The sequence below is a fragment of the Bubalus kerabau genome, chromosome 19 (genome assembly GCF_029407905.1).
Source record: "Bubalus kerabau isolate K-KA32 ecotype Philippines breed swamp buffalo chromosome 19, PCC_UOA_SB_1v2, whole genome shotgun sequence".
Classification (NCBI taxonomy): domain Eukaryota; kingdom Metazoa; phylum Chordata; class Mammalia; order Artiodactyla; family Bovidae; genus Bubalus; species Bubalus kerabau.
The window spans coordinates 64,710,620-64,851,667 of record NC_073642.1 but is presented as its reverse complement, the minus strand read 5'-3'; the positions used below and the strand labels follow the sequence as shown (position 1 = coordinate 64,851,667).

General features: G+C 52.0%; 1 protein-coding gene and 1 long non-coding RNA gene across 5 annotated transcripts; one reads left to right on the top strand and one right to left on the bottom strand.

Annotated features, from left to right (window-relative positions):
* Positions 1-11,425: 11,425 nt before the first annotated feature.
* Positions 11,426-12,550, bottom strand: LOC129634139 (uncharacterized). The gene is made up of 2 exons (XR_008705441.1): positions 12,418-12,550; positions 11,426-11,664 (listed from the first exon to the last, which is right to left on the bottom strand). It is a non-coding gene; the product is annotated as an uncharacterized LOC129634139 (long non-coding RNA).
* An 11,606-nt stretch (positions 12,551-24,156) lies between these two features.
* BCL11B (BCL11 transcription factor B) lies at positions 24,157-120,679 on the top strand. Of its 4 annotated transcripts, XM_055555583.1 has the most exons (4): positions 24,157-24,214; positions 37,577-37,942; positions 64,618-64,833; positions 118,355-120,679. In XM_055555583.1, exons 1-4 carry the CDS (start codon positions 24,157-24,159, stop codon positions 120,421-120,423), a joined length of 2,709 nt encoding a protein of 902 aa, XP_055411558.1. In that variant the 3' UTR covers positions 120,424-120,679. The 4 variants fall into 4 exon arrangements, with proteins under 4 accessions (XP_055411558.1, XP_055411560.1, XP_055411559.1 ...); XM_055555585.1 differs by lacking the exon at positions 64,618-64,833; XM_055555584.1 differs by lacking the exon at positions 64,618-64,833 and having other exon boundaries at positions 37,574-37,942.
* The last annotated feature ends 20,369 nt before the right edge of the window (positions 120,680-141,048 follow it).

Sequence of the window (141,048 nt, the reverse complement as noted above, 5' to 3'; positions counted from 1 at the left end):
GAGGGAGCAGGTATTTTTTTCTGCTACCTTCACTTCCTTGGTTCCCTTTGCATCTTCCCAAGTTGTTCCCCAAATTGTGTTAGAAATCAGGCATTCTTAGATCTTCCTTTGCCCTCGAGTCATGCCTACGAGAAGCAGTGAGTACACTCAGAGAGAATATTTGGGGAGGTTTGACTCATAGTCCTGGGTTTGTGATTGGATCTTGGTGAGTTCTGGTGGCTGCTAGAGAATTTATTTCCGTTTCACCTTGGAAGCTAAGGACAGCTAAGTCTCAGACATTGCTTCTGGGGCCAACAGTGCCCTTGTGGAGGTGGGAATAGACTCATCAAAGCCAGGTTTAGGCAGCAGCACTGGAGAGCAAGCTCCAGGGACAGGATGTGGTATGTGTGTGTGTGTGTGTGTGTGTGTGCGCGCGCGTGCTCAAAAGCTTAGTCGTGTCTGACTCTTTGCGACCACGTGGACTGTAGCCCACCAGGCTCCTCTGTCCGTGGGATTCTCCAGGCAAGAGTACTGGAGTGGGCTGCCATTTCCTCCTCCAGGGGCTCTTCCCTACATCTCCTGCATTTGCTGGCGGGTTCTTTACTGATCCATCTGGGAAGCCTGATGGAATGTGAAGGGTGCTCTCCATTAACCTTTGCATTCAGATGTTAAACTTGAGGCCACATGAATGCTGCACTCAAGCCCAACTTAACATTCATTTCCTCCCCACCCTACTAATGCGCTCAACAAGTATATGTTGAGAACAACTCTGGGCAAATGATTCATTTAAATGTTTATTGTTAAAATTCTGTGGCACCTGTTTTAGTTGCTGGAGGCACAGCAGAGAACAAAATAGATCCCACTTCCTGCCCTCATGAGCTTATATTCTGGCAAGTGAAGACAGGCAACAAACAAAATTAGTAAAGTATACTACGCTGATATATGTCGATATCTGCTACAGAAGAAAAGAAAGCACAGGAAGATGGAGAGTGTCAAGAATGGTATTCAATTTACCATATTGACTAATTACTTAACAAAACTTAAGATTTACAGTCCATGGGGTCACAAAGAGTCGGACGAGACTGCGACTGAACAGCAACAAAGATATACAGAAAGATTGTAAGAACAGTACAAGTAATTTTCAGATACTACTCATCCAAACTCCTCAAATGCTAATATTTTGCTACATTTACATTTCTCTGTCCCTCTCTTTCTCTCTCCTGAATTATTCAACAGTAAGATGTAGATATGATGGTTCTTTATCTCTAAATATTTCAGAGTCTGTACTTCCTAAAAATAAGAATTTCTCATGTATACATATATATACAGATACATATCAATATATTTATATATCTATCCATCCATCTATCCATATGTATATGTATCCACGGTCCGGTCATCAAAATCAGGAAATGAATGTTGGTTCAAAACTATCATCTAAATCATCGTTTACTTTTTACCGTTTCACAAATTGTCCCTATAATGTCCTTCATTCTAGAAGGAAACCCAAGGTCATCTACTAGACAAATTTATCACGCCTCTTCAGTCAGCCTCCTGTTTTATGGCACTGATACTTTTAAAGAGCACAGGCCACTTATGTTTTAAAATGGTTTTTATTCTATGCATTTATTCTACTGATAGAATGGGTTGTTATCATTATTACTACTACCAAATAGTGATTTTCTAACGATGTCTTCTTTCTTTATTAGTTGACTTTCTACTGTAAGGGAGTCCTTCTTTCTGTTTATTTATGAATCATATGGACTCAGAGTCTTACTTTATTCTGTAGGTTATAATCATTTGTTGTCATTATTTATTTTGATGCTTGAATTGTCCCAGACTGGCCTAGTGGAAACCGCTTTGGTCTGGTTCTTGTACTTTTGACAAGCCTCCATCATTTTTTTGAACATTTTCTTGATTTTTGCTATAAGTTGTTCCCCTGTGCTTCCCCTGCACCAGCGGAATCAGCCAGTGGTATCTTTGAGTGGAGAATATTATTTATAAAACAAGATCTCATCTTTGTGTATGCTCATTGCTACTCAGCTCTGTTATCAGCAGAGCTGGGAAATTTTGTACACACACACACACACACACATACATACATGTCCACATGTCTTTATACTTATTTCTGTATTTAACTACCTATACATATATTAAAAACTATGAATTCACACTAACAACTCCAATTTCCACCAAGATCTCATATTCATGTCCTTTCCCTCTTTCCATATTTGCATTTTTTAAATACTTATATTTTTAATGAATTTCCTTATTTGACTGCACTGGGTCTTCGTTGGCACATGCAGGATTTTGATCTTTGTTGCGGCATGCAGGATCTTTAGTGGCAGCATGCAAACTCTTAGCTGTGGCATGTGGGATCGTGTTCCCTGACCTGGGATTAAACCTGGGCAGCCTGCATAGGGAGCCTGGAGTCTTAGCCCCTGGACCACCTGGGAAGTTCCCCTCCCTCTTTCTATATTTGTAACTCCCTTCTCAACAGTGGAAAGCCTGGCTCCTGTTATCAATAATCTACTCACTTATTTGTCCCATCCTAGAATGTGCGGAGAGTAGTTTCAAAATTGCTAACCCACACTGAATTGTAATTAGTAAGCTTCCTTTTTGCAGAAGCTGTTGCTGTTGTTCAGTTGCTAAGCTGTGTCTCACTCTTTGTGACCCCATGGGCAGCAGCTGCAGTCTACGGGGTCTCGACGAGTCGGACACGACTTAGTGGCTGAACGACAGCAACCACCTCTGCAAAAAAGGAAGTTTCCTAATTAGAATTCAATATTTGCTTCAGATTCTTTTTTCTATTGTCTGCGGGCAAGTAATGCAAATACTGGGTCCAGAAGTTACTTAGTTCTCTCCCTTCAGTGTAGTTATTTGTTTTAAATACAGCTCTTGTTTGATTTCTATTCTAATTTAGGTCTCTCCCTCCATCCTCATTGATTTTCATCTCTTTTTTGAGAATGTGAAACATTAATATGGTCAGGATTATATAAAATAATATACTCAGAGAAGGGTTTCCCGGTAGCTCGGATGGTAAAGAATCTGCCTGCAAAGTAGGAGACCCGCGTTTCATTCCGGGGTGGGGAAGGTCCCTGGAGAAAGAAATGGCTATCCAGTCCAGTATTCATGCCTGGAGAATCCCATGGGCAGAGGAGCCTGGTGGGCTACAGAACGTGGGTTTGCAAAGAGTCAGACGTGACTGAGCGACTAACACACACACATACTCAGAAATGTTCTCCTGCCATCTGCCAACCCCTCCATCCTTCCCACCCCATTCTCACCCAGGCTCTGTAGGAAACTGTTACGGGCTGAACTGCAAAGCTTAAAGTCCTGTGTTGAAGTCCTAACCCTTAGTACCTCAGAATGCGGCTGTATTCAGAGACAGAGCCTTTCAAGATGTAACTCTGCTAAAATGAGGTTGTGTGGATGGGACTAGTGCCCTTCTCAAAGAGGCGAGTGAAGCACAGACATGCCTCCAAGGGAAGGCGGCCGCCCACAAGCCAAGGGGAGAGGCTGCAGAAGAATCCAACCCTGCGGACACCTTGATCTTGGACTTCTTTCTCCCAGATTGGTGAGGAAATCAATGTCAATAGTTTGAGCCCCTCGGTCTGCGGTGCTTTGTGATGACAGTCCTGGAAAGCTAGTACAGTGATCAGTGTTATTGGTCACTGGTTTATCTCTCCTGTTCCTTTTTGTTCAGATGAGCAGATGAATGTATATTTTCTTGTTTTTCACTTTCTTTTACACCAAATGTAATATACTATAGATACTCTTTTACTTTATCACCCTCTACTATATGCTAGAGATCATTCCACATCAGTACATCAATTGCTGAATAAGGAGGCAAGTATACATTACTAGAATAAATTCCACTTGGTCACGGTGTATTTTCCTTTGAATACATTGTGATATCAAGTTTTCTAATAATTTGTTTAGGATTTTCACCTTTGTGTTCATGAGGGATAAAGGACTGTCATTTTTTTTTCTTATAGTATCTTTGTCAGGTATAATTATGAGCATTATTTGTCCTATTGCTTCTTGGTCTTCTGTCTAAGATCAAGTGTATCATTATATTTGTCCTTATCAAATGCGTTAGGAAGTGCTCCCTCTTACTTTGTTTCCTGGAAGAGTTTGTGTGAGATTGGTACCATTTCTTCCTTCAATGTTGGAAAAAATCCACGAGTGAATTCTTCTGGACCTAAAGGTTTGTTTTTGTTTTTGCTTGGGGTGGGGAGAGAAAGGAGAAGAGACAGGAGGGGAGAAAGATTTTAAAGTACAGATTTAATCTTTAATAGACACAACTGCTGAGATTTTCTGCTTGCTTTTATGTCAATTTAGGTTGTCGTGTTTTTAAAGAAATTAGTTCATTTCATCTAAGTTATCTGTGTTTCAATGTAAAAATAGGCTGGAGGTGGGGAGGAGCAGGGCTCACTGAGCAGAGACCTGAAGCAAGGAGGCAGTGCATCATGCAGATATTGGGGAGGGGGGTGGGTATAGCAGAGAGAGGAAACAGGAGGTGCAAAGGCCCTGAGGCCTGCATGTCCCCTGCAAATTGAAAACAAGAATGCAGGCCAGTGGAGAGCAAGAGAGATGAAGAGTGATGAGGTGAGGTCAGAAAGGTAATGGAGTCCAGACCACCTGTGAGCATCCAGGCCACTGCAGGGTCTTTGGCTTTTACTCTGAGTGACTGAGGGCTTTGAATAGAATAAGCTGAGATCTCACTTACGTTTCAAACAGTCAGACTGGCTATTGGGAGCAGACTCAAGGGTAGAGAGGGAAAGCTTAGAGGAAGGCTCTTGGTCCAGGGAGGTAACAGAGGAGGTGGTGAGAACTGGTCGTGTCTGGAATGACTTTAAAGGTAGAACTGATAGAATGGACTGACGGAGTGGATGTCACGTGTGGGAGAAAGAGAGAGGTCAGGATGGACTCTCTGGACTTTAGCCTGAGCTATAACCATTTGCTCGGTTAGGGGACAGGTTTGGGGAGGACGTTCAGGACGTGGTTTTGGAGAGCTTAAGAGTCAGGTGCCTGTTAGGGACCCCATGAGGAGATCAAGCAGGTGTTTGGGTGGATGGAGTCAGAGTGCAGGGGATGGTGATATAAATTTGGGAGTCAGTGTCATGTAGCTTTGAAAGGACTTGTAAAGTTGATGTCACCAAATCGGTGAGTGAATTGAGAAGAGGTCCAAGACATGAACCCGGGGGTTGTTCTGTGTCCAGAGGTGGAGAGATGGGGAGGGACCAGAAAAAAGACCGCTGACTACTGCAATGGGTTTTAAAAAGACTGGGGCCCCGTGGCCTCCTGAAGCCCACTGAAGAACGGGGAGTGGTTGGCTGAACTGTAGGCTGCTGAGGGGTCTGGTACCATGTGGACCGAGCGTGACCATTGGGTTTAGCAGCATGGAGGTAGTGGTGACCTTGTCAAGAGCAGCCGGCTGGAGCTGACTGAGCCAAAGCTGATGGAGTGGCTTCTGGAGGGGATGGGAGGCAGCAACTCAACTGAGTAAGAGTAGATCACTTCTTTCAAGAATCTGCATTTCTTGGAGAAATGGGGTGGTCCCCTGGGAGAGGTGTGGGGAAATCACAGCATGTTTTAATTATAACCCCCAATACAGGAGCTGTTTACTCCACACCTAGGATGTGTCATTCACATGAGACTCTGGGGACTCAGAGGTAAGGAGACACCATCTCTGCCCCCCCATGCACTTTAGCAGCAGCGATGGACCTACAGAGATTTACACCCCAAGGCGGGTTGGAGTGAGAGGGAAGAAGCCCCAGGGGCTGGTGGAAGCCCTGTAGAGCGGCCTGACCCAGCTGAGCAGGCACAGAAGTCTTCCTGGAGGAAGTGGTACTGTGCTGAGTCTTGAAAGGGAGGCAAGGAGCGCCGCCCCCCCCCCCCCCCCCCCCACACCAGGAAGCCTTCCCTGATCTGCCTATGCAGAGATATCGTGCCTTTCCTTTTGCACAGCATCCCGCATCTTCAGCTACTTGGAACTTGCTTCGTTCTGCTTGGTACTGGCTATTTATCTGAGGCCCACGTATGTGTACAGGACCTGCCGTACCCAGATGCTTAGTACGTTCACCTGTTTTAGCTTGGTGAGTTCTCAGGGGCTCTGAGGTCTGGTTAGGACTCCGGCTTTACAGATGAGCGAACTGAGATGCTGGAGAAGTGCCTTGTCCGAGGTCCCCTTGCCAGGCAGTATCAGCTCTGATACGAATTCGGTTTGGTCCCTATCTAGCAACCTTTGTACTTCACGTCAAAGGCCTTTATACATAGCAGGGGCTCAGGAAATGGTTTTTGTTGTTGTTGTTTTGAGATGACACAAAAACGAAGTGAGGCTTTTTTTCAGAGGCCAGAGGAGGAGACTGTCTCCTGGCTGCACAGATACAGCTCGGAGGAGGTTTGCATCCCTGGTAACCCTTCACAGGACCTGCTGCGGGGAGCTGAGTGGTTTATATCTGGTAAGCCTGGGCCAAGAGGTGAGTGAGCCTTGGGGAAAACTGAAGCTAACTCCAGGGGGCCCCGTGTGGCCTCTCCCCATCCCTCCCCTCCCCTCCCCTCTCCTCCCCTCTCCTCCATCCCCTCCTTCTTTTTCTTAAAAAAAAAAAAAGTGTTTACTTTTATTTGTCTGCACTGGGTCTTTGTCGCAGCACGGGTGCTCTTCGGTCTTTGCTGTGGTCTGCTAGACCGCTACTTGCGACTCGCGAACTCTTAGTCGTGGCAGGCGGGATCTGGTTCCCTGACCAGGGGTTGAACTTGGGTCCCCTGCATTGGGAGCTTGGAGTCTTAGCCACTGGACCGGCGGGGAAGTTCCCTTCCTTCCTTCCTCTTTTTTTTCTTCTTTCTGCCTTTAAATCTCCCTTTCTTCTTTTTCTTTCTTTTCCTTTTATTAAAAATGACCGAGAAGATTTTCCTTCGTACGCTTCTTTTTCTTAGCTGCGATCATGCGGGGTGTTGGGTGCTGTGTTTGGTGAGGGAGCAGACTGCCTCCTCCTCCAGGGAGGGCAGCCCCGCGCTGAGTCACTCCCCTCCGGCCCGCATCCGGCCCCGCCCCCGCTGGCGTGTTGGAGCCCCGCGTCCTCGCCTCCACCTGCTGCCCCTCCCCTCGCGGCTCCCTTCATTAATCCTAGGGGCCTCCTTGGAAGGAAGGCTGGCCACACGCAGGCAAGTGAGCCCTGGTCTCTGCCCGCAGTTAATCTGGGCCGAGGGAAAATTCTTAAAGCCTGGGAAGGGGTGGGGGTGGCAACCGCCGGAGCAGGGCTAAGAGGTTTGGAGGCAGGAGGATGGAGCCAGCCCCTGAGGAGGGGGGCGGTGAGGGGGACGGGCTTCCAAGGCGCAGGAGCAGGGCCGGAGCCCCTTGCTCCACCCCAGGGAGAGGAAAGGGGTGCAGGAAGGAAGGCCGGGCTTGGTTTGCAGGGAGGGTGTGGCCCGGCTGGGGATGCGGCTTCAGTGGGCCTCAGTTTCCCCATCTGTCACCAACTGAGGCTCAGCCACTCATCCTGGGATTCCTTCAGCTCTCGGGGTGTCCATTCCGACCTGTCAGGATGGCGAGTCTGGGGCAGTCTGGGGGTTCCGTTTCTCACTCGGAGGGATGCTGGGCCTCATGACCCTCAGGGACATGGCAGAGTGGAGAGGCTCGCCTCTGGGTGGCCTGCGCGCCAAGGCAAGACCCCTGCCCCGACCCGGATATCAGCAGGGCTCAGTGTGGGGCCCCACCCCCCACCTCCATGCCCTTGTCCCTCCTGAGTCAGTTCTTGCTTCTTTAGGACCTGGTGGCCTCCCTGAAGGCAACACCCTGCTCAGGTGAGGACTGCCTGTCTGACCTCAAGCAGGGCGCAGGTGGCACCCAGGGGTGGATGCGGGGAGACGTAGGGGAAGGGAAGCCCTGTGTTGAGTTGCCCCTTCCTTCCCCTGAAGATGGAAGGTTCCCATCACGCCCTTCATTTTCCTGTCACCCATTGTCATCCGAGGTGGCTGAGGTTTGTGAGCTTTCCTAAGCTGTTGTCAGGCTTACGGGACACAAAGTCCTGTGGCTTCTTAGGTGATCATTTCTCATGTGTTGACTGACAGTTGGAAAGGGGACTTGGGGCCTCTGGGGCTGCGGCCACTGCCTGGGAGCCAGGGGCGAGGGGCACCCCCCAGAGCTTGGGGTCTCCCTCTGGGGGTGAGCCCCTCCCCGGCCTCAGATTCCCTCTGAGGTAGGTGGACCGCATCATCTCTTGGCTCCTCCCAGTTGAAAAGTTCTCTGATCTAAATCCATCCATCAAACACTATTTTGAGGGTTTTGAAGTGAAGCCTGGGTGTTTTACATCAACCTACACACCTACCCTGAATATTCATCGGAACGACTGATGCTGAAGCTGAAACTCCAATTCTTTGGCCACCTGATGTGAAGAACTGACTCATTGGAAAAGACCCTGGTGCTGGGAAAGATTGAAAGCAGGAGAAGGGGGCGGCAGAGGATGAGGTGGTTAGATAACATCACCAACTCAGTGGACGTGAACAAACCCTGGGAGATACTGGAGGACACAGGAAACTGGCGTGCTGCAGTCCGTGGGGTCGCAAAAAGTCTTACATGACTCTCAGACTGAACAACGACAACAGTTATCTCACACCTTCCAGAGTTTGAAAGTCTCTTTTGACAAGCGTCTCAGACGAACACAGTTCTGGACCAGAGGGGCTGTGTCTCGTGAGCCTCTTCTTCTCAGGAGCTGACTAGTCCCCTCTACATCCTGTAGGTTTGTTTGCTCCCAGTGGGAAGTTGCACAGTGATGAAGGTCTCTGTGTGACTCTGAAGGCCCTCACGTCTTCAGTGTGATGGGGGCAGCTCAGTGAGAGATGGATAAAAAAGCAGTGCCATCAGTAAATATCAGAGGATGGGGGGAGGGGTGTGGGGAAGCTCAGAATAAGCATCCTAAGTACAGTTATGTAACAAATCAGGCATTCTGTTATTCTCGTGGAGCCATACTTCTGCTCCCCAAATTGACTGGTGGAGGTATTTCCAGTTAAGGTCCATTTGCCCTTTTATTCAGGCTCATGCTATTTCTGGTTATGGCGACTGACAGGCACAGCCCTGCAGCATTCCAGATGCTGGTTCACGTTTCCCAGCCTCTCTTGAGGTTGTGTTGGGTCACGTGACTCGCTCTGACCAATGGGCTGTGAGTAAAAGTGGCACGTGTGCCTTCTGGGCTGTGGTACTTAAGAGCCAGTGGGCCTTTTTGATACCCCTCTTCTCCTGCTATGGCCCTGGAGGCCAGCAGGAGCGGCTTAGCGAGTCAGGAGGGCCGCTAACGTGAAAGTATAGGAAATCAGTGACACTGCCTTTCTTGTGTCAAGCTCTTACCATTAGCGATTATTTTGTTTCTGCATCACAGCCTGTCTGAGGCTGACTAATGTGAGGATGTAGAAATGAACGGTACCCACATCACCAGACTGGGAGTCCTAACTCTGAAGCTCCTGCCTAGAGCACTGGGCTGGCTGTGGAACTTGGTTTTCCCTCCTGGAAAGTAAGCGATATCCAACTGGTGGGTAAGGATGTTGGAAGGGTAGATGTCAACAGTCCAGCCCATGCTTGGTGCATAGTAGGGGCCCAGATTGTGTCTTTTCTTCTCTGGAAGCCCATCCCTGTGTTTCCACTCCTTCACAGCCTAACAGGAAGACAGTCCTGTTACATCCACGTCATTCGTGCCTGCGTTTGGTCAAAGCTGCAGACGCCTGTGTCTGGGCGTGGACCCAGCACTTCTCAGAAGTGTGAACTCTCCAATCGGCTCCCCTACGGCTGCACACACAGGCTGGAAGGTGGCAGAGCCATCCGGATCAGTCCTGCCCAGGCTAAAGCTTTCCTAAGAGGGGTCCATGGGAGGTGAGGGGGGGCGGTGCTGGGAAGAAAATTATTTTCTTTCCCATCTGGCACGTGTAGGAGCTGGGCTGGTCTTGTTGGCTTGGATGATTCACTAGTGTGGGGGGTGGTGGGGGGAGGAGAGGGCAGTGGGTCTTCTATTTCACCCCAAATACTTTTCAGTAAAACTCCACAGACCCAACTCTTATCCAAACCCATATCCTTAGTCCTGCATGGTCGTCAGCTACACTGCAAAGTAGTTAGTTCTCTGTTGTCTCTGACTTTTTAAAATTCTTTGTTTATTAAACCCCCAAATGAAAATGAAACCTGACCACACACCAAGCTAACACCTCAAGCGGCTGAAGGATTTCAGAGGAGCAGGCTCATGTTTTAGACTCAACTTTGTAGAGATGCTGGGTGCGAGTTTACTTGGGGGGCTGTGATCTGAGGGCTGATGGGAAGGCCCTTCTGCACCCCTAGAATTTCCCCCACTGACTTTCTGCTCTTCCCCAAGTTCTGCCTTTATAATGGGAGTCTGAAGTTTGTGCAAGTGCGAAGCGGGAATAAGAGGTCAGCAGAGGTGCACACCTGGGGGTCCAGGATGGAAGGAGGGACCTGCCGTACATCATCTCAGCTTCTGCTCTGTTCTCCGTGCCTCGATCCCGGCTTGGCACAGGACGGGAGCGTGTACCAGCTTCCGAGGGCCACCGTGACAAAAGTGTCACAGACTGGGGGACTTACAACAGCAGACGTTTACTGTTTCACCGTTCTGGGTGGGGAGGCAGAAGTCTGAAATCAAGGTGTCAGCAGGGCCATGCCCCTGCCGAAGGTCTAGGGGACGATGCTTCCTTGCCGCTCTAGTTTCAGATGGCTGCTGGACTGATCTTTGTCTCCATGGACATCCTGCCTTCTCTGTGTTTCTTTCTGTGCGTCTTCTCCTTTTCTTATAAGGACTCAAGTCATGTTGGATTAAGGGTTCACCCTAATCCAGTGTAAGGTTGCCTTAACTAGTGATGTCTAAAATGACACTTCCCAAATAAGGTTACATACCCAGGTACAGGTGTTAGGATTTCAACATATTTGGGGTGGGTGGGGACACAATTCAATCCATAACAGGGCACAGCCCATATTTACCCATTGAATGATCAGACACCAGGGGAGCAGAGAGGGCTCTGGAAAATGAGGGGCAGCTGGCTCTAGACAGGGGGGCTCTGCAACTAAGAGGCTTAGATACATCCAAACACCACACGTGCTCGGATGCCTGAGAAAGGCTGGCCTTCATCCAGTTCACCACTTGGAGGCCCAGGGTCCTTCCCTTCCGAGAGCCATGTGTGCCCTTTTCTAGGCCTTTCTATTCATTAAGTGATTATAGAGAGACCAGACCCCAAGCCGAGTTTTAATGAGACGGAGAAGTAAAAGATACAGTTTCGACTCCCAAGGAGCTCCCAGCCAAGCAGGGAAGATGGCTGGGATGGTAATTTTGATACCACAGGCTGTAGATGTAAGTCTCGAATTCGAAGTGGAATCACGGGAAGATGTAGCAGAGCAGGGTTTTTTTTTTAAAAATTGCGGTTTAAAAAAATTTTATTTTATTTTATGCAAGTCAGGCCCCCCTACCCCGATCTGAAGAATACTTGACCTCACAATCTCTGGGGAAAATCTGGGCGGCCTGACTAGGATCCGGATTTTCTCTGCAAATACCAGGGCATGGGCACAGCTCACAGAAGCTCTTCCGCACGACGGCTTGGGGCTGGGAGCAAAAGCGTCTCAAACGCTGGTTGTGAAGCTTCCAGGGGAGACTGTCCTCTGCAGGAGGAACAAGAGCCACCCTGTAGCCTTCCCTGTTCCAGAAAGATCCACGGTGAATACATAATTAGGCCCTCTGTAATTACCAGTTTGAATCTGCCTAGGACACTAGGGCTCCCACCCCCTAATTTACCTTATAAATTTATTCTGCTAAAAAAGTCGAAAATGTCAGTCTTCTGTGAAAGCTGCATAAATGAATTATCTCCCCGGATGACAGAAGGTGGGAAGGAGGGGGAAGCTTCGAGAGGACATTCTTAATTGCGCATGTTTAAGAGTACCCCTCCACCCCCTGCCCCACTTAGCACAAACCCTGCACAGAGCCCAGCCAGGCAGCGGACGCCGATGGGAAGGGGACAACCCCAGCTTCTTAGCATCCCTGGCCAGTGGGGAGAAGTGCTTTTAACACCTGCCCCTTTGGACTTCGGAGAATCCGGCATGCGGCATCAGGCAACGGAGGCCCCCAAACAGAAGGGAAAGAAGCTGGGAAAGGCAACTTTTTAAAAAGGGTCCCACCTAACTTCATCCCTTAGTGGCCCCTGACCCCAGGATGGTACCCTGTGGGACAGTGTTCATTGCATCTCAAAGCCAGGTGCATGCTGCACCGCCCCCTGCCCCCCCACCACAGAGCTCTTCAGAGTTCAGTCACTACTCCCCTGATTCTTTTACAAAAAATGCAAGGTAGGTCTTCTATGACATTTTAGAAGGTTTGAAATAATAAGTTCTTATAAAAGTGCTGTTAGTCACTCAGTAGTGTCCAAATCTTTGTGATCCCATGGATTGTAGCTCACCAGCCTCGTCTGTCCATGGAATTCTCCAAGCTAGAATACTGGAGTGGGTTTCCATTCTCTTCTCCAGGGGATCTTCCTAACCAAAGGATTGAACCCAGGGTCCTGCATTGTAGGCAGATTCCTTACCTTCTGAGCTACTAGGAAGCCCCTTTTAAAGCCCTGCTAATCCCATCATCCTAACACAATCTTCCTTTCACTCAGTCGTGTCCCACTCTTTGCAACCCCATGGACAGTAGCCTACCAGGCTCCGCCGTACATGGGATTTTCCAGGCAAGAATAATGGAGTGGACTGCCATTTCCTTCTCCAGGGGATCCTTCCAACCCAGGGATTGAACCCGGGTCTCCTGAATTGCAGACAGACGCTTCAACGTCTGAGCCACCAGGGAAGCCCTCCTAACACAATAGTGGTTGTCATTTCTGTCTCTCTTTCCAGTCTTTTTTTCATAGGTGGTCAGTTTTTCTCCCTTCCTGCTCCCTAACACAAAGTATATAGGAGCCACAACTTTTAATTTTTAATTTCTTGTCGCTGATTATAAAAACGTAAATGTTGACTCTGGGGAATCTGGAGATTAACAGAAGGAAGTGAATGGTGAGCCTCTGGTCCCCATCTCCGAGATGATGCCTGCGAATCTCTCAGCTGTAGTTCTGTGCGCTTGACTTTTTCAGGGCCCCCGTGCAGGCATTTTTAGGTCTTGCTGCCTCGTTCATTCAAAGCCACTATGTGTCTGTCCCTGTCCGAGGAGAGAAGGCAGACCCTGCTATCTGCTATGAGGAGCTCAGAGCCCAGTGATTTGCGACAGCCTGCGTGCTGATAAAGACACGGTCTCCAGTACATAGCAGGTGCTTCACCAACATAAATATGCTCATGAATGAAGTCCAGGAAACTTTACTCTTTTCACTCCTGAAACAAAATACTCCAGTGTATACTATAGGTTGGGTTGGATGTGAGTTTCCTCTTGACCTCAGCTTAAGGCTCCATGATAATAATATCTATAATTTGCTCTATTCCTACTATGGGCCAGGTCCCATGCTCCAAGCTTTCAAACAGATTATGTGATGTAATCCTTGCTGAGAGTCCTGGAGGACTGGGATAGGAGGACCTGGGACTCTGGGAAGGGAAGCAGCTCACTTGAGGTCTCCCAGCAAACAGCAGGGGTAGTGGGGACTCAACCCCTGTGCTTCTCGGAGGTGTGGATCAAGAAGCTTGTGCATCGCGCGAGGTTGCTGGAAGGCACAAACCCAAGTCAGGGAAGGGACTGGGCTCTGCACTCTGTAACAATCTGTGCCAGGATTAGTGATTTGTCTGACCTAAACTTTAACCAGCAGACCCCTCTGTCTACCCCCATTCTCTTGTGCTGCACGTCAAGCCCCTTTCCTCTGCTGAGTCCTTTATGACACTCAGCATCTCCAGACCTTATTATTATTTTTGCTTATTATTTTCCTTATTATTTTTGCTCCTTCGTCCCATTTCTAGATGATTTGGTTTCAGAGCCGTGGTCATGTTTTCTGAATTATGCTGTTTCCCCAGGGTATGTGTGGGGGATTCCTCTACTAACCTCATCTTTGGTCCTCTTTACATTTCCTCTTTCTCCCTGGGTCCTGGTCCTGCCTGCACTCACTTTCCTTTGCTGACTTAATTCCACACCCAGCGGGGCCTCCAGGGGCCGCCTTGCAGTGTGGCTGGGAATCCAATCTGGCCGGAGGCTGGTGGCATGGTTGTACCAGACACCAACCTGGCAGTGATTCTTGCTCTGTGTCTTCGAGACTGGCCTTGGACTTCCTGGGGATGAAGGTCCTTCTCTTCCCAGGATCAGATAAGATAAACTTCTCGAGTTTCTGACCTAGCAGGCCTTGAGGGTCTGGGAAGAACTCTGTACTCGGTGTTTAGGACCCCTGACCCTCCCCTGCTTTGCTCCCATGGCACTTGGGAGGCACGGCCGTGGGAACCTTTGGTGGGCTGTGACAGGCCGCTGTGGTCCTATCCTGTGTCTGCTTCACTGCACAGTCCTTGGAGCAGGGGTGGAGAGCAAATTCAGGTCTGTCTGGATGAGGAACCATACGGCTGTCTCGGTGCCACGGATGCGCTCGGCGCGTGGCAAGCCCCCCATCCACCCCATCCATGTGTGATGTCGATGTGTGAGTCAGAGTGATGCTGTGGGCTGACTGCTGGGTGCCAGCGACCGGGCCGGTGCTCACCTCTGCTCAGACAGTCAGCCCACAGGTGCTCAGGAGCCCCATCGGACCAGGGAGGTCACTGAGCTGAGAAGGAAGGTCCTCTCCCCTCTCTCCGGACCAACCAGCCCGTGGGTGCCTGGTACACAGCCCAAGACCCCAGGTCTGCCCCCCGCCCCCCATAGCTGCACACAGCGGCAGGATCCGAGGGAGAAACTTTGAGTTGGAGGTGGCAGACAGCTCTCCTGGGCACCGACAAGAGGTCTGGCCTTCTCTCCTGGCAGGCAGCGTTTAAGGGGCCGATGACTCATCCAGAACCAGCTCCATTTTTCGTGTGGAGGAGAGCCTTGATGGGCGCTGGAGGCTAACTGCACGGTGCTAGGAGCGATGCAGCCGCTGTAATTCCTGTCACCTCTAACGACGCAGTGGGAGCTTCCGGGGGATCATGCCAGGCGTTCGGGGGCCGTCTGCATTCTTGGTGAGTGTCACTCAGAGGTCGGGCAGGGCATGGGGCAACCAGGGAAGCGGCGCCTTCTGGCCACGTCTTTAATTAAACGAGGCCCTCTTGTGACCACTGCTCAGCCTAATAAGTTGTCTCCAGTTGCGGAGAAAGTTGCTATTAAAGACCTGATGGGAAGCAGCAACTCAGAACAGCCCAGCTCATCTCAGGACGAGACTGTCTTTCCTAACAGTTTCCGGGAACGACATCGCCACTGGGCCTGGATATTCCAGCTTTTGGGGGCGGGGCGGGGGGAGTCTCCCTGTGGCCCTCTCCTGGGAACCTGGGGGCTGGCCTGCGTTCACCCCTTTACTTAGGAAGTGTAACCCTTAGAGATCGGAAGAAACCTGGGAATAAGACAATTCAATAAAGTCACAATAAAACATCCAAAGCCTTTCATACTTTTTCACTTTCTTTAACTCAATTTATTTTTCATTTTGCGGACAGAGATTTAGTCTGGGTATTAGTTTATGATTCTTTTTTTTTTAGCTGAAGGAATTACTCAACACACACACATATAAAAAGGAAATATTATTTTTATCATTTATTTTGTGCCATGTATACCATAGAAGAAAAAAAAAACGGAGCAAAATCACTTCAGTACCGCTGTGTTTTTCATTACAAAGTTATTACATATAGAAATTACTCCAAATTATCTGAAATGAATGGAAATTATGAGGTTTAAATTCCCCAGGTTACTGCAGGCACAGCTCTGGAAATTTATTTTGTCATCTTGCTGAACATAATTGCTACAACAAAATTTCTTCCATTTTACAACTGCACCATAACTTATTTATACCGGTGTAGCTGTAATTTTATATCAATAAGTTGCATGGGAAGGAATACACAGGTGGTAATTGAAAACAATAATTTGTGCTGAAGTCCAGGTGGAACGGTTGGCTGAGGAAAAGACTTCAGTTACCGTCGGCAACGGCGCGTGTCACTGTGGCCTCTTCCCACCCTGGTGGCGTACACCCGTCAAACCATCCAAACACCCTCCAGCTTGTCCCCTGTGGCCGTGGCGGCGAGAGCCAGGGCTGGTCTGACTTTGCACCATGGCCTGTGCATCCTAGCCCCCGAACTGAGGCCACGGGACCCTGGGGGAAGTCAGGGAGGCCCGGGCCCCCCTGCACAGCTCCTGCCTTTGTCTCCTCCTGCTATCTGGCTTGCTTCTGGGTTGGGGGCCTTTAGGTGTGTGCGGGCCACGTTGCTTCAGTCGTGCCGGACTCTTTGTGACCCTATGGACCATAGCCCACCAGCTTCCTCTGTCCGTGGGATTCTCCAGGCAAGAATACTGGAGTGGGTTGACATTTCCTCCTCCGGGGATCTTCCCCACCCAGGGATCGAACCCACGTCTCTTCCATCTCCTGCATTAGTAGGCGGATTCTTTACCACTAGCGCCACTGGAGCTAATTAAGGTGTTTGATAGATATCAGTTGAAGTATGAGTTCTTGCCAGAAACAACGACAATTCGATTCCCCAAACACGATGCAGAGCGTTAAATCCACTAATGCTTTCTACATTACTGTGTTCCTACCCGGCTGGAATGTGTGGTCTGGGTACAATACCGAAGCGGTCCCCAAACAGGCGTCCTCACTCCTCAGTTCTCTAATTGTTCCTGTTAAGCAGATACAAATAATGAAACTGCAGATGCCTGTGCTAAATCCTAGCAGCTGATGAATCTATGCGTTGGAATCTGGAGGTCCAAATTCAGATGTGGCAAAAAATCGACCATAAATCTGCCGTGTGTAGATGGTAGACCATCAGAGACAGGTCAGAGATAGGTGTCTTTGCTCCTGTGCAGGGTTCCATTTCAGGACACATGGGAGGGAGAGAGAGAGAAAGATGGGCAGAGGGAGAAGCAGAGTGGCTTTGTCGCAAGTTCAAATGGGAAACGTTACTGCCACGTCCATATTTTAGAAGCCATTCTTGTTTCAGTGATTCCAAAGGCTTAGAATCACACCGAAATAATTTTTTTTTTAAAGGACCCAGTTTAAACTAATACCAGAATGCACAGCAATCCAGCATCTCAGTTTTCCCTGGGCAGCATTAATTACCTTTTGTTGTTGCAAATTGTCTGCCTTGTAAATTGAGCTTTGTAGCTTGTGCGTCTTCAAGAAGAGGCAGCGTTTTAGAATGCACACAATGCAAGAACTTTGACAACTTCCACCTTCTGCAGACATATTATTCCATCTCTACCAATGCGCCTGCAGTTCAAACTTTGAGTTGCAAAGGTTTGTTTATTTGTCAGCTTGCAACCTTCACCCTCCTCTAGTGAGTGGAGGGAATGGCCCTTAAATATTTTCTAGGATACAAGCTACCTTTGTTGAATTCACTCGAAAGCGTACGTGGCTGCTTCTAAAACTAGGAGACTGCAGATGAGGTCTCCCAGATCTCCCTGTCTTTTTCAGCTCTGGAAGGCAGAGCCGAAGCGAGGTGTTGGCCGGTTTTTAGTTTTATTTTTTGGTAAGCGCCCCCTTGCAGCATCTTCAGTAGCGGTGCCTTTGCCTGACTCATGCCTTGCTCTCCTCCGTTCCTGCTAAGTGAGTGCTTCCCCCTCACTTCCCTTTTTCACCACTTCCTTTGTAGAGCATCACAGCGCAGACAGGAGTGTTCAGAGCCTGCGTTCAGATTGGGGGGTGGGGGGGCGAGCTCACAACTGACTCAGACGCGTCTACAACTCCAGCTTAGCATTTACTGAAACTTCCTCTTTCTCAAACTGCTTAAGGACACAAACTAATTAATCCTCACAGCCTCATAAAACCCTTGTTAAGAAGGTGATCATTACTGCCTTCTTTGCCGGCCACCCCCACCATTTCCTATCAGCAGACACCTCACTGTAGCTCCAGTTCCGAGGACAGCCTCTGACAGCCAGAGCTGGGTCTGAAAACGCTCTTCTGAATCCCAGTTCTTTCCCCAAATGAACCATTTTAACTCTCTCTTCCTAGTCTGTGCTCTAAAGAGGGTAGATTGACGGTCACTAAACCACTGACTTCAAGCTGGTGTCTGTGTGTGTGTGTTTTGCATTTTCAGATATGCAATTTGGAGAGTTGATGACAAGACAGAAAGCAGCGGAGAGACCCTTTCTGTGCAACACACACACACACACACACACACACACACACTCACCCCAGCCACACTGATCTCTGTGGACGTGGTGGGTGGGATCTGGTGAAGTCTGACCGTCCTTGTGAACAGTATTCCCACCAAAACGACCAACTGGGTGATGCCAATCCCGACCAAATTTGAATTGATGACTCAACTAAAGAATTAAAATTAGCAAGGCAAGAAAATTCCAAATGAGGTGAGAAAGCTGTAGAAATAGTTCCAGATCCCCTAGTACTGAGCCATTCAATATCATTTCTGATGACAGGGACAGAGCTAGGAACATTCGATGTGGGTGTAAGTCTTTTTCATATACGGAGAGCTGGGTAAGTATTTTTTTTTAAGGAAAATAATACATGAATCAGGAACAGCGACTTTGGTTTAACCCCTCATAGGCTGCAGCTATCAAAACAGCAGGCAGGGAAGCCTCATAGATTTCCAAGAGCTTCCATCCTTCCGGGAGTCAGAAATCTATAACTGTATCAAGCCCAGGTATTACTGCAGAAACGAAGAAGGTGTGAATGATGTCATGCTTTAAGAAAAGCAATGCTGCTACATTCGGTGGATGGAAAGAATCAACCCAACACTTGTTGGAAGGCAAGTTTTGTGGTTCAGCCTCTGCTATAAGGTGACAATGCAAAAAAAAAAAAAAAAAAAAAAACCAAAACAAAACAAAAACCAAACTCCAAGTCTAGCAAAGCTTTCATTGAGAGCTATTGGGTCCTAGAAATTTGCTGTAATATTCAGAAATGGCATAAAATAATTCTAGAAGATATGCCAGGAAGCTTAAGATGTCTTTTTTGTCTTTTGGAATTGAAAACTCCTAGAGATTCACGAACAGTGAGGAAGGAGATAAGGACCATCTTGGGGGCCTTATTAATATGTACGTAAATATGATTTCCTTAGGACTTCCACTGTGGTTTCCTAAAAAGTTTAAAACAAGTCAATCCACTGATCAGATGGATGCATTTTATTTATCGTCACCTTCACAGTCAATAGCGTTTAAAGACGCTGAGGAACAGAAATCACTAGATACAGTTTGCTTCTCAGTTTGCCCACCTGTGAATACGAAAAGATTCGCCTTCTCTTTGCCTGGATTTTTTTTTTTTAAGCACCAGAAATAAAGCCCAAGATAATTTGATAAGACAGGACGTTGAGTTTTTATGTTGCCACAAAGTTATTTGACTACATATTAGAGGGTGGAGCCTTGTGTAAAAAAACAAATGAAACATCCCTTTTCTTTCTGCAGAAATTTTGAGAATTCCCATTTTTACTGACACTACACATCTTGATTGGTTCCGGTTTTTTTGTAAAGCCGTAATACAAAATATAACAGCTCAGAAGGCAAAGATAGCATTGCAGAATCTCAAATAGTGCTAAGAGTTAAGTACTGAGAATTGTTCAAAGAATTTTTAAAAAGCCTGGCTTGGGGGGAGGGGGTGTCATGTGACTGTTTAATCTGCCCCCACTGCATGGCCTGGGCCCTGCAGCCACACTGGGAACCAGAGCCCCACACAAGGTTAATAAAAATGCACTTTGATTTGACAAAACGATTTATGATTCTCGAACTATTTCTCAATAAAGAAATTTAAAGAGACTGAAAAATATGAAGGATTATCTGCTGGAGTGCACTGCGAAGCTAGAAATATTTGTGAGTTCAAAAAGCTTTCTGACACCGTCTTCTTTTTTTTAAAAGAGTGCAGAAAATGTGGCATTTCTTCCCATCTGATTCCTGTCTGCACAAAGACCCAGCCCTGGGCCCAGCACACAGTAGGTCTGCAGCAGGTTTTGGAGAACCCAGTTGGAAGTATTGTGGTATTTAGCGCCATATTTGTACTTGCACTTTCCCCTTTTAGTTTCATATGTTAAGCACCTGCACCCCCCTCCCCTCCATTTTGGGGAAGGGAGTGACTTTTATTCTAAACAAAGCCTCGGTAGATCAGGGTATGGTGTGTGTGTGTGTGTGTGTGTGTGTGCGCGTATGCACGCGCGCGCGCGCCCCGCGCGCGTGTGCAGTAACCTTCTCAGAAGGGTCTTGGATCGTTGGCCTGCCAGGGGTCCTGGGGAGGGTAACAGGGCTGGGGCTGGGGCCCGAGCTCCGCCACCCGCCTCCCGCTCCGCCTGCCTGTTGTCTGGGCATCAAGCGAGTGGGGAAACATTAGCGCGGGCCAGCTGCCGAAGCCGGGCGGGGTCGAGGGAGAGGTCAAGGTCGGCGGAGAGGCGGCTATTGATCCGGCTTGGAACGCGAGACAGGGAGCCCAGCAAGACTAAAGGGGGAGCTGTGAGACCAGACATTAACAGCTTTCTGCGCTAATGATGCCCGTGCCAGACGGGCAGAGGGAAAAAAAGGAGACTGGAGCGGCAGCTGGGATTGCTCGCTGCCTGCGCCCGGCCGCCTCTCCCGAGAGGAGGAGGAAGGCGAAGGGGCCAGCGCAGGGCCGGGCAGGGGCAGGGCAGCCTCTCCCCGGCCGCCGCGAGGTGGAGCGCGCCGGCGGGCGGCGGCGTGTCCAGCCCTGCGCCGGCCCGCCCGCGCGTCCTTCTTCCCGCCGTCGGGGCAGCGCGGGGCCAATGAGGAAGTGCTCCCCGGGTCAGTCGCGGCCCGCGCCGCCCCTCGCCCGCTACTTCCTGCTGGGGGTGGGGCAGGGTGCCCCCTCCCCAGACGCCGCCGCTCGAGCGCGCGCGACTTGGCAGCTGCGGCTGCGCCCCCCAACCCCCGACCCCGGGCGCCTCGCGCAGTCCACAGGAGGGGGGGGGTCCCTTTTTTGGAGAGGGGTACCCAGTCCCACCCCCATTACCCGCAGACCCGAGTCCCCATCCTTGCAATCAACCCCGGGAGGGCGAGGGTCGGCGTGCTGGGATTTCGGGCGCCTGGGCGCAGGCAGTGGGGAACCGCCGGCAATTTGAGTCCAGACCTGCCTCCGTGCGCTGTGTGACCTTGGGCCACACGCTCACCCTCTCTGGACTTCACACCGCCAGTTCTCAGCTTAAAAAAAAAAAAAGCTCTCCCAAGTTTAAGAATGTGGGCGAGTTGGGATGGCCGGTGTATGGTATTCTTGAGAAGTTTTTTAAAGGTGCGTGTCGGCATTTTTTTTTTTTTTTTCTTTTTTAGGCCACTTTCCTGGAAAGATTTTCGTGGCGGGGCTGGATGGGAGGAGAGGGAGGTACTTCCAGATTTTGGACCACGTGGAGGTGGGGTGTCGGTGGTGGGTGGTGGGCATGCAGCCCCTGGTGGGGAGGTCATGCGGACTGGCTCTTCGCTTGCCCCCTTTCACCCCCCTCCGCCCAGTCTCTACCAGCTCGTCCCCCGACCCTGCAGCCCGGTCCGCAAACTGCCTGCTAGAACATATTTTATTGTTATTTTTTAGTGGGGGGGGTGGCTTGGGCAGGGAGCTCTTTCTGTCCTCGCTAATGGGCGCTGCGCTCCGGTAAGTTGTTGGTGCCGTCGCCCCACCCAAGACCTTGGGGGCGAACAACGCCCCCCTTCCCGCCCCCGCCCCGTACCCCTCCAAGGAAAAGGCCCCGAGGGAGGCGGCGCGCCCGGAGGCGTCACGGCCCAGCCTCGCGCTCCCAGGAGGCCGCCAGAGCCCGGCCTGGGGGCGGGGTGGGGTGGGTGCAGCTGGGCTCGCCCGCGAAGCCCAGCCCCGAGCCAGGCCCCGACCCGCCCTGGCCGCCTCCCGGCCCAGACCCGAGAAACCTGGGAAGGGCGAGGGGGCCGGCCGCGTGGCGCGTCCAGCCGGGAGGTCAAGTCGCGAAACGGATGAAGTTGGCCGTGGCCGGAGGAGGGACGGGGAGGTTGGGGGAGGGGGTTGTGGATGTCCACGCGAACCGCGTCCTGGCCTTGTCCCCGGGCCACGGACAGGCCCCCACACCTCCTCTCAGCCTCGCCGGCTGGAGATCAAACGGCTGACAAGGCAGCTGTGTCCTTCCTTTCCAGACTGACGGGCGATTTCAAGTCCTGCCCTGGGCGGAGGAGCCCTGGGGGTGGGGGGCGTTACTTCCAGGCTGCAGTAATTGTCAAGGGGTGGGAGGGGACTGGGGGACGAGGGGGGTCACCCACGCGAGTGTGTCCAAAGATCCGGCCACACCTACCTCTGGGTCGGCAACTATGAGACGCTCTCCCACGTGGAGCACCCCTGCCCCTCACCCCCATGCTTCCGAGAAACCTTGGCGTTAGGGGTGGGCTCCGTGTTTGACCCCGAGACTGAATGGGATGAGGTGCAGGGAGCGCAAAGATTTCGGGTGGACATGCCTTCGGAATGGGACTCAAACAAGGTCTCACGTTTCTCCGCCCCTCAGTGTGCCCCGGATTCTCTCCTCTTAGTATCTTTTATCTTGTCCCCTTGGCTCTCCCAGTTTGAAATATCAGGATTTATATGGAGACACTTTTTGGAAGTTTAACCCCGACCCCTCAATAAAATCAAAGTGAAAACAACCAAACTACTTTCCTCGGGAGACGGAGTAATTGACCATGTGGTCCTAGTCCCCGTGTCGACCCCAACACTCTTTCATAGCCATCCCCCACCCCCCAAGAGCTTTCGAATGAGTGGGTGGGGATTTGCGTTGCTTCAACTTACTTCCACGCACACCGCACTCCGCCCCCCTTCTCTGGGGGTCCAGCTCCCTAGAAGGGAGGAGGGATGGAGAGGATTTTCTTTTATTTAAAAATATCTTGCCCACGGCCCTCCCTCCCTCCCCCCATTTTGCGCTGCCAGTGCACCGGGAGGAGAGGAGCGCACACACACAAAAAACGCCGCACGTATGGCCGGCCTGAACTGCGGGTGTGCGCACGGGCGAGTGTGTGTGTGTGTGTGTGCGCGCGCGCGCGCGAGTGTGTCTCTGTGTGTGTGTGCTTTCTTGTTCTCTTACAGGGTACAATGTTAAAAAGCCACCGCTAGTCGCCCCCAGTGCTCCGACTCTCTGGGTCTTTTTGTCTCTAGTGCAGATTAAACGTCACGTCCGCACTTGAACTTGAATTTTATCCCATTGTACAGAGGCAGCCCCAGCCATAGAGAGACCGAGAGCTCCCAGAGAACCCGGACTCCGCCATCTTCACGTTGCAATCTATAGCTCCCAGTCCGCGCCCGCACCGACCCAGGCGCACTGGGCGAGCCGCCCCGCAGCCCAGCTCCCCCCGGGCCAGCGGCTCCAGGGGAGCGCTGGGGAGCGCTCGCGGGGACCCGGCAGCCTCTCCGGCCGGCGCCAGCCTGCCAGGTGAACTGGGAAGGAGCCGCTCCTGGAGTCCCCCCAGAGCCTCGGAAGGGTCAGTCTCCGAGAAAAAAACAGGCAGCCCGCAGAAAACCCAGAAACCACCGAACCGGGGCAGTTTTACATTGCTTTGGGTTTTTTGAGGGGGCGGGGTGAGGGGGTACGAGACAAGTCCTCAAGTTTTCTTGGCTTTTTTCCTTTTCTTTTCTTTTTCTTTTATTTTTTATTTGTTTGCATTCCCCCCCCTTCCCCCCGCCCTTCCTGGTAGAAGTGCGCTTTACACCTACCAGACCCTGAAAGTGTCAGGAGCCGGTGCAAAACCCGGTTTAAGTTCGAGACATTTGGAAGTCCAGGAGGCCAAGCAGTTTGAAGAAGTGTATGCAATTTTTTTTTTCCTTGAAAAGAATATATTTTTGAAGAAGCCAGCCAGTCCGCGGCAAGCCGCAGCAGATTTTTTTTTTTTTTGCCTTTCTCCTATTTTAGATCGAGAGGTTTTGCTTTTTCTTTTTCCTTCTCTTTTTCTTTTTGCAATTAAAAGAAAAAACAGCATAGAAGAAAGCGCAAAATAAAGAAGAAGAGGAGGAAGAGAGGGCAAGAGAGGAAGGAAAAAAAAAAACAACCCAAAACACCAACCCGGGCAGAGGAGGAGGCGCGGCGGCGGCAGCGGCGCGGCGGCAGCGGCGGCGGCTCGGACCCCCTCCCCCGGCTCCCCCCATCGGTCCAGCTCTCCGGGCGATGTCAGAATAGATGCCGGGGCAATGTCCCGCCGCAAACAGGGCAACCCGCAGCACTTGTCCCAGAGGGAGATCATCACCCGTAAGTGTCTGCGGCGTGCGCGCGAGGGGCCGGAGCGTGGGGCTCCGGCGCCCAGGGCTGGGGACACCGAGCCGGGCACAGCCGGGCCGGGTGCCCGGGCGGCCCGCGGGCTTGCACAGGGGCAGCGGCGTCGGCCCAGAGCCTGGTTGGGGGGGCGGGAGGGCCTTAGGAAAGTTTCGTTGCAGCCCAGGGAGTCCGGGCGCTGCGCAGTCTGATGCGCCCGGGGCTCGAGGGCCTGCGGAGCGGGCTCCGGGGCCGGGGAGGGGGCGCGCAGGCAGGAGGAGGTGTGTGTGTGCGCGCGGAGCCCGGCTGGACGCTCGCCCCTCCGAGCGGCGTGTGTGGCGGCGGCGGCGCTGGTGGCGGGGTTTGGAGAGGAGGGGGGAGGGGGTTGGGGGAGCGGAGGGGGAGGGGGGAGCCGGGAAGTGGGGAAAAGTTGGCGAGCGCGTGGGTCCGCGCTGACGGCGCGGGCGGAGGGGAGCGGGGTGCGCTCGGGCCTGGGGGAGACGCAGGGCGAGGGGTGGCCGCCGGCTCCGAGTCCCCCCAGTCGCGGCACCCGGCTGGGCAGGGCGCCGGCCACGCCGGTTCTCGGATTCCGCTGCCGCCTTTCTCTCCCCTCCTCGTGCTATTTGCAAAAGAATCCAGCTGCGCGGCTGTTTGCTGGGCTCCTGCACCCCCACCCCCATTTCCCCACCTCCGTCTGTCTCCTGGGATGTTCTTGTCTTCTTTCCCCCACTACTCCAAAAAAAAAAAAAAAAGGTGGGGGACATCGGGGGCTGGTGAAAAATCCCCGCCACGAGGGGGCTGGGGGGAAAGGGTTGTCAGCTCGGAGTGGGAAGAGAGGGACGTGCTTATAAAATAGTGGAAAAAAAATAAAAGAAAGAAAAGAGGAAAAAAAGGGAAAGAGACCTATCCATCTCTTACCCATCCGCCTATCTCAGATCTTTCATCTTCCCCTATCTAAATAAACAAGGCAGGTCGCAGTGGAAATCCACCCGCTGAAATCGTGTGGATTTCAAGCAAGTGGCGGGGAAGGCGAAGTCAGGCAAGGGGGCAGAGACGCAGCAGCTTCCAGCGTCCCGGTCGGGTTTATTTAGCGAAGGGAAGAAGCGTGCGGGAGCGGGCCAGGTACGGGGTTGGCAGGGGAGCTCGCCCGGGTGCCTGCAACTTGCACCGGGAAGGTCGGCTCGCCGCGCTCCCTGCCCACCGCAGCCCGCGGGGCCGCTGCTCCGCCGCGCGCAAAGCTTTCCCCGAGGTCCTTTCTCTCGCGGTGTCGGAGTCGCCGTTGCTTTTTTTTTTTTAATTTTTGTTTTAAATTGCAATAGAAATAAAACATCCTCTTGGTGCCATCGAAACCGCGGGCAGGTTGTGTTCCTTGCCATCCTCCGATCACTTTGTCAGGCTGGGGCCCGGCTGCCGGCGCGGAGCTGGAGAGGGCTGTGCGCCCATCCGTCGCCGAGGACTGGCTGCGGGGCGGCCGAGAGCCGAATATTTATGTTATATTTTAAAAAATTTAAATAAATAAATAAATATATAAAGGGGTTCTCCTCTCCCCGGAAAACCCAGCATAGGAGCCATCTGCTCGGAGCCTCCGCTGCTGCCATCTCTCCTTTGTTACAGCACATACATTAGTAAGAATTTGTGGATTTATGATTATTTTTTGGGGAGGGGAATAGATATGAAAGTGGGCTTGCCTTGGGAGAGGGACGCCTTTCTGGAGGGAGGGAAGAGGGCTTCTCCTATATTTTTCACCATTGTTACATCAAAGAAGACTTGCTGGTTGCATTTAAAACAAAATGTTTTGCAACCAGATTTGAGCCTGGTTTGATCAAGGTCCTTTTCGCCCATTGACATTTAGTCCTTTATGGAGCCTTTAGCAATCTCTTATTCTACACCCCCACTCCCCCCTTTAGATGGTGGAGCGGCTGTTAGGACGTCTGTAGTTGCAGACACCTAATTTCTCCAGGAGGCAATTTGCCCCACAGAGCCTCTGTATAATTGCAAGGGTTGTTTTTGAGGAGGGGGAAGTTGGGGGGGGTGCTCCGGTAAGGGGGAGTTATGGGGGGTGCATTGCCAAGCTGGCAGCAGTGAAGAATCCAGGAGTGTTTGCACCTGTGTGTAAAGGGGGAAAGAAGCAGGTAGGTTCGCTTTGCTTTTGCTCTCTCCCCTTCTGGCATTCCTGGGACCTCGGGAACAAGCCCTGGCCGGGAGCACTGGTGGCGGCTGGGTGGCGTGGGGGGCCAGGGGTGCCTGGTACGACATCCTTCCCTCCTTCGTTGGTTCCATGGCTGTCTCAGCCTTGCTCAGAGCAGTGCTGGGGAAAGCCCGGCTGACACTGGAGCAGTGGCTGGGAAGGAGAGATGGGGAGAAGGAGACCAGGGGGTGGGGGGCAAAGGATATCCTGCCTGCTTTTCAGGGGCCCATGGAGCCCAGGGCATGTGCAGGGGTTTAAGAAGGGAGAGTGGTCCAACCAGTTCTCAGACAAGGCTATTTATTATCCCCAAAGCAGCTGGCTTTTCTGTCTGTCCTGTGTCACCCAGGAGGTGGGAATGCAGGCAGGGGAAAGGCAAGAATGGGATGCAGTTTAGGCTTAGGGCCTATTCAAGTGTGTCTCCTCAATGATGCAGGAGTTGTGGGTCTCAGGTGCTCTGGAGCCCTGGCCCGCCAAATGGGTGCTGTCATGGCCCTGATCGGGGACCCACGTTTTAGCTTGTAAATGTGGAAAGAAATCACCTAAAGCGTGGTACATCTTTAGTTGGGTGGCAGCCTGCTGGCTTCAGATTCTTTCGAGATGATGCAACTTGGGATAACCGATGGTCTGAGACACAGAAGAGCACACAAACGGTGTCGATAATCTTGGGGGTGGGGGTGGGGGGCTGGCAAGGCGGAGAAGGACACCATAATGAGCTAGTTAAATTTACAGACAGGGCCAGAGAGAAGAGGAGCCCGGGAGGAGAGTGTGGGAGACAGCTGGGGATGAAGACCTAGGCTTCTGGTTTGTTTCAAAATGTTTGACCCAGATGGATGTGGCTTTTAAAGCCAGAGGACAGACACAGCTATTAATAAAAACAAACACAAAACAACTCAGTGACAATAGTGAAGAGGGGAGGATGAGGGACAGTGGACTGACCAGGCGGAGAGGGAAGGGCCGTGAGCCGGCTGTGCCAGGCAGGGCGAGTGGAGAGGCAAATGAACCCCAGCCTGAGACTTCCCGAAGGAAATAACAAGCCCGGGGTGGATAACTCAGTTCCAGTGCAGGTGATTTTATTTTTCAACAACCCCCCCCAATAGGTTTCCTTGGAAGATTAGTAATTTTCCGTATGAGTTCACGATTTTGCAAAACAACTAAAGAGACCCAAGATTTGATGCAGAAGTTAGGCTCACCGTGTTAATTCCATGGTTGCCTTTTAAATTAGGTTTTGCTGTAGCTGTATGTTTTGAAGGCCGCTGTGCTTACAATTATCTTAACTCCCCAGGGTAGAGTGTATCTCCAGGTGTCCACGTATGTTTCAAAATTGGGCCTCTGATAAATTTCATCAGATCTGGGCCCCTCTGTTTTTTTGATAATTCTGGGGGGGGGGTGAAGTTTGTCCCCCTTCTGCACAGAAGGGAACCCCATATCATTAGAAGTGTGACATAAGTCAGCTGCTCTGATTCTAAGGGAGAGTAAAACCGTCTTCATCCAAGGTGTTATGCCAGGCTGATTTTATTCATTTGTAATTCACACCTGAGGAGACAGCCATGAGCATATTTTAACAACCCCTAGTATTTTTAATGGGTAGTCTTTCCCTCCCTGAAAATTATGTACAGTGGCATTTTTTTTTTTTAATTGAGGGTGGGGGGTCGGGTGGGGGGTGGGGTGTTGCTCTCTGTCTGTGCTTTGGCCTTGGCGATTTTTGTCTGGCCTTCAAAACATGTCGTAAGAGAAAAGCGAGTCATTTCTCAAACGCCGGAGTGAATACAGCTGCTTTGGGGAAGCCGGCCTTCGGAACATGGACGGAGGCTGAGGTCAGGGATGCTTTGGTGGCCACTGTGCAGGGCTAACTGGGTCTTAGGGTTCTAAAGGGCAGGCCAGCTTCGGGTGCACTGGGCAGTAATTAGCCTTCTGTCTCAGGGGAACTGGAAGCAGGCAGAACAGTTGGGTTCCCACATACCAGTTTCCCGCTGCAGAGCGCACCAGTTTCTAGCTGCTTGTCAGAATCGAGCTCTTGGCGCTTGCCTTTGGGCTCAGAACACGGCTTGCCCTCACCTTCCCTTTTTCCTTTTCATCTCCTTTCTCCGATCGCTTTGCATTCTCTGTTGCTCGTTGTGATAAAAAAGACTTTCCAAAATAAACTTTCAGTTGAATTGGCTTTTGGTGGATGGCAAGGCTGCAACGCCCAGCGAAGCCTGGCGCCAATTGGCAGCTAGGGGGAGCTCGGTGCCCGTGTCATGCGCCGAGTCGGCGCAGCGAGGGGCCGGGACCGGGCTTCCATCAGCCGCGAGAGCCGTTTACGTTGCTGCAAAATGTCTTAAGTGTGAAGTTGTAATATTGATTTTCCTGCAGAGAGTCGAGCAGGACAAAATGAGAATATAAGTTTGAGAAATCTATTTTCAAGCTATCGGCATTGATTTACAAGCCTTCGCTAGGCAGATGGGGGGACAATTTTTCTTTTTAATTTTTTTTTTTTTTTGAAAACAATTGCAATGCTTAGTTTTGAACGGGTGTGTTTCCTCTGGTTCCTCTGTGGTCTTGACTTTATGAATTCCATTAGGTCGTCGAGGCACACGGGATGGGCTGTGGGGGAGTGTCTGGGAAACGTGAAGCTTGTTTTGTCCGTTCCTGTGTTGTATGTCATAGACCCCGGGATCTGCCGCTGCCTTGGGGAGTCATGTGTCTAAAACAGCTTGATGAATGGAAATCCTTTCAGCTCAGATTTTATAACACTCGGATTCTCAATTCCATTTATTAGGTAATGTTCCCACTGTACTAAGGGAAAAAGCATCAGTCCCCAAAGAGATAAAATGCCAACTCACATAACATGTAAAACTTTGTTTGAGAGGAGTATGTGCTTGCGAGACCCAGCTTTGCTAATGCTTTTCACCCCGAATGGTGCCCTTCATGGATGGCCTTTAATGAGACGATTTTTCCCCTAACCGTGTAATTTCGTGCTAGGGAATATGGGTGCTTTTGATCACAGGATTTCTGGATCTATACCGTCTTATTCTCCAAGTTCAAGAAATCTGCAGACAGCACAGTTAACCCTGAGTCTCCTGTATTGAGTTCAGTCCATGGGCAGAAGAGGTTACGTGGAGACAGGAAAGGAGTGCTTTATTCTAACCTGAAAGAGAAATAAATTAGGTCAGACAAAAGCCTAACGCTGTCATCAGCTGGGGAAAGAGCCTTCACTCTGCAGTACAGAGGGCCAGCAATTTATCTGATGATTTCTCTACTTCATTTAATGTTTGAATCAAGCCTGTTGTAAGCACATTGCCGCAGTGAGCTCATTTGACAACTCAGAGATAAAGCATCACTGTTGTCTTGAACCCTTGGGCTGGGGCCGTGGCCTCTGGCCTGCAGAAAACCGTTAAAAAAAAAGTCATTTCAAAAATCCCCAATCCTTTGCCTTGGAACTTGGGGGAGTTTCACAAGCTGTAACTAAATACAGACTACAGGTTCGACAGCGTGTGAAGAAAAGAATTATACGAGGAGGAGGGTCAGGATGGGGTTCCTGACCTTTGGGGACCATCTCCTGCATCTCCTATGGCTTGAGGAAGGACCCTCTGGCTGTCCGGTTAGGTCTACCTTTAGCTAAAACTCTCCAGGCACTTTGGACTGGGTTTCATGCTGTTTTCACGTTTGGGAGGACGAAGGAAAATAAATGCTCTTTGGGGACTGTGGCCACAGTCAAGTTCTTGATGCTGGCCACGCATCCTTCTCTGAAGGTAGTGTTAGCTTTGGGCCTACTGGCTGTTTTCTTTTTTTTTAAGGGAGAGGGCCCAGCAGAACATCAGAGGTGGATGTCTGTGTCACCCGGCTGCTGTGAGTGTGGCTTTGTCACTTTCCAGCTCTCTGTTTAATCCCACGACGGGGCCTGGGGGCCTGAGTGTTCTGTCCCCCAGCCCCTGTTCCTCATCCCACAACCCTTCCTTCCCGGACAGCCAAACGTCAGTGAGATCTACCCGAGCTGTGGTCCCCTCCCCAAGAAAAGCCATTTGCTGACCAGCTCCCTTGAGCAGTGGTTTTCCCCAGGCGTGTATAAAAAGTGCCGAGAGCAGGCTATTTGGAGACGCGAAAGCAGAGGGGCACACTTCGAGCGTCTTCCGCACGAGCCAGTGAGGGGAGCGAGGGGAGAAGCACCGTTTTTATACTGGCAAAAGTGACACCAGATCGCGGTTTGATTAATGGTGCTACATTCACGGGGACTCTCGTCCGGCATTTTGACATAGGCAAGTCTTTTGTGTAGTTGCTGAAATTCAAGAAATTCATTCTTTATTTCTTTTTTTCTGAGGCAGCTGATAATCTGCTTGGGTGTTGAATTAGCCAGCCTGAGCTCTGCTACGATAATGAAATCCCAGACCACACCGAATTAGGTAACTTCAAAGTAAAAAAAAATCCTCTGTTTTACACAACTTTTTTATGACCCCCTTCGACTGAACTGCTGAAATGCAAATACACTTGAGAATGTTCTAACGAGCTCTATACTAAAACAGCAAGCAAAAATGACTCAGGAAAGTTGAGTGCCAGCGTTATTGTGGTGAACGTGCGCCTCAGAAATGGATGCACTGCTGAGACTTAAAAAGTGGGGGGAATCAGGTTTAAATTTCTACCTTGGAAACGAGATGTTGGAAGCAGCTTCCACTCTTGCTGTTCTGCTGTGAAGCTCAGAGCCTTGCCTCCAGTTAAAGGCTCTCAGTTCAGCATCCTGTGTGGACGGTCCTTCTCTTCTGTTTAACGCCTTTGAAAAGGCGCAGCATTAAATAAAACAAATCTCTTCATTGGGCCTCGAAGAGTGCTTTTATATGTTTTATTACGAGCTCTGTTGTGTCTGAAAATTTAAGGTGTTTGCAGGTTTATTGACTCTTCTGAATGTGTTTAGAAGGATTTCTATAGCAAAGCATTTTTCTTTAAAGAACTATCTGATTTCTCAAAACATAGGTCACTCCATTGCCTGGTATCATGGGCTTGACTCTTTTCTCAGTCACCTTGTAGTACTGGATGGGCTCTGCGAATACACCTGAGCGGTGCTTTCCTTGTTCGTGGCGTCTTTTTCCTGCTTTTGGATGTGAGACCCGGCCTCTGGAGCTCAGTTTTGGGGGATCTGGAGAGGCGGGTACACTGGGGGAGGTGGGGAGTTTGGACTAAGTCTGTCGAGCAAATTAGGGGAGTTTTCAGGGAGCTGATTTTAACATGCTTAAGTATCCTGAAACCAGGCTGGGGGCATAGAGGACAGTGTGTGTATGTGGCGGGGGGTGTTCCTCCTACCCTTAGAACGCTCCCCCCCCCTCACTTCTTGAAGAGTGTTGACTGGGTTCTTCCTGCGTCCCAAACATCTCCTCGGATCAGGAGTCCCCACTTCCCTGAAATGCAGGTCAAGCCTGGGTCTTGCAGCGATAGGCCCGGTCAGCCAGACCCCAGGTCATCTTCACGGACAGGGAAATCCACATTACAGATAAGTTGTGCCCCGGCCTCCTTCTTTCTGTCCAGATGTCAGAAATATGGAAGATTTCACTTTGAGGCGGGTGCTGCTTTTGGCACGGAGCAGGCAGGGCCTGGTGGGGTTGGTGGCAGGCCCCGGCCTGTGCCCTACCCTCCAGTGTGAATGTGGCTCGGGGCCTGGGCCCCCAGCGATGTGACACCTGGAGCAGGCTGGAGTCCTCCTCCTGCTCCTCCCGGGAGGACGGGTGGTCCAGGAAGAGAGAGCCCAGACCTGTGGGACCTGCCTGGGACCAGCCGGGCTGCCCCCTCCCCGGGTCCAGCAGCAGCCCCAAGCCTTCCCTGGAGGCCAGACGGGGCTGCGTCCTAACCGTTCATGGCCCCTTGAGGACATTGGAAACACGTGCCTGGCTCGGCTGAGGCTCCTCTCCGACTCCTGTGCCGGCCCCGCGTGATTCCCTTCGAGCGGAGAACTTCATAAACCTCTTGTCGAGCCTTTAGGCGTCCTCTAGTCATAGATTATTTTCTCTGCCAGGAATTGATTCCTTCTCTCTCCCGTCTCCACTGCCCCCCCTTCCACCCCCCGACCCCCGCCTGCAACGACTGTCATTTTCTCTTGGATCCAATAAATTAAACGTTGATGGCGGTTCAGAAAGTGTGCTCCGTCGAGGGGTGCATTTTGGTGGCGTTTAGGGGTCTCGGCCCCTCCTTGGATGTTCATGCGGAGGAGAGTGACAAATCCTTTCGCAGATTGTTGGTTTGGAACTGGCTGGCGGAGGCTGTCTTCGTAGGAAGCAGGTGTAACGTGTCCTCCCGTCGGATGCAGCGCTCCGGCGTGTGGATGCTCAGCGTCTCTTGTAAACATGCGTACAAATAGGATGGCGGCGGTGACGTCGGTGGCAAAGGATTTTGAGAGCCTGGCACCCCTCCCCCCACCTCCTTCCCCTACCCACCCCACCCCCATTACCGAAACAGTGATTCTCCATGGGTTTCTCCTGGTCTGTGGCTTAGCCATTAAGGACAGAGATTTGGATTTGAATCAACGCAGGGTTAAGGGGATGCAGGCCTGTGTGCTGTGTGTGCGGCAGGGCACATGCTCTGGGCTCTGGGGACAGCAGGAGGCCGGCCCCTTGGTTGGAATTCCCCGAAGGGCAGGTGCAGGGGCAATTGTTAGAGGAGACCCAGGGCGGGCAGGGCCCTTGGAGCCCAGCGTGTGAGGGCGGTGGGAGTCCCTGGCCAGGTAAGGCCCGCTAAGCCTCTGCAGCTGCTGGGGGGGGGGGGCCTGTGGGGTGCTTGGCCTGGTTGGTGTTAATGATGTCTTTCCATTTCTGTCTTCTGCCCAAATTCCTTCCCGGCCAGCCCGAGGCATGAGGGAACTGGTCTGAGGATCAAGTGTTTCCCTGTCCACTTAACAGGAATGTCCATTAGTATCTGTGAACCCTGATTTCACTGCTTCTAAGTGTATTGATGAGCCGTGAGGAGGCCTCGCCTTGTAAATGAAATGTGGTTTTGTTGTAAAAGAAAATGACAACAAACGTGTAACTGTGTGTGTGTGCAAATATATGTTTGTCCACGTGCTTCAGGATGTCACGTTTCAGAGCCCACCCCAGCCAGGTACCTGCTGCTGGGACGAGTCATCAGCTGCACTCAGTCATCTTTCCTCCTGTTGAGTCGAATGTCTCAGTGATCCGTCGACTTTATTCGGCTCATGACAGGAGGGCAGCAGGGTTTTCCAGAGCTGCTGACTCTTGGGGGAGCTTTGCGTGAAAGCGGAAATCCTCTCCGAGGAAAGGACCTCATCTTTGCCTTCTTTTTTTTATTTTTTTTTAAAAGGCTGGAGTTTGTGGAATGAGGCAGCCGGAGGGGCTGGTTGGTAGGGTCTGGGAGTTTGAAAGGCTGTTTTGTGTATATGTGACTTTTCTCTTTCCTGGTGCTTTATCATCTCTGGGTGGCAGTTTGGGCGACTCTGCCTGTCAGGCCGGGGCCCGGTCCTCTGAGGCTGTGCGGGATAGTGGGTCTCCACCCGTGCCCACAGGACTGAGGAAGGAGGGTTTGGGGGGGCAGGCCCCGTCTCACTGTGCCCTTCTCTGAGCCTGGGCAAGTGGTTCTTTCTCCTTTTATTTCTTCTGTGAGTGATCGGCTTCTAAGAAGGGACACAGGCACACACGCACACACATGCACCCCTACGCCCAGCTCGGTATCCGCCTGCCAGCGGAAATGAAACCACAGCCCGCCTTTGGGGGTGTCTCCGAAGGCCTCAAGCATGAGATTCAGCAAACTGTCTTGGTCCACCCGCTCTGACCTAAAAGCTTGACAGTTTGGGGGTTTGGGGTGACGTTGCTGCCTTCCTGGGAAGTGCCTCCCACAGCAGCCAAAGCCCAGGGCTCCACGCCCCGAGGGGGTGGGGTGGGGTGGGGTGGGCAGAGGAAACCCCAATCCTTGAAGTTGGGTGAACACCCCCTGTCATCTCCAGGAGTTTTACTTTCAGCACCGCACGTGGGAGGGGAAGGAGATGTTTTTGTTTCTTTTCCTCCTGGCCCCCTTTGGAGGAGGCAGAGGGCTGGACCCCGGGTCTAGGGATCCGAGTTCAGAGCTGTCTTAGGGATAGGACTCCAGCGGAGCCTGGCTGCCCAGGCTGGCTGGCTGCAAGAGGCCTGGAGGCAGAACTCAGACCTGCAGCCCAGTCAACGGCTTCGGATACTTTCAAACTCAGTTACTGGGGCTCACGAGGCTTGCAGCAGGAGGAAAGTGAAAAGGCAGAGACTGCCAAATAAAGGAAGGAATACCAGATGTTACCAAAACAAAACAAAACAAAAAAAAAAGGAGGAAAATGAAAAAGTGCTGGTACAGAGTCCCTTAGCAAAAGATGGAGAGGAGAAGGATGAATACCTATGAACAGGCCTGCGTGACCTTTGCTCATTTTTAAATTAGCCTGTTTCTTTTGCAAGAGAAAAGAAGTTTGAGATTATCTAGCTTAAAATCCCCCAGCAGAGAGGAACTATTCAGGCTTCTTCTAAAAATTCCCACCGGGGAGAACGGACTGACGGACTCGGCTGAAAAAGTTTAATGAAAAGCAAAACCAAGACAGGGGAAGCCAAGATGAAATTAGATGACAGAAAACATCTCCCTGTCCACAGAAAGGATGATCAGGTTGCAGTTCGGATGGATGAACTATTGTCTTTTATTTTTTATCAAATGCCCTTACAGATGCCGCCGAGTGCCAGGTCCGCTCAGGAGGGCCAGGTACCTCCACTCTTCCTACCACAGAACTCATCCCTGTTTGATTTGAATTCTCAATTTCATTTTGTCCTTTTTTTTTTTGCCTTTTCAGCTCATTTCCTTTGTGCCTCTCTTTCTTTCTCTCTCTCTCTTTTTTTTTTTTAACAAAACAATATTTTGACATCCTCCTCCCATTTATTAAGAGTTCCTTCTCTAGCAATGGTGCACAATACGTCCTTATATTTCTAAAGAACTGTTTTCACAGCCCTTCTCCTTTGGCTCTGAAATTATGTATATGTAATTGGTAATTAAAGGTGCGAGCTTTTCAATATAAACAGTATTGCTCAATGTTAGATCATTAAAGGGAAAAGAGGCATCGAATAATTACCTTTAACATTCTGACAGACCGTGTGCGGGGAACCGGGTACCCCTAGAAACACGGTTCGGCGTTGAGGGTTGTGATTACATTTTAACCATAGCAAAGCATCTTTTCATAAAATAAATTGGTAAATTAATTATGTAGCATTGTCTTCCAACTCCCTTTTAAGTAAACTCTGGTTTCTTTTTAAAGTGTAATTAATGGTTTCTGGGGCCGCCTTTGTGCACACTGTTTTCTCTGACCTTCTAGGCTCTTTTTTTTTTTTTTTTTTTGTTAGAGGTATGCAGACAAGAGATTTTGGATTTCTTCATCTGTGGGGTGTTTTTGGGCAGCCACATTGCCAGTGCATTTCTACATGTAATTCATCGAGGGCTCTGTCTGCTTTTCTAGGAGCACGGGTGGGATCTCAGATTGTCACCTCCCTTCTCCGCAACACCTGGGCGCCTACCCGTGCGTGCATGGTTCATGCGTGTTCCGTGTCCTGTGCCGTCTGCTGGGTCTTCCACATGGACTCTCACAGGCCCTGAAGAAGCTTGTGCTCAGAACACACAGAGCCGTGATTTATAATGTAGGATGGAAGATGCCACAGGATTTTTTCCTTAAATTATCTGTTCTTTGGCTCTGGCCCGTCAATAACTTCACTGCCACGGAATGTGTTTTCCTCCACTCTGTTTCTTCCCTCTGTTCTTCTGTGGTTTTCATCATCCTTTCTTAAATGCCACACAACTTAAAACGTACCTGCCTCCTCGGGTTTCAGACCCCTGGCTGCCCCTTGGCTTCTCGGAAGACCCCCCCACCGGTGCTGTCTACACGGCCATTGACATTTGCTCTTGACAAATCCCACCTCGAGTTTGCTCAGACCCTGAGCGTGGATGCAACCTCGCTGTCCAGTTGCTTTATTTATGACTTGTTGGTTGGCCGCGTCTCCCAGGTTTTCCTGAGGGGGTTGCTGCTTTTTGAGGTGTTTATTAGCTTCAAAATATTTGGGTCCCTTGCCCCCTACAAAACAAAAATGAAAGGAGGTAGGTAGATCGGCTGCTAAAGAAATATGAAAACGTACAGCCCATTGCAAGTGTGGTTTGTCATCTGCCAAGAAATGCTTTTGGAGTCTGAAGAGCTTTTTTTTTCTTTTCTTTTCTTTTTACTGGGAGTGAAATAAAAACCGACCAACAAAAAAAGACAGTAGGGAGTTGGTGAGTGTCGGCAAAATCTACAAAGCAATGGAAGTCTGACCAGGAGCAGAGTGTTTGGCAGGGGAGCTGGCTGCCTCATTCAGCCGACTAGCCGCGTCTCTTCCCTGCGTTTTTTTTTCCCCCTTCGATATTTCTTTCTGAACCAATGCTCACTTGTTGCTTTCTGAGCCCGGGTCCTTTCTTTCTCTCGGAAAGACCAGCCCCGGGACGCCCGTCTGGGTTTCTGTTTTCCTGTCTGGTGTGCAGCCAGGTCTCAGGTAGAGGAATGCGAGCAGGGGCGCTCATGAATGGGGAGGACCTGAATGAAAGGTGGGAGGGAAGAGGGGTGTGCGACTCCCGCCAGAGCAGGGAGAAATAGCTCTGGCTCACTGTTCTAAGCCTTGGCTGCCCATCGGAATCACCTGAGAGCCTTAAAAAAAAAAAAAAGACAGCCTGAAGCTTGACTCCCAGTGTCATTGGTCTGGGGTACTGCCTGGGTGCCCGGGGGTTTTCAAAGCTCCCAGGTGGTTCTGAGATGTTGCAGAGTTTTCGAGATGCCTCTCCATCATGCTGCCACCAGGCTGGGGATGGTCCAGCCCCCGGTGGAACCAGGATGTGTGCGGATGTGCAGGCGGTCATATGCGTGTCCGTATGCTGAACTGAGGGGAAATTGGCAGGAAATAAACTAGAAAACCGTAAGATCCATACTGCTTAAGGGGCAACCTCTGGGAGCTGCAAGGGCTGTGCCCAGAGCCTCAGTTTGCCCATCTGTGGCACGCAGGATGGCGAACCCCTTACCTCCAGGAGTCTTGGGCGGGGAACGTGGTAAACCCTTCGCATCCCGCAGCGGAGGGGCCTGCCTCTCGGTGGGGAAGGGTTGGAATGAACGATGGGTCTTGTGACTCCTTAAGCCCATCTTGTCTTCTCTGCCCCTCCCCTGTGCTTTCTCTCTCCAGCAGAGCCTGAGCATGTGGAGGCCGCCATCCTCGAGGAAGACGAGGGTCTGGAGATAGAGGAGCCCGGCAGCCTGGGGCTGATGGTGGGTGGCCCCGACCCTGACCTGCTCACCTGTGGACAGTGTCAGATGAACTTCCCCCTGGGAGACATCCTGGTTTTTATAGAGCACAAGAAGAAGCAGTGTGGCGGCAGCCTGGGGGCCTGCTATGACAAAGGCCTGGACAAGGGCAGCCCTCCGCCCTCCTCACGCTCTGAGCTCAGGAAAGTGTCCGAGCCGGTGGAGATCGGGATCCAGGTGACCCCCGATGAGGATGACCACCTGCTGTCACCCACGAAAGGCGTCTGCCCCAAGCAGGAGAACCTCGCAGGTATGGAACGTTGCCCTCGCCTGGCCGCTGTAGAAGCCACCCCAACCCCTCGGGTCCCAGGCCCACCCTCGCCCCTCGCTGTGCCGGGAGAGGGGCTCACCCTCTGTTTGAGGGTGGTGGTGCTGGGAGGGCCCGCGGGGCTACCAGGATGGGCTTGCCCTTGCCGAGGGGCCACCATCCGGGTGACCCTCAGGGGGAGAGAGGCCTGGGGCTCGGAGAGGCCCAGCGGGCTGAGGGTTGCTTTGCTTTTGGCAACGGACTCCGTGGTGGGGGCCTCATTCACAGCTGGCCGGGAGGGCAGGACGGACCTTGGAAAGGCTTGCTGGCCCTGACTTTGCTGGTGTTCTTGGCTTAGTCTCTGGCTTTGGAGCCCGACCGTCTCGCGTTGGAATCTCTTCTTCACATCTTGGACAAAGTCAATTTCCCCATCTGTGAAATGGAGCGAATGAGACCTATCTGTTGGGGGTTGTTGTGAGGCTTGATGAGATGTTGCGTGGGGGCAGGGCCTGCTGGGGGCCCTCGTTTTTCTCGTCCACTCTCTGGCCTCAGTTTTCCATCTGTCTAAAGAGGCCCCTTCTGATGTTGCCTGGTGCTAGCAGTGGACCCAGGGAGGGGCTCGTGGGAGCCTGGCTGGAGCCGGTGCTCCTTGGGGGAGGTTAGCCATTGCCTCTGGCACGCCTACCTGGTGGGCCATCTGGATGGCTGGCTTTGATCACCTGAAGAACAGGTGCAGGGGCTGCTGTCCTTGGGCAGGCCTGGGGAGTTGGCCTCAAGTTCTGTTCGGGTCAAGACCACGGCACGCCAGGGCCTCCTTCAGGGAGCCTATGCTCCATGCAGCACAGAGTGGTGGCTTCCGGTTTGTCTTCCTGAGCTCAGGGCCCAGGTTGGCTCGGGTTTCCTAGAAGTGGCGGGACGCTCTTGGAGCACGTGCAGGGCTCGGATCCTGCCACGAGACTTCGGACGAGCTCCTTCGGGGTCTGAGCCTCAGTTTCTCCTGGTGTTACCAGGAGGGACAGCCCTGGCGGGCCGGGTGGGTAGGTTCAAAGAGCAGGAGCTCCATAAATGCTTTGCCAGTGGGGCTTTTCTCCTGGGGGTACTTTCTGGCACCGCAGCCGCAAGCAGGTGGCTGGCCGAGAAGATTGTATCCATCTCCACTGCGTCTGGGTCATGGAAACCAGCGGAGATGCTGGGCGGACTGAGGCTTTGGGTGCTACTTGGGGTGGGCGGGTGAACTTGGTGGAACCAGGACACTCTGCTCCCATGGCTAGGACATATGAGCGTGGCCAGGAGACCCCCACCCCCACCCTGCCATCACCCAGGAGGCAGTTAGGTGACGCAGCAAGCCCAGCTGCTCTAGGGCAGCCACCGGGCAGCTCTGTGACCCGAGCCTCCCTTTGCCTATCTGTACAATGGGGTTAATGAACTCTGTCTCTGGCCTGCAGTGGAGTGCCGAGTCCTGCAGGCATGGGCTGGGCCCTGGGGAGACCCTGTGCAACCAGACTGGCCTGTGGGGCTGGCCTTCTGGCGGGCGTCCTAGCGTGAAATCTCCCACACTCTTAACTTGCCCAGGGCGTTGAGAAAAGTGTCCGACGTGTTCAGGCCAAAGTCCCGTCAGCCCCAGTTTCTCAGAGTGCCGAGCAGGTCTGAGTGGTCCCGCCTTCCTTAGGGCCGGAGCCCTGACGCGGAGGAAGGTGTTGGGCCCCTTGTGTCTGTCTTTCTTTTCTTTGCCCGACGCTGAGAGACAGTTTTCACTGGTGGCACAGACACCTGGCATCAGGGCACACAGACCTTTCGGGAGTGGCTTCTGCCTGCGAGGGGCCCCATTCATGGTTCAATGGGAAGGCTTTCTGCTTTCGCCAGGGCCCATCCAAATCCTCATTTCACAGGGAAGGTATTTTCCAATGAGAGGCTGCAGATCATTGTGGGTAGGTTTGTTTAAGAAAGCGACTAAATATGATTTCATAAAAGGCAAAGTTAATCTCCAAGGCGGCTTTGTCCTCAACCCCCACACCCCCCGCCGCCCTCTGCACCCCTCCCTTTTTCGGGGTTGTAATACTGCAGCGGCCTACGGTAGTTTTATTCTGTGTGTGACGAAAGATATTCTTGGCCTTTTCTGTTCAGCAACAGGACGAATGGATTTCTTCATTCTCGAAAAAATATGTAAAATAATCCCTTAGAAGTCTAAGGAGATATGTTTGTTCAAAGCATTTAAAATGTTATTTTAATCAAAGGCACGAGACAGTCTCCATGCTGTGTCAGCTAAAGACGACCATTCCGTTTTAACAGCCCGTCATGATTTTTCCTTCCCAGGCTCCTTTTTTGCCTTTTCCCCTCCCTACTTTGACACCAAGTTTTTCCTTCTTCTTCTTTTTTTTAAAAAAATTTAATAAAAAGGAAAGATTAAAGAATAAAAACTTCAGTAGCTAAATGTTTAAAGTCATTTAATATGGTGGAAGCATTAATTATTTTAGCTTTAATTGAATTCTGAGGACCGCAGTGGTTGCATTTTTGTAGACAAGCCCTGTTTATTATTTCTCTGTGTAGATTAACAGTAAAGGAAACACAGATAACTTTTAGTTATTTATTGTAAAATAAATGTGTCAATTCATGTGTAAAGCAAGCTGCTCAAAGATAATTGAGTCTTTATATTTTAAGAGGGGGACTAGGAATTCCAGGCGCTTCTCTGCCCGGGCTTCCGGAAATCTACACAGCTGTTGCCCCAGCCCCGGGCACTGCTGGTCTTACCCAGGCCTTTCCTGTCCCTGCTTCCTGGCAGTGGCTGGGAGGGGATGCTCCAGCCTGCCCATGCACCCTTGTGGTAGCTGGTGTGGGTGGTGCTGATTCCTAGGACTTGGCCTCTGGCTTGGTGGTCTAAGGTGGGGCACCCATGTGGCCGTGAGGGTCCTGCTTTTCCTGGAGCCCACAGTCTGAGCGTGGTCCAGACAGGCAGGTCCCAACTCTCTTCCTATCAAGTGCTTCCAGAGGCTGGGCTCCAGAGATGGGCTGGGCAGGGCTGATCTGTAAATATGTGGGGGGTCCCTTCCACTGTTAGGGGCTTCCCCCGTGGTTCAGTAGTTAAGAATCCACCTGCCAATATAGTCAATGCAGGAGACATGGGTTCGATCCCTGGATTGGAAAGATCCCTTGTAGGAGGGGGCAAGGCAGCCCACTCCAGTATTCTCGCCTGGAGAATCCCATGGACAGAGGAGCTTGGCGGGCTGTGGTCCATAGGGTTGCAAAGAGTTGGACATGAAGTGACTGAGCCACGCGTGCACTTCCACTATTAAGGACATCCCCAGGGTGAGAACTGAGCTGGAATTCTGTGAGTCATTACCCCAGAGTGGCACTCGTTCCTTGGGATGGTATTCTGGAGATGGGTATAAAGAGATTAGTTAACTACTTTTTTTTTTTTTAATGATAGAGGGGTAGGAGAGTGGAGAGAGGATGTTTCTGAAGCCTTGTTTCCTAGGGCTGCGGTCCCCAACCTTTCTGGCCCCAGGGACTGATTTCGTGGAAGACAGTTTTTCCGCTGACCAGGGTCGGGGTGGGGGGGCGTGGTTTGGGGATGATTCCAGCACATTGCATTTCTTGTCCACTTTGCTGCTATTATTGTTACATCAGCTCCACCTCAGCTCATCAGGCGTTAGATCCTGGAGGTTGGGGACCCCTGTCCTATTGCATTCCTTCATTCGTTCAACTAGAACCTCCTGCCCTTCTGCCACCCTGGACATCCCCACTGGAAAGAGCCCCCATGGGGCAGGCGCATGGTGGGAGCAGGGTGTGAGCTGCCCTGCCTCGATGTGTACGGTCGAGTTTCGGGGTGCTGCTTTTTGACGGTGTGCCGGGGCTGGAGAAGGTCCCTCGAGCTTCTGTCCAAGGTCCCCCTGCAGATGGAGGGCTGGTGCTGGCCAGAGGTAGGGGCTTTGGCTGGAGATCTGACCCAGGGGCAGGCATCTGATACACGTCTACCTGTATAGGAGTTCTTCCTGTTTCTTAAGATCCCTTCCCGCCACATCATCCCTGCCTCTGAGGAGGGTTCTGATGGAACTCGGGGACCCGTCCATTGAGGGCAGCAGGAGCAGTGAACCCTGGGAGGGGAGGTGAGCAGGGTCCAGGCTTTGCCAAGAGCATGAGTCTCTGAGCTCTTCTCTGGGATGGGCGTCCCGAGGAGGGGTGCGGTGAAGCGGGGTTAGGGGTGTCTGGGTTTGCCATCCGCACTGGGGAGCTCAAGTCTGCGGCCCACCCTGCCTTCTACCGGCCACTTGTAGTGTGACGTGCCCTTCTGAGCTGCAGGATCCTCATCTACCTAACGATAATTATGACATTTAGAAAGGACGTGTGTGTGGCATGCATGCTGCGAAAACGAGTGGGCCCCTCTTCCTTCAGGGATGCTCTGCTGTCTCTCTCTGGCTCCATCATCTCCCAGTGTTAGAATGGTGACCGTTGGTCTCCCTGGGATCTGGGAGAGATTTCCACTGGGTTCTGAGGCTGCCCGTCGGAAACAACGGGATGACAGCCGCGTGTCCCGTCTGGTGTGTGGCCCCTCCTTTCCCGTCTTCGGTCACATTACTGGTCATCTGGTGACAACTTGAGGGCAAGTTGCCTGGGAGGAGCGGTGTGGAGGGTTGAAGGTGAGAGTTGCTCTGGTACCAGTCGCCCAGGGTGGGATTTTTGAGCCCACCCAGGCAAGTCGCTTCACTTTTCTAGATCCCAGTTTCCTTGTCTGCACCTGCTTTTTTGGCTTCATGCTTAGAATTCAATGAGATGAGAGTGTTAAGCGCCCACCCGGCACAGGGTCTGGGCTCAGATAGACCCCTGAGAAATGGAAGCATCTGGAGAGCTTTGAAAAGAGCGTGGACCCCGCCTGGCGGTGTGAGATGCTTGCCTTTCAGAGTCAGTGTCCTGAAAACTTTTAATGAATGTCTCTCAGCCATTCCCTCCACATTCCGCCTTAGAATTCCCACTGTATCGCCCCTGATCACAGGTATTTCATTTTTGTGCGTTATCACCCCTACCACAACCAAATGAAGCTATCAAGGGAGGAATGAGCCATCAGCTGTCAGCCATAGGTGGGCCTTTTCTTTGCTCCTTCCTCCAAACGCCAAGTGTCAGATTTCTGGAGCAATGCGGAGACAAGCAGCAGGTGACAGGGGGTGGCAGGCCCCCCTGGGCTGGAGGTGGCGGGCAGGTCCGTGCCATGATGGCTCCACCTGGTTCCTTTATCAGCAGCCGGGAAGGACTGGAGATGCTCCTGGGGGGTGGAGGGCAGGGTTCACGTGGCGGGCAGGGCACGCACCAAGGCTTCGGTTTGGGGTCCCGGCGACAAAATGCAGAAAAGGGCTTCTGCTCAGCCAGGGGATTTACACTGCTGCTTGGAGAACGTTCGTTTCAGACTGTAAAAAATAAATAAAATAAGTGTGAGAAAAGAATATTAGCTTGGCCAGTGGGAGAAACTAAATAACTTGCTCGTGCTGGCAACTGGAGATAAACCCCACTCGCAGGTTGTCTTAAAAAAAAACCCTGCATTTGATATATTTAGAGTTGTTATTTTCCCTTCAAATTAAGATTAGTTAAATCCATGTGTGTTGTGGCATGGATTATATTTTTTTATTATTAAATCGTGACAGCTAATTATTAGTTCTGTCTGCACCAAGCGGTTGTGGACTGTTCTGTCTGAGGGACATGGCCCTAGGTTCTGGCTGGGGTAAGCTGGGCATTGCAGGACTGACCTCAGAGCTTGGGCAGGGCTGGTGGGTGGTGGGTAAGAGGGGCCACCCACTGAGCTAGGTGCTTTTCTTGGGTTGAAATCTCACCTTGAAACAGATACTGTTAACCTACCACTCTGAAATAGATGTTTCTAATCCCACTTTGAGTTGGGGCTCAGAGAGGCTAAGGACTTGCCCGAGGTCACACAGCAAAGTGGAATCAGACTTGGGTCTGCCTGGCTTCTTCATATAGCACAGAGTATGGAGGCTTTTAGGGAGAGGGATTCTAATTTGCCTGGCTGGTGGAGCCGTTGACAGTGGGCACTATCTCCAGACCCCATTCAAGGTGGTCTTTGAAGCCTGTCCCAGGTGTGACCCTTGGAAACACTGCCAGGAAACCTGAGGCCCCCAGAAACCTTGATGCAGTCCCAGGCATGCTCATACAGTTGCCCACACTTGCCGGTAAAGGTTTGGAGAGACAGGTGGCAGAAGAGCAATAACGTAAAAGCAATAATTCGAATGGACCAGGGCTAGAACTGGTATTTTGCCGGTGACTTCTTGTAGGACCTTCAGCTAAGTGTCCACCTCTCCAAATCTCAGTTTCCTGTTAGATGGAGTTAACCTTTCTTATCTGTCAGCTTGTTCTAAGGTGTGGTTTAGACAATGTATGTGTATACCGGCTTCCCAGGTGGCTCAGTGGGTACGAATCTGCCTCCAGTGCAGGAGACGCAGGTTCGATCCCTGGGTCAGAAAGTTCCCTTGGAGAAGGAAAGGGCAACCCGCTCCATTATTCTTGCTTGGAGAATCTCATGGACAGAGGAGCCTGGCAGACTACAGTCTATGGGTTTGCAAAGAGTCGGACGGGACTGAGAACACACCCATACACACACAGGCACACACACACACAGGCCTGTGACTAGGTCCCTGTGCATTTGTAACTGTTAAATAGTAGTTGCCAGTGGAGTGAGCGGGGTTCCGGCCTGAGCCAGAAGGATCTCTGCCTTTGCCCATCCTCGCCTGTTAAGAGACATGTCTGAGCTTGCGTACTTGGTTGTCGGCAGGGCTCTGGCCACACCAGGCTGCCCAGCCCTGCAGCTCAAGGCAAGCCGTTTCCTCTCTTGGGGTCTTGGTTTCCTCTCCTGTAAACGGGGATGGGTGGTCTCAGGGAGGCGGGAGACAACAGGTAACCTTTGTAATCTGTTCACACCATGGCAAAGAGTGTCAGTAAGCTCCGCAGCATGACTGTAGCACTATGTCGTAGCTGGAAGTTGTATTGAACTAAGAAGGATGCGAAATACTGGTCAGTGAAAGGGTCAGTTCCTCCCCCTTTTAGGTTAGGGACCTTACAATCTGATTTATATAGGTGGATCCATACTTCCAGCAGGAGTGCAGAAAAGGGGAAGTAAGGAAGAGAGAGAGAAAAAGGCACTGGGCTCTCAAGAGGAGAGCCTAACCAACATTCAGCCTCAATTATTATTATTATTATTAGGGTTTTTATTTGGCAGTAAATAGTTAGCAGTTGACTTAAGTTTTTTATTAGCCTTTTGACAGCTCCCCACCCCCCATCCCCTAATTTTCATGGCTGACTAATGCATAACCAGCAGCTCCAGAATCTCTCAGGAGTGGGCTAAGACAGCTCCATAAATAAGGCAGCCTGGATGTCACCCTGTGCCCTTGGAGTCCTCTTTCACTGAGGAGACAAAAAGATCTGAGTTTTTCGTAGTTGGGTTTTTAATTTAACACATCCTCATTAGAGCTTACAACGTGCCAGTCACTGTTTGAAGGGCTTTACACATGTTGACTGATGTAACGCTCCCAGCAGCCTCACTGTGCAGAAGAGGAAGCTAGAGCACAGAGACCTGAAGTCCCTGGCCCAGGGCCACGTAGCCAGTGAGCGGGGGGCCCCGGGTGTGAACTCCGGCAGTCATGTTCTTTCCTGTGGTGAAGCCCGTGCTGCCCGTGGTCATATTTCATCCCGCGTTCCCATCCACCGTCTCCGCCCCAGTAGGGCGGTAAATCAGACCTACTTTCATTTTGTAGATGAGGAAACTGAGTCACAGCGAGGGTAGGTGCCTTGCTCAGCCACCCTGTGCTGTGCTGAGTCGGAGGGCGAGGGACGATGCCTGCCTAACCTGCCCGTGTCCTGTGAGTCAGCGGCATGGTCGTGTCTAGAAACCAGGCTCCTGACTTCCAGCCAGGAAGTGACCTTCACAGGGTGGCATGGGGGTCCTCACCCGGTCATCTCCGGGGAGCCCAGGCACCCGGGGTTCCTGTGGGTCTTTGTGGCTGGCAGGGCCCCTTCTGCTCCCAGTTTCCCAAGGGTACGGCTCTGTGAGGGAGCCCGGGGTGCAGTGTGGGGTGCACCCCACCGCTGTCCTGTGCCTGTCTGTAGATTGTTTTTGCCTTCTGCCGTCTGTGCAAAAGCCATCTTATTAGGAGCTGACCCCCAGGGTCAGGATTGGGTTAGCAACAGCCCTGTGGATTCATTGCATGAAGCCTGGGGAGAGGCAGGCCCCTGCATGCTGTGTGACCTTGAGCAGACCCTCCCCCTCTCTGGGCCTGAGCTTCCTTAGTGGAAAAGGAGTGACCAGCGGTTTCTAACAGGTGCAAGAGCCTGTGCAGGGTGAGGGGCGGACTCCAACTTCCCACCTAAATTCCCTTCCCCTTTTTTTTTTTTTTAAAGAAGCCTAAAAGTTTAATTTTATCGAATAAAGAAAGTTCATTCCAGGACTTTCCTCATTTGTTACATAGTGGGCTTAGGAAGTAATTTTTCTTAGAAGATATTGGTGACTGAAAATGGTAAGTATTACATTAAAGGATACATGGGGTCTCTTTCTGCTCCAAGCTGTGGCGATTCTTCTGGGAGGATTTGGTGCTGCCCTGTGACAGGCATCAAGTTTAGACTCGGTCCCTCGAGTGACCTGGCCCCTTCTGGGCACTGTCCCTCATCCTGTAGATGGGGGCTGGTGGTGTGGTTGTTAAGAGGACCTCTCCTTCCCCCATTGTATAAACCTCAGGCCCCACAAAATCTGGACCCACCCTGGCCCAGGCACTGCTAAGCGGCAACCAGTGACCTAAGCGGGCAGGAGTGTCAGCTTTGCTGGAATTGAGCCCAGGGAGGCGCTCCAGATGGCACAGTGGATCAGGACTTGGGGGTGGGGGAGGCCTTTTTGGAGAATGTAAGACTTCATCTTGTTTGTGGCAGCGTGCAAGATCCTGGTTGTGGACCAGGGGTCTAACCCACACCCGCTGCGTTGGAAACACAGAGTCTTAATCGCCAGGGACGTCCCAAGGCTTCGCTTTATTTTGTTTTTAAGTGGGTTTCCTTAGGGTACTCTTCATCTACTGGTTTTGATCTGGAGGCCTCCTCCCTCCGCCCCTGGGGGAGGGGGCCGTCCCCAGGAAGGAGGAGTCCGTGGGGAGGCTGGGTCATGTGGGAGGGGGAGGCCTGGGGAGGAGAGGTGGGACCTTGTGAATGAGAGACCCTTCTGGGAGAGGGGTTGCCTGTTGCTGTTCAGACAGCATGGAAACTGGGACCCCCAGGCTCCTTGGGGTGGAAAAATAGCAATGCAAGGGTCTTTGGTTGAAGGTGAGAAGTCAGAATCCTCCCTTCCTGGTGGAGAGGAGAGGGCAGTTACTTGGATGTGACTTCCAAAGTGGGTGGACCCCCCAGCCTGCGACAGCCAGCTCGATCTCTAAGTCAGGGCACTGTTTGATCAGGGCTGCTGACCCTTGGGCAGCATCCATGGCCTTCATGTTGCCAGTGTGGACACAGCCTTAGGTGTAGGCAGGTGAGTCCAGATTCAAAGGTGTAAACAGGTCCTTGCCCACCCACGATGAACCTTTGTGTGCAGAGACCCGCAGCCTGTCAGCCCCAGTGCCTGGGAAGCAATGGTGTGTGGGGGAGTACGTCTGTTTAACCCAGCCGTGTCCAGAAAACATGCTTGTCATCCCCGACACCAGGTACCAAAGGGATCCAGGAAAGTAGCAGAGAAAGCACTGGCTTTATTTAAAAAAATAAAGGGACCAGGGATCTGACCCACATCCCTTGCGTTGGAAGCAGGTAGCCCGCCTGCTTTTTTGGTACCTGGTCCTCTGGCTTTTTTGGGCCAGAGAATGGCATCTGGAGAGTTTAGCATGCCCCGCCTCCCCCACCCCCCCCCCCAACCAGCAGGGTTCTAGGGGTCCTCCCCTGGGGCTGGGGGTCAGGGACTGCCTGTCCTGGGTTTAGTATGACCACAGTCATCTAGGGTCCTTCCTCTCCCTAAAGGAGAAGCAGGACAAACCTTTGATGGCCCCCTCCCACCCCAGAGACTGGCTGAAAAGGTTGAGGCTGCTAGACCCCACAAAACCAAGTTCTTCAAGGGAGCCAGTGGAGTCTTTCCCCCTCCTACCCCGAGTTCAAAGCCAGCCAATTAAGAAATCTAAACAGTGTGGTCTTCTCCCGGCATCGTTGACATCACTGGCTTGTAAAACTTTCCCTGCAGAAGGAGGCGAGGCGACTTGATTCCCCGGGGAAAAAGAAGTATGTAATTTTCCTGACCTGGCCTTTGCTTGAGATCGGGAAGGAGGGGAGGACACGCTAAAGGGGCCTAAGACACAAACAAGATCCGCGCTCTGGCGTCGGGGTCGTGCCGCCCGCGGCCCCTCGGTCCCAGATGCAGAAAGCAGCCTGCTGTGTGCGGGGAATGCCTGGCTCCCCTAGTCGGGCGAGGCTGCCCCCGCGCTTTGGGGCCGGGGTCGCTGATGGGGCCTGGGTCGTCGGCCTCAAGCAGGGAGGGTGGGAAGATGGACATCTTAACTCCGCCCAACTCTTGAGACTGAACCTCTTTCCCGCTCTCCTGAAACCGGGCGCCACCTGCCCCACCGCTAATGCAATTGTCCGTGTGTCCGGATGGTTGCCACGTGTAAGACGCCTCTGGCCGCGCCCCCGGACCCTCAGGGTCTCCAGTGGCTCCCCCACCCCCGGGCCTGGCTCCCTCCCCTCCCCCGACGGCGCCCACCACCTGCAAATCATCCGCTCCCCCGTGGGAGGGGGGCGGGGACAGCACTTGAGGCCCCGCCCCCCGGGGGGCCCTCCAAGGTGGGGGTCCCTTAGTCCCTCTTCCCAGCCGAGACCAGGCACACAATAGCCTTTTCCGTGGCGGGTAACGCCGAGCCCCGGCGGGGGCGCAGGGCTCCACCTCGACCCCGTACGGGAAATGGGCGGACACTCTGGCAACTTCTTGATGGCTCCGGGGCCTCCCCTGCGGCCGGTGCCCCTCTCCTGATCCGGCATGCCGAGGCTCTGCTCGAGGGTCTTTGGGCGCGTCTGGGCCCCGCTCGCGGCAGCCGGGCTGGCCGACTCCCGCGGCCACTCCGGCCTGCGCCCCGGGCGCGCGGGCTGTGCGACCATCAGCTATTCCTCCCTGCCCTCCAGGTCCCGGGCCGCGGCGGCGCGCGTAGCCTGTGTCTTCCAGGGGCGGGAGGGCCGAGGGGGGCTCCAGGCCCATGCATAATTCGGGGGCTTAATGGACCAGCTGCCCGATCTGGGCGGCGAGGGGCGGGCGAAGGAGGCGCAGCTGACCATGCCCGCGTCTGGCCTCACCGGGAAGGCGCGCTCCTTTCTTCCTCCCGTGACAGCTCCCCTCCCCCCTCGGGGCCCGGGGTCCGAGGAGGGCGGGGAGCGGCCGAGTTCTCGGGTCGGCCTAGGGGAAGGGGGCTTCCTTCGCGCCTCCAGGCCACTTTTCCCTGGGGGCGGAGGCGTGCAGTGAATCCGAGACCCACCAGGCGCGGAGTTGGAATGCAGGTTTCTTGGGAGCACTTGGCTGCCCCGGAGTCTTTCTTTCCGAAACCCTCCCCCCCACCCCACCCCCGGCCCCAGGCGGCCCCCTGGCGGCCCCCTGCTCCGAACCCGCCCAGCGAGCTCGCCCCTGGCCCCGGGCCAGCCCCCTTCCCTGCCAGCGCTCGGAGATGGATGGAGGCGGAGACCCAAGGTCAAGGGCGGGGAGGCCGCCGGCCGGGGGGCCCCTTTGTGCGCTCTGGGCCGCCCCCTCCTCCCACCGCTGCCGCTGCTCCCTCCCCGGACCCCCGGCGGGCGCCCGCGCTGGTGACCTTCCCGGGGCGTGGGGAATTGTATTTCAGGACCCATGAAAAGTCCTGCGAGCGGCCCCCCTCCCCGAGCCGCCGTGCTCAAGGGGCGGGCCTCCTGGGCTGGGGTGGCGTTCCTTCGCGGGCTTTGGTCCCGGATCTTGGGGAGGGGCTGGGGGGGTTCCCCTCTCCTTCTGCCGCCTAAGCTCTGGAGGGTCGTGCCGCCCTCATCCACCCGCCTTGGCCCAACAGAGCCCGGCGGTTCCTTAGATTCAGGTGAGGCTCGGTTGGAAGGCGCCTTCCCCAAAGAGTCCCGTTGTGCATAATTTGTGTCCGTCCGGAGCCAAAAAGCCCTGTCCGAAAGTGGTGTTCTTCGTAGTGTTTTTTTTTTTTTTTTTTTTTTTTGTGGGGGAGGAGAGGGAGCCTGCTTTTCTAGAGGGAATTCCTGGGGCTGGGATTTAAAACACTCAAGAACAAAAGTGTTTTCCCAATTGTGTGGGAATGCAACCCTCCACCAGAATGGGGCACAAAGCCTCCTGGAATTACAGGGAATTAATGTCAGCCCTTCCTCCAGGCCGACCTCCTACAATAACTCCCCCAAAGAGAATTTGAATGCAAATGGTCACCTTGCTAGGAGTCTCTCTTTATTTTTGCTTCCTAAAAATTGGCCTCCAATTGTTTAAAGCACTCCAACAGGCCCTTAAAGACCCAGAAAAGCATTGGTTGGACGCCCAATGTATTTACCACAAAGCTCTTAAGAGAATGTTCAAACATTTTCCCAAAGCTGTTGCTCTGGAAATAAAAATGTATGCTGTTTGCCTATAGAAGATTAAAAGTTTACCTTCACCATGACAGCTTTTCTAGCTAGAATTGGAACCATGTCTCTATTTTCCATTATTTCAGAAATAGGTCTGAATCAAGCAGAATATATTTGCTGTAACGAGAGTCAAGATAATTTGAAAAAATATGTATATACATATATATTTATGATTTGGGCTGGTCCAAATCATAACAATATTAATATGGCACTCTCTCTGCTCTCAGAGGCTCACGTTTTTTGTAAACAATGCCCTCATGGCATTTTGAGTAAGAGTTGATCTTAAAAAAAAATCTCATATTTAGCTTACCCGAACTTTTGAGAAGCTTGCTTTTTTTTCTGCTGGAGGAATCTGAAGGCATTTGTCAATTTTTTTTTTTGAAAGGCCTACGGAAAAGGTAACAAATTCAACACTTGGGAACTCAAAGCCGCTGCCAGTCCTGGACAGGAAGGTTTTCTTATGTGCCTGAACTTGCTCGTTGATTTCTCAGACGTCCATTTATAACAGTTCTAACAAGATAGAATCTGCCTTTGAATATCTGTAAATACGGGTAAAGATCACAATCCCGCACACATAATGGTCCAAGACTGAAGAGGCAGATTCTCGTGTTTGATTAATATTTATGTTACCGGATTCCTTTACAAAAAGAAAGAAGAAACACTAATTATGGGTGTGTGTTCCAGGGGCCCCGTCCTGGGTCTGTGCAGTTCCTTTAGAGAGATGTCCATTTCGGGATTTTTGGAGACAAGGTGTGCGTGGGGGGCGGGGGCGTGGGGTGACTGTTCAGGTTTTGCTTGCGAGACAGGTAAACGTGGAATTGGTGATTTAATGGCTGTCACAGGGAGGGGGAGGCCACCTTGTTTCTGTTTTCTTTATTTTGACGACTCAACAGTGAGGAAAATTATGAGTGATTTCTCCCTCTCGATTTCGGTTAAGGTTTGGGGCAGAGTGGTGGAAGGTTCTCGTTCAGAATCCTCAGAGTGAGCCCACAGCACCCCGAGTCCTCATCCTCCTCTGGTGGACACACACCTTTCTGTGTCCAAGTGGCTGGTGGGCTGCCTTTGAGGCATGTTGTTCGGAGCCGTGGGACAGGTCTGCAGGGCCCAAGTGGCTAGCCTTGTCATGTGTGGAAGCTTTGCTTGAGAATGAGGGATTTTGTGGGTTGGATCGTGTTGAAATACCCGTGGAATTGGTAGCCGGAGGGACCCAGGGAGGCCTCCTCCAGAGGTACATTAAGCATCTTCAGTGTTACTACTTTGAGCAATCTAGATTTTCTTAGAGGGTTTTCTAGGAGCGTGGCCTCCAAGGCAGCATCTGACTCTGGGTCAAACTTGTCTTTGCCCTGTGCTGATGTGTGCAGGAACACCCCTGATGTAGAGACACAAACACCTACAGGGCTGAAATGGGTTTGTTCTTAAACAACCCAGGGCGGACCAGTTCATCTCTTCATTTCTTCATCTGTAAAATGGGGCTATTCCATTGTTTACACTCCTGCCTCCGTCCAGATATGAAAACACACCATTCTGGAGGAGTGAAGTACAGTAATTGCTGATTGCAAAGACATCATGAAAATGTCGATTGTTTTTGTTTAATCCACGGGGGCAGGGTGACTAATTTGCAAAAGGGAAAGGAACCAAACAGCTACTTGTGTAGCCTGTCATTCTCTACCAGGGGAAGGAATTAGGGGGTTGAGGAGGGCTGTGAGGGGCAGGACTTGAATTTCCAATTGAGGGACCTGATAGCAATAGGAGACCCCTTTCCTCATCTTCTTTCATTTTAAGGAGCTGCCCCCTCTCCCTCAGCTCCTGGTTGTTGTTGGGGGCTGCCATGTGACTCAGAAGCCTAGTACAGAGCTGTTGTCCTTGACCTGAGCACCTCAGAAAAGGTGTCTTTCCTGATATTCTGTGTCTAGCTCCAGGAGAGGAGCGTAAAGAGAGTGTAGATTTGGGTTGGGGAGGAGTGCATACAGCAGGCAGCCTGTAAGTGCACAGTCTTGCTTGGTGCAGGTGAGGAAAGTGCTCGGTGCAGACTGGTGAGGAAATTCTCGGTTTGCTATGCCACTGCATTGCAAAGCTAACAGAAATTGGCATTTATGCCCACTGAGCACACAGCTGGCTCCCCTGAAATGGTACCTTCACAAGGGAAATGGGAGGCCCACGTGTCCTGTTGGGGCTTCCTCTTACATTTTTGTTGTTTTTCTTTCCGTGAGGCTTTGAGTCTTTTTTCCAGCAAATCCTGAATGACCTGAATTCGATTTTTAATAGGAATCACCTCTGGCAATGCCCCAAACCTCTGGCTTTTTAAGTTTGCTAGTTGGAAAATACCAATGCTTTCTTGGTATATCTGGTTGGTTCCCTCCAGGAGGACCAAGACCCCAGACTTGAGGGTGGGATTGTGGGGAGTGTGGCACTCTGCTTTCTCCACGGGGGACCTAGTGGAGCCCTGGTTCCCTGGCATTGGCGTGGGAGCTGGAGTTGGGTGGCGGGGGCATGGCAGATCGCGTAGCCTGTGTTGGTGCAGGCTTGGAGCCAGAAGCTGGCTGGTGCTCCTTAATTGAATACAGATCTCAGTCAATTCCACGTGGGCATGCAAGGGTGGGCAGCGAAGGCACTGATATTTCCCCTTGGACTTGGAAGCCCAGAACCCCCCAACCCGGAGGGCTTCCTCTCTGGTCCCTGCACCCAGCTCACCTGGTTTGCAAAAGAGGAAGGCAAATGGGTGGCTGGGTGGGGAGGGGGGCGGTGTACAGGATCGTGCTGCACCCGTGTAAATACTGTTTGTATGAACTGTGTCTTCTCTCTTTTGTTAGTGGCAGCTCGTTAATTAAGCAGCGGATTACTGCTGCCTTCTTTTGACACATGCGTGTATTTTGGGGCAAAAAGAGTCTTGTTCTTCTAAAACTCTGAACGAAACTATTCAGAAAGTCCTCATCTATCCTGGGTTCCGGGCTGCGCCCCCTGCGCCCCCCCTACCCCGTCTTCTCTCTGTCCCCCACTGTCCCCCTCCCTTCCCCCCACCCCCTTCCTTCAACCCAAGTGGGCTCGTAGTTGCGTGGAGGACAGACGCTAAGCACAGCTAAATAAATCATGTTTACGCTTGGCGTTCTTGGGAGTGAAAAATCTGTTGGCTGTTTTTACTTCCTTATTTCTCAGCATTTGCTTCCTACCTGTTTTTGAGCACATGCCCAGAAATAGTAGTTTTCTCAAACGAGGGGATAATGCCAGCCAGCCTCTCTCTCTGCCAAGGAAGCTGCTGCATTTTGCAAAACAGAGTGACGTTTTTTAAGTGACACTATTTTTTTTTTTTTTCCTCCCCAAAGAAATTAGGATGTAGACTGAGGGTATTAAAATGCACTTTAGGGAAGGCGGGGGGCGGAAAAAACCCCACCCAGTCACTCCCACCCCACAGCATGGGGACCTGCGGCTAGCAGATTTAGAAAGGGTCTCACTTTTGTTCACACTTGGCCGCCCCAGGGGCCAGAGGCAGCCAGTGGATGGGAAGGGGCTGTCTCGGCCTGGAGAGCTGAGACAGGTTCATTTCAGCCCCAAGACTTAATTTTCTCTGCCATTTTGGATGATGTGGTACACGATTTTTTTTTTCCCCCCTGTTTTCGGGTTGGTTCTGTATCTGTTTAGTTTCAGAGGCCTCCTGAGCAGTGCTGGTTGTGATCACCCTCAGGTTGTAAGCTCGAGTCTGGTCCAGGTTCGGAGAGGGGAACTTGTTGGGATTCTAGCTAAACTATCATTGTTTATATAGAAGAGCAGCCAGGGAGGCGTCCCTTCCTCTGGGTTTTTATCCACGGTGCTGTTTGGTCGGTCTCTGAAAAGTCATTTTCACCGTGTGAGGCTGTTCGCTGGGCAGAGAGTTACAGCCGAATATATTAACTACAGATTTTAAAAAATACAGTTTTTTTTTTTTTTTTTTTTAAGTTTCAAAATCAAAACAGTGGTACAGAAATGTTGGGTGTTCCTGCCAGGAGGCGAGGCTGGCCTTATCAAGGAGTCTTTGCAGTGAATTCAGTCTGAGTGCAGGACATCGGCTCTGCTTCAAAGACAGCCGAGGGGGAAAAAAAAATGACAACAAAATCAAAGTCAGCGTGCTCTGATTTCCCCCCAGTTTCTAATGGGAATACTCTGCAACAGAAATGATATTTCCATTGAGGACCGCATTACCGGTTTCTTTAATTACATTAAATAGCGGTGTAAACCTCAGCTGAGCGTAAACCCCTGTTAGAGCGGCACTGCGAGTGAGGCTAGATTGAATCGCAAGGAGCAATGTTACTGGTGTTAATGTGCTAACAATCTTTATTAAATTAATCCTGCGAAGTGTTAATTTTTACAAATTTTGTTGTGCACACACTGTACGTCACCGTTGGTGTGTTGGGAGAGGAAAATGATTTCGTGTCAAAAAGGAAGTAAGAAGGTGGCTGTCAGACGGCTCCCTTAGAAGAGAAATTTGTGATTTTCGCCATCAAATGCTACCTGCGTTGAAAGGAAGGCTCACAATATGTATGTGAAATGCCATCTACATACAGAAAACTCAGTTAAAGGGAACTACTTTGTTGAAAGTAATTACAGGCTTGTTCACGTTTTAGTCGGTGACATTTCAGACTTGGCTTAGAAACATAAAGAGGCCATAGAAAGATTTTGTTCTTACGTGATGCAAAGCATTGAACCTCACATTCTATATGTCCATTAGCAAAAGGTAAAAAAGAAGTGAAAGGAAAAAAAAATAGACTCAGTCAGCAACAAATGCAGTGGGGAGCTGGGGTTTTATTACAACAGTAGAGATCAATTGCATGTAACTCTAATAAATAGAGCTAAAACCAGAAAAGGCATTTTTGCTATAGCAGGTTTAAAAAAATTTTTTTAAATACAATTAGATTTTTCTGTTTTTTTTTTCCCTTTCCCTTACTCCTTCTCTTATTCCCTTCCTTTATTATTTATTGTTTTTTAAGCATTCCACTAATCGAGTTAAATTTCTAGTCCTTATAAAACAAGGAACTCTGCTGGCCCTTGTGGTTGCGTATTCTCTTACTTCCCAGGTAGAGAATTTTGTGGTCTGATCATAAAAAGAGGTTGATGATGCCTGTGTGTGCAAGTGCGTGCTCAGTCGTGTCCGATTCTTTGCGACCCCATGGACTGTAGCCCGCCAGGCTCCTCCGTGCATGGGATTCTCCAGGCAAGAATACTGGAGTGGGTTGGCCATTCCCTTTTTCAGGGGATCTTCCTGACCCAGGGATCAAACCTGCATCTCCTGCATTGGCAGGCGGATTCTTTACTATTGAGCCAGCTGGGAGGTTCACGATGCCTACCTTCTTCAAACCCACAACTCCATCTGCACCTGCTGGTCCCTTTGCCTGCCCGCTCCTCTGGACTGAGTGATCGTGGGAACCTCCTTGCTGGGCGCTGCGCTGACTTGAAGTTCTTCTCATTGGTTGTGCTGCTTTGTTTTTGTTCTTAACTTCTCTGGGGCTCTCACAGTTCAGACTCGGTCCTTGTGATGCCATCGTGTACTCTGTGCATGGCAGAGCCGGTGCTGGAGTTGGTGGGATCTGCAAACCACGACCACCCGTGAGCTCACCAGTTTGTGAACGAGTGTCGGGATTCAGTATTCCCAGGATTCCCTCACGTGCCAGGCCCAGTGGATGCTGATGCAAAAGATAAACATGCCCTTAGTTGAAAACCCACTGTAGGCACCAAATCTGAAGAATCACTTCCTGGCTTACTTCCCTTCATGTGACATGTGACTTCTGCCTTGGCTGTGGATTCCTCCCCACCCCTCCCCTCCGCCTAAATGAATGGGGACGTGTCTAAGGCCTGCCTGGCCAAGCTGGTCATTGGACCCTGGCCATCAGGGAAACAGTCACAGCGTCCTGACCCCAAGTCCCAGATTCTTCCTGCTTGAAATCCGAATGATCTAACTGGTTTCTGATTTCCACATGTAGACTGAGCTTTTTGGCCAGGGTTGCTTTGTGAAGATACGTGTAGTCGACTGTTTGTGGCTCCTGATGCTGCCCAAGAGAAAATTGCTGGAGGCTCTTGGATGTGTTGTGTTTCAGGGCAGAAGCCGCTAAAGATGGAAGCCACTGCCCAGCTTCTGATCAGAAGGCCCAGATCAGGGGGAAGGGGACATTCCTCTGCTAGGTATTGGTCGGCTGTTTTTGCTGGCGAGACTCATAGAATCTGTCAATTCGGGTTTGTCCTTGGCCTCTGTAGTTTGCATGGAATACATGCAGACATTTTAACATGTCCATGTTGCTGATGTACGCGTGCGTGCATGTATGCGTGTATGTATAATCTCTCTATAATAGATGTGCATGCATACATTTTTCTAGCTAGTGAGACACATGGTTTCACCTTCTGTTGTCCCCAGGCCTGCCCATTCCAGGATTGTGGGTCCTCCTTTGGCCGACCCTTCCTGCTGAGGTCACCCCAGAGGATTCATACCTGTTTAGCTGTGTGTGGCTGGAAGCTATGGTACACAGGCCTCACCCCCCAGTTGGAGGTCAAGAGGTTGTCTTTACTGGCGTGCCAGCAGTTTGGAGAGCTCCACAGATTTCTGCAGAAGACAGCAAAAGGAGAGTCTAAGCTGTGTGCTCTCTCCTGCTGGTGCCCACTGGGGGCTGGCCTGGTCAGCCCCGAGTATTTGGTCAGCTGCCTCTGTCTTACCCCGAATGGTCCTCAGGGTGTGGTTCAGCCTGCCTCCCCAGCAGTGCCTGAAGTCTCTTTTGTCCCTCACTGGGCCCTTTGGAAGGGCCATCGAAGGTTCTGGAATTGGTGATCTCAGCTCACCAATCCTTGACTCAGGGCGTGGGAAGGGTTTTGTTGCCCGGTATATTTTAGCAGCTGGCATCTTGCGGAGATTGGGATTCGAGGCATTGGAACAGTTGCTTTTGGACCTGGCGGGGGCGGGGGCGGGGGGAACCATGTGCCTGCTTCTAATTGCAAGACGCAGCTGCTGGGGGGGGGGGGCGTGTTCCCTTTTTGAGCCCTGATGGAGGGAAGACAGCGAGCTTGGTGGTGGGTTTGGGGGGCATGGTTGTTCCTGTCCTCGCTTCTCCTTTTTCTGGGGTGCGGGGAGCAAAAATAGTTGAAGCGGGTGATTCAGTGTGTCGGATTTCAGGAGCGCACGGGGAGGGCGGTGGGGGCGCGCACAGCGGGAGGCTGCCTGGCTTGGGGTGTCAGGAGGGCTGTGCTTCTGACCTCCTCGCAGAGGCCGGGTCTTCTTAAGAATGTGCGGGCAGGTCACTGTGGGCTCCGAATGGTCTCTGGATGGTCCTTGGGGGAATGGCAGTGGACGGGGCCTTAAGCCCAGAGATGTTCTTGCAGGCTCCTCCCTCTCTGCTGCCTGGCATCGGGTACCCACGGTTGTTCCTCTCTAAGCCTGGCCCGACCCAGGCTGCGATGAGGGACTCCAAGCAGCCCCTTCCACTTGCATTGGGATTCCCACCTCCCAGCCAGGTAGAGGGTGGCTGTTTGCAGCACGGGGCCCCAGTAAAGGCCAAAAGGGATGGGAGCTATGGTTTTATGCCCCTCCTGGAATGACCCTGAAGGAACGCTTGAAACATAGCTGTGCACACCCCATAAGACTTCATTTCTCCCTTTCCTTGCTTCTTTTCTAAAGGATACTTACCCATGTATCCCCAAGCCCAAGGCCATGGCAGCCAGGACTCCCTGATGGGTGTTCAGACTCGCGTGACTAAATCTGAATCCAGTAGTGGGACCTGGGACTCCCCAAGTGCCAGCTCCCATAGAGGGTTTCCGGGTCCCCCAAACGCTCTGGTGCAGTGACCCAGCCGTGCCTCACGCCCACTCACCCAGGGCTGGGGACCTGACCTTGGGCTTGCAGGTTCTCATGGTGACTTACCGCGTCCACTTCCCTTTCTGCTTTGACTTACTGTTACATATTTTATAATGAAATGCAGAACGAGTTCTAGTCTTTGCTGGTTCCCAGAACTTGGTTATTAAAAACTAAGAAAAAGACATGAAATAATACCTGTAGAGTGAAGGAATTTATTTTCTGAGTACCCCTCCCCGGGGACCCATATAGCTCTGAAACTGAGTAACAAAGACTGCTTAGGCTCTGTCTTGTCTCGTCCCCCATCTCTGCCACTCCCCCACTCCCTGCCTCCTCCCTTGTTCCTCCCCAAAAAGGAAGACAGAGAAAGAACACAGAGGATGGGAAAGCTAGGGCTTGTCGGGTGAGTACCCGCTGCCTGTCTCATTTAAGGTAGCACTCTGCTTCTTTCAAATAGGAAATTGCCAAAATGGATGTCATCGGCTGCTAATTAGATGTATTTTAACTGCAGGATCGTTTTACCAGCTAATACCCTTATTATGTGCTTCACTGTGAACCCATGGTGGAGCTGTTAAAATAGGAGCCTGTGGCCCTGGCAGACAGCTCAGGGAGGCTGGGGGATCCATGAAGCCCTTTCCCTCTGTGGCCCCATAGGGGCCACGCCGGACTCCATGCTGGAGTCTGAGTCCACTCGCCTCCCAGAGAGGTCCCTATCTTCCCCAATGACTACCTACCTTAGGTGATTTGACCAGGGCCTCAGTAGAGGAGGCCCTGAGCTCTCCGGGTGCCTTTGGCCTCGAAGCAATAAATGACCACGTGCTGTAGATAGACCTGGCGACCCCAGGCTGTATCCCTGCCACGGGGTGCCCCAGACAGGCAGGCCAGAACCTCCAGCACTGAGTTTTCAAGTCTGAGCTGGCCTCCCTCCGTCTTCCCTCTCTACCAAACTGGACCAGCGGCTTGCTCAGTTGGGTCCGACTCCTTGCGACCCCGTGGACTGTAGCCCACCAGGCTCCTCTGTCTGTGGGAATTCCCAGGCAAGACTACTGGTGTGGGTTGCCATTTCCTTCTCCACTACCTAACCGGAAGGAGTCCCGATTCCCCATCAGGGTTGGAGGGGGGCTGGGCTAGGACCAGAACCAGGATTCTTCAGTGAGAGCGCAGCATTTGACTTCCTGTGGTTCCTCTTTCTTTCTGTCTCCCCTCGACCCCCTCTGCCCTGCTTAATACATAGCTTTTTTTTTTTTTAATCATCCTTAAGACAAAGTAGCTGGCAAAATATTGAAGCGATCCGAAAGAAATGTTTTTATTTGCCCGTGTGCGAATTGGGTTATCTGCCTATCTTGTTTATGAAATTCGGGGCTGCCTTTCCTGCAGTCTGTTCGCCTCTCAAATCTTTCCCGGCTCCCATTTCCATATTTCTGCGTGCATGTTCTTTGTTAATCACTTGGCAAGTGCTTATTTGAATATTAAAAATTTCTTTAATCATCAAAGGCAGGAGCACAGTCTCATGAATATTCATATTTCCCCCTCCTCAGACTGGTGTCTCGTTCATTACCCTGCAGTAAAAGCCAAACAGCCATCAATCGCCCTCATTATAGGCTCTGGCGTTGTGATTGGCTGCTGCTGCCCAGAGCTTTTTTTTTTTTTTAATTTTTTTCCTCTTCTCCTATGAGCTGTCTTGTACCTGCCAGCAGCAGCCCCCCCCACCTCTAAAAAAAAAAACAATCAACAATGCAAGAATAAATTTCTCTGGTTGAAAAACAACTCTGCAAACTTGTCAAACAGTCCTCATGGTTTGCTGCCACTGAAGTGGCCACCAGCGCTACCTACCCCCACCTGCAACAAAACAAAACAAAACAAGAAAAGCAAACCAAACAACCAGGAAAAAAAAGTGTGTGTTGGGGGGGGGGGCGCAGAGAGAAATTAAATAAATAAATAAAAAGGAAGAAACTTGAGCCTCAGAGATGAATATTTGTCAAGAGAGTTGACGTAAGTCTCATTTGCATAATGACTTTGTACTTCTGCATTAATAAAATTTGCATATGAAGCCATGTTAATTACTCCTGATCATGCTTTTTGCATTCATGCATAGTAATTTTCTCCGACTTGTGAGAATTAATGTCTTGGCATGGGGGGAGGGGGCGCGGGGACTGTCAGGTCTCCTTGCCAGTGGTCCGCACTCACACACACTCGCTCCCTGTCTGTCTCCCCTCCTTGATCTATGACTCATTTTTGCACTATGGGTAGGAGTTCTTGGCTTAAAAAATGTATCAATTGAAAGGCAGCAGTAGGGAGAAAAATATACATCTCCTGCACCCGTGTATTCTACAGCTCCTCTTTGCTAGCTAGAGATCTGTAATCCTCCCATGTGGGAGGGGATACGAGGATGCAGCGATGGGAAAAAGGCGAGCCTTCGCCTCGAAACCAGGCTGGGGCTTTTCCAGGCAGTTTTTTGTGTCTGCCTCGGTCGGTGTGGGCGTGTTTGCTGGGTACTGCGCATGTGTGCGGAGTGAGGGCGGAGGACCATCTGCAGGGCCCCCCTCCAGAAGGGACATGGTCACAGACTCCCCCACTGGAGGGAGGCGTTCAGAATCTCCCAGATTTGAAGCTTCGGAAACGTTTTAGAGGTCCTGTTTCTGGACATTTTGTCCCTCCTTGTATGCATGGAGCGAGAGTCCCAGCCCTCTGGGCTTTGTGGTTTCGGACATCCAGCCTCAGTTTCCTTGTTTGTGGACAGGAGGCATGTGATAGCCATCTGATAGAAAAGCTGCTGGGCTTCAACGAGATGACATGCGCAGCCATTGTTGGCTTCTCTTTCCTTTAAGGAAAGTGAACTTCCACGACAAGGAGTGCAGCCAGCAGAGGCCTTATTTCTAAGCCACCTTGGATCCCTCGTAAAGCCGAGATGGCGTCTGGGCGTCCCTCCACCGCATACCTCGGTGCACGTGTGTCTCTAACAGGTCCAGAGGGAAGCCGGCCTGGACCTCAGAAGAAAGCGTCTTTTTAAAAGGAGTGACTTGCAGGGCTTTGTAGGGGGCCTTCGCTGCCAGGCTGTAGTGGAGGTGGTGGTGGTGGTGGCGCAGGGGGGGCAGAGGGAGTTAGGGAAAGTTCCAGAACAGAAAATAAATGAATGATAGTGACGGTTACTGGGTGTTTACTGGCAGCCTGGCTCTGGCCAGGCGTGTCCTGACCTTCCTTAAAAGGCGAGGCTCTGAGACGGTGACTCAGCCCGGGTCACGCGGCCGGGAGATGGCAGGGCAGAAGCCGGACTCCGAGGCAGCCGGGCCTCTGCGCTCAGCGCTTGCTCTGCCCGCCTGTAAGTGCATAGTCTGGTCACAGGGTCTCGAGTGCTCTGTCCAGGGCATTCTGGATTCCCTGGCTGCACTTTGCGAGGTAGCTACGCCCAGGGCTGGGAGGTGGTCTGGGACAGATGCTGTGGCCAGTCTTCATGTCGAGCTTAAAAAAAAAAAATTGAGATAAGGTTCACATAATGTAAGATGCACCAGTTTAGGGTGCGCAGTCCGTGATTTGGAGTTTGTTCACAAGGCTGTGCAGCTCTCAGCAGTCTCTGATGCCAGAGTGTCTCCATCACCCCCAGAGAAATCCTGCGCTCTTTAGCCCTGACGTCCCTCGGCCCATCCCGCTGCAGGCCTATGACAGCTACCCCTCTCCTTTTCCGTCGTCTCCCCGGATTTGCTCTTCTGGACACTTCCTGTCATCATACAATAGGTGGCTCCTCGTATCATCTTTGGCTTTTGCAGCTTCAGAAAGAGGCTGTTTTGGAGTTCCGCCTGTGGGCAGGGTTCTGGTTTAAGCTGGTCTGGGTGGGATAGGGGGACCTCCCCCAGGGCAGAGGGGTCTTGTGAGAGCACCCTGGGGGGCCTCTATGGGCCGATTAGAATTGGAAGCCCCCTCACCCTTGCTGCGCCCTCCTCTGCCTCCATGAAGCGGCTCCTCGGAGCAGGTGGACTTCTAGGAGGCCAGAAGTCTAATCAGGTCACCCGGGAGCCCCTCTGGGGGCCGGCCCGGCCCCCCGCCCCCATCTGAGTTGGAGGATGACTTTGCCTGTAGACTCTGGCCTCCCGAAGCCCGACCTTTCCAGAAGGAGAGGGGTGTGACTGGACCTGCTCTTTGGTCCTTCCTCCCAACCACGGACACACAGGCTCTGCTCCCTTCGAGCCTGGGACTGGACGCTTGTTACCTGGATGCTCCAGCTGGTTTTCTCAGCCGTGGGAAACGGTGGTGGCTTATGTGCTGTGGCCTCACCCAGAACCTGGGGGCCGGAAGTTGTTCTTTGCAAGCTCTGGAGGCCCGACTCAGCCCAAACACGCTCTGGCTTCCTCCCAACCCTCATGACCCTGCCTCTCAGGATCCTGGGGTGCCCTGGTCCCCCCATCCCTGCTGCAGCACCCTCCTCACCCCCCAGAGGAGGCAGGGCACTTCCACACTTTGGAGACACTCCAGGTTCAAGTCCAGACCTCCCCAAGCCTCGGTCTCCCTCAGCCCCACCCCCTAGATTGGAGGTGGTCTTCTCTGTGGAGCGGGGTGTTCGTGGTGAAGTGAGTCCAGCTCCTTGGGACAGGTGCTTGGTACAAAGCCACCGTGCCTTCCGTGGTGTGAGGGCAGGTGTGGACAAGGATGAACGTGCTGTCTCCAGCGCCGGGGAGTTTCGGGCAAGGGTCGGGCAGGGCAGGCTTCTGGGAGGAGGCCGGGGACACTGGTTTCAGATCAGGTGACCTTTCTTGAGGTTCCTGCATCAAATCTGGGGCACGGCCTTCTGCTCCGCATTTGTGGCTGGAACAGCACACGAGGTCTTGGCCACACCTTCCAGGGCTGTCATGGGCTTGTAAATGGCTCGGCCCAGAGCCTAGCCTAGCACACGGTCCTCATTGGCCCAGAAGGACTGGGTGTTGGTGTGGGTGTTAAGCTCTGGCCTCTTGGCAGGACATGTGCAGGCGGTCTTCACATGCTCTGATACCCCTGGTCCAAGATAATACCTGTTTTGGAGACCCAGGAGGTACTGAGAAAGAGCCCTGGTTCTGGAGCCAGACAGCCAGCAGGGTTTTGGTGGGTCTGGCTGCCGCTGTCTGCAGTTTTCTGCGGTCATGTCATCAGTTTCCTGGTCTGTGCAATGGGTCTGCTGAGCCCTGCCCCCAGGGCATGCTGGGAAGCTCCCTCATGATGAAGACTGGCAGGCTGCTGGCTTGCAGAGGGTTTGCAGGGCTCTGTGGCTCCCTCTTGATGGCTGTAGAGTGGGCACATCCCCACCCCCCTAGACCCGTGTGGGGCACAGAGCAGCCTGTGGGTGAGGGGAGCGTCCCTGGCAGAGCCGGCCCCGGAGCCCAGCTGCCCGTCATCTTGTTGATGTTTTCCTTTTGTTTCTCTGATGCTTCCCCGCTCAATTATTTACCCAGGGAATTTGGGCTTCTTCACTTGTGGTTTTGGCAAGGGCTTCACACAAATGTTTTGCCCTGGTGGTCTCTTAGCCATTTAAGATAAACGGCCAAATCAAATGCAGGCCTTGCCGGGGAGCCCGGGCTAGCTGTGGGGCTGGGCGGAGACCGGCAGGCCCCTGGCCGGGCGTCGCGGCTGTCAGAAACGGGGAGGTGTGAAGAGGGGGTGCTGAGTGGTGCCAGGGCTCTCTGGGGCGAGGCGGGGGACGGGGCTCAAAGCCTTTGAAAAGACCTTGGGGCTTGGGTGCTGTGTGTTGGTGTCAGTTGCTCTGGGCTGGAAAGGGCACCGGCTGGCCTTCCTCCAGGCGGGAGGCTGGGCAGTGCCCAGGTGCTGGGAGGGGACCACCTGGGGGTGCCCCAGGCTTGCACAGACAGCCCATCCTGACAGAGCACACAGTGGCAGCTTGGGACTTCCTGGCTCTTCCAGAGGGGGTGGCCCAGATGTGGGGGAAAACAGATCCCCCAGTGGAGTCTGCTCCGGGACACACCAGAAACCCCCACCGGATACCTTCCCGGGATCAGGGGTCCTGACGGCCCCTGGGTGCCCCAGCCCCGGCGTTAGACCTCCCGGGGATGGGAGTCTGGTACCCATATGGCAGCTGTAGCCTCAGGACCCCGTCAGGCCCCGCCCACTTCCCTGACCCCGCCCCCAGCACTGGCTGCCCACCCCCACCCCGCCCCCATGGCAGGGGCTGGCACCCTGCACCCCTACCCTGCAAGGGCGGCCTGCAGCCCTCTCTGCCCCGGGCCCCGTTCCTTCCACTCCCCGAAGCCCTCGCACAGTCCAGGGTCCGACTGACCAGCCTTTTCTATTGTTTTCTCTCCAGGGCCGTGCAGGCCTGCCCAGCTGCCAGCGATGGCCCCCATAGCTGCCACCTCCTCCCACCCTCACCCATCCGCGATTACTTCGCCTCTGCGCGCCCTGGGCGCTCTGCCGCCCTGCGTCCCCCTGCCGTGCTGCAGCGCGCTCCCTGGCTCGGGTGACGGGACTCAGGGTGAGGGTCAGACGGAGGCTCCCTTTGGATGTCAGTGTCAGTTGTCAGGTAACCGACCGCCGCGGTGGGGTGGGGGCGGGCTCCCGGGGGTGCGGGGGTGCCGTGGGCAGGGCTGTCGGCTGCCTCTCTCGCAGGTGGGCTGGGGCAAAGGTGTGGGGGCCCAGGGGAGAGATGCCAAGGCTGATGACACAACTCTACACCGGTGCCCCGGTCCCCATTGGTCAGGAGGTCCTCCCCCCGAACGATGCCTCCTCCCCTTCCGAGATCTCACTCCCAGTCTCCAAATTTCATCTCTTCCGGCTGTTTAGCTAAAGTTTAATTGGATAACGCTCAACATCTGAGGTTTTCTTCTGCCCTCGCCACTGCTCTCCCCACTCCAGCCACTACCCCCGGCCCCCGCCCCGCCCCTCCCTCCAATACAAGGTCAGGAGATGATCCTTTGGTTGTCTGTGTACATCGCCGGAGCCCTCCAAAATGCTGAGTTTCTCTTTGCGAGAATATGTTGCCCATTAACTTTTAGAAAAAAGTTTATCTGGAGGAGCCTTTTAGCTTCGGCTCTGGGAGGGAGTGCAACATACTGGGGTGTGCGGGGTAAGGGGGGCGGCGCCCACAGGGCAGGGGGCGGGGTTGGCGTAGCCACCTATTATACAGATGGGCAGACAGGGCAATGCAGCTACTCGACCTGTGCTGTGTTACCTCCCTTCTCCCTCCACAAACAAAACCCAAACTCTTGTTCCGGCATGGGGTTCCTGGAATGTGCAGGCGGGGACCCCTCATCCCAGCCTCTCCTGCTTAATATCTCAGCAGAGCCTGATGTAAAAGACACTGAGGCTGCAGGAGCCTTGATGCTGATACAGACATGGGTGGTGGCGGGTGCCCCGCAGGGACCAGGAAAGGACAGGGTGAGTGCCCCGCCAGGGCAGGTTCCGTGTGTCCCTGCTTTGGCACTAGGCATGTTGCTGGCTTTCTCTTGACTCGAGCACTGAAAAAGAGACTTGTGTTTTTTGGGGGGCAGGTTTTACTTTTAGCTGAAGCTGTCCCAAGGGGTGGCCCCTGTTAGAGACGCAGCTCTGCAGAGGACCATGGGCAGCCCAGCCCCAGGCCTTCCTGCTGGTGGGATGGTGGCCTGAAGCCTTCAGCACCCCTTCCTGTGACAGATGCTGATGTCATAGGTACTGGGCTTGGGTCCTGAATGCACAGAGCAGAGACTGAGTCACCCAGGAAGGCATCTGCACAGTTTGCAAAGAGGGCGGCTCCCTGTCCCGAGCCGCCCGGGTGCCCAGGGCGATGGGGCATTCTGTCCTAGCTCCGTGGGTCTGTGCTGTGACCCCTGCTTGCTGAGTGCAGGGCACCTGCTCCGTCCTGGTGGCCGCGTGGCTCTCTTGACTTCCCGTAATTCGTGCTGCAGCTGTTGGGCGGGGGGGTTCTACTGTTGACGGTCAGCCTGAGTGTTCATGACTGGACTCGGTCAAGTTGGTGCAGGAACAGGCTCTCCCTGGCAGTGGAGTTGCCTAGGGCTTGGCTCAGCCTTCCGCTGTGCTTAATCTCTGGCTCTGCTTAGAAGCTATGGCTGAGTGCGAGTTAATTAATCCCTTTTTACAGATGGGAAAGCCAAGGCTCAGGGGTGGGGGGGCCAGTGGCTGGGCCCGGGCTGCGACCTGGGATTTGCCACCAGGCCGTCTCCCAACAAGGCCACCCCTCTTTCCGCTGGGCCGTGGCCCCTCTGCCGACGTCCTGGGGAATGTTCTTACTCTGTCCCGCTCAGCCACAGTGCAGCCCGCTTTCCTTGCAGGGAACATGAACTGAGGGCCTACTGTGTGCTGCCTTGTGCTAGGCATGTGGTGTGCCTTCTTGAATTTAATCCTCACAGTCACCTTAGGAGGTAGCTTTCCTGCTCCCACTTTGTGGATGAGCCCCGTAGATGTGAGGTATCAAGGCTCCCATTCATGCGTTCACTCATTCGTTCACTCATTCTTGTGCAAACTGAGGTGCCGTTGGCGGGTCCCAGCCCTCCTGTAACTTTTGCAGTGTGATGGGCCAGGTGGTGGAGCGGGAATGGGGACCAGAGGGAGGGGCTGGGAGGGCAGAGGTGGGCTTTGATCCCCGGCCGCCCATCCTGCACCCGCTTCCCCTTTGGCCTTGGCCCACCTGGTTCAGAGGCCTTCCTGGACTTTAGAACTTGATGCCATCAGGGCTCAGAACTTGGGAGCAGCCCCTGTGGTTGTTGGCAGTGCTGGGGAGGGGGGGTGAGGTGGGGCCGTGTCTGTCCCTTGGGTCCCCGGGCCTCTCCTCCTGGCCTGCTCAGGGGTCGGCTGTCAGCTTCGGACACTGCCCCGATCCCTAGTCCCGGTCTTTCCTCCTTGGGTCTGCGGTAATTAGCCTGGGTCAGGTTGTGCCATCATATTTTCAGATCAGTGTCAGTACCTGAAAAATATCCTATTCCAGTGGTGCTCGTCCCTTTGTGGCTTCTGTCCCTGGCACTGGACTGTTTGCTAAAGTGTTTTTAGTGCCTGTTTAATTAGTAGTTTGAATGGAGTCATTAAATTCCCAGTAACCCGTTAGGAAGAAGCGGTCCTCTGTAAAGACGGAAAGGGGCTGCCGTCCTTAACTTTGTTTTGTCCCTTTTTGGATCAGGATGCACTGAACCTCTCTCTTCAAATTAATATGGGAAACCCCGGTGTAACCGTGTTCACCCAGGTTAATCGCATGCCTGTGAATGCATTCGAGGTTATTTATAGGAGGATGAGATTTTATGGGGGCGAAAACCACACAGGTGTGTGTGTGTGTGTACCTTTCCCTCTGGGAGCATCCTAAACAGCCCTGCCTCTCAGGACCCCAGTGCCAGACCTTCTGATCGTCACAGGAAGGAGAAGGGACTAGGGGTCCCCTTTGCTTTATGCCTGTTGACTTGGGGGTGTTCCTGGAAACTGAAATGTCTTCTCTGGGAAATTCCACATACGAACTTCTCCAAGGTGCCTGGGGAGTCAAAGGTCTGGGGCTCTGGTCCGGGCCCTGACTCCACCTGGCTGGTGACCTTGAATAAGTCATTTCCCTTCTCTGGACGTCAGTTTCCCCTTCTGGCCTTGCCAGGTGGCGCCTGTGGTAAAGAACCCGCCTGCCAATGTACGAGATATAAGAGATGTGGGTTTGATCCCTGGGTCGGGGAGATCCCCTGGAGGAGGGCATGGCAACCAACTCCAGTATTCTTGCCTGGAGAATCCCTTGGACAGGGGAGCCTGGCAGAGTCGGACACTACTTAAGTGACTTAGCATGCATATATATATATATATATGTTTGTATGTGTGTCCGACTCTTGTGACCCCATGGACTGCAGCTCTCCAGGTTCCTCTGTCCATGGGGTTTTCCAGACACGAATTATGCACTGGGTTTCCATTTCCTTCTCCAGGGCACTTTCCCAGACCAGGGATGGAACCTGTGTCTCCTGCATTGGCTGGCAGATTCTTTAGCACTGAGCCACCAGGGAAGCCCATGTGGTCCATGCTGCTGCTGCTGCTGCTGCTAAGTTGCTTCAGTCGTGTCCGACTCTGTGCGACCCCATAGACGGCAGCCCACCAGGCTCCCCCGTCCCTGGGATTCTCCAGGCAAGAGTGCTGGAGTGGGTTGCCATTTCCTTCTCCAGTGCATGAAAGTGAAAAGTGAAGGTGAAGATGCTCAGTCGTATCCACTCTTCGCGACCCCATGGACTGCAGCCTACCAGGCTCCCCCGTCCCTGGGATTTTCCAGGCGAGAGTACTGGAGTTGGGTGCCAGTGCCTTCTCTGCCTGTGGTACATGTGTAGCATTTAAAAGCAAGGCTCCTGTCTCATACTGATCTTCAGTTTCGATTCCTGAGATGCTGGGGTTGCCTGTGTGGGATTTGGCTAGGGTTCCCGAGGTGGGGCTGGGGTTTTCAGAGAACCACTGGGTTTTGGACTCCCAAAGCTTTCCCTGTTCTGAGGCTTCCATGATGGGGAGGCAGTCATTAGAGAGAGTATCAGACTGCAGAGTGAAGACTGCTTTGTCCTGTATGGCTGTGTGACCTTGGACAAATCATTTCTACCCCTCTGCCTCAGTTTTCTCACCTGTAAAATGGGGTCATTGAAAGCGTGTTCTGAAGTTTGGATGAGGTCATGCTCGCCAGGTGCTGAGAACAATGCCTCTTGCTGAGCGAACCCTCCAGACATTCTGATTCATGCACAAGCAGGATGAGTCTCACATCATTATATCATTACCTGCCTGGCTCCATTTGGAATCTTACTTGAAGCTGGATCCCTAGTTTCCATTCTTAAAGGCATTTAGCCTCTTGGCTGGCTCAGGCGGTGTACCAGATTTGGGAGGTGGTGAAGGAACCGAGAAACTTCATTGCATATTTAAAAGCCGCAAATGGTCATCAGCCACAGTGATTAATACATGCACTTGGTGAAGTTCAAGGTCTCCAGCAAGAACACACAGGATCCCGGCTCGGGGAAGTGAAGTGTTTGGATTTAATAGAAGGAGTCAGTTGCAGTCATTAGTATATGCTGAAATCACAGGGCAATCTTGTAAAGTTAAATTCAATTTACTTTTCTACTGAAATTGTGCTTGCTGTGTTATTTAACCAGTCTGGGGTTTCTTGGCATGGGTTAAAAGGACAATAAAGATAAAAGAATACCTGTAAGTAAATAGTAGGGTTTCACAGTAGAATCTATCGTTTTTCTCCTCCTTCAATTATATCCCAGTGTTCATTTTGTGTTGGTTTTTATAACTGGAGCCTTCCAATGGGACGCCGTGAAGGAGACCACCCTAGCTGTGGAAGCTTGATGCAATTAATACAGTCTGTCTGGAAAGTGGCCTTATTTCTGGAAGTTTTATGTTAATGATATGGTCTGCGCTTTGCACATTTCATACTAGAGCGAGAAGCAAGCCGTAGTTTCATTTCGGACTGGGTTTGATTAACACCGGAGGATCAGTGGGCAGCCACAGGGCGACGTGGACCAAGATAGATGGCAGTGCTCATCAGGCCCCCGCTGGGGCACCGCCTCCATTCTGGGGCGGGGGTGGGTGCAGAGGCACACTGCTGGGGCATGGGGGCCTCCATGGAGACCTTGGAGGGAGGCGTGAGTATGGGATGAGGAAGAGAAGTTGAGTGTGGGTGCACGTGTGTGGACAGAAGCCCTCTGTCCTGGAAGGTTCCAGACACACCCTTGCCTTTCTCCTGATTCTCGCTGCAGAGTCACGTGCCTTGTGGGGTCTTTCTGGGCTCACCAGGTCCCAGGGGCCGTGGGGGGGTTGGCTCACTGTTGGAGGAAGGGCTCTCAGGGGAGTTATTAAAAATGTAAAGAGTCATCTGTATGCCCTGCGCTGATGTCTCCATCACTGGAGGGGGCCGGCTATCCCTCCGTCAGTGGTGACTGGCGTCTGCTCCGGTGTCTGTCTGCCGGCTTCCTGGGAGCTGCATGGCTTCCCCGGTCAGAGGAAGCCGCCCCTCCAGCCTGGTGGAGGTGGCCAAGGGCAGCAGGGCTTGAGTGGACTCCAGGGAAGTCCCCTGTCCCCCAGAGCTGCAGACCCAGATCTCGACGCCATCAGGCATCAGAGGGGGTTTGAGGGCCAGGAGGGGCCCGTGCTGCCTAGTGGGGGTCTGGGGCACCTACTTGTGTGACTGTCCTTAGATAAAAGGGGGGTCCCGGCAACATCCCCAAGTGGAGACCGCTGCACTGCCTCGCCAGATTCCACTTGCCTCTCCGAGCCGGCCCTTCAGACGTTCTGAAGGCAGAGCTAAATCAAAGAATTCTGTTCAAAATCCGCACAAGATGTTGCTGTTTTTCTGCTCTGACAGGAGAGGCATTTGGAAGTGCAGTTCCTTTCTTTCTTTCTTTCCCTTTTTTTTTTTTTTATAGCTGTCTTAAAAAGGAGTTTGGCTGTTTAGCACAGCTGGTGCTCATTACATTATGCACTGGCAATAAAATAGCATGTGTAATTAATTTTTAATGCAGCGCTGGGTGCAGCGCTTTAAAGCTGTTAGTGGATGAGAAGGACCAGCACTGGCCACCGACATCACAGATCTCAGAGCAGGGCGGCCACGTTCTGCAGCTTGAAAGGAAATCCGAACGGGGCGGAGGAGGCTGGGCGCCCTCTGCATGGATGGACTGGCCCAGAAATGGGTCTGCCTCCAGTGACCTGAAGACTTGAGTTAATTTTTTAATGATCTGGGACCAGGGGTTCTGAGAGATCATCTTACCCAACCTGTTCATCGTCCGGAGGGGGGACACCGAGGTATAGATGGGGGAAGAGGCCACAAGATGTGTGTGGCACAGCTCTGTCCTTCCCCCAGCCTCTGCCCACTAGACATCACTGCCCCTCTTGAGTTCATATTGGAAACTGGAGAGGGAAACTCATCATCTAGCTGAAGCCACGTGATACGTGCAGTTAGATTTGGCAACTGCTAGAATTTTTGTTTTGGGGAGCCCTGACCCTAGCCTCTTGGACCCCCAGTTTTGCCACCTGTGGTGGGGACCTGCGTCCATGCATCCCAGCTTTGAGACTTTCTGTCGTTGTCCTTTGATTGCTGGCTGCCCTGTCCCTTCTGTGGCTCATCTCTTCTGTGGCATGGATTTATGCTTGAAATTAAATGCCATTGTGGACACACATTGGTGGAAGCGCTGCAGGCATCGTGGGAGGCTCCAGAGACGGAACTGTGCTCGTTCCTTGTTCTCAAGGTGCGCTGGTGTTACTATGTGACCCTGGGCTAGCCGCTGGCTTTCTCCAAGCCTCAGTTTACCTATCTGAGAAATGGGAACCCTAGAAGTACCCACTCTTCATCCCTGCCTTGGAGGGTCCCCTGATCGGCCTCCATCCTGGGGTGGCCACAGCTGATTGCCAGCATGTGGGGAAGCACAGACAAAGGGAAGTTTGGGGGGCAGGAAGGAGAAGCCTGGCCTTGGGTGCTCCGTACCCCGGTGACTTGGTTGCCATCTCTTTGAACGTCTGTCCTGGTAGGTTTTCTTAGCAGGAATGAAAGAGGAGGAAGGCCCAGTGCCATCACTGCCCCTAAGACTTGCCACTGTGTCTCAGGGGCCTGACAGGACCCAGCACCTTTCTGGGCACCGTGCGTACCTCACTCAGGCACCCATCTTTGTGACACCTGGAAGGAAAGGCAGCTGCATCCTTTCTGTTTTGCAGGTTTTTTTTTTTCTCTTTAATGTGACATGTGGGATCTTAATTCCCCAGCCAGGGATTGAACTTGCAGCCCTCTGCAGTGGAAGTGCAGCGTCTTAACTGCGGGGCCACAGGGAGTCCAGCCCCATCCTTTTGCTCATGAGGATACTGGGGCTCAGAGAGGCTGCGCAATGCACCAGGGCTCACACAGCACACAAAGAGCCGAACTGAGACTGGAACGTGGATCTGGCCCACCCTGGAGTCGTGTTCTTGGCTGTCCCTCCAGCTTTGCGTTGTTGGGCCGCTTGGTGGCTCAGAGGCAGGCAACAGAAAGGCAGGTCACCCATGGGAAACCAGGTCACGTTTGGATATGGTCCTGGGAGAGTCCCCTATGTCTTCCTTCCTCCGCGGGTCATGCCGCTGCCGGATCTGGGCTGGACATGGAGGTCCAGGAATGAGCGCCCTGGGGTCTCTGCCCTGGAGGACCTCACAGTGGTGGTGGAGGTGGACAGACACTGGGAGGCACACTCTCCTTAAGGCCTTTCTCTGCTTGAGGGAAATTACGCAGCTGGGCTCGTGGAAGCTGGGAGGGTCTCGGAGGACCACTGGGGTTCTCCTTGTGGAGGTGAGGTGGGGTGGGGAACAGACTCCTTCCCAGGTGTGGCCGGGTGACAGATGTGTGCGTGGGCATCCCACTGACCCCATGAGCCCCCCTGTAGCCCCAGCTGGCCCCCAAGGGGTCCGACTTGTTAGTGACTTATGAAAGCACAGAGTATCGAACCCTCAGACCCTCCATGGGGAAGTTTTGACATTGAAGATGAGGCCTGGAGTGTGGGGGAAGATTGTGTCATCAGATTGCCTTTGAGTTCCTTCATGTGCTGGGTTGGCTTGGAGCCCCTTCTCAGTCTTCCCAGCGCTTGAGTTGGCCCAGACCTCTGGAGCTGGTGGACGCTGAGACCCCACAAAGGCGCAAGCAGACTGAGGCACACGTGGAGTGCGATGCGCTCCTGTTTTTGCACGTGGTTTCCTGGAAGCAATTTCTCCTCCAGAAGAAACCCACTTTCGTCATCCTTATAGCTGGAGGTGTTCATGGCTGCTTTTTTTTTTTGGTAGGGGGAGCAAGATGTCCTTGACTTTTCAAACCCGAGGGCCGGGCGGGGCAGAGGAGGGACTGCGTGCTGTACATATTTCACAATCAAACCAAAATCGTCTAAACCATGAAATAAAGTTTATCCAAACATAATCAGGGCTGGCCAATTTAATCCAAAAAGCAGTGGGAAGAAACCCTTGGCGGGCAGGGGTCCCTCTGTGGTGTTCTGCCACCCAGCGTTGTACCGGTGGGGGTGGGGGGGTGGAATCTGTAGCCTGCCCGAGGCGCCCACCCCCTCCTTGGGGGCGTTATTTAATAATAATCTGAGAGCCGGGGTGGGGGATGACGTGTGACCATGTGTGTGGTCGGGGTGGGGGAGGCGACCATGGTGAGTTCCTCTCCCTTCAGGGTCCTTACATGCAGCAGGGGGCCATCAGGTCACGGCCAGGTCATCATTTCTGTGTGTCCCTCCCCCCCCACTCCCCAGCCTCAGGCTCTCTGCTGGGGGCCTTCCCACACACTTAAGCATCTCTCTTAGGAAGGTAACCTACTCTGTAGGTCACCCGTGAGGTGACCTTGACCAGAGAGGTGATTTGACTTGCCTCACATAGCACAGCTGCCAGAGGGCAGAAGTGGGATTTGAACCCAGGTCCCCTTGGGTGTGGGGGCCACACGCTGTTCTCCCTTTCTTGCTCCGGACTGCCCACCCCTCTGGCCTTCCACCTGGCAGGTGTGAGGGAGAGGGGCAAGGTAATGAATCAGGGGAGCCGCTCGGGGCTGGGCCGAGCCTGGGCCGATTGGAGGACCTGTGTTTTATGGTTTCAGCACGAGGGGTCAGAGGGCTCGGGAGTTCTTCTCCAAGGAGTTCAATGCAACAATGGAGTCACTCCCTGCAGAGATGGGAGCAGTTGGAATCTTCCTAAGCCCAGACATTTTTAATGATGGCCTTTTGTTCATGAGAGGTGAGGAAGGGCTGGTGGGACCAGCCCTCGGCGCCTGAGTCGGCCTTGGAGCTGTGTGTAACCAGTGTTTCCTGATGCAGGCGCCCTCTTCGTGAATTTCCCGCTGTTTTATGAACCAGCATCTAGTTTTTTCTTACTTCCCTGGTGGCTCAGTGGTAAAGAATCCGCCTGCCAATGCAGGAGATGCAGGTTCGATCCCTGGGTCGGGAAGATCCCCTGGAGGAGGAAATGGCCACCCACTGCAATATTCTTTGCCTGGAAAACTCCATGGACAGAATAGCCTGGTGGGCTCCAGTCCATGGGGTTGCAAAAAGAGTCGGATGTGACTTAGTGAGTGAGCCGGCATGCACAATTCTGTCTTGCTTTAACAGCAGGGAAACCATGGCCTGAGGACCCACTGTGTGCTCGGGCTGCATACAGTCGTCTCCACCGATTCTTTCTCACAACAGTGTGAGGCTGTGTGTGTTGAAAATATTTTTTTATTATTGTGGTAAACGACACAAAGCATGAAATTTAGCATCTTAATCGTTTTTAGTCAAGTGGCATTAAGTCCGTTCACCTTCTTCTACTACCATCACCGCTGTCCATCGCGCGCACGTTGTCACCCCAGATCGAAACTCTGTGCCCGTTAAACGCTCACTGCCCATCTGCCCCGCTCCCAGCCCGCAACCACCTTTCACTCCTTCCTGTCTCTCTGAACTTGACCGCTCTGGGGGCCTCCCGTGAGTGGAATCATGCAGTACTGGTCTTGCGGGTCACTCAGCACCGTGTCCTCAAGCTTCATTCATGTTACGGCATGTGTTCGGATCACCTTGCTTTTTATTTATCCTTTTGAATTTTGCTTTACTTGAGTATAGTTGATTTACAATGTTCTCTGAGTTGTAGGTGTCCAGCTAAGTGGTTGAGTTGTGCGCATGCCTATACCTATTCTTCTTCTGATTCTTTTCCCATATGCGTTACACCTTCCTGTTGAAGGCTGAGTCATACTCACTGTGTGGATGGACCATGGTTGAGCCATTCATCCTGTGCTGGACACTGGTTTATTTCCACCTTTGGCTACTGTGAATAGTGCTTCTGGGAATGCGGGTGTGTGCGTAATGGTTGGAGACCCTGCTTTCAGGGTGGTGAGTACCCAGGGTGGAATTGCTGGATCACACGATAATTCTGCTCATTGAGGAAGCACCCACCTGTTTCCCACGGCGTCTGCATCCTCTTACACTCCCGCCGGCAGTGCTCAAGGGGCCCAGTATTTCCACCTCCTCACCCGTAGCTGACCATTGGGGTTTATAGCTGAGGACTCCAAGCCTCAGGGATGTGGACACCAGCTGGCCCAGGTTATGTGGTTTAGCAAACCTGAGAGTCCAGGCAGGAACCGGCCTCCGGACTCAGACTTGGTGCCTGCGGCTGTGGTCCTGGGCCAGTGTCTTCGGTCCCTTGGAGGGTCTCTAACGTCACTTGTAAAGGCTTCCCCCCAATGGCCCCATCTGCCCGGGTGCTGATTTTCAGCTGTCAGCTACGCATTCCGTATAATTCCGTTAGCTTGAGCCTTGGGGGGCAGATTTTGCAAATGGACAGTTTACACTGTCCTTTCTGCTGTGTCCTCAGGGTGTTGATTTGGGTTTAGGTCAGCAGGAAGAGTGTGTATTTAGGGTGGGGACCCTTGGGGGCCAGAGAGAGCCGGCTGGTGTCTGAGGGTCCGTGTGGCTCCTCTCTGAACCTCTCCGTCTGCAGGGGGTCATCGTCACACCAGCCTTGCTGGCATGGGAGGGGTTGAAGAACAGGCATCCTGAGCTGGACTATGGGCAACGCCCTGCGTCTGCTCCTCTGATCAAGAGGCCTCGGGTCCTTGTTAAAGGGGGAAGACTGAACATGTTAGTCTCTCAGTTGCATCTGACTCTTTGTGACCCTGTGAACTGTAGCCTGCCAGGCTCCTCTGTCCATGGGGATTCTCCAGGCAAGAATACTGGAGTGGGTTGCCATACCCTTCTCCAGGGGATCTCCCGGACCCAGGGATCGAACCTGGGTCTCCTGCATTGCAGGTGGATTCTCTTCCTCCTGAGCCACCAGGGAAGCCCTGGTGGGATAGGGTGGGGGTTATCATGCAGAGCTGTGATCTCTCTCTGTGGCCCTAGGGTTGCTGTAGCAAATGACCACAGTCTGGGTGCCTTCGAATAGCAGGAGTTTGTTATTTCACAGTTCTGAACGCTGCCAGTCCACAAGCATGGTGTCAGTAGGGCCGCGCTCCCTCCAAAGGGGAGAATATTCCAGCTTCCGGGGGATCCAGGCGTCCCTTGGCTTGTGGCCGCATCCTTCCTGTCTCTGCCGCTGTGGTCACGTGGCCTCCTCCTTGGGGATCTGTCTGCTCTCTGGGATAATTAAAACGAAAAGGGCAACTGTCATTGGGTTTAGAGCCCACCCGGATAATCTGGGATGATGTCATCTCACATCCTGAGCTTAATTCTGGCTACAGTGACCCTTTTCCCAAATAAGGTCACATTCACAGATTCTAAGGATTTGGTTAGAAACATCTAAGAATGCTTCATTTCAGGGGTGACCATGCAACCCATAACACGTCCCCTTCCTGGGTTGTGAGCCCCTCCAGGGCAGGAACCGCAGTTTGGTGCCCTCTGCGAACTCCCAATGCCTGGCACAGATTCAGGCACAGGCAGGGCACCCCCCCAAATGTGTGGTGGATTGAACTTGGAGCTGACCTTTAGTGGAATGACCACATGTTCCTTTCCCCAGGAGGCGATGATTCTCCGACAGGGTCCTCTCTGGACAGCACTCAGACCTGCGTGGTTTATGGAAGGCTGTGCGCCCCTTGCCCCCTGCCCCCCAATTCTGGCCTCATGCCAATTCAGAGCACACATATTAACAGAGGGGGTGGCTTTAAAAACTAGTCTGCAATGACTGTTATGAGAAAAAAAATTAGTAGAGTTGAATAGAACCTAAAAATAGGTGGACACATACTTGCCTATAATCTTATTATTATTTTTTTTAAAGAAAATACTATTATTTTTGTAAACTGGCTCTAAGAAGCCAGGAGTATTTTTAGTGTGCATCTTCTAAGACGTCCAGCGTCTTTTTAGGAAGATGCACCTGTGTGATGTCACCACGTCAGGCTGCAGGGGCCTTTGGAGCAAGGCGGGTCATGGGTGAGTGAGAGCGTCGGCAGCCCAGCCGTGTAGCCGTGCGTGTCTTTGCTGGGAGGATAGTCCCTGTGTGGCCTGACGGTGACCACACCTGGTCCACTGGGAGGACTGACGCTGATTCAGCTCTGGGACCAAGATGGTCAGGGCTGTGATAATCCGGGTCGGAGTGGACCTGCAGGAATCACCAAGACTAGAGGGAAAACGTTCCGTGGCTTTTTCACTCGGAGCCAAGCGTTGCTTCATGTAATTTTCTCCCTGGTTTTTCCCATTGCCTCTGCCAGGGTCCTGGGGCCTGGCACAGACTCCGTAATAGAAGGCCCTGAGTGTTTGTGCCTTGTTGTGTATTTGTGTGTATGTGCTTGTGTGTATGTGAATGTGTGTCATTGTGTGTTCATGGGTATGTGTATATTTGTGTACACGTGAGTGTTGTTGTTTAGTGCTAAGTCATGTCTGACTCTTTGAGACCTGTTGAACTGTAGCCCACCAGGCTCCTCTGTCCATGGGATTTCCCAGGCAAGAATACTGGAGAGGGTTGCCATTCCCTTCTCCAGGGGATCTTCCTGACCCAGGGATCAAACCTGTGTCTCCCGCATTGAAAGGCAGATTCTTTACCATCTGAACCATGTGGGAAGCCCTATATGTGAGGGTAGGTAAGTGTATACGTGTGTGTTTATATGTGAGTCTGTGTCTGTATGTGCATTTGGCTGTACATATATGTGTGTGTGTGTACATGTCTGTGCGCGTGCGTGTGTGTGTGTGTGTGTGTGTGTGTGTGTGTGTTGGCGTGGAAGCACTGTCAGCATAGAACAGGGCCCTCCCCTGAGCCCCTGTTCCGCCCAGGACTGGGTGTTTATGGTGGAGACATTTCTGATTATTTTTCCTCCCTGAACTTTGCAGTTCTTCCTGGATTGCGGTGTGTGTGATCAAGTTTCAGCGCTGAGGCCCGCTGAAGCCTTTGAGGGCAAGTCTCTCCCTGTGGATGAAGTGCCCTTCTCTGGGCCTTATGGAGGAGACTGCGTCCCCAGCCCCACCCCAGTCTCAGAGGGAGCCCGAAGTTCCCAGTCCTGGGAAACCTGGCCAGTCTGGAGGGTGCCCCGTCCAGGAGAGCGTGCTGGGGTGAAGGGGGTGTCCAACTTTGCCCTTGGAGAGCTGGGTTCAAAGTCCCGACTCTGTTAGGGGTGCTTTGCTAAATGCTCACTGTGGGCTCCATCCTCAGTATCCCTCAGCCCAGCCCTGTGAGGAGGGCGAGCTGGTACCCCATTTTGCAGACTTGGAAACCAAGGCGAGTCTGACTTCAGAGCCCTTAACCGCTTGATTAGACTTGAGAACCATCCCTGCTTTATCAACTCTATACTGCCTTGAACTGCAGATGGTACGTGAAGGGGGGGTAGCAGCAGGTATTACTCTACTATTTTTATTGTTGCTGTAACTATACTTATTATCACAAGGCTCACCATTGCCGTTTCCCTGGGTGGAGGGACTCCAGCACCCACGTGGCTTTCCCCCGGTGGCTGAGTCCTGCCTCCTGATGCCTCTGGTTTCCAGGGGGACCGTTTTCATCCTTCCAGTGCAACGGGCATTCTTCCCTTGCATCGCTCAGTCCCTCCTGCGTCTCCACCTCCCTTTTCGTCTGTGTGTATTTGAGGTCTGATAATCTTTCTCCTCTAATCGAGATAATGAACACAGTATTTCCAGAACCGCTGCACTAAAAGTCAAGTGCAAAGTGATGGTTTTCATTTCTTGTTCTCTCTCTTTCTCTCTCTCCTCATATGCATCTCTGAAAGGAGGGATTGGCTGAAAGCAAACAGCTAATAACCTATGGATTTATGGAGCCAGCGCAAGCCCAGCTTAATAAGCTTTTATACCTGGAACCAGCGTTCTGTCTCTTTAAGTTGAGACTCCAACTTGCTTGGTATTTTACAGTGCCTGGTTTCATTTATGCTGGAGCCAGACTTACTATGTGAGAGCCGTCCGCATGCTGGAATTAGTCTTAAGCTTGCTTCTGTGGCGTTGCCAAATTCCATGTTTGTGTTTTATTTAGAATTCTTTTCACGGCCAGCCGATTCTGTTCCGGCGCACACAGGCGCTCTCGCGCCCCACGGAGAAAATAAGCAAGCTTGCGTTTTCCTTGGCAGAGGCCGTGGCCACAATAGACTGCGGTCTCCGAAACATTTTTTAAAAGCTATTTTAACCCATAACAGATGCATAAAGTCGGCACAGGCATGCCAGTTTTCTTAGTTTTAATTAAAAAATAATTACAGTCTAATGGGATGTAAGTGACACATTTGGATGAATGGTGGGTGACATTATCGGCAACTTATAAATGAGTGCCTCTCCCTTGGCCCTAGCAGAGGTGGGGAAGAGTTGGGGAGGGGGTCTGGGTATCTGTTCTCCATTGCAAGGTCGGGGCAGGGGTGGCGGCCCCCGTCCTGGTCCCGTGGAAACCTCGGTGAGTGGTGCGCAGCATATAGAAGGGACCCTGGCTGCAACTGGCCGAGTGACAGAGCTGCAAGGATGCGGCAGTGAGCATCTGAGGATCTGTGGTATCTTGGAGCATCCTGTGTCTAGTCATGCTTGATGGGAAATTCTCACCTGCGGGGCCCTTCCGTGGTGTGATGGTGGTACTCGGGTGCTGTGGCCTCAAGCTAGCTTGCTTGATCTCTCCTCCCCTTCAGGAACCATCCCTCAGCTGGAAGCTGTGGGCACGGGGACCTGCTGGGGCCATGTAAATAAGAAAATACAGCTGGGATGGTAAAGAGGCAGGATAACAAGGGGCCTGCCAGGTACCGCTGCTTGCAGAAATCTGCACCCCAGATGCTCACCATGGGTCCAGTTTTTCCGTAAAATTTGACGCTCATTGGAATCTGGAGCAGAGTTGGGCCGGTCTGGAAGGTTCCTGGGAGGCAGGGACGTTGTGGGTGTGGGCACAGGGACTGAGCCAGGAGGGAGGGGTTGGGCGTTTCTCCAGCTTCTCGTCATGGAGGTGGGGAATCCCACCTCCACTAACTAGACAGCTGGTGGGTGGTGACAGGTTACTCTGACCTCTGAGCCCTGGTCCCATCAGCCCCTGTTGTGTGTGGGGACCAGCGTCAGGCAGTGGGGGGTGGGGAGCTCGGGGCTCTGTCTCCTGGAGCCGGTGCTGCTGGGAGGGCGGTGCCTCGGGCTCTAGGCACTGAGCCCTTCTGTCTTCAGGAGGCGCCGGGAGCTGCATCATCTGGAGCCTTCGGGCATCAGAGGAAGATGCCCTTGTGCCCGTCGTGCTGGTGGGCAGCCTCGCATCCTGCCCACACGGTGCGCTGGGCCAGGGGCCCTCCCTGTGCAGGGTTGCCAGGTGCCTCCGGGCGGGCCAGCCTGAGCAGTGCCTCCGAGACGGGAAGGGCTTGGTCCCCGGCCACCCCATCGAGTTAGGACCTGCCTGGTGGACCTCAGACCGCACCCTTTCCTCTGACACCCTGGCCTCTGCCCAGGCCCATGGAGGGTCCAGCCGGTGGCTGACGGTGGATTCTGGGAGGTGGCGGGGAGGGGACCGGCTGGGGAAATCTTTATTTTTACTCTCGAGGTGGCGGTACTTGTTGTCAGCGGAGCAAAATGAGTGTTTCTTAGACAATGTTTCCCGGAGCCCAGATTCCTCAGAAGTGAAAATTAAGTTCCTCTATTAAATCATGAGTCATACCAGCCCAGATGAGAGTTGCTTTGGCGTTCCTCGAATTTTTGGAAGGGAAACCTCGCATTCACGTTAATCCTTTCAATTACACCTTATTGCTGAATAATCCGCTGGGCGTTCTGCATCGCAGCCCTCTGCCATCTGATTACAGTCGGGGCTTTGCAGGCGGCACCTGAGCGGAGCAGACCCGGGGCCCCTCTTTCCCTGGGTGTCGGCGCACCTAGGTTGGCACGGCCCTGCTGTTCAGCGCTCCAGGGCCTCCTGCTTTCCTGGACTCATTGCACACCCACTGCGAGGTCTCGGGGATCTAATTGCTGCCAATGATTAATGTCCAGTTGAAAAGGCTCCCTATCTTGTCTGCTTATGTGAATTGGAAGCAGATGGGCGTGGGGTGCAGTGGGCTCCCCGCTCTGTGCCTGGCCCTGGCACGGAATCTCAGGGTCCCCTCTACCTCGTGTGTTTCCTGCTCAGGTGGTGGGTGCAGAAAACAGGCTAGGTTTTGTTCCCTCTAAGAAACTGGTCTTGGGAATTTCCTGGTGGTCCGGTGGTTAGGACTCTGCTCTTTAACCGCTGGATCCTGGGTTTGAGCCCTGATTGGGGAAGTAAGATCATGCAAGCTTCCAAGCGCAGCCTTAAATAAAAAAGAGAAAGCAAACAAGAAACTGGCCTCTGGATTTGGTATATCTTTCCTGGGAGCTTCCAGTGTTCAAGTCCTAAACCAAGGTGGAGAGGTGTCCCTGAAGGGATGGGGTGGACCCAGAGACTTCTTGTCTGCACCCCACTTTGGGGGAACAACACCAAGGCGGGCGGGAAGGATGGAGAATGCAGTGAGGCTGGGGTTAGCAACCCGGGCTGTGGTCTCCTGTGCTGCCCACCTGCTCACCCTCTCACCAGGGGCCCGGGCAACAGGCGGGCTGGCCTCCAGCCCCACATGTAGCTTGGGGGGCAGGGAGGGAGGGAGGCGGGGTCCTCGGGGGAGTCTTGGCTGGGCCCGGGCCGGGGAAACGGCAACCTTGCATATTGAAGAAACCTGAGATTTGAGCCCTGTAGGGTGCAGCTGTCAGACCAACCTGGAGTTGCGTCTCTCTGGCTTGATTTTTTGGAAATTTAGTCTTTGTGTGTGTGAGTGTGTGTAAGGGGTCCATTCTGCTTCCACTTCCCTTTATTCTGCAAGGTGCTCCAGCCTGCCCACTGCTCAGGTGAACCCCCGGTATGAGGATGGTGCTTTGGGACACATCTGAGACAGACCGAGATGAAAGGGGATGGGAAAGATGGACCTGAAGTCAGTGACCAGGATAGGGGAAGATTCTTGCTTTGGAATTGGACATGGAGTGTGGTTTCTTAAGTTTGGAATCATCACATCTTTTGGGGAATGTATGTGGTGGAGTAAGAGTGGGCACAGGTTCAAGTTCATTTACCTCTGTCAAGTTGAAGTTTCCTGGTTTTATGAGTAAGAAGAAATGTAGACCATGAGAAGCACAGGCTGGAAAAGCAGGTTGTTTATCCATTAAATTTCCCAGAAAATAAACAAGGGTTTAGAACGGAGGTACCCACGGTGGAGGACAGAACCGTGGGTTAGTGTTTGGAGAGAACCTCTGGGTGGGAAATGGGCCAGCATGTCAGAACCTTTGGACCCAAAGCAGCAGGTCTATTTATGTTAGGAAGGTCACCCTGGGGAGTAAGGGCTGTGGACTTGAGTATCCAGAAGGAGGCATGTGTGTGTGCATGCATGTACACATAAGCATATGTACCCGTGTATTCGCGTGTGTGCATGTCTGTGTGTTTGCATGCATGGATGCATGTGTGTGAATGAATGGTGCGTCCACGCTTCACCCTGAGGACCAGGGTCCGTTGCCGGCTTCTCTGATGCTTTGTGAAGGGCCAGGGAGCAGTGAGACAAGCACAGGACCAAGAGGGAGTGAGGTGCCCAGATGATGCCCTCGTGCACAACCACGGGCCCTCCTGGGAACCCTGGATCTTTCTCTCCTGGTGCACGCTGGCTGAAAGCACCCTGCTGGTGTGTTCAGGGGCAGAGCTGGGTGAGCAGAGAGCCCTACTGGGGAGTCTCCAGGCATGGGCCTGTCCTAGCTCTGTCCCTTGCTAACTGGGTGAGGGTGGCCCTTCACCTCGGTCTTGCAGCCTGGGTTCCTCACTTACTGAATAGAGGGGAGGGCGTTACCTAGGTTCCAATGTGTACACGGCACTTAGCCCGGGGCCTGCCACTGAGGCCCCAGGAAGGGCGCCTTTGCCCGTCCTCCTAGGACGATCATTGTCATTGTTGGTAGAGGGGAAGCTGTCTTCTCTTTCTCCACAGTGACCTGGGCCGGGGGTAGCTGGGCTGAGGGAGGGCGTGGTGATGAAGGCTGGGCTCCTGCCCCGGAATCTGCCCCCATGCTGTGTGTGGAGACCCCAGGCTTTAGAGTATCCAAGTGTCCCCTGCTGGACCAGTGTGAGCTGCTCTGAGGGGCTTGCCTGGACCTCCTCGTGCCCCTTTGGAAGCTGTGCCCTCCGTACCCTGCTTGGGAGCCCCTGCCCTCTGCCATCTTCCCAGTTTTGCTGCTTGTGTCTCTATCCTTGAGAGGCCATCTGTACTTTGCCATGAGCCCAGTTCTCAGGATGGTGGTTTCTTGGTCCTTGGGTGCAAGCTGCTTGAGTTCCTCTGGGAGCCTGTTCCAGACCCAGAGCGAAGTGGCTGGAGCCAGGGAGGTGGCTAGCTGAGCAGAGAGATCTATTCTCCATTATTTCTCCCTGGAGAAAACCTTCTCTGTAAACACCTCTGCAGGCAAGATGGACTAGAAAACCCGTGGCCTTGCGTTTATTGTTGGCTGGTAAAGTTCAGAACTGATGCTTTTGAACTGTGGTGTTGGAGAAGACTCTTGAGAGTCCCTTGGACTGCAAGGAGATCCAACCAGTCAATTCTAAAGGAAATCAGTCCTGAATATTCATTGGAAGGACTGATGCTGAAGCTGAAGCTCCAATACTTTGGCCAGCTGATGCAAAGAGACTCTGATGCTGGGAAAGATTGAAGGTAGGAGAAGAAGGGGCGGGCAGAGGACAAGATGGTTGGAGGGCATCACTGACTCAATGGACATGAGCTTGAGCAAGCTCTGGGAGTTGGTGATGGACAGGGAAGCCTGGCGTGCTGTAGTCCATGGGGTCACAAAGAGTTGGACACGACTGAGCAACTGAACCACAGTCGTTCAGAGATTTATGAAAATTGTAAGCAACTCTTCTTCCTCCCCTCCCTGGTCTTGGCCATTCTTCTGGACCAGCTGTCCCAGCTTTCCTATTTTCTATTATCCGTGTTCTGTCTGTGTTTATTTCTCCCTGAAGGAATGCTGTTGTCCAGAGATGTGTTAAGATCAGGTGTGTATATCACACATGTGCCTCCATTGCCCCTTGCTGTACCCATGGCAGACATTACTAGTCAATCGTAGCACCTCTCTCCTTTGGGCCTGGGCCTGGAAGGGCAGTCACTACTAGTTGACCACATCAGCCCAGAAGTTGAAATTTCATTTCCACCCTGACATGAGTTTGCTGTGAGGGAATATGATGGGAGAGGAGACACACCTTGCCCCATTTCCTCATTGCCTGAGGGGAACCTCTGGGTCTTGTGGGTCTTTCTGGGTTCACTGGACACCTTGGAGGAGGTAGTTGAGAGGCCTTGGCTTAAATGTAGTTGTAAAGATGATGGCTGCCCAGCTGTGGGCTGGCGTGTATTGGGGCCAGTCTGACCCTCTGGGGCAGCGATGCGGTCAACATGCAGAGAGGGAAAGGCCTGGCCTTTCCTCCCACCTCCCAGAGCTGCCGCTGGGCTCCACGCCTTGCACCAGGCCGCCTGTTGTAGCTTCGTTTGATAAATTACTCGAGTGTTCTGAAGGGCACTGACCGAGAGGCAGAGAGGATGGTTGACCTGGCCAGTTCAATCCCGGGCCGATCTCCTGAGCTGCAGGTGAGCTCATTGGCGTTCTGGCCCCACCTCGCCCTCCCGGGTCTTGCTCTGACTCGGCTGCCTGGAGAAGTGGGCGCTGGTCCACCTGAGGCCGAGGATTCCCCCGACCCGGCAGCCGGGGACCTGTGTTCGCCGGTCCCTGATTGAGATTATCGTGAGCCCTAGGGGGTGGGTGTGGGAGCGCGGCCGCCTGCTTCTCTCTGCTGCTCATCACAGCTGCTGCGGGCTGGGGAGGCCCTGCCGCTGATCTGACCCTGGTCTGGGACTCGGCTTGCTCTGTCACATGGCCTCCGTGGTCTCCAGGGGTTTCCACCCCAGAGCAGTGGCCTGCTCTTCAGTCGCCTGAGAATTCCCTGCTGATGTCAGCAGAGGCTGTATGTTTTGATCAACAAGAAGAGTTTTGGGGTCCAGTAGGAATGTGAGCTGAGAGAGATGAGGGCCCCATGACGCCCATCTTTCCAACCCTTTACCTCCTGAATCCTCATCATAGCCTCCCTGAGATGCGGTGGCCACTCCCATCTTACAGATGTGGAAACTGAGGCTCAGACAGGTCAAGAATCTCCTGTAGAACCACAAGGGTATGAGGAAGCAGCAAAGGGAGGCTCGTCCCAGGTTTCTAGGGCTCCAGCCCCTCTTTCCCTCCCTCTAGACGTAGTAAAGAATCCACCTGCCAACACAGGAGACACAAGAGATGCCCGTTCAATCCCTGTGTTGGGAAGATCCCTGGAGGAGGGCATGGCAACCCACTCCAGTATTCTTGCCTGGAGAATCCCTTGGACAGAGGAGCCTGGTGGGCTACAGTCCATGGGATTGCAAAGAGTCGGATACGACTGAGAACACACTCACTCACTCACTCACTCAGACATGGTTTGAAGCCTCCCCGCTCCCGTGCAGCTGTCTCTGCTCTCTGCCTGCAGGGAGCCGCTGCTTCTCTCCTCTTGGGTGTCCTGGCCTGGCTGCTGGCTGCCGTGTAGGTTCCTGCTTGGGTGTCCCGTCTCCCCTCTGCCCCCTGCCCCAAGACTGAGGCAGGGACCACTCAGTCACTTCTGCCTCTCCGACGTGAGCATCCTGCCTGGCTCACTGAAGGGGCCTGCTGAGGTCTGGGGGACGAGTGGGTGGACAGGCAGAGTGGTCCTTCCAGCGAACACCCCTTTCTGTCACCCATGGTGCCCTGGGCCAGGAGTGCCTCAAACAAGTCTGGCTGAATTCTGGGTGGAGGCTGTGCCCCCAGCCTCCCTGGATGAAATGGAGGCAGCTGGGCAGGTCACTTCCCAGGCAGCACTATTAACCAGAATTCCCAAGTCGAGCCAGAGGGAGCCCAAAAGCCCCTCTCCTCTTGTTAAACACAGCCCCGTGCTAGGCTTTGCTTGGGTTAGTCTCCCTGTCTGCGTTGTGAAGGAATGGCTCTTTTATTATCTCTGCACTTGGGGAGAGCTTGAGAAAGCTAGGTGTAAATAGAAGAGCCTGCCAGCAAGCAGTGGCAGCAACCGCCTGATAAACTCCGAGTAAGCAATGCGGTGATTGGTGGACGGTGGCCCTGGAGACTCTGGCCTCTGTAGGGGGCAGGCCCCTGTCCACACCTGGGATCTGGGGCTCAGTGAAGTCCCAGGGCCTGTGGCCGACACCCTCGTGACTCCCTATGGGCTTTTCTGCAGGGGGAAGGGATGGCAGCCTTGGCTGAGCTCAGGTTCAAACTGTACTGCTTAGGAGGTCAAGGGACTGGACCCTGAGCTCTTGCTTTTAAGCGTCGGGACCCTCCAGGGTGCTCAGGGGGAAGTAAGCTTCTCTGGAGCCTCTGGAGTTCACCTCCCAGAGCTGCCGCTGGGCTCCACCCCTCGTACCAGGCCGTCTGTTGTAGCTTGGTTTGATGGAATGCTCGAGTGTTCCGAAGGCTGCCGCTGTGACATTGGTGTGAGGGTGTTAGCTCAGGGAGACCCCGTCCATGCGCCTGGTTTCCAGGCGGAGCTGTGAGATGCTGGAGCGTGGCCAGAACCCCATCGTTCTTCCCTGGTGGTGGTTGGGGAGTGTCTGAGCTTGGCCTCCGGGGCTCCTTTCTGGGCCCTGGTTATCTCTGCCCTTTGGCCTGGCTGCACTCTGCCTGGCAAGCTCCGGAGTCACTCTGGGCAGCCCATGTGCTCCCACAGACACGCATCTCTGGAATGGGATTGGCTCCGCTGGGCGGCACTCAGTACACACCTCTGGACTGAGCCCTTCACTGTGCGCCCTTGTGAGGAGGAGCGGGAGGCTCCCAGGGCATGGGCTGTGTTTGTGTCTCTGCGTTTTGTGTGTCCGTCCCCGGGTCTTATCCCCCAGGCCCTGCCCAGGAGGGTCTGAGTGCATGAGTGTGCCCGTCAGAAGCTGGTAGGGCACTGGAAAAGACCACGAAGTGCCCGGAGCTCACTCAGCTTCATGCAGGGTTTCCTGGTCCAGCAGACTCAGTTGGAGGGAGTTGAGATTGGAAGGGAAGGAATGGGGTTCCCGTCCCTGGGTGAATTCTGAGAATGGGGTCTCTGCAAAGGCTTATCACGGGGTGCAGAGGGACCCCTGTGCTGCAGTGTCTTCTTGTCCCCATGCTCCTTCTCTGTTTAATATTTACACCATAGCTGCTTCCATAACGAAGGAATATGGAGTCTCTTACTGTAAGTAAACCAGTAACAGAGGCGTTAGAATGATGATGAAACAACAGGAGTCCTACCTTCAAGGGATGGGGAAGGTTGTTCTAGTAACCCACACTTCAGTGGAGCACAGACTTTAGTTCTGAGCTTCCTGGCAGCCTTGGCAAAAAGGGAGACATGATGAGTTCTGATTTGTTTATGTAAGGAAGCATAATGGTTTAGGATAGAGAGATTTTTTGCATCAACTTCAAGTCTGGGAGACTTGATCACAGGGCTTTTTTTTTTTTTTTTAGATAAGATAGGGCTTTATCTGAGATAAAGTTCCAGATAGTATGTATTTTAGGCTCTGTGGGCCCCAACCATCTCTGCTGCAGCTACTCAGCTCTGCCATCACAGGGCAAGAGCATCCGTGGATGATGTGTACTGGATGAGGGTGGCTGTTTCAATACAACTTTATTTGCAAAAATAGCAGCCAGTCCATGACTTGTAGTTTGAGGATCCCTGAGATAAGAAACAGTGAGTATCACAGGGACGGATCGCGATGGCATTTTTGCACACAGAAGTGGAGACAGGTTCTCAGACTGACGCCAGCAGAAGTTGAGACGAAACGTTATGCACACACTAAATGGCACCGTCAGAGCCGTCGTGTTCTGCGGGGTCTGGTGCTCTTATTCCGCATCCCCAGACGCCATTCTGCTTCTTCGTCCCTAGAGAGAGGATCCGGTGAAGGACGCCAGTGGCTCCAGCTCCGGGCAGGTGAACCTCGCTGGCTCGTGTGCTCCCTTGCTAGAGCTGCAGCTCCGGTCCTACAGGCTTGCTTCCTGGCTCCCCTCGCGGGGTGACCTTGACGTTCCTTCAACAACTTGTTCCGCAAAGGAAAGGTGTTTGAAGTAAGACCTTGGGGCTGGCTTTATGGCTCCACAGCGATTAAGAGGTAGTTGGGCTGGTATTTTTTTTTTTTTTTGATGGTTAGGGGCAGTAGATTTCTGTGAATTCTGCTCATTACCACTTATGCTCAGTTTGCTTATTAACTTATTCCTGACCTCATTCTATAAGGGCTGCGAAGGGGCAGGACTGCATAGATATACTTTGAGCTCCTTTTCCTTCTCTGGAAAGTGGAGGTTTGTAAAGCTTCTGGGGTGGGGCCTGGCACATAGGAGGTGCGGGAGTTGACTTTTCCCCTCTTCCTAGATGTCCGTGTGGCCGACACCCTGCAGAGTGGCTGCTTTTAGCTAACTGTTGTCAGAAGTGGCTGGTGCAGGCTTTGGGGAAAATCCGTGAATTTCCCCAGACTGTGTACAACCTAGATGGGGCACCCAGAGTGGATGGGAGCTCTCCGTGGGCCCAGCTGGCTCTGGTGTCTGTGTTAAGAGTTGTTCCCCGATTCTCACTTTCGGGGTCTGGAGAACCACTGGCCACACCACCCTGAAGAGAAGCCCGAGAATAAAGCACAGTCAGGGTTACCAGCCCCAGAATTCACACTCACCTTCCCAGGACAATCCCATTGTTCCTTCAAGGACCTGTTTTAATTCCCCCTTTCTGCTGCTGTGAAAAATCACATTTCATTAAGCAACAATCATTTCATCCTCCCTTTAAAAGTAATTTGATGTACCTGTGGTGGATTCATTTTGATATTTGGCAAAACTAATACAGTTATGTAAAGTTTAAAAATAAAATAAAATTAAAAAAAAAAAAATGTAATTTGATGGAGGTGCATCTTCTGAACACCTGCCCGCAGGTCTGGGGCCTGGCTTACCTGTCCTGTCCCAGGTACCCTTGATAAGAGAAGCTGTCACACCACGTGGGCTTAAGTTAGGGCCCAAACCAAGTAATTGTTGTACTTCCCTAGTGGCTCAGACAGAAAGGAGTCTTCCTACAATGTGGGAGACATGGGTTCAATCCCTGGGTCGGGAAGATCCCTTGGAGAAAGAAATGGCAACCCACTCCAATACTCTTGCTTGGAAAATCCCATGGACGGAGGAGCCTGGTGGGCTACAGTCCACAGGGTCGCAAAGAGTCGGATACGACTGAGCGACTTCTCTTCAAGTGACTGTTCATGTTCCTTGTGTGGCCTTACTGGGGATGAGTTCATGAGCTTATTAAGGTTTTTTTTTTTTTTTTTTTTTTTAGCATTTTTGACCTTTTTGAACAAGGAGTGTACTTCATGACCATCTTCAGGGGCCCAAGGGAGTGATGAAGATGTTAACTCTCAGTTTAGTCTGAAACATTTCTTTCCCCACTTGGGCTCAAGCTCTCCCTCTGCCTGGGTTCATGGGAGGAAGGCAGTCAGTCACCTTTCAGGGAGAAGGGTCAAGACTCTGTTAGGCACATGACTGTGTCCGGCTCCCAGCTGCTCAGCCTTGGCCCCGTCACTGAGGATGCACTGAGCAGCTCTGGGGTGAGCAGCTCAGGGGTCAAGGTGGGCACTGGCTGGACATGTGTGGAGCCTTGTCGGGGGGGAAAGGGGTCTCCATGTAGCCCTTACCTGTGTGCTGCTGGGATGAAATGCCAGGGTGGGGGGAGCAAATTCCTTGGTCCCCCACTTGCCTCCCTGGCCCCACGCCTCTGTGCCCACCCTGCGCTGTAGGGTGAGATGCCTTCTGTCACTGCAGACAGGGGAAGCTCAGGGCGCTCAGCCCAGGGCACTCAGCTCAGGCCAGCTGGGGCTTCACCGGAGCCTCAACCTCTGTCCTGTGCCAGGGAGCATGCAGTCTTCACCCCCAGACCCCTGGGAATGGCCAGTTCTCCAGAGTTCCCCAGGGGCCACTCCATAGCTGAGGCTTGGATCCTGTCTGCAGCAACTGCCCAGGACCGAACTATCACCCCCTCCTTTATCCACACACCCCACCATCCTGCCTGACGCAGACTTTCTGTTCCAAGGTTAGCTTGGACTGAGTGGGGTCCCAGAGGGCCCACACTCTGAGGACTGGGCAGAGCCTGGAGGTTGGGGGCAGGGGCGGTGATCCCAACCAGGGGGAAGAAGCCTTTCCATCTGCAGGGTCTTGGGAAGACTGGGTGGCCGTGTGGTACCTGGGACCTTTTGGCCATGTTCTTTGGCCCAAAGATGGGGGTGAGAGGTGCTGGGGTGGGGGTGCTGCAGAAGGATGTATCAGGTCCCCAGGGGCAGAGGTGCTTGCCTCCTGCTGTGCTGTAACGCGTGTGTAATGCGTGTGTGTTGGGGGGGTGTCCTGTTATAATTGTATGCCCTGCCCAGCTCAGAGCCTGGGGACGTCTGCACTGTTTACACACGGTTTATACCCATGATGCTGGGAAGAATTGAAGGTGGGAGGAGAAGGGGACGACAGAGGATGAGATGGTTGGATGGCATCACCGACTCGATGGAACTAAGTTTAAGTAAGCTTTGGGAGTTGGTGATAGACAGGGAGGCCTGGTGTGCTGCAGTCCATGGGGTTGCAGAGAGTCGGACATGACTGAGAGACTGAACTGAGTCATTAACTGACTACACCCATGACGGTGGTATGTGCGGAGGTGGACCGTCTGATGGGTCCTTGCTCACGTGGCCATCGCGGCCTCTTCTGCCTACTGAGGCCTCAGGGATGAGAGTGGGGCTGCTGGGCAGAGGAGCAGCCGCTGCCTTCCCCCTCGGTGGCCGGGAACCTTTTTCCCATCTCTGAGCCTCAGTTTCCTCCTCCAGGAAGTGGGGAGTTAATTGAGATGGCCCATGGAAGGGCCTAGCCTGGTGCCTGGGCGTGCTGGAGGCTTGGGGAAGGCAGCTGTCATCTGTTCTGTCCAAGACCCAGCAGTATTGGACGGCCGAGGACAGGGACCAGGGGTGCCCCCGTGATTCTCCCTGGACATAGCTTTGCAGTGGCTGCCCCTGCCCCAGAGCACTTGGGCTGTGGGGCCCTGGGTTCGTGGTGGAGGGTGGGGGAGTTGTCTGCCTGGCTCCCTCTGCAGCCAGAGACCCAGGCCCAGGGAGGGGAAGCGTCATGCTCAGGCCCCTCTGTGTTCTGGGCAGTGGGATGTGGAGACAAGGGATGTGATCCCTGGAGACAGCAGGTACAGGACCAAGAAACTGTGTGATGGGTCCAGGGACCATCAAGCGAGGCTGAGAGCTCTGCAAGCATGTCTGACCTGGGACATGAAGGTGGCCATGAGTCCCTCCCCCGTCTGCACGGAGGATGGGAGGCCGCTGGAGGCAGAGGGAATGAGTGACGGCTCACCGGGTGTGAGGGAGAAGGCTCTCCGACTCTACATGCAGCTGGCTTGACTCCGGGGCCTGGCCAAGGTGCAGAGGGGGTGGAGCAGGCTGCTGGCAGCACATCAAGGGATACCCAGGTTCCAGGCTTGGGGGGCTCTGCTCCAGGGGGCAGCCCTCCCATGGGAGATGGGGGCCCCCAGCTGTGTGACTTTGGATAAGTCCCTGCCCCTCTCTGAATCTTAGGTTGTCGTCGGAAAACTGGAGGATGACGGTGATGATGGTGATGCGTCCTCAGATTGTTGCAAGGCTCGTGTGAGGATCTAGGTGGGCTCCAGACTAGTACACGGGAGGGCTGCTGTATCTCCAGTGTCTTCCTCTGCCCCCGCAAAGCCCCAGTATTTCACGTGTTAATTATATGTGACAACTTTTCAACTACTGATCCGCTTTAGGCAGTGAATGGTCAATTTGTTTTTTAGGCATTCTTTAAAATGAGTCTTGGTTTGGCTTCTAGGGTTAGAAATCCCTGGCTGGAGTTACGTTTTCCTCTGTAGAAATATTTGCCTGGGCCGCTGGCCACCTCTCCTGGGAAACTGGATGCCCTGTGGTGTTAATCCCATCCTTAGGAAAGTGCTGGAGGCCTGGAAAGTTGGGACGATGTATGTCCATTCTCTGATCTGTCTCAGTGCCCAGGCCTCTCCTCACCACACCGGGCCTGGCTATGCCCATTTCCCTATGTCAGCAAAGCTTGGTGTGGGTGGAGGGCCTGCCCGAGGCAGCTGGCTGTGGGCAGGGAGGCCTGGCTCCATCTGGCCGGCCCGTGGACAGCTGGGAGGCTGCTTCCCATTCAGTATGGGTCAGCAAATATTGACCGAGGGCCTCTCTGTGCCAGGCCTGGGGGAAGGCCCCAGAGGTGACCCTCATGCAGGCTCCACCCTCAGGGAGCTCCCAGTCTGGACTCCTTGCTTCTGATTCTTTTCTGGGTTGACCTGGAAGCGGTCATGCCAGCCTCCTGCCCTGTGCCCTGGGGCATGTGGCCCCGGTGGGCTGAGGCCCAGGCCTTTGCAGGGCAGAGTCCTGGCCATGATCCTGGGTGGAGGGGTAGGCCTCGTGGTGTGAACACAGATTCCACCCCCGTCCCCCATGCCAGCTTTATGGGCAAGGTGTCTTCCTGGGGCCCTGGGCAGAGCTTCATCCGTCAAGTGCCCAGGCCTCCGGAGGATGTCTGTCGTGGTGGGAGGGCTTCCAGATGTGGGTTCTCGAGCCAAATGCGGGGAGCAGACCCCTGGCCCTGGTAGCCGATGTGGGTGGGGTCTCAGTCGCCACCCACACCCCCTGGTCCTGGCAGTGCTTGGCATCCACTCAGCTGTGGGCTTTCAGAACAGGGACAGGAAAGCTCCAAATGGGATTTCAGCCGCCCCCCATCCCCCCTCCCTTGCCCACCTGCCCACCCAGGTGGGATTGGTCCTCCCTTCAGGTCTGACCATTCCTGGGCTCGGAGCGGGGCAGGGAAGTGGGTGGGCTTTCTTCTCCGTGACGCGGACCCCCACAGTGTCACAGGTTTCTAAACACTCATGGGTGGGCCTAGCGGGTTTCCGAGCTCACCCGTGCTGTGTGTTAATAAGATTGTTCAAAAACAAAACCAAACCCACTGAGCCGAGAGTCCCTGTCCGTGGTGGAATGTGGTGCCTTCTGAAGCAGAGGGATGGAGAAGTAAGGGGGAGCTGTTTCACAAGAAATAGACATTCATATCTTGGGATTTGGGGAAACGGAACTGGCAAGGGCTTTTTTTTCCTTTCCTAGGCACTCCGTATTATTAAGACACTCTGTCTTATAAGGGATGTTGGATAATTAATCCTGTGGCAAGACAATAGCAACAAGCGTTCGAATATATTTAAATAATGAGGAGGCTGTTTAATGTAGACCCGTAAAATCACTGTGGGCCAGTGGATGGGGGGGGTCAGGATTTATTGAAATGCACTTTTCCCCTTCAGAAGATGGGGTTTCTTTTGTGTACACACACACACATACACACAGACACAAACGCACACACACACACAGAACATTTAGCCAGAACCCTGCTAAGTTTTTTCCCTTTTCAGTCGAAAAGAATCAATTATGCCTTGTGGTTGCTTTCCAAAAAACCACTTTTGATGGTGTGATTTTGTTTCAGTCTAGAGCGCTCCAGTCAGCCCCTTGGAAACAACAGGGGGGAAAAAAGCCCCTCTCACCAAATATCTGGGCATCCGCGCGGATTCTCAGCAATTGAGAATATTGACAGCAATCAGAATTCCGTGGCTGTTGAAACTTCGCCTCTAATTGAACTGGGAAAGGTAAACCCAGATTCAGGGCTCTGCACGCTGTAATTGCAATAATTTAATTTAGCTATTTAACCTGTAATTCAGTGGTATTTATTAAGGAGCATGGGAGAAAATGAGGCCATTAGGAGCCAGAGATGAATACATTGAAATGAAAATGAACACTTCTAACTGCCAGTTGACCTTCGGTTTGTAGCAGTTTTTATTAGGCTGGTCACGGTAATTACCAAGACGTGAATCGGGGAGGAAAGTGAATAATTCCGTAATGAACATTTTTATTCATTATCTCGCATTTTCAGGAAGCGGACGAGTTATCTCGCAAAAGTATCGGGCCGACATGCTCCTTCTGTTTGTTTTTTGAAAAGTGATTGTTTGTGGACAATGGTATCATTCCGTGGGGAGGGAGGCGGTGTCCAGGGTGTCCAGAGAGGCACACTGGTGGGTCATTGGGGCTAGGTGTGCTTCCGGGTGCCCTGGCACACTTCCGGGGTGCCCTGGCGTGTTTCCGGGATGCCATGGGGAAGACAGCTGTCCTGCACGATGATGGTGGTGGTGTTGTTCAGTCGCCAAGTCGTGTCTGACTCTTTGCAACCGGGCTTCCTTGTCCCTCACCATCTCCTGGAGTTTGCTGAAACTCATGTCCATTGAATCAGTGATGCCATCCAACCGCACCATAGATGTCAGACTGGCAGGGACCAGGAGCATGTGTGCATGCCCGCCAGCCCTGCTGGGAAAGTTTTTCTCCCAAATTTTCCATCAAATGGAAAGCTTTCAGGGATTTCCCGGTGGTCCGGTGGTAAGAGTTCGCCTTCCAATGTAGGGGTTGCCGGTTCAATCCCTGATCAGGGAATGAAGATCACACATGTCTCACAGCCATAAAAAAAAAAAAAAACACACTAAAAAATGGAAAGCTTTCTTGACTTGAGAACATGTAGGTACTCCTGTGCCCTTTAAGGGTGAGTTGACAAGCAGGGCAGTATTTGGAGGGTCGGAGGCATAACTGGGAATAAAAAACGAGATCCCTTAAACCCCTGGAACCAGGAATTCTATTATTACTTCAGGGCCACCATCCTGAAGACTAACCGGGGATATGCCTGATAACGTGGGCATTCCCCTGTAGTGTCCTTGTCGTGTCCAACTCTGGGACCCTGTGGACTGTAGCCCTCCAGGTTCCTCTGTCCATGGAGTTTTCCAGACAAGAAATACTGGAGTGAGTTGCCATTTCCTTCTCCAGGGGATCGTCCCAACCCCAGGGATTGAAGTTGCGTCCCTTGTGTCTCCTGATTGACGGGCGGATTCTTTACCACTCACGCCACCTGGCATAGTGAAAGTTTTGGAAGCAAGTGGATTCCAACAGGAGGAGAATAACTCCATGAACCGCATTCCAGCCATATGACAGGACATCACATAGCAATGAAAAGTAATGATATCACAGTGTTTCCAGAGATGTGGGGGAAATGCATCCAATGTAATATCAAGAGAGAAAAGCACAGACCAAAAATGTACACAGTAAGCGCTCAATCGGTAGATGTCCGTGTGTCTGAGTCCACTTGAAATGGACCTGTAGGGACAGCCAAATTGTTAACGGCAGTTTACTTTGATGGTTTCTATTTTTCTTCCGTATCTGGTCTATATTTGTAAAGTTTTCTATTAATACAAGAAGAAAGTGTCCCTTTAAAAATCAGAAGATGCAGTGTCATGGATTTAAAGTTGTGGTGGCTTTGGCTGATTGGAAAGAGAAGTTTTTAGCCCGGCACCCTGCCTCAGGCTCTGCCAAGCTTGTGGTTTTATTAGCTCCTCCCACTTCCCAGAAAACCATCCAGCCCTTAGATGAAACAGGGGGATACGAGCTGAAAACACTCGTGTCAGCCCCGTGGTGATGGATGGCTCACCAACACGGAAGGCTTGGAGGCCTGTACGTTTGGGAGGTATCTTCTTTTTATTGCCATGATTTCCATTCCCTTCTTGTGGCCCCAACTTGGGAGTCAGAGGGCCTCCTCTTCTGGGGCTGCCTGGTCCAGAGGTGCTGGGGCGCACGTGGTGAGGACGTCTGTTGAGTTGATGGACCCAAGTCTCTGCTTCCCCTCTGCTCCAGCGTCTGCTCAGTCTTTGGCCTCGGTCATTTCCACTTCGATAGAGATGTTAGAAAGATTCGCGTCTATTCATGCAGCTCAGAAGAGGGAGAGTGCGGGGCTGTGTGTGTATCTTAGCATCGTCAGAAGAGCCTTATTAGATACTTGGATCATATCCACCCCCCAGACAGGGTCTTCATTTCCTCCCTGAGTGCCCCTTACCCTCTGATACCCACAGGAACCTCCTACAGGCTTGCTTCCTGGAAAAAAATTATTCTTTTTCCAATTTTCAATTTTCCGACTTCACTCCTTTTCTTTATTAAGTGCACCATGGTTATTGGAGAGAAAGAAGGAAAATGACAGCTTTGCCCTGAATTCTGAGCATCTGGACCCTGCTTTGCATACCGACTTCAGCTAGCTGGCAGGAAGGGGCTGAGGGTTCTTTAGACCCTGGGGCGGTGCCTGGCGGGCGCCGGGCTTTGTGTACATGTGCCCGCCTGCCCGTGGTCCTCTTCTCACTCGTCTGTTCGGTGCCACCAACGATAAACCTGCACAGTTTCCTAACCCAAGATGACTGGTAGCAAAAAGCTCTGTCCTGAACCGTGGGAAGGGCACAAGTGAGGAAGGCAGGAAGCCATGCAGTTGCCTTCTGGTTGTAGATCTTGGGTCTCAGCATCGTCCCAGGCTGAGAATAAAGTTCACGAGGTTATGTATGCAAATCCCTCCAGCCAGGTTCCTAGACAGTTCCTAGCTCATGCTACATGTTCCTTCTTTGCTCTCTAGCCCCGATCCTTGCTGTTAGCACCATCAGCGTGATAACCACGACACCCACCTAACCTGTGATGACCAACATCACCTTGGATGTGAAGACACCTGGCTGATGCCCAGCGAAAGAGCTCTCAAGGTGTCTAACACAGCCTCAAAAGTACTTTGACTTGTCAGAGCGGATGGGCATATGTGTGCCCTGCTCACAGAGCTTCCGTTTCATCGGTCTAGAACCCCGAGAGCCTTTTTCTGTCTCTTCCCATGAATCCTGGAGAAGGGTATGGCAACCCACTCCAGTATTCTTGCCTGGAGAATGCCATGGACAGAGGAACCTGGCGGGCTACAGTCCATAGGGTCGCAAAGAGTTGGACACGACTAAGGGAGTAAGCACGCATGCTCCCACAAATACAGAGTGCTCTCTTTGCAGTCTTGTATTTGCCCAGAGTGCAGCTGACCGGGTTGAGCCTTTGAGGCTCCCTGGGATCCTTGGGAGCATTTGTCAAGACAGCTGCAGGTGGCCGGGCCGCTGCAGAGCAAGAGTCTTTTCTGGAAAGACTGTGTCCTGGGACCTTCTGTTGCCGGTCTGTCAGTAGCTATGCTTGTCATTGGGTGGGGGACACGGAAACCTGTCTCCCTGCAAAGCTGGCCTGGCTCAGGAGGTGAAGGAGGAAGCCAGCGCACTAAAGTGTTCATGGTGGGGGAATAGCTCATGCACCCCTCTCCCCCCGACTTTTTAAAGTTCACAAGAGAGTGTCACGGCCCTGCATCCCAGGAGCGCCCTCAGCGGAACGCAGCCGTCCGCGTCCCAGTGGAGGAACTCGGGACCCTTTCCTCCTCCTGGTTGCCTGGTTACAAGATCATCTGTCACGAGTTCCCGAGGAGGGGGCTTGGCTGGGAAGAGACAGGAGGGGGAGTCGGGAGATAGTGTCTGCCGTTGGGAATGCAATGAGTACGTTCGATCATATCTAATTCCCATTTATATTACGCTGGACAGCCCCACTGCCCAGCTGCCCTCTCGAAGCCTCGGACTGCTGGGGTATTTTTGATGCATGAATGAAGACTGGGACGTGGGCCAGGACTTGGCTCCTGGGCTTCTCCATCATTTATTAGCTTCTAGTTTTAATTGTTTCCCGACTTCTTTCCAGATATTTATCTAGGAAGAATTGTCAGTTCTTGCTGCGCTGTGCAGACGCGTGGGGCAGGCGCCGGCTGCAGAATTTTAACGGCTCTTCTGGATGGTGGGCAGGATTCGGTCCAGCCAGTGTTGGAAGAGCACCTATTATGTGTCAGATGGTGCTGAGTGATGAAGGGATTCAGGAATGGATGGATCGAGGCTCCCACTCTGGAGAGACCTGTTGTCCTTTAGGGGAGAGTTGGGAGTGCTGTTATTGGGAAATGTATTTACATTTGGTTTTGAGCGTCATCCGGGCTGTTGGCCCCAGGATGGGTTCCAGCTGTGTGACCTTAGGCAGGTTGCTTTACCTCTCTGAGCTTTGGAATTCTCCATCTGAACCCAAGGCAATGACCCTAATAGGAGTTAGTGAAGAAACATGAAGATAATGCAGGTCATAGTCTCAGGGGTTTCAGGGAAGAGTCCTGAGTCTCAGTGGGTGTGGAATGGGGTGGTGACAGGGAGCTGGGTGGGAAGCTCAGGCTGTGGGCCTGCTGTGCGCCTTCTTCTCTCATGTCTCACCTGTGAAATGGGAGTGCTGAGGGGAGCCTCACGGAAAAGGCATGGGGAGCCATCGGTGACCTCACCTCCTTTTCTTTGGAAGGAGCCCTGGGTCAGAGTGGACCAGCCTACTGGTGCCTGGGGTGAGTTTGCCGAGGGATTCAGAAGGCCGGGTTAGGAACCAGGGCTTGACTCGCTGAACACACGTGTGACTTGGGAAGTCTTTCTTCCAATGGACAGTCTCAGTTTCCCCACCTGGTACCGTGGGGAGGGCTGAGTGACCTTGCGGTCTCCTCCTTACTTGTACACTTCGGGTGGCCCCTGGGCAGACACAAATAAACTCTCAGGGGCGGGCTCCTCACCCCTGGATTGTAGTGAGAGCACAAACCTTGTGGGATGACATGAGGTTCTGCTGACGCGGTGCCCATGGGTGCCCAGCACCCCCGAGGGTCTTGTCGGCTCCAGGGGGCTGCAGTTGGCCCCGTGGTTAAGAAGACAGGCTCTTGGGCCCTATCGTCCAGGCCTGGGTCTCTTATTTCCTCACTTCCTACAGGACCTCGGGTCAAACACCTAAACCTTTTGATGCTCACTTTTCTTCTTGTAAGAGAAATTTGCTTCCTCTTGGGGCCGTTTCACAGATGGGGGCTGTCACACTGGACGCTGGATCCAGAGGAGTTGGGCACCTCGCCCACGGTCACCCAGCTAACTGCTGCCATACCAGTAGCAGAAGCCTGGTGCCTCGTGTTTGGCTCAGGGTACAGGGGGCAGCACTGGACGGTGCCCAGAAGGGCCCAGAGGCGACCTCCATGGTGGGATGCGTGTCCAGAAGCCCCAGCCCCTTGGCCGGCCAGGTTGGGTGTGGGCTGTTCACTGCCTGCCTGCCTCGCAGCTGGGCATAGTCTGGGGCTGGGAGCGTTTGCTCTGTACTCAGGTTTGAAGGAGGGAGGGCAGGTGACCAATGTGGTGGCCTTGTCACCAGCCCTGAGCTTTCCAATGTTGCTTTTTCTCCATTATTTTGGGAGAATTATGGTGAGGACCAGGTGTTTCATGTGTAGGGACATACATGTTTCTCAGACCTCTCAAGGAAAAGGGAACTCCTTGAACTTCCAGTTTGCTGGGGCGCCATTTTGGTCGGCAGAAACCATCAACATAGGGGCCCATCAGTCAGTCAGTTCGGTCGCTCAGTCGTGTCCAACTCTTTGTGACCCCCATGGACTGCAGCACGCCAGGCCTCCATGTCCATCACCAACTCCTGGAGCCTGCTCAAACTCATGTCCATCAAGTCAGTGATGCCATCCAACCATCTTATCCTCTGTCATCCCCTTCTCCTCCTGGCTTCAGTCTTTCCCAGTATCAGGGAGTTTTCCAATAGGGACCCATAAATTGACATAAAGAATTTATTTGGGGTGGCTGCAGGAAAAGGAGGAGAAGACAAAACCCTTCGATTTGTCAGATTGCTTCTTGAACGTGAGGTTAAAAATCCATTTTAGATTTTTTTTTTTTTTAAAAGACAGATTCCTTCTGAAACTTGGCTGAAAAAATTGAAATAAAATGATCCCAGACGTGATTAAAAAGTGGTGATGTCAAGCTCTCTTCAGAGTCTGGACCAGAACTTCTGTTAATGGTGGAGTTTGTAAATGTGTGTGTTTGGCTATTGTTTCTTCACTTCGTTTCACTTATTATGTTAGATTTGGGTTTAATCATTTATCTTATATTTTAGAAGGGAAGCGTTTTTGCAGAAAAGGGTGGTGAGAGGATTTGGGGTGGGGGGAGGTCAGCCCTCTGCAGCCGGAATCTGAGTTTTCTAGCGTGTTGTGCCAAGTTGATGGTTATTATTCTCCCAGAAAATAATGACCTTTTTTTTTTTTTTAAACTTGCTTTTAACATTCTGCCCTTGGCATCTGTTCCAGGCATTGTGGACGAATGTAGACTGTGTTCTGACAATGGGTTAAAGCAAGCACTTATTGAAAAGCATTCTCTACTTAATTACATTTCCTTCTTCTGGAAGCTATTTTAATTTTTTTTTATAATCACATGTTAATTGTGTATTAGCGGGGCCTTTCTGATTAGTTGAAAACATAATGAAACCTTTGTAAACAACACAGAGAGAAAGAAAGAGGAACGTGTGAAGCAGAGACAGTGGTGATGAGCCAGTTCTAAGAGGCCAAAATAACTACGTTTCTTGAAGCCAGGGCAGGGCGGAAATGGTACCTGAAGTCCCTTTTTTGAGTGGCAGCTCCCTGATGGGGAGGGCGGGACCCTGGCTCCTGATCAGTGATGGAGCAGCTTGGGCTCATGAGGGCTCCCTCTCCTCCTGCTCCTCCCCCAGCCCCTCCTGTTGCCATTCATTCACTCACTCATTTATTCACTGCTCACTCAATTCACTCCCTCACCCAGTCATTCATTTATTCACTGGTTTATTCATTCACCCACTCATTCGTTCATTTGCTCATTCACTCATTCGTTCAGTTACTCATTTATTCATTCATTTATTCACCCACTCATTCTTTCCCTCATAAATTCACTTGTTACTCCATTCATTCCCTGACTCACCCATTCACACCCTTACCCTTGAGGAGCTTCCTCTCTTGGGCACTGACCCGATGCTAAGATTCTTGACATGCCTGCTCTAGATCCTCAAGACAGGTATTAACCCCATTGGTGAAGAAGGAAACCAGAGCTCAGTGTTGAGTTCACGCATTCGTGTTCAGCCAAGGCCACCAAGCAGGAGAACCAGATCTGTCAGGCCCCAGGACCCAGCCTCAGTGTGGTTCTGCAGCGGCCGTATCCCTTCCCATCCAAACTTCAGCAGATCCAGAGATAATCTGGTACCTGTGTGGGCAGCAGGAGGGATGGAGAAACCACTGGGGTTGGGTGTGAGTGCGTGTGTGTGTGTGTGTGGCAGGGGGTGAGGCGAAAGGTAGCCAGAATGCGCTGGCATTGTTTTCTTTTCCGCCTTTTAGTAGTTTTGTTCAAAGCACCAGCCCCAGTTTACAGTCCCGATTGTGGCGAGAGGGGCCCCGAAAGCCCTGCTCTGTTCCCCGTGTGAAGGGCTGGGCTTGCAGGGGTTTTGCAGCTCCCAGGCTGTTATTAGGGAAGCGTGGCCCGGGCGCTTCAGATGAAAGTGCTACTGTGTGAGCGCCAGGTTCGCCGTGCGCGCTCCAAGGAAACGCTGCCAAGACAGCGTTGTGAACAGCCGCCAAGCAAAACACACACATTCTGTCCAGTGGAGCCAGCTCACTTCTGCAAATAGAGGAAAAATTGACTTTCTGATTTGGAGTGTTTCTGCAACTAAGAAGAATCACTCTAGTGATTGTTCTAAAAATATTCCGGAGGCAGCACGTCCTCCAAGGCCTTGGGATTCTGAGTGGTCCTTAATTGTACTTTTTATTTAATCTTTCCAGATCGTACGTGTGTGTGTGTGTGTGTGTTTAAATGGACTTAAGCTTGCGTGGTCATCCTCCACGCTCCCCCTCCCTCCGCTCCCCATGTGTCAGGATTGCTGCCGGCGTTAAAGAGTGGTGTACGCAGCAGAAATTGTATTTTTATCTCTTTGACTTCAGGAAGTATATTTGGGTTTTCATCTCCTGCAGCCGCTGTTGCAAGGCTCACGTCTGAGCAGCCGAATCTAGGGCAGCCCCTGACGTCCTGGCATTTATTGGTGGCTGAGCCCTGTTCTGGAGGGCGGTGTCCATCACGGATGGATTTTTTTTTTTGGTGGTGGGCCCGGGGGAGAGGGTGCTAACACATTGGCTGCTTGCTCTCCCTCTGCATGTCCGGGGTGGCATTTCCCCTTTTCAAGGCACAGAGCTCCCTAGGAGCCCCAGATATTTGCATCTCCAGGCAGTTCTGGAATTCGCATGATTTCTATAATGATGACATTGACTGGGATTCCACAAGTCTGCTTACTGCCAAAAGCCAGTGATGGGGGCCCCTCCTCTCTCTCCCCTCGGGTCTCAGAGCTTCTCTGCACCCTCCCTCTCCTCCCCTTCTCACTCTGCCCCACCCTGAGTCCCACTTTGCTCTTGCAGTCAGCCTTCCTAGGTGCAGCCACGGTGCTCCTGGGAAGCTCTGTTAACTTAGGTGGATCATCTCGCCCAGGACTGGCCACCCCAGCACTGCTGTCCTTTGGGGCTGGACCACTCTTTGCCACAGGATGTTTAGCAGCATTCTTGCCTCTGCCCATTAGATGCTGGTAGCACCCCCAGCATCCTAATCACGGCGGTCGAAAATATCTCCAGACATTGCCAAAATCCCAGACGGGCAGAATAGTCGTCACTTAGAACCACTGTTCTAGCTCTTCCCCCACACCCCCAAACCGGCAGTTGTTGCAGCCAGGAAGAGAACTGGGGAATATTAGCATCTATTTTTAGGTTCACGAATCACCAATAATAATAGGGTGGAATCAAAGGCCTTGGATATCGAGAGTGAGTTCCCACTGTTGAATTTCCCCCCCGAAGTATGTTTTATAAAGAAGTCACAGGATGATCCCACTCTGAGGGGTGGTGGATGGTAGGTGGTGGATGGCGGGTCAGCTGTGGTCACAGTGGTACCTGCAGGATTTGCAATAGCCAGAATCTGCACGTTCAAGTCATCGAGCAGTTTTCATCAAAAAAAAAATTTTCTCTGACTGCGCTTACGAGGCATATCTGCTAGAATTAGGTATCTGATCGCCTTATTGGTAAATGGACAGTTCTGAGGAATTTGCTAGTGTTTCTGGCGATACATGCTAGGACTGTCTCAGTTGTATTGCCTTTCTTTCTTCTGTCCCCCTACCCCTTCCTCTCTGCTCGCCTCCCAGCTTCCCTGAGAGGCGGTTCCCTCCCCCTGCCCCCCATGCACGTGTCAGGAGTGGAACCTCGCCTGCTCGCAGGCTGGAGGCTCATGTGGATACATCTGCTGTAACCGTCTCCAGGAATCCTGTGCTGTGCCTTTAAATGTTGACTCATTTACGGGGCACCCAATAGGGTCAGGTGCCAGGTGCTGGGTTTGCTTTCGCCCATCAGCAGCCCATCTTTGAGAAATCTCGCGTTGGGCCGGCAGCGGGTTTCGTGCTGGGCCTCTCTGCAGCGCCGTGTGGCCAAGTCTGCATGTGACAGCGTGTGAGCGATTTCCTGGGCTCAGCCAAAGCCCAGGCTTCCGCCGGCTTCTCCCCGCCAGCTGGCCGCCCAAGCCAGCCCTTGAGGTGCCGAGCCACTCAGAATCCACGGGGCTCCACCTCCCCTGGGGCCCGGGCTCCTCTGCTTCAGACTGTCCGGTGCAAAGCCCACAGGACTGTCCTGGGGGCCTCGTGCCTGCAGGCACACAGGCGGGTTGGGCGGCAGCCCCTTTGCTCCACATGCCTGCCTCACGCTCGCTCTCCCCACCTCCTTTGTCACCAGACAGCCTCCACTCGCCCCTGCGTACTTCCTCTCACCCTTGGCCTTGCTGCTGCCTCCCTCTGCCCTCGTGGGGCCGGTGGGTGGGCAGTGCTGTTCCAGCCACGGGGCAGGAGGCACGTCTTGCCAGCCTCCTTGCTAGATCCTTGGTTGGGTCTAGCTACTGGGCCATCCAGCCTTGATGTTGGTGTTTGGAGAGTGGCTGAGGGTGAGCCTGGTATAATTCTGTCCCCTACCTGAGTGTGTGTGTGTGTGTGTGCGTGTACACCTGCATTTTTGCTGAACCTGTGTATAGCGGGTGTGTAGCTGGCCTTCTCTTTGCCCTCACCTCCCGAGGTGTCTGGCACCTCTCCGAACCCTCTGACTTCCGATGGCGCCGGGCAGCTCCACTGTGCGGAGGGCATCCGGAAACCCCGGCGCTGGAAGCTGGGCCTGGCAAGGATGACCATCTCCCCGCTGCCCGCAGGTTGGAGGGAGCTGGCACTGTGGCAGAGGCGAGGCGTCGCAGAAGTGCCGCAGGTTTTTCATATGGAAATGTGAAATAATGGGGTGATTAAATAGAGCTGTATATTAAAGTACATCTGACATTAGAATTACCATAATGTGCTGTAGCCTTAGGCTGAGTACTTTATTTGCCATCTGCGTCGGCCCAAAATCCCCCGGGGAAGCGCTAAAATATTCTGAATAAACTCAGCTCGAGTTCTTATTGAGAGTAAAATACCATTTGTGGCACGTCGTATTGATTCGTCTTAATTGTGGTGCAGAAAAGAACATTCACTTGCTGATGACTTTTGTCCTCGGTGACAAGCTGGCTGCAGTTACTCTAACACTGCAGTTGGTTAACCTGGTTGGGGCCAGCCGGGCACCTCGGTTCCAGCCCAGAAGCCAAGGTGCCACCTCAGAGGGCAGCACAGCTGGGGGTCCCTGCAGGGCCCCCTGCTCTCCTCTAGGGAGGGCGCCGGGGAGTAGGTGCCCACGTTGGGGTGGAGACCTCCCCCTCCACCACCCTCCTGGCCTCGGCTCCCAGGCAACCTAGAGGCACTGACCCGCCGCCCGGGAAAGATGAAGCCTTGGAAGTTGTCCTGGAGAGTCATGACCTCAGCCTCAGCTCTTGGTTGCAGGGACGTACTAGGCATACTTAAGAAAACAGAACTAAAAAGAGAAAAGAAAAGAGAAAGAAAGGAATCTGCTCACCTAGGCAAAGCCCAGCTTGGTTGGTTACCGGTTAGTGGTGGTGAGATCTGTTAACAGTTCCTCCAGCTCTTTGGCGGGGTGGGCGTGGGGGAGGCGGGTGGGGGTGGAGGGGGAGGGTTGGAAGTGCTTATGCATTAAATATAAATGAGTCGTTGGTTGGGGAAACACTTGGTGATCCAGACAGCGCTGCCCCATTCATAAGGTCCAGTTTTTACCCTATAATTGCCCATCATTATACACAATTTAAATATTCAAACATTCTCCACAAACCTTGGGCTAGCGTGTTTTTATTACAGATTCAGAACAAGGGAATAACCTTTAACTTCAGAGACAAATGAGGCAAATTTACAAGTGCGTGTCTGCTGTTTTCTTGTGTTTTATCAATCCCTGCGGACCCGAACACTTTTGCTGTAACGCCACTCAGAACAATATACATATATTACTGCTTGTTTGTGGTGTGTGGCTATGAGTCCCCTCTGCGTTAGCTAACCTATATAGCTCAGCGTCGAGGCTCTCCATAACGTCAATTATCTCCTCCGAGCTAAATGTACACTCCATTAAAACGAGATTTACTGCCCCTGTAATACTTCTTGGGGTGAAATGTGGAGATTTTTGTGGATTTAAGGAAACGGAGGATGGAGGCCTGCTTCATGAAGGAAGTCGTGAATTTCAGAGAGGGGAGACTTCCTGTGTCAGCCAGAACGTGTGTGTGAGATGTGCTTGGTGTGTGCACACATGTGTACACGCCAGCATTCACGCATGCAAGCAGCTCACCACATGATTGGTTTTGCCTCTTAATTTCTTAATTTGCTCTGTATTTTTCCATTAAGTGATAAGGATGATCTGCTCTATGCTTCCTCTTCATGTTCTCTGCTAAATTCCTGTCCCTAGCATTCTAGAATCCTTTCAGAAAACCTTATATTGGGGTGGGGGGAAGAATATATACATCTGTCAGCTCATCAGCACCCACTGGGAAAGTGTAGGTTCTTTGCAGTGAAGTCTACAGAAAGCAGATTTCAGGGGAGTCTGATGATGTATTCGTCTGTCTCAGGGAAGACATGTTATTCCCAATGCCTTTGCATGCCTATGCAACGTGGGGCGTGGGTACTGTATAAAGATGGTCTGGGGGAACGGGCCACAGGTTTCTGAGAATGCCGTAAGTGAGTTGCCACATACAAAATGACTCTGTGTGTCCTGCCTCCGGCTCTTCCGTCTGACTAGCGAACACCACGGGTCTCACCCAGCCCCAAGATGTCCCCGCAGTTAGCCGTGTCGCTTTGTTTCGGGGCCGGCCAGCTGCTTCCTGAGCCTGAACTGCACACCTGGTGTGACCACAAAGTCGAGCAGTTGAAATCGAGACTGTTTGGGGAAAATCTGGGGTGCATGGTGCTCGCGGCTGTGGTTCAATTTTCATCCTTCCCTGTTCCGCCGAGTCTGGACCGAGCCATTCCTGAAGGTGGCTTCACAGGCTTTGGTGCTCGCATAAGCAGCTGGCTGGCATAACAGAACTGACAGTAGGGAGGCTGATTTAGAAGCCTCCGCGCTTCCTAGGCTAGTGATTCTCACAGATGGGGTTTGAAATTCTCTCTTTGTGTTTTTTACCCGCCCCCCTCCCCGCCCCAGTTTCATGTCTTTATGCCTTACGGTTGCATACTTTGGGCAGGTCTGGTCTGAAACCAAACTCTCCCAGAGGTTCACCTCCATCTTTTCGTTGCCCTGAGATTTTGTTATACTGAACAGTTTGTGATTTGAGTAAGGCCTCTACTATGGGCTTGAAAATCTTCATTTAAAAAAAAAAAGTTTTCATCGTGATGGAATTCGCGGCAGTGGAATGTGGTCTCTCTGCAGCTCAGTGTCTTGCCTGTTTTCAGAGCCTCCGCAGATGGATCTCACGTCCGCTCTTCAGTTCCACATCCAGGCCCTCCCCTCCGTCAATCCAGGGTCCCATCGCCATGCCTTCGGGCCTGCAGTTTCCTCTGCAGGGCACACCCTTTCTTTCCTTTCTTTGCAGTGTGGACTCACGTTTCCTTCTGAGATCAGCCCCAGGGTCTCCTCTCGGGAGAAGTCCCCCTTGTCCTCCCAGCCTGTTACCCTCTCCTTCTCTGGGTCCGGGCACATGCTTTCTTGGTGACCTAGTGGTCTAAGCCTTAGTGGATGCTTATGGAGTCAGTAGCCTCTTGCTCTGGAGTGCAGGCTCCGTGTGGGCATCCCTCTGCTCAGCTTCGGCCTAGCACACAGAACACACTGCCTGCCTGTGTGAAGGAAAGAAAGGAGGAAGGAACAAAGGGATAGATGTGTTGAGAAGAGCCTCCTGGCTTTTGCTTCCTCGGTATGGTCTCTGGGTAGAGATGGAGTGTGACCTTGGGTGCTGTCCTGAAGGGCTCCTGGCTTTTTAGGAGGAGACTAAGAATACTGAAAGCTGGGCACCTTCTTCACACTGACCGTTTAGCCCTGGCTTTGGATGGCGTGTGTGGGTGAGGGCGGACAGTCCTGCGCTGGAACCCTGCAGAGCCAGCGGGGGATGCCTTGGATGAAAACGCCTGCAGAATTCTCCGCAGAGCCTGGCCTTCCTCATCGCCTCTCCCTTCCTGCTCCCCTTTGCCTCCGTCTGCAGCCACCAGCGCTGCTTTCTGTTCAGTTCACCCAAAGGTGCTCGTGCGCGGCCCCCCACCCTGGATCTGGGCAGGTGACGCTTTCCCTCTGTCTGTCTGGAACTCACCTCCACATGGTGTTTCCTGCCTGCCTGCTCCCTGGATGCTCTGGGGTCACTCGGCAGCCCTGGTGTGCCTCAGAATCCTTTGTGTCACTGCTTAGCCCACTCCTGCTCCCCGGTCCCCACCTGTGGTCTCCTGGGGGTGGGGAGGGGTCGCGGCTGATCCCTCCAAGTAGGTCCTGTTGTGGGTTCTAGCACCCAGCACATGGCGACCGGATGGATGAGCGAATGAATGAATGGGAAAGGCCTGTCCCTAAACCGTTTGGGACAAGATTAGATTTCCTTGGGTGGAGTAACTTCCCAAGATGCCACTCTCGCTCCGCTGGTGTTTCTGTGCACCTGGGCCGTCTCAGGGGACGGCAGGGCCTCAGTGTGAGGCTGTGGTGGAGGCTGGAGGCCCAGTCCCCCAGCCCGAGGTAACTCCGGGCACCTGGAGCACAGAGGTGACCTCTGCCACAGGATGCTCTCAGAGTGAGTGGACTGCGGTGGAGTGAGGTTTCTCACATGTTAGGCCGCTCTGTTCTCAGCCAGGCTCCGCGTGGCATTTCCTGCACACAGCCTGCAGCTTGCGGCACCGGTCAGCTCGCCATTGTGCACGGAAGCCGGCGGAATGGTTTGCCGTGGTGGGTTCAGGCCCCACCTCAAGGCCGGTTACAGCAGAATCTGCAGGCCCGATGGAGGGGCAGCCAGGTGTGTGTTGGATACAACCCAGGCCCGGGGCTCAGACCCAGGTGTGAATCTGGGCTCTGTGACCCAGCTGTGTCTGCCCTGGGGCCCCTCACTTAACTGTGATGAGACTGAGTTTCTTTTTTATGCAGAACCTGGATTAGAACCCACTTTTCAGAGTCTCTGTGAGTGCCCCTTGGAGAACACAAGGCCACCACTGGCTCGTGCGGGTTGTATGTGGGTCAAGCCCACCAAAGTCAAGGAAAGGTGATGGCAGGCAGTGATGAACGTCAAGTAGCAATCCCCCGAGGCTGTGGGGGCGTCCCAGGTGGCTCAGCGGTGAAGAATCTGCCTGCCAACGTAGGAGGCGCAGGAGACCCTGGTTCGATCCCTGGGTTGGGAAGAGCTCTTGGAGGAGGAAATGGCAACCCACTCCAGTATTCTTGCTTGGGAAATCTTATGGACAGAGGAGCCTGGCAGGCTATAGTCAATAGGGTTGCAAAGAGTTGGACACGACTGAGCAGCTAAACCTGCAAGGCTGTGGATACAGAGGGGCCGTCCTGGGGCCGGGTTTCAGAAGATGCTTGCAGGGTGAGAAGGAAGGGCAGGTCTTCCAGGTGGCAGGGATGGCAGCTGCACGGAGCTGTGAGACGCATGGGCAAGGCAAGGACCAGGAGGGTTGGGGGGGCCAGGGCACTGGTGGGCAGTGAGTCCAGCCAGATGCTGAAGGCTGAGTGCCTGGCGTTTCCTCTGGGCAACAGGACCATCAAGGCTGTGACTCAGGAGGGTTGCTGGCCCGCCTACCTGCTCACTCTGCCAGGGTGGCTCAGAGGTGGGTCGGGGCGATGGAAGAGTGTCTAGATTCTTTGGAGTCACCTGGATCCCAGCGTGCTCCGGTGGGTGGAACACAGCCAGCAGGGAGGCGTGGGCGTGCTGGGTGGGGCCCTGCCCGGCGAGCCGGGGGAGCGGGGTGTTGTTGAACGCCGAGCTGAGCCCTGCTCCCCAGGCGGCCTCGCCCAGAGGGCCTCACCTGGAGGGCAGGTTCACCCAGACCTGGGCAGATGCCCTTCTCCTACCTTTGATGACTCCAGGGACCCCGACTGCAGGGGAGCAAGCAGACAGAACCCAGCTAACACAGGCACGCCTGACTCTGAAGCACGTGTGTGTTCATCACCCTGTGCGTGGCCAGAGTCCTGGCAGTGGACAGGGTCAGCTCGGTTCTCAGGGAGCCTGGACTCCCGTTCCGGTGATGGATTTTAAATAAATAACCCAAGGCCAGTCGGGTGGCCTCGCACAGCTTGCTTGCGCTCTCTGAGCCGCCTCTATCGCAAATGGTCACAGGCATAGAGCTGGCGGACTACATGGAGTGATGCAGGTTCTCAGCCCCCAAGTCTGCCAAGCCCCTGCATGCTTCTCTCTCCCAGCACCTTGAACTTGACCCTAGCACTCATATTTTTCATGAAATAATCGAGAGGGTTACCAGGCGCTCTCATCTCCTCCGGGATTCGAGAGTTGCATCCCTGGAGACCAGCAGAATAGCTGGTGGATCCAGGGTGGCCAGCTCCTGCTTGTTTAGTGAGTGAATGAAAGGCAAGTGTAGGCCACACCCTGCTGCCTGCCCATTCAGCCCTGTATCCTGGTTCCCCACTTCCTGGGCTTGTGTGAGCTGAGGTCCAGGGATGGCAGTTGCAGCTGTCCAGAGCTCTGGGTTCAAGAGGATCCCCAGGGTCCCAAGTCAAGGGACGCGGGGCAGGAGACGGGGCAGCCGTGTACACCTTGGGATCGCTTCCTTTTCCTCCCAGCCACATACTAGGCAATGTGGAGACGTGTTGTTCTTGGGGACAACTGCAGGAACTCAGTGAAGCCCTGCTGACTACCTCGTGCAGAAGCAGTGGGTGTGCCCTGGTGGGTGTCGCTGCTGCTTGGTGGTAACGGCAGTAGTACCACTACTGTGTGCCAAGTCGCACAGCCGCGTCCGGCTCTGCGACCCCATAGTCTGCACCCTTTCCTCTTATGACCAGGCTTCTATCCAGACCACAGCCGGCTGTGTGGCTCTGGGCGGATCGCCTTCTCTCTTCCAGTCCTCAGTTTCCTCATCTGTGAAGTGGTGCTGATAACAGTCCTTGACCTCGGGGGTTGTTGTGAAGACAGTCCGCCTTAGTTGTGTGCGGCTCATGGAAGGGTTTAACGACGGTTGATTGTTACTGCTGCCATTATTTCCCCCCGTCTCCACCACTTCTCCTGGAGAGGCTGAGGTTTATTTGGTAGCGTGTGTTGGAAGTACTGATGCTGAAGCTGCAGCTCCAGTACTTTGGCCACCTAACGCTAAAAACGGACTCACTGGAAAAGACCCTGATGCTGGGAAAGATTGAAGGCAGGAGGAGATGGGGATGACAGAGGATGAGACAGTTGGATGGCATCACCGGCTCAATGGACATGAGTTTGAGCAAGCTCCGGGAGTTGCTGATGGACAGGGAAGCCTAGTGTGCTGCAGTCCATGGGGTCGCAAAGAGTTGGACACGACTGAGCGACTGAACCGAACTGTTTCAGAAGGAGCAGGGGTGCTTGTAGATTTTGTAGATGACTATGCTCAGAAATGATATGAACATGAAACTTACAAAGGTTCCCCCCTGACCCAAGGAAACCAATTGACAGTTTTCTTTCTGGGATCATGAAAGGGGAGACACTCTTCAATAAGGGGTCTACATATCTAGAGATAATGTCCTTCACTTGCTTCAGTTGTGTCCGACTCTTTGCAACCCCATGGACTGTAGCCCAGCAGGCTCCTCTGTCCATGAGGTTCTCCAGGCAAGAATACTAGAGTGGGATACCATGCCCTCATCCAGGGGATCTGATAATAGTGATAATAATTATTATCATTTTGGGACTGAAGAGATGGCACTGTTAGCAGGCATAGATTCTGTTGGAGGACTAGGTGGTTGGCCAGTAAATCCAGCCCTCTCCTTGGGCATTGGGCATCGTAAAACCCAGAGAGGGAAAGCGGCCGGGGTCGGGGACCCTGGATCCAGCAGCCTGCCCTTCCATCTGACTGCCCAGCATCTCATCACCTCTTCTCCAGGTCCTGAGTGGCCTGTTGTCCTGGGGACTCACCTGCTCTTGTGAAACGTCTCCACTCCCGGGACAAGCCCATGGTGGACCCGATTGGCTTCCACCAAAGGGTAATCGATGTCCTTCACTGGGAGGACACACACAGTGTGGCAGGAGGACCTTTTCATTGTGAAACAGGCCCCGACAAGTGTGCAGAGAACAGTGCATCTCTCAGGTGCTGCTGGGGGGCAGCTGGGATGGAGCCAGGGGTGGGGAGGCCTATGCAGGGGCGTGGCCCTGCCTTTGCCCTTGAGGGGAGGGGGGCTCTTGCCTCTCAGTTGCAGCATTCTTGTGTGCCGGCAGGGATGTGGACCCGGCCTGGCCCCCTCGGAGGCCATATGTGAGCAAAATGCCTTGACGGCTGTGAAAATGCCAAACCAACTGTCAAGTGCTTCGCAAGCCGTAGAGGGACATGTGAGGCCAAGACTCAGTTCGTTCTTCAGCATTCAGTGTCAGGACTCTCACTTTTGCCTCCACCTTTGGGTAGAGGAAGGCCCTGGCTGGCGATCACTGCAGGCCCTGCTTGAGCTGGGTGGCAGTGTCCGCTTGTGGCTCTGGAGAAGCCCTGAACCACTAAATCCCCCACAGGCAGCAGTACCCTTCTAGTTGGTATCACTCGGCCTTAGGAGAGCCCTTTTAAACTATTGCTCTCAATTACGGCCTTTTTATTGAATAATAACTCAATTAAAGGTGTGCTTTTTATTGAACATCCCTGATACCTTTATTGGTATTATTAGAGTAACCAGCATAATAGGGAGGAACAATTATTTCAGTGCTTATTAACACACACACACACACACCCCTGCTAGCAGAGGGAGAGCAGCATTTCATTGCAGGAGCCCAGTTGTGTGTTGGTTCCCAAGGGTCACAATAAAAAATGATGTTTCCTCAACGTTTTCAAGTTTCTATTTCCCTGGAACCTCTAATGCATTAGGCCGGCTGCATTAAAATTCCTCCAGGGTTTTATTACAGCCAGAGTTACACAGAAGGGCACCATCTGAAACATCCACTGCCAGGTACAAGGTGGATAATAAAACACGAAACATACAAAGCCCACCCATAATACGTGCATGCATGGGGATGTGTGGATTTTATAGGGATCGCGTGGGACCTCATTTGCTCCCCCAGCCCTCTTCGGAAGCTGGCATGCTATTCCCATTCTGCTGCTGCTGCTGCTAAGTCGCTTTAGTCATGTCCGACTCTGCGCGACCCCAGAGACAGAAGCCCACCAGGCTCCCCTGTCCCTGGGATTCTCCAGGCAAGAACACTGGAGTGGGTTGCCATTTCCTTCTCCAATGCATGAAAGTGAAAAGTGAAAGTGAAGTCGCTCAGTCATGTCCAACTCTTAGCGACCCCATGGACTACAGCCTACCAGGCTCCTCCATCCATGGGATTTTCCAGGCAAGAGTGCTGGAGTGGGGTGCCATTGCCTTCTCCAACTCTACCGATGAGGAAATGAAGCTCAGAGAGGTAAAGTGACTTGGTTGACGTTGTTGTTTAATTGTTAGGTATGTCCGAGTCTTTTTTTGCAATTCCATGGATGGAGGCATGGCAACCCACTCCAGTACTCTTGCCTGGAAAATCCCATGGATGGAGGAGCCTGGTAGGCTGCAGTCCATGGGGTCAAAAAGAGTCGGACACAACTGAGCGACTTCACTTTCTTTATTTCTATAGTTCCTTTTGGAGAAGGAAATGACAACCCATTCCAGTGTTCTTGCTTGGAGAATCCCATGGACGGGGGAGCCTGGTGGGCTGCCGTCTATGGGTTGCAAAGAGTTGGACACGACTAAGCAATTAACAGACACAACACACATAGCCTGCCAGGCTCTTCTGTCCATGGGATTTCCCAGGCAAGAATACTGGAGTGTGTTGCCATTTCCTTCTCCTGACCCAGGGATTGAACCTGTGTCTCCTGCATTGTAGGCAGATTCTTTACCACTGAGCCACCTGGGAAGCCCCTTGATTGACATCTTCCTGCAGGGAATGGCAAGGTATGAACTCGTGCTGCTGTTCAGGGTTCTTGTAACAGTGATCTCAGGGAGGGTTTTGAATTAAAGAAAAACACAAGGGTCTCTCTTGAAAGCCAGTACAGCAAAGAAGATCCGGTGTGGGTTTCTGCCAACGGATACCAAAAACGTCTGAGGAAGGAAAAGGGAAGGAAGCAAACAAGGAAACACGCTGGCCTTGGGTTCTGAGTCGCCAAGCCTGATGTAGTGATCCCAATGCAGCTGACATTTCTAGGTCTGTAGGCCAGGCTTGATGTTGCTGGGTAAGTTGCTTCAGGGCTTCCCTGGTGGCTCAGATGGTAAAGAATCTGCCTGCATTGCGGGAGATGTGGGTTATATCCGTGGGTCGGAAGGATCCCCTGGAGAAGGGAATGGCAACCCACTCCAGGATTCTTGCCTGGAGAATTCTATGGACAGAGGAGCCTGGTGGGCTACACCCCACAGGGTTGCAAAGAGTCCTACACGACTGAACAACTAACACTTTTCAACTTCCAAGTCGCTTCAAAATAATCTAGGCGTTGACCTCTCGGTTGGAACCTTGGTGGCAGCCACGGTGGCAGCGTGTTGGGGCATGGCCACTGTCTGGGCCATCAGCAAAGCTGGCACCAGCTGGAGCTTCCAACTCACCTCTGGGCAAGTGGCCCTGAGCTCCAGGAGCAGGGACAGCCCCACGTCCGAAGCAGCCCTCTCACCAAGGGGCTTCTGCCATGTTTAAAAATGAGCCGTCCGTGACTGTGTGCTGCCTTTTAAAATATTTAGTGAGTTTTTGAATAGAAGAATGTTCTGAGTGGCTCTTCAAAGCCTTTCTGACATTGTTCAGTTTTCAAAAGTGAGCAGTCCCAGTGCTCAAGGCTACTTCTAGGCAACAGATAACCGTGAAGTGGAAGTATGGAAATGAACATTTTATTTAAAAAAGAAAGTTACGGGGGAGAGTGGAAAGAGTGTTGCATAGGAAGGGCCTTTGAGGACTGGGAGATTTAAAAACACTGGAAGCTGTCAGATCCTGGGATAGACTGTCCCCTGCTGTGAATCTTGCCCTGGCGTGGAGGGAAGTGAGGGGACCAGAGTGTTCAAAGGCAAGGAAAAGCGTTTACCGTGGCATGATCTGGGACCCTGGAGTCCGATTTGGTGGGTGCACAGAGCTCTTCCCCACCTGATGATAAATTCCGAACAGGTTAACTTCCTCCTCCGGCTTCCCTGGTGGCTCAGTGGTAAAGAATCCGCCTGCCAATGCAGGAGACACAGGTTTGATCCCTGGGTCGGAAAGAAACCCTTGGAGGAGGAAATAGCTACCCACTCCAGTATTCTTGCCTGGGAAATCTCATGGACAGAGGAGCCTGGCTGGCTATAGTCCATGGGGTCGCGAAAGAGTTGGACAGGACTGAAGGACGAAACTACAGCAAGCAAAACTTCCTCCTTAGACTTTTCTAAGATAGAGTCTTATAAATGTCTTTCACTCTTTTTGTTTTGTCTTTAAAAAAAAAATACAAGAAATGGAAACCTCTGAGTTCTTTAGAACGTGCAGCTACATGCTTCTCAGCAGCTGCTGCTTGAGTTTAAAAAAATATATTTTAATCAGCCATTTCATTCCTGGCCTGCCTGAGAATTTTGCACTGTCTTCTGATACCCGCATTCCTCAGGGGCAATAGAACTTTCTAGAAAGTGTGGGGTCATCAGAACAAGAAACAGGAAGTGCTCCAGAGAGACCCAAGGAAATGAAGATGATGAAAAAAGAGATTAGGGGAAGGGAGGTGGCCCAACTTGAAAACACAAGGAACCAGAGCTGCTGTGTGTGTGGAACTCGGTTACTGAGAGTGGCTGGAGCCCAGGTGCAGAGTCCAGAGTGCTCTTTTTTATTTTATTTTTATTGAATTACAGTTGAAACCAATGGATTTTTAAAGTTGTTTATTGACTGTGCCGGGTCTTTGCTGCTGTGTGCGTTCTTTTTCTAGTTGCGGTGCTCCGAATTCTCACTGTGGTGGCTTCTCTTGTTGCAGGGCATGGCTCTAGGGCGCCTGGGCTCGGTAGGTATTTGTGGTTCCTGGGCTCCAGAGCACAGGCTCAATAGTTGAGGTGCACGGGCTGAGTTGGTCTGCCACATGTGGGCTCTTCCCAGATCAGGGATTGAACCCACGTCTCCTGCACTGGCAGGCGGCTTTATTACCATCGAGCCACGAGGGAAGTCCAGGGCTCTTTAATTGGAAAATCTATGGCCTTGTGGGAGGTGGCGCTTCATTTGTGTTATTAGCTCCTGATGTCAGAGAGGGATGTTTTCTTTATCTTCTTATTTATTACTTATTTATTCTGCCTTGTTCCAGAAAAGAATTTGAGGAGGACAAAACACTATGGCGTCTGGCCAGCTCTCCCGTGAGACTGAGGTGAACCGTTCTGTTGTTCTCCACATATATCACCTAGTAAGCCAGGACAGGAGATGGCACCTCCAAGAAGGCTGTGCATCTCTGGGCTGTAGCATCGTCATGTGCCAGCAGGGACGTGGTCCTGGCCTGGCCTCCCTCAGCGGTCATGTGACGATGAAATGCACCCCCCAAAAAATGGCCTTTTGTTGTGACAGTGGGGAGGCACACAGGAAGGGAAGGCTGAAGTGTCGGTGTGGCCTTACCGCTCCCAAAGCGAGGAACACGGCTGCCCAGGGCCTTGGGAAGGCCTCTCTGCACGTTTCTGGGGGTGGTGGGGGGAGATTCTCCTGAGGGGCTCCAGCACGGGGAACTGAATTAATGCAGACATGCTGGGAGAAGGAAGTTTCCCAGACACCCTGGAGAAAGAAAATGGCCTCAGAAGTTCTCTTGGAGCTGGGTTTAAAAACGAGGGGAAGCTGAGCTTTGGAATCCTTTTCCCCTTTCTGTCCATTCCCCCATCACCCACCCACTGGTCTCCTCACTACAAACCTGGAGACACATGTCCTGTTGGACACGAGTGTGTGGTGATGACTGTGGACCGCCAGGCTTGGAAGGCGTGTCTTAGTTCCCAGCGGTGGGCGATCTGGCCCAGTTGGTTCTGTGTTGCAGAGAATCTCCACGCTGACCCCTGACTCCTGGAGGACCCCCCACACACTGCATGGCTCAGTGAGGTTCAGGCTCCTTTGAAGCCATCAAGTCTAACCCATAAGGAACTTGGGGTATTTGTTCTCAGAGTCCATAGAGTTTTGACTGCTAAGGGTGAAGCCCCCAAGAAACATACTTCTCGGGTGGGAATCAAAGAAACAAAAACTCTATCTCTGTATGGGATTTCGGAAATCCCTCTTTTGAGGAGGGGCTGTACTTCCCCTTCCCTTCCTGATCCCGGGTTTGGAAACTAACACACACCTCTGGCTTCACTGGGGAGTTTGCAGCTACTGTACTTTATCAGTGTTAAAATCTTCCAGGTACAAGGAAGTCTGAAAAAACAAAAAGGGTTTTTTTTTTCCCAAGACCTCGGCTGTGATGCCATGTTCCCTTTCCCTTATCCGGCCAGTGAGCGAGTCTGAGGGGGCAGGGCAGGGCCTGCCCACACCTGTCCCATTTCATGTGGAGTGTTAGGAGAGCTTCAGGCTGGAGAAGCAGCCAGTTTTACCCGCAGGTTGAGGATGTCGGCCACGAAATAGGTGCTGGTTGGAAGGTCCAGGCTCCCATTTTGTGACCACCCCCAATGATGGACAAAGACAAGGATTTTTTGGCTCCATGCCACCAGCGTCCACGAACACTGGGCTCCCAATGCCAGAGCCGTTTGTCACAAACTCACACTTGCCACTGTTCATCCTGATCGCCCTGTCGGAGATGACACTCTTTCATTCAGCTTTCTGGCAAGGGACCTCATATAGGCCAGTGCCCTGCCCTGGGGGGTCTCAAGGCCAGATTCCATGCGGTGGTTAGGGGTGGGGGTGTGTGTGTGTGTATGTGCATGTGGGTGTATGAGGCCACGAGGGCAGTGATGGGGGGTGGGGTGGGCAGCTGTCCGCCAGTAGTGATGTTCTTACGATGCTGAAGTCCTGTTCCTACACGCATCCCTGTTTAACTTGGAAGGTGCTTTCTGCACAGACACTGGTGTATGAAACCCTACGATTTCCGGTAGTTCAACTCCCAAATGACGCAGAGGTTATCAGCCAGTGCTCTTAAAATGTTTGCGAGGTGATTCAGTTTGATTTGTGTTTCTTAGAACTTCCTTGGATTGAAGATTTGCCTAGTCATGACTGGGTGGGGAGGGGGAGAGTTGTTTTGTCCCCCAGAGAGGTTTGGCAATGCCTGGAGAGATTTTTGATCCTCGTGACTGGGAGGGGAGGGAGTGTGACTGGCTTCTAGTGGGTATGCCTCCAAACATCCTACAAGGCACAGGGCAGTACCCCTCCCACTCCCCAGATCAGATCAGATCAGATCAGTTGCTCAGTCGTGTCCGACTCTTTGCGACCCCATGAATCGCAGCACGCCAGGCCTCCCTGTCCATCACCAATTCCCAGAGTTCACTGAGACTCGCGTCCATCGAGTCAGTGATGCCATCCAGCCATCTCATCCTCTGTCATCCCCTTCTCCTCTTTCCCCCAATCCCTCCCAGCATCAGAGTCTTTTCCAATGAGTCAACTCTTCGCATGAGGTGGCCCACCCACCCCCAAAAAATTATCAGGATCTATATGATGGCTGAACTCTGCCTTGCTATCTTTTAGGCAGCCCAGCCTTTGTATACTTCCCATTGTTGGAATCAGGCTTTCTCACAAATAACATCTCCTTTGGCTTCTGAGATGATGGGTTTAAAGACACCATGTTATAAGGGCACAGAGTGAGGTCTACCAATTGGAGTAACAGCCACACAGAGGCTTCTCTAGCCTGTCCGCCAGGGGGTCTGCCAGGGGGTCGCTGGCCTGGGCCTGCTCTGCAGTGGCCTGCTGCCGCTCCCCGAGAGCCGCGCCGCCGCCCGCATCTCACGTCTCTCTTGCCTCTTTCTGTCCGTGTGTCTCCCCAGGTAAAGATGAGCCTTCCAGCTACATTTGCACAACATGCAAGCAGCCCTTCAACAGCGCGTGGTTCCTGCTGCAGCACGCGCAGAACACGCACGGCTTCCGCATCTACCTGGAGCCCGGGCCGGCCAGCAGCTCGCTCACGCCGCGGCTTACCATCCCGCCGCCGCTGGGACCCGAGGCCGTGGCCCAGTCCCCGCTCATGAATTTCCTGGGCGACAGCAACCCCTTCAACCTGCTGCGCATGACGGGCCCCATCCTGCGGGACCACCCAGGCTTCGGTGAGGGCCGCCTGCCTGGCACGCCGCCGCTCTTCAGCCCGCCGCCACGCCACCACCTGGACCCGCACCGCCTCAGCGCCGAGGAGATGGGGCTCGTCGCCCAGCACCCCAGTGCCTTCGACCGAGTCATGCGCCTGAACCCCATGGCCATCGACTCGCCCGCCATGGACTTCTCGCGGCGGCTCCGCGAGCTGGCGGGCAACAGCTCCACGCCGCCGCCCGTGTCCCCGGGCCGCGGCAACCCTATGCACCGGCTCCTGAACCCTTTCCAGCCCAGCCCCAAGTCCCCGTTCCTGAGCACGCCGCCGCTGCCGCCCATGCCCCCCGGTGGCACGCCGCCGCCGCAGCCGCCGGCCAAGAGCAAGTCGTGCGAGTTCTGCGGCAAGACCTTCAAGTTCCAGAGCAATCTCATCGTGCACCGGCGCAGCCACACGGGCGAGAAGCCCTACAAGTGCCAGCTGTGCGACCACGCGTGCTCGCAGGCGAGCAAGCTCAAGCGCCACATGAAGACGCACATGCACAAGGCCGGCTCGCTGGCCGGCCGTTCAGACGACGGGCTCTCGGCTGCCAGCTCCCCCGAGCCCGGCACCAGCGAGCTGACCGGCGAGGGCCTCAAGGCGGCCGACGGTGACTTCCGCCACCACGAGAGCGACCCTTCCCTGGGCCATGAGCCCGAGGAGGAGGACGAAGAGGAGGAGGAGGAGGAGGAGGAGCTGCTGCTGGAGAACGAGAGCCGGCCCGAGTCGAGCTTCAGCATGGACTCGGAGCTGAGCCGCAACCGGGAGAACGGTGGTGGCGGCGGTGGCGGTGGGGTGGCCGGCGTGCCGGGCGCGGGCGGCGGCGCCGCGGCCAAGGCGCTGGCCGACGAGAAGGCGCTGGTGCTGGGCAAGGTCATGGAGAACGTGGGCTTGGGCGCGCTGCCGCCCTATGGCGACCTGCTGGCCGACAAGCAGAAGCGCGGCGCCTTCCTGAAGCGCGCGGCCGGCGGTGGGGGCGGCGGGGACCCAGGCGACGACGATGACGCTGGGGGCTGCGGCGACGCGGGCCCCGGGGGCGCAGTCAACGGGCGCGGCGGTGGCTTCGCGCCAGGCACCGAGCCTTTCCCGGGCCTCTTCCCGCGCAAGCCGGCACCGCTGCCCAGCCCCGGCCTCAACAGCGCGGCCAAGCGCATCAAGGTGGAGAAGGACCTAGAGCTGCCACCTGCCGCGCTCATCCCGTCGGAGAATGTGTACTCGCAGTGGCTGGTGGGCTACGCGGCGTCGCGGCACTTCATGAAAGACCCCTTCCTGGGCTTCACGGACGCGCGCCAGTCGCCCTTCGCCACGTCGTCCGAGCACTCGTCCGAGAACGGCAGCCTGCGCTTCTCCACGCCGCCCGGGGACCTGCTGGATGGCGGGTTGTCGGGCCGTAGCGGCACGGCCAGCGGGGGCAGCACGCCACATCTGGGCGGCCCGGGCCCCGGGCGGCCGAGCTCCAAGGAGGGGCGGCGCAGCGACACGTGCGAGTACTGCGGCAAGGTGTTCAAGAACTGCAGCAACCTGACGGTGCACCGGCGGAGCCACACCGGCGAGCGGCCTTACAAGTGCGAGCTGTGCAACTACGCGTGCGCGCAGAGCAGCAAGCTCACGCGCCACATGAAGACGCACGGGCAGATCGGCAAGGAGGTGTACCGCTGCGACATCTGCCAAATGCCCTTCAGCGTCTATAGCACCCTGGAGAAACACATGAAAAAGTGGCACGGCGAGCACTTGCTGACTAACGACGTCAAAATCGAGCAGGCGGAGAGGAGCTAAGCGCGTGTGCGCGTGTGTGTGTGTGCGCGCGCGCGCGCGGGGGCCCGGGCCCCACCCTGCGCACCTGTACAGTCGCCCCGTCGCCAAGCGAGAGAATGCTGACCTGACACTTGCCTCCGCGTCACCGCCGCTCGGCGCCCCCCGTGGGTCCCCGGGGCCCAGGGGAGGCGGCCCTCCAACCTAACCTGTGTCTGCGAAGTCCTATGGAAACCCGAGGGTTGATTAAGGCAGTAAAAACAAAAAAAATTGTGGAGCCTTTTAACTGTGCAATAATTTCTGTATTTATTGGGTTTTGTAATTTTTTTGGCATGTGCAGGTACTTTTTATTGTTATTCTTTCTGTTGAAATTTCTTTAAGAGATTTTGTTGGGTATCCATCCCTTCTTTAGTTGTTTTTTTTTTTTTTTTCCTTTAACCCAGTAGTAGCCTGAGCGATGACTCCTGAGCTCTGTAGAGGGGAAGCTATATTTTAAATTATAATTTGGGGGGTGGGGAGGGCGCTGCTTTTTTTGAAATCTAAGCTAAGCATGTGTAATTTCTTGTGAAGAAGCCAACACTTAAATGACTTTTAAAGTTGTTTACTTTTTTATTCCTTCTTCTTCTTTTTTTTTTTTTTTGTCCTGAAATAAAAAGTGGCATGCGTTTTTTGGGGGGGGGAGGGGGGGTGGATGTACAGCGGATAACAATCTTTAAAGTTGTAGCACTTTGTTTCAGAATTGGAATGGAGATGTAGCACTGATGATGTCCTGAGTAAGGGAGGCCTTTTCTGTGTTGACTTCAACCTTGCCATGCATAAGGAAACCTTTGAATGGTGGGCCTTCCCTCCCCGCCGCCCCACCCCCCTCCCAACAACAAAATACTCAGCACTGCCAGAGAAACAGGAGTTTTTGAGGTCTTTGCCCCAGGAAATGGCCCAAGAGCATTCTAAAATTGTGCATTCCCAGCAGATCCCATCCATTTCTTGGGATGTCGGTGTGCCCTGGAATGCCATTTCTGCTATTTGCCATAGATTAGACTAAATAAAATAGGCTGAAGGTACTTTGGTGGGTAGATAGATGGTGGTGGCCTGCAATAACACAGAAAGGAAAGAAACCAGCCATGTTCTTTCAGGCTTCTTCTGGCTTGACAGATTCTCTCTCTCTTTTTATCACCCTCACCACAGAAATCCTAAGTCATAGGTTGCTACCAGTGACAACAGACCGTTTCTCAAGCAGACAATGTCCTGATGGTGACTGGAGGGGAGTTAGTATTCCCTCTGCACACTGATGACATTATACGGATGGGGTGGGGGGAATCTTGCCAGTTTCAGTTCCCTTTTACTGCAAAGTGGGAAGAGTTCCATCTGAAGGTGCCCAGCGCTACTTCCGTTTTTGTTTTTTTTTTCTATCCCCTTAGGTTGGAAGGTACTAAACATTGGACTGTTCAGATTAGACATTTGAATTCTGTTGACCCGCACTTTAAAGCTTTTGTTTGCATTTAAATTAAATGGCTTCTCAACAAGAAATTGCAGCATCTTCTTCTTTTTGGCCCAGAGGTGGGTTAAACTGTAAGGGATGGCTGAGATGGAGTGCCAGTACTGCTAAGCGTGGCATTCACAGTACTGGCACTATAAAGAACAAAATAAAATAATAATTTATTGGACAGTGTTTCTACTGCCATTCAATTTGATGTGAGTGCCTTGAAAACTGATCTTCCTATTTGAGTCTCTTGAGACAAATGCAAAACTTTTTTTTTTTTTTCTTTTGCAATGAAAAGACTTTTAAAAAAAAAAAAAAACGAGAAAAGTACATTTCTTTAGAAACAAAGCCACATTTACTTTAAATAAATTTTCAAAAATCCTGGTTGAAGACGTGAAAATGCCATAAGACCCAATCAAATGAAGAAATAAACCCAGCACAACCCTGGATATCCATTAGCTGAATTAACCTCAGCCCCTTTTGCCTGTGGGACAACGCTGCTTAGATGTGGAGTGGAGGTGACTTACTGCTGAATTAAAACTCAAGTGACACAAGGTACAAGTTGATATTGTTGAATGAAAAAACAATTCAGGAACAATGGCTAATTTTTTTCTAAAGTTAAATTTAGTGCACTCTGTCTTAAAAATACGTTTACAGTATTGGATACATACAAGGGTAAAAAAAAAATTGTGTGTATGTGTGTTGGAGCGATCGTTTTTTTCAAAGTTTGCTTAATAGGTTATTAAAAAAAAAATGCCACAGTGGCTGCGTGTATATTGTTTTCTTTTGGTGACGGGGTTTTAGTATATATTATATATATGAAAATTTCTTGATTACTGTAAAAGTGGACCAGTATTTGTAATAATCGAGAATGCCTGGGCATTTGACAAAACAAGAAAAAAAAAAAAACCCTTTTCTTTTCCTTGAAAATGTTGCAGTAAAATTTAAATGGTGGGTCTATAATAATTTGTTCTTGTCGCAGTAACCGTAAAGTCGGAGTTTTAGTACATTTTTTTCTGCCTTGGGTGTTGAATTTTTATTTCAAAAAATGTATAGAAACTTGTATTTGGGGATTAAAAGGGGATTGCTACACCATGTAGAAAAAGTATGTAGAAAAAAAAGTGCTTAATATTGTTATTGCTTTGCAGAAAAAACCCCCCACATTTCTGATCTGTGCTTAATTCTCTCCTCCCACCTCCCTCTGGAATGGATATATTGGTTGGTTCATATGATGTAGGCACTTGCTGTATTTTTACTGGAGCTTGTAATTTTTTAACTGTAAGCTTGTCCTTTTAAAGGGATTTAATGTACCTTTTTGTTAGTGAATTTGGAAATAAAAAGAAAAAAAAAAAACAAAAACAAGCAGGCTGCCATAATATATTTTTTTAATTTGGCAGGATAAAATATTGCAAAAAAAAATTTGTATGTTAAGTCCTATTGTACAGGAGGAAAAAAAAAAAGGGTTGTTTGACAACCTTCGAGGAAAAGAAACAAAAGGAAGTAGCTAAATGCTTTGGTTCACAAATCATTTTAGTTGTATATATTTTTGTCAGAATTGGCCTCTACCAAGGACTGTTCGAAATAGGGCTTCAGTCTGAATGCCCTGAACCTTGCATCAAGGCTCCCTGGTGTGGCCACAGCAGACCGGATGGGAAATTCTTTATTCGCGTTGAGTGGAGAAATCAGTTTTTTTGTCAAGATGTCGGTACCATTTCACATAGCCCTCCCTTCTCTACGAGGCATCTGTAAAGATGTCAGACGTGGGGGAGAGAGCGCACGCCTTCTCTTCACCACCACCACCACCACCTCTCCCACCCTTCAGAGCAGAAAGAAATGCAAACCGAGCTTTCTCTAGTCCTTGAGAGAACGTCAAACAATCAAGCAAAACAAAACAAAACAAAATGTGATAAAGGGAGCTGGCGTATCAGCCAGGCGCAGGTGACGTGGTCTGCGGCTGGGACCAGTGCAAATTGAATTTCAGGAAGGGGTCCCCATCACAGCCAGGACCTTTTCATCCGTGGAGAGTGGTGGCCTGCTGTCTTTCTTACTTGCTCCGCTGCTTTCTCTCCGGAACCTACATTCCGTCAGTCTCCAAATGCCTAGGGCCTGGGACGAATTCGGTGCCTTTCCATAGTTCTTTCTCTTTCCTTCCCACGTGTTTCCTCTCCATCGTCCCACCTCTGTCGATCCCTCGATGTGCTCATGTTTATCAGATTTATTTTTCCCTCTCTGTCCCCCCACCCCCGCCCCTCTTTTTTTTTTTTGTAAAGCCAAGTAGCTTTAAGATAATAAAGTGGTGGTTTTTTGGATGAGGGAATAATACATTTTTAAAAAAATACCTATATCAGGAAGCCATTTTTTATTTCAGGAACTCTAAGAAACCATTATATTTCAGGTTATGAAAGTATAAGCAAGCATCCTTTTGGGCAATTTCTTTACCAAATGCAGAAATCTCTCTTCTGGGCGCTTTTCTGTTTAATATGCTTTTCCTCCTTGCCACTTACCTTTGCAAAGTAAAAAGAAGGGGGGAGGAGGCAGAAGATCAAGCTGAGATGTTTGTTTCCTACCTGTTTGACCTGAAGCCCCACGGGCTGCCCTTTTCTCCGGGTGCCTTGGGGAGGTCCTTGAGCAGCCTCCAAGGCAATCCTCCTGTAGTTACAAAAGCTAGCCAGCTCTCACCAGCTTCCGCAAAGTCACCACGATGCCAGAATCAAGCCATCCTAAAGCACAAAGATTGTGTCTCTGTCGACTGCAGAGAAATGAGCATTTTTGCTTCTCTTTTTTTGTGTTTAAAAAGCCAACACTGAAGCAGATGACCCAGTGAGAGAGGCCCCGGGCCCTGGGGGGACCCCGCCGACCCCAGGCTGGTTTTCCACACTGCCACAACTTGATTCAAAGTTGCCCCCAATTGGAACCTGCCACTTGCCATTTGAGGGTCTTTCATGGGGGAGGAGGAGGAGGCTGACTTCCTCTAAGCAAAAATGTGAAAAGTAGGGAAGTCAGCCTTTCGTTCTGGTCCTAAGTGACGGTCAAGGATTTTTGTGGAACACAGGCAAACCCATGAATTTTGGTGCTCCTCGTATCAGCTCTGCGAAGCAAAGTTACATTGAGTTAAGTTGTTTGCATTTGTACTGGCAAGGCGAAATATTTTTATTACCTTTTCTATTACTTATTGTATGAGCTTTTGTTGTTTACTTGGAGGTTCTGTCTTTTACTACAAGTTTGGAACTATTTATTATTGCTTGGTATTTGTGCTCTGTTTAAGAAACGGGCACTTTTTTTTTTTTTATTATGGATAAAATGTTGAGATGACAGGATGTCATTTCAATATGGCTTAGTAAAATATTTATTGTTCCTTTTATTCTCTGTACAAGATTTTGGGCCTCTTTTTTTTCCCTTAATGTCACAATGTTCTGTTCAGCATGTGTCTGCCATTTCATTTGTACGCTTGTTCAAAACCAAGTTTGTTCTGGTTTCAAGTTATAAAAATAAATTGGACATTTAACTTGATCTCCAAACCTTGTCCTTTTCTGTGTCTTTCCAGGGTAGGGGATGGACAGCTTATTTCCAAGGGTGAAGTAAAGGTCTCTCTCCATTTTTCTCCTGACGTAGACCCATTACTCTTGTATCTGAGAGGACAGGAAGTAATGGCATGAGAGACTAGCCGTGCTTTTTCTTTACCTCTGTGAGGCTCTGTGATGCGGAATAGTGGTTCTCACTCCTGGTTACACGTTGGAATCACGTGAGAGTTTTTCAAAATCCCTGTGTCCAGGCCCCACCCCAGACCAATTGCTATCAGATTCTTTCGAGGCGAGATTTAGGCATCAGTATTTTTGAAAATGACCCAGGTGACTCGCAAACAGCCAAGTTTGAGACCAAGTGGTATAAAAGTAAAAGCCCTCGTCTGGGAATGACAAGACTTGGGTCTAGTTTCTTTCAGCTAACATTTCCTGAATTCCCAGGGAGAGCCACTAGGTGAGGCCTCGAGGGGTCAGAAATGAGTGGGACAGAGGTCTGGCTGCCTGCGTCCTTGGTCTGGTACCCTTGGGTCCCCATCGTGAAGGGAGGCTGTTTGAGTACAGAGCATCTCCACCCATCCATGAGTTTGAATGGAATCACACAGGAGCACCACCTTCTTCCTGTCCCCTGTGTGAGAGGTTGATAGATTGGAGCATGCTTTCCTTGGGGATAATATCACAGATCCAGAGGAGGATGCATGGTCTTTTGGAAGGAAATAGCCTTTCACTGGGCTTTTCCCAGTGCTGGGCTTGGAGCAGTCAGCAAGATGGAAGGGAAGATGACAGCTTCCCATTGGGTTTCAGCCACTTAATAAACCACTGCTTTCCTTCTACGAGTGAGAGGCAGAGCCCAGCCCTGAGTGAAAAGGGATCAAAGACCCACCGAGTTCTCGACTATTTTTTTTTTTTTTTTCTGGTCACATCCCAAGGCATGTGGGATCCCAGTTGCCCGACCAGGGGTCGAACCTGCAGCCTCCGCAGTGAAAGCATGGAGTCTTAAACACTGGACTGTCAGGGAAGTCCCCCTTGACTACTCTTCTCATGTTTCTGGCTCTTTAAGACACAAAAAATGTTCCATTCAAGTCACTTTTCTGCAAACTCACTGGACGCCATTCACAAACCAGGTAGGCAGCCTGGGAATCTTCGCAAGAAGACTTTGCAAAAAATGAAAACAACACTGAGCTATGTTTATGAAGATGCTGTGTGGGTTCTGCCCACAGAGGTGATCGCAGGAGTGAGGGCCATATGTGCCTCTGTGTCCTATCTCCAGAAAGTCACCATTCTCCCAACATATCTAAGCACTGGACGGATACAGGGTTAAAGATGCAGGTGCTGGATTTAAAGTCCAGCACCCAAAATGGAGTAGGTAACCATTCAGGAGAAGCCCTGCCCTGATTTCTAGGCTGTTTTTTTGTTTTGTTTGTTTGTCCAGTCACTCAGTCATGTCGGACTCTTTGTGACCCCATGGACTGCAGCACGCCAGGCTTCCCTGTCCTTCACCATCTCCCGGAGCTTGCTCAAACTCATGTTGGTGAGTTGGTGATGCCATCTAACCATCTTGTCCTCTGTCATCCCCTTCTCCTGCCTTCAGTCTTTCCCAGCATCAGAGTCTTTTCCAGGGAGTCGGCTCTTTGCCTCAGGTGGCCAAAGTATTGGAGCTTCAGCCTCAGCATCAGTCCCTCCAATGAACAAAATTTCTAGGGTGTAGAGAATAAAAACTCCCTGCGAAGAATTATGTGCTTTTCTGTAGGTCCTGGGCTCCAAGTCTATCTCTCACTGGCTTTAGGATGCCTGTGTCTGAGCCATGTGATTTTTCCTGCCTAGAAAACTGAGCAAATAGCAGAATTGAAACGTTCAGCTGCTTTCTGATTAGGGCACGAGGGAATGTGCTCATTTGGGGAAGAACCTCCATCTGAACGTTCAGGAACAAGCACCTAATCTGAGCACAAAAAGTGCTTGGGATGACATGTCATTCACACTCAGCTGGGCTCTTCCGGCCCAGCCCTTCTAAGAAAGCCCAGTTTAGAGATCACCAGCAGGGCAAACACAGGAAAAGCTCCACTCAGTCCTCGTCGTCTCACCAGTGGCTCTGGGACCTCAGGCCAATCCTTTCCCTTTTCTGGGCCTCAGTTTCCCTATCTGTAAAATGGAGCGTTAAGGTCATCTGGAAGGACCCGTTTAGCCTTCAGATCAGCATGCCGTGTGCACAGAGAGGAACAAAATTTGATGGGAAAGTTAAAGTCCGAAATGTTCCGTGTTTAGCTGGTGAAAATCAGGGTGAGAATGGGTTCTCAAGAACAGAAAACCCCGTGGTTTTGGTGGCTGTACCTCGGAGTCGCCAGCCTCAAGTCATACAGTCTCGTCTCCTCTTTTTCCAGGTGGTCCCAAGCATGGCTTGGACCTCAGAGCAGGCTTCTAAACAGCTCACCCTTGAGCTGTAAGTTCAGCAATTAAAGCTGGAAAACATCCTCTTCTACTTCAGAGGTAAAACGAAATGAATAGAGCTTTTATAAAGAACGCTAATGTGATGAAACAGACAATGAAACTTGTAACTTTCAAGCCAGGGAAGATGAAATTCTGACTTTCTTATGTGTCGGTAAAATCTTAGTCACTAATTGCCTGCTCTGCCTAACCTTCAAAACAATTTTATAGGATTCTGGTTAAAGACCATTCAGGATGTGCTAAAGAAGTCAAAGCAGAGCGAGCTTAAAAGTCTATTTAGTTCCCAAAGCCAAGACTGAGCTGCAGGTCAGGCCTGGGCACACAGGAGGTCAGGCCTGGTCTTTGCTCTTGGGGGCCTCCTTGTTTAATGAGAGAAATGCCTTATGAAACAAGGCTGCAGGATGGGGCGACGTGGGCAGAGAGGAGCCTGGAGGAGGGAGGCAGGGATTGGCTGTGGAGAGGGAGGATTTGGGAAATTGTGCTGCTCTTTGAAAAATGTATAAGGGTTCACCAGGAAGTTGAGGACAGGTGAGGAGAAATGGCCTGTCTTGCAGAGGGTATGGCACAGGAAAAGGCATGGTTGTTGGGAAAGCACAGTAAAGCCCACGGAGAAGCAAAGTCATATAGTTAGTTGGACCCTGAAAAGCGTCTAGTACAAATCTGTCTAATACAGGAATCTTCTCCCAAACCCTAAAGTATAGTACATCCATCTGTTCATTTATCCAGCCATCCATTTGTCTGTCTACCTGTCTGTTTATCCACCCATCTATCTATCTATTCATCCACCCATCTACCTGTCCATCCATCCATCCATCTACCCTTTTATCCTTTTATCCATATATCTATCCATTCATTCTATCCATCATCCATCCATTTATGTATCCATCCAGCCAACCATCTACAAGTTGTTCATTAATTAACATTTATCAAAGATCTATGCTGTGTCAGAGACTCTGCTCGGAAGTTAGAGATCAAGAAGACTCACCCCTGCCTTCCTGGGGTTTACCTTTAGTGGGCAGAATGGGACATCCACCCATCTATTCAGTTGTTTCCTTAATGATCCCAGAGTTCCTCCTGAGTGACCCATACTCCTAGGCCCTGGAGATGCAGTCCAGGGCTTGGATGACTCCCAGTTGGCTGGGGAGGCAGTGAGTGAACCGACAGTCAGAGTTCTGTCTTTCAGATGGGAGCTCGGAGTCCAGCAGGAGGCTGGAGGAGACGTGTCCTTCATTACAGGTTAGGAAACCCAGTCCTTGTCCCAGGCATCCACGTGTCCTGCCGCCATCCAAACTGTGGTTTCCTTTACTGTGGTTTCCTTCTCACAGGACATGATCGAAATATACCTGTGTCCCTTGACCTTCTATAATCAAAGATGTAAAAAATAAGAAACATCTGCTACTGCTAAGTCACATCAGTTGTGTCCGACTCTGTGCGACCCCATAGATGGCAGCCCACCACACTCCCATCCCTAGGATTCTCCAGGCAAGAACACTGGAGTGGGTTGCCATTTCCTTCTCCAGTGCATGAAAGAGAAAAGTGAAAGTGAAGTCGCTCAGTCATGTCTGACTCTTCAAGACCCCTTGGACTGTAGCCTACCAGGCTCCTCTGTCCATGGGATTTTCTAGGCAAGAGTACTGGAGTAGGATGCCATTTCTCTGGAGCTAAGAGAGGTTTAATGTGTAACTATGAAATTGAGAAACGTCTAGTGTGGGACATATCCCAGGAGGTGAACCCAGAGGTCCTGTCTAGAAGTGGGTGGTCACTGTCTCTGTTCAAGCCCCACGATGCTATAATGAGCCTGACATGTCGCTCATGGGGCAAGCCATGTGATATGTCTTTGGCTCAAAATGCATTGCAGGCTGAAATTTCCAAAGGGTAGGCAGGTCGTGCAGGAAAGCCAGGAGCTACTGAGGATCAGAGATGGTATCTCCCTCCCCTTCTTTCTTCCTAGCTCTTCTTCCTTCCTTCCATTGACAAGATTGTACAAAGCATCTACTCCACGCCCCATGGTACAGTGAGGAGCTGGTAAATGAAAGAGAGAAATTCAGAGGTAGACCACAGGTGAGACTCCCAGCCCTCCAACCTCATCTTTGACACCAGCCTGACTCAGTCTTTGGGCCTGCATTTGGTGCTGTAATTGAGGGTTCCATTTTGTTGCCTCTATCATGTTTCAACCATGTTCCTCTATCTTCTTTTGAAAGCTCTGGGGTAGTGTGTATTAAGAGCTAAATGATATTGTGGTCATTTGATCTGGTCATGTTATTCTCAGCAACTGTACTAAGTATGTGCTGTGCTGTGCTTAGCCTCTCAGTTGGGTCTGACTCTTTTCGACCCTGTGGACTATTGCCCACCAGGCTCCTCTCTCCATGGGATTCTCCAGGCAAGAATTCAGAAGTGGGTTGCCATGCCCTCCTCCAGCGGATCTTCCCAACTCAGGGACTGAAACCAGGTCTCCCATACTACCGGGAGATTCTTTATCATCTGAACCAGAGGAAGAGTTATATGCCTACAGATGGTCACTTTGACATTTCATTAAATTCTTTTGTAACAGGTCCACAAACTTCTGAGGAGGCCAATAGGAAGCATAATAAAATATAAATAAGCAGCAGGGTTATAAATAAGTAAGAGATGAAATGATGAGCTAGGCATATACACCTATGTAAAATTACAGCCTAGAGAAGCAGGCTCTACGTTGCTACACTTAAATCATAGATCTGAGTCCACATTTCTTGGTACCTAAAGGGAAAGGAACATAGACACGTCACTTATTATTCATGAGGAGAAGGCATTCCGGTGAATGACATACACGACGGCAAGATGTTAGAAGTAGCCTCTGTATTCAACAAAAAAGGAGTGAGTGAATGAAAAAGAGTTTGTTCAAGTGGAATATTTATATCCATTGGAAATGAGGGGGTTGAAGACTTTGGTAATAGTTGAGACGATGTCAACTTTTAGAAGAAGAGAAAATATTCGTATGCTGTGATTCCAAATGATCTAGCTAAGTGTAGGTGTGGATCCGACTCCACCGTGATTGTGGTTTCCGATTGTGAGTTCATCTTTGTGAGTTCCCCTCTGGGTGAATCTGATGACTTCTTCTATAAAAACTGCTTTAGAACACATTCATGGCTGCTTCTGCAGGGCCCCAGTGTCTCCAGTTGGTCTGGAAAGGAAGTGTAAACCTGGATCCCACATACACTTGGCCTCAGTGAGTTCTTCCACCCAAGGTCCAGAGAGATCGCACACTTCTGCCTCGTGTTCCAGACGGTGTAGCATTTCTTGTCCAGCTTTTGTTGGCAGAGCAGTTCTTCAGAATCCAGGCTTAAAGAAGAAGGATCCATTCTAGGTGCCCAGCGTCCTGGGGACAGATGCCAGAACTGTAGCCCCTTAGTTCAGGTTCTGTTCCTGGACTGGCAACCCACGCGCTGTGGAGTCTGCTCTCTCTGCTTTGGCTGTGATTCCTTTTGCTTTCCAGGATTCCTGCTTTTTATTGTTGTTGTTTGGTTGCTCAGTCATGTCCCACTCTTTTGAGACCCTATGGACTGTAGGCTGCCAGGCTCCTCTGTCCATGGGATTCTCCAGGCAAGAATACTGGAGTGGGTTGCCATGCCCTCCTCCAGGGGATCTTCCTGACCCAGGGATCCAACCTGCATCTCCTCCATGGAAGATGGATTTTTTACCACTAAGCCACAAGGGAAGGCAAGTTACATCCAACTTCAATTTTTTTTAAATTGCAGTTGATTTTATTGTGTTAGTTTCTGGTGTATAGCATGGTGATTTATATATACACACCAGGAACTAACACACTGGTGGCTCAGATGGTAAAGAATCCACCTGTAATGAGGGAGACCTGGGTTCAATTCCTGGGTTGGGAAAATCCCCTGGAGGAGGAAATGGCAACCCATTCCAGTATTCTTGCCTGGAGAATCCCATGGACAGAGGAGCCTGGTGGGCCACAGTCTGTGGGGTCACAAAGAGTCAGACACAACCGAGCAACTAAGTGCAGCACACGTATATTCATTTCATATTCTTTTCTATTATGGTTTATCATGAAAGGATTCCCTTTCTTTTGAGTTTAGATACACACACACAGATGCATGCATAGGCTATATATAACTATATACTGTATAACTCTACAACTACAGTTATATATAAAGCTATATAGGTCTATACGATCATATATATGAAACTATAAGCATACATAGAGTTATATATACAAGTATATAACTACTCTATTGTTATATACACATCTTTTATGTATGTAGTTATGTATATGTAAGTCTGTGTGTATAAAAATGTAACAGGAAAACACATGTTTGTGACATTTTATTCATCTGGAACTCTTATCCCTGATTTCTGGGACTTAGCATTGGGAAATAGATATCTCTTTTGATAAGTCCATATAGTTCATTTGTATTTGAATCACGTGAAGTGTTGCATTTCCTTTCATGCCAAAGCTGCCAGGAAGCTCCGTGTAAATTTAATGTTCAATCACAGAGTCGGTATTAGGTTGAGATTAAAAAGATATTGCTCCTTTGATCCATGTGGTGATGTAAAAACATATCCTTCCTTCAATATTATTTTTGAATTTCTATTTTGATAGCCTCACTGGACATGTAATAGCTTCCCAGGTGACTCAGTGGTAAAGAATCAGAGTGCCAATGCAGGGGACGCAGGTTCCATCTCGGTGTCAGAAAGATCCCCTGGAGGAGGAAATGGCAATCCACTCCAGTATTCTTGCCTGGAGAATCCCAAGGACAGAGGAGCCTGGTGGGCTACAGTCCATGGGGTCACAAAGAGTCAGACACGACTGATGCCTAAGCACGCACAGTGGACATGTGATCTTATTGTAACCTTCTCAATACATTTTAGAAGATGGTGAGATAGAGAACTGTAAATAAATAAATAGATAACTCCCTCCACCCCTGGGGCCATCCCAAGACATTCTGCTGAAACTACTTTGCTTCCCCAGACCCCTGAACTTCTCTGTCTATGGTTGGTCCTGACTACCTTGTGATCGCCCTGGTATTGTCAATCTGAACTGTTTTCAAAGTCTCCTGTACTGTTCTTTGTTTCTTGTGAACTTGGAAACTTGCATGCAGTGGAAAGAATGTGGGATTTAGAATTGGAAGCACTTGAGACTGAGTCTTGGCTCTGGGGTCTGTGATCTCCTGGCCTCAGTTTCATATCTGCACTATGGGGACAAGATCTCCTCACTGCAGAACTGTGAGGGTCGAACAGCATAAGGTAGCCAAGGCTCCTGGTACCTGAAGGTGCCCAACAAAATTCCACTTGCTGTCCCTTTCATTTTTGGGTCATGGTCTCAGCTTCCCAGCAAGCCCTCGACCGTGTCCCTTGTCACACCCCAGCCTCTTTGCCTCCTGCCTCCCACCCCTGCCCACACCCCTCAGTCTGCAGAGAATCCGAGGTCTCCCACCCTGGACTCCTGGGCTCTGGGAAGGTTTGCCCCCTCCTGCCCCGCCCCCACCGTGTGTATGTCTGGGGGCGCCTCGCCAGGCATAGTCACGGAGACACCCACATGGCCCAGTCCTGAGTGCCTGGCAGCTGGGCAGGGGGTGGCTGGCATGTGGGGTGGGGGCTGCTCCATGGGCGGGTGCGGGTCCGCCTGGCCTGCCCTTGCTCGTGGGAGGGGCCGGGGCCTGGCAGATGGGAGCCATCACGTTACACAGTCTCCCTCTGTCTTCCTGTCTCTCTCCTGCTCCCCCGCCTCCCTCGCCCTCCGCTTTCTTGCTCTGTCTGTCTGTCATTGCTGAGTTGTCTCCGTCTCTCCTTCTGTTCTTGCGTCTCTGATCTTTCCTCCCTCCCCTGCACTGCACACCCAGAGTGCATACACCTCAGGGAGCGTCCCTCTGGGCAAAGAGGCTGTGCAACACCCATCTGGGTCATCCTGAGGGCTCTAGGGACCGGTGGCCCTGTCCAGAAGCCTGCTCCTCCCTGGAAAAAGCCCCACAGGCTCCCTGAGGACGTGGAGCCCCCAAGCTTGGTCCACATGCCAGTTCTCACACTCTTTCGTGTAGGAGTATGACCCATGGTGCTCAGTCGCTCAGTTGTGTCCAGCTGTTTGTGACCCCAGGGCCTGCAGCCCGCCACGCTCCTCCGTCCATGGAATTCTCCAGGCAAGAAGACTGTGGTGGGTAGCCATTTTCTCCTCCAGGGGATCTTCCCAACCCAGGGATCGAACCTGCGACTCTTGTGTCTCCTGTATTGTCAGACGGTTCTTTACCACTGTGCCACCTGGAAAGTGCCCACATAAAACCCATGGAGCTTGCACTTAAAATACAGATTCCCAGCTCACGCTGCTTGAAGATTCTCTGTCAGCAGGTTTGGGGCCTGGAATGTGCATTTTAAATATAAATCCTTAGAGATTCTGATGCAGGATATTTGGGGGAGTTCACAGGTGAGAAGCCCCGTATGGGTCAAATGAGGGCTCATCCTCAGAGCTGACCTCTCCCCAGACCCTGCCCCTGCCAGCTCACGCCTCCTGGCTCCTCATCTGTGTTTTCTCCCAGGTCTCGCCCCAGCCAGTCCCATCAGCCTGTTTCCTTCTGTGCAAACTGGGTGGATGTGTGTCCCCTCCCCCCACAGCATGGTTGAAGGATTGATGAATTGATGCTTGAGGAAAGGCTCTGAAGGATTTACATTCCTAGATATATGGTAGGAAGTGATGGATATGATAAATGTGTGTGCTCAGTCGAGCCCGACTCTATGACCCCATGGACTATAGCCCACCAGGCCCCTCTGTCCATGGGATTCTCCAGGCAAGAATATTGGAGTGAGTTGCCATGCCCTCCTCTAGGAGAGCCTCCCGACTCAGGGATCAAACCTGTATCTCCTAGGACTCCTGCATTGGCAGGTGGATTCTTTAGCACTGAGTCATCTGGGAAGCCCAGATGTATTAAATAAACAACCACATAAATGATGGCTACCCCAAGTCCTGGAAATCAACCCTCAATATTCACTGGAAGGACAGATGCTGACGCTCCAATCCTTTGGCCCCCTGATGTGAAGAACTGACTCATAGGAAAAGACCCTAATGTTGGGAATGATTGAAGGCAGGAGAAGAAGGGGACGACAGAGGACTAGATGATTGGATGGCATCACTGACTCAATGGACATGAGTTTGAGCAAGCTCTGGGAGATAGAGAAGGACAGGCTTCCCTAAGCCTGGTGTGCTGTAGTCCGTGGGGTTGCAAAGAGTTGGACATCACTTAGCAACTGAATGACAACCCCGAGTCCACCTCACTGGCCTCTGTGCATCCCTCAGAGGAAGCCTCCTGCCCCTGGGAACACCGCAGGCTCTTCCCAGACATCCAGTCTTTTCCCACGATGTCCCTGCCTCCTCTTGTCCCCTCCTCCCTCCCGTGTCCTGTGGGACTCATGGCTCAAGGCCCCCTCCCGGACCTCCTGTTTGGCAGACCACCTGACGCTTTCTCACCTATGGACACTTAAGCCCTGGCGTGGTCCCCTGTGGCGGTTAACACCCTGAGTCCTGAAGGGCTATGGGTTCGGGAAGGAGGAGGTGTCCCACTGTCCTCAGTGGAGGGACACCCGCCTGCTGTAGGGGGAGTACAAAACCCCAGGAATCAGCTGCCTGTCCCTCTGAGGCAGCAGCCAGGGAGGAGGTCAAAGCCAGGGCCGAGACCACCAGGTCCCTGGCACCTCTTATGCCATGAGCCTTCTTCTCTGACCCCCCTTAGATGATAGAACCCTTTGGGGATCATCTCCATTGTAGCCACTGCCTTCCTTCTGGGCCTCGACTACAGCATCCATCATGGGTCCCTTGATTTTAGCTCTGAGGCTGGATGACTTGGGTGGGGGTCCCATTCAGCTTCTTTCTATACGAGTGACCACCTGGGGCCTCAGTTTCCTCATCTGTAACACGTGGGTAATAATGCTACTGATGTCCTCCAGTTGTTGCTGTGAGCTGTGAAAGTCGCTCAGTTGTGTCCCACTCTTTGCGACCCCACGGACTATACAGTCCATGGAATTCTCCAGGCCAGAATACTGGAGTGGGTAGCCTTTCCCTCCTCCAGGGGATCTTTCCAACCCAGGGATCGAGCCCAGGTTTCCTGCATTGCGGGCGGATTCTTTACCAGCTGAGCCACAAGGGAAGCCCAAGAATGCAGGAATGGGTAGCCTTCCTTTCTCCAGCAGATATTCCTGACCCAGGAATAGAACCAGAGTCTCCTGCATTGCAGGTGGATTCTTTACCAGCTGAGCCTCTATGGCACGCAACGTGCTCACACAGGGCACTGAGTCAACCCTCAATAAGCACCAGTCAGGACCATTCACTGCTGACACGATCTCAAAATCCCAGTGATTCATTCTATGATAATTAAGGTTGATTTCTTGTTAATGTCACAGTCCCATAAAGTGGCTGCTGGGCAGCTTCCTATGGAGAGATTCCGGGATTCCAGCCCGTTCTTTCTCGCTTTGCTGACATGTTCTAGAACTGCAGTAGACACCGGCAAATGCTTAAATCCAAATTAATTTTTAAAATCAATAAAATTAAAGACTCAGTTCCTCAGTTGCACTGGCCACCTTTCAAGGGCTCAGTAGCCTCAGGTGACCAGTGGCCATCAAACCGGGCAGCCTACACAGGACATGTCCACCTCTGAAGATTAGTCTTCTCAGGGGTCTCTGCTGGATCCTAGGGGGTTTCTGCTGGATCTCAGGGGTCTTTGCTGGATCCTCGGTGCTGAGCCATCAGCATTGGGAGATATGGAGAGTGACACGCAGGTGCCCCGCTGGGTCAGGACTGGGGGTGGAGACTATCACTTCTGTCCCCATATCCCCTTGAGCAGGCCGAATGACATGGCCTCAACCTAACCTCAGAGGGCACCGCGGGGGCTTCACCGTGGAGTTCTCTGTCACCGCTGGGTTCCGTGTACCTGCCCCATTCCACCCCCTTCCCTTTCGTTTCTCAGCCTCACCTCACGTGGTCCCCAGGAGGGAGAGCACAGATTCCCAGGGGCTCTCTCAGAAGAGGAAGGAACCCTCTTTCCTAGAATTCCCCAGCCGCCTTTCCCTCCCTTCTCATCCGCCTGAGAGAGAAGGCAGAGCCGTCGGTCCGCGTGGCGGTTCTTGAATCACTTCCTGGGCCAGAAGAAAGTCAGGTGCTGGTTAATCCTGGTTTCCTAAATCAGTCAGCTGGCTAGGTGCGGGGCAGGCTAGGATGGGAATGAAGGGGGGCAGTTTCTACCCCACCCCAGATTATAGGTGCCACCCAGTGAGGGAAGGGCGGAAGATGCCGGCGAGAGACCCCACAGCCCTCTGGTGTGCCCTGCTCTGTGCTGGGTCCTCTGCTGGGCACTGGGTTTGGTGGGGAGTCCTGACCTGGGCATGGTCTCTGCCACCAGCGACTTTGTAGATTTGCAGGGAATGACGTTGGAGAACCCGGCCCAGACGAGGGTCAGCGGGGGCACCCTTGGGAAGGGTAGAATGGCACAGAATCTCTAAGCACCTCCCCTGGGGCCTAAGGAACCTTGCTGCTTAATGTTCGGATGCTCTGACTTCTGAGCTTTGTAGACAATTGGCCATCTCAGATTTTCCCCAGGGGTGATCGTGTGTTCGCCTGATCGCGGCTCCTTCCTCTTTGCTTTTGGATTCCTTCCTCCTCCTCCGCCCAGACTAGCAGCCTTATCCTACCCTCCCTCAGCTAGGTATTAGCATCCCAGGTAGTTTTTCATATTTTTCTCCCTAATGAATGCAGAGTGCTTTATTTATTTATTTATTTTGTCAGAAGGCGCCCAAGCATTTAGCAGTTACCAATGATCAACAGTACATTTTGCAAACAAGTCATAAATTTTAACAGCAATTTGTCTACGAATTGTGACCTTTTGATGATGTATTTGATTTTTCCCGAGAAGTTGAACTTCTTTGTCATCCAAGTTTGATTCATATTTTAATTTTTTTAAAAGCAAATGGTCTGTATAACACATTGCCACATTGAGCTGATTGCAAATGCTATTTGGGTTGCAGTCAATATTTTTAATTTATGCCATGCAAGATACACAGGGAGCCCCCGGCCCACTTTACCAACAGCTGCAAATCCACACATCTCTGCCTCTGACATTTTATACTCTGTAGTTTTCTTAATGTTATATGGATTTTTTTTTTTAAAGGAAGGGTAATTTATGCCAGTGTTTTTTAATGAGGCACCTTTAACCAAAGATAAAACACATCCTTCTTCCTCCAGATTCCACCCTTTCGGCCTGGGTGTTGCAGATCATTTTCCTATGGAAAAGGTTGTCGGCTCTTTGAATCCCCCAACTGGTGCATTACTGTGTGTTAATTACCTCAGGATGAGAGTGGCTCAGAAGCAATCATCTTTGTTTGTTAACACACCCTCGCTGTACCACCACTTCCCATAAATAAAACATAACTGAGATTACAATGTCATGTTTGCTGGGACTCCAGACCCCGGTAACCACTCCAGCACAACACACCAGGCATTCCCCCGGCAGCCGGCTTCCACTGCCATGCCTCAGTCATATCTAAGGCATGACTGTCCCGGTGGGGCCAGGACAAGTTCTCATTTCTCCATCGTCTCGTGCCCACCATGCTTCCCTGGTGGGTTAGATGGTAAAGAATCTGCCTGCCAATGCAGGAGGCCCAAGTTCAATCCCTAGGTCAGGAAGATCCCCTGGAGAAGGGAATGGCTACCAAGACTACTCCATTATTCTTGCCTGGAGAATTTCATGGTCAGAGAAGCCTGGTGGGCTGCATGCAATCCATGGGGTCACAGAGTTAGATATGACTGAGGGACTGGCACTTTCACTTTCATGCCCACCAGGTGCCGGTCAAGTCTGCAATTCAGGGATGGCTGGCAGGGAGCTGACTTTGTTGCTCTTCTAACTTAAAAGAGTTAGGCTTGTTAAATACCCAATGGTATTTTTAGTAGTTTGCAAAGGGCTGGAGTGGATAAACAGAATGAAAAGCTGAGGTCAGGAATTTCGCATGGAAGGTTAGTGGGAATATCTGATGTGACCCACAGACAGTCAATGATTTATTCATTCCAGTGCACTGTTCCACACACACGTAAGAAAAAAATAAAGAGATGGCTGATAAGAAAGACATTCAGTAAACTAGAATAATATGAGTAATGAAATTAGGGCAAATGCTGCTTTAAAAAGAGGAAGTGAGAATAAAAACACTCAAGACACAGGGTTCTAAAGTTTGATTGGCAAGTTTGTCTCTGAGCTTCCTGGCTCCCAAAGAGAAAAGGGGTATATTGATTGGTGTCGCTGGTGTGAGAAGAGCCATTGTAGTGTTTCAAGGTAAGCAGTGTTTCCTGTACCTTAACCTGAAAACAGTCTCTCTAATGAATCCTTGTATGGAGTTGTGTTTCTCAATGTGTGGTCCACTGTCCACTGGTGGGAAGCAAGGGGCTCCTGGAATGTCTCAAACTAATTTGAAATGCACATTCTGGTCCAGTTCTTAGTCATGAATGATGCACAAGCCCATTTATTTTTGTTGTCATGCATGGCTGATGTTTACTTATCAGTAATGCATTGAGTTCTTAAAAGTTACCAAATGTAGCCCTTATAAATTAAATTTACTACATTATTGGAGTTGACTAAGAGCTTAGCATTCCATCAAGAAGCCTGACTTCCCTCCAATATTCCAAACTCCTGTAGATCAAACTTAGGTAAAGAGTTGAAATTTCCTTAATTTGGGCTTCCCAGATGGCTCAGTGGCCAAGAATCTGCCTTCCAATGCAGGAGACAAGGGTTTGATCCCTGGTCTGGGAAGATCCCCTGGAGAAGGGAATGGCAACCCACTCCAGTATTCTTGCTTGGAAAATCCCATGGACAGAGGGGCCTGGTGGGCTACAGTCCATGGGATCGCAAAGAGTCGGACATGACTTAGTGACTAAGCAAGCCGGATACATTTTTTATTGTGAATTATCAGTGTGGTCTTAAATTCATGCTCTTTTCAGTGGTTTCTAGTTTCACACTGGTAAGTATATTGGTAGAATAGCTTTTAGGTTTTCATTTTGTTAATCTTTTTTTTCTTGGTGATTGCTTTGGAAGATGGCAATGGGAAGGGTAATGAACTTCAAGATCATTTATTCCACCTAAGTGGACCTCAGACAAAAGTTGGCAATCATCTATAAATGTGTCCATGATAACCCTCAACACTGTGGTGGTGCTGGTTTAATCGCTAAGTCATGGCCAACTCTTGTGATTCCAGGGACTGCAGCCTGCTAGGCTCCTCTGTCCATGGGATTTTCCAGGCAACAATACTGGAGTGGTTTGCAATTTCCTTCTCCAGGGGATCTTCCCAACCCAGGGATCGAGCCTGGGTCTCCTGCACTGCAGGCAGATTCTTTACCGACTGAGCTACCAGAGAAGTTCCCAACAGTGTACCCATAGCAATGTAATTTATGAAGAGGGTGTAACGATTCTAAATGCATATGTATTTAACAGTAGCATTTTATGTGCAGAAAACCTGAAGCAATTAAAAAGATACACAAATCTATAATTACAATGGAAATTTAATACTTCTCTCTTGATACTGGATAGAACAAATAGAAAGTGAAAAAGGATGTAGAAGACTTTACTACTATCAAATAATATCACCTCGACCTAACTGACATTTGTAGAACATGTCGACAACAAAAGCAAAGTACATGTTCTTTTTTAGAACATAAGGAATATTCATGAAGATAGAAGATATCCTGGGCTATAATCACAAGTCCCAATAAATGTTAGTGATTATAAAACATAATAATATGTTTTATAAATACAATAGGATTAAATTTAAGTTAATAACAAAAAGAGATTTGGAATATTCGCTAAATACATAGAAAGTAAATCTCACACTTCAGGAATCATGCATCAAAGAAGAAATCACAAGGAAATTTTAAAAATATTTGGCTATGAATAAAATTGTAAGCAAAACATAAAAATTAGTGAGACACGGCTAAAGCAGTGCTTAAAGAGAAATTTACAGTGTTAAATATTTATTTGAGGAAAAAATTCTCAGATCAGCGACTTAATCTTCCACTTTAAGACACTAGAAAAAACATAGCAAACTAAACAAAAAATAATCAGAAAAAAGAAAATAAAGATAAGAGCAGAAAGCACTGAAATATAAAACAGAAAAGCAATAGAGAAAAAGCAAGAAAACCAAAATCTAGTTCTTTGTGTGATCAATAAAATTGGTAAGTCTATAGCTAGACTCATT

Coding starts and splice junctions, on each gene's coding strand:
- BCL11B (XM_055555583.1), top strand. CDS start 24,157: ATGTCCCGCCGCAAACAGGGCAACCCGCAGCACTTGTCCCAGAGGGAG. Junction 24,215..37,576: donor CCAGAGGGAGATCATCACCC/GTAAGTGTCTGC, acceptor TCTCTCCAGCAG/AGCCTGAGCATGTGGAGGCC. Junction 64,834..118,354: donor ATGTCAGTGTCAGTTGTCAG/GTAACCGACCGC, acceptor GTGTCTCCCCAG/GTAAAGATGAGCCTTCCAGC.